This window comes from Pistacia vera, unplaced genomic scaffold (assembly GCF_008641045.1).
Source record: "Pistacia vera cultivar Batoury unplaced genomic scaffold, PisVer_v2 Contig268, whole genome shotgun sequence".
NCBI classification, from domain to species: Eukaryota; Viridiplantae; Streptophyta; class Magnoliopsida; order Sapindales; family Anacardiaceae; genus Pistacia; species Pistacia vera.
The window spans coordinates 4,218-148,396 of record NW_022196077.1 but is presented as its reverse complement, the minus strand read 5'-3'; the positions used below and the strand labels follow the sequence as shown (position 1 = coordinate 148,396).

At 35.1% G+C, this 144,179-nt stretch overlaps 9 protein-coding genes across 14 annotated transcripts; 3 read left to right on the top strand and 6 right to left on the bottom strand.

The window, feature by feature from the left end:
• Positions 1 to 28,104: 28,104 nt before the first annotated feature.
• On the bottom strand, positions 28,105 to 29,670 carry LOC116133300 (heavy metal-associated isoprenylated plant protein 41-like). The gene is made up of 3 exons (XM_031419014.1): positions 29,505 to 29,670; positions 29,092 to 29,279; positions 28,105 to 28,931 (listed from the first exon to the last, which is right to left on the bottom strand). Exons 1-3 carry the CDS (start codon positions 29,668 to 29,670, stop codon positions 28,248 to 28,250), a joined length of 1,038 nt encoding a protein of 345 aa, XP_031274874.1. The 3' UTR covers positions 28,105 to 28,247.
• Positions 29,671 to 41,392: 11,722 nt separating this feature from the next.
• Positions 41,393 to 44,602, bottom strand: LOC116133336 (vesicle transport protein SFT2B). 4 transcript variants are annotated; one of them, XM_031419049.1, is made up of 6 exons: positions 44,308 to 44,602; positions 44,136 to 44,189; positions 43,550 to 43,623; positions 42,853 to 42,970; positions 41,916 to 41,974; positions 41,393 to 41,648 (listed from the first exon to the last, which is right to left on the bottom strand). In XM_031419049.1, coding segments are annotated over exons 1-6 (408 nt in total). In that variant the 5' UTR covers positions 44,410 to 44,602; the 3' UTR covers positions 41,393 to 41,647. The 4 variants fall into 4 exon arrangements, with proteins under 4 accessions (XP_031274909.1, XP_031274906.1, XP_031274905.1 ...); XM_031419046.1 differs by having other exon boundaries at positions 41,393 to 41,681; positions 44,147 to 44,189; positions 44,308 to 44,599; XM_031419045.1 differs by having other exon boundaries at positions 41,393 to 41,681; positions 44,308 to 44,591.
• Positions 44,603 to 48,574: 3,972 nt separating this feature from the next.
• LOC116133286 (splicing factor SF3a60 homolog) lies at positions 48,575 to 53,289 on the top strand. Its single transcript, XM_031418996.1, has 12 exons — positions 48,575 to 48,879; positions 48,979 to 49,092; positions 49,185 to 49,289; positions 49,517 to 49,659; positions 49,802 to 49,898; positions 50,004 to 50,168; positions 50,851 to 50,922; positions 51,399 to 51,557; positions 51,713 to 51,790; positions 52,210 to 52,338; positions 52,568 to 52,714; positions 53,143 to 53,289. The coding sequence occupies exons 1-12, from the start codon at positions 48,706 to 48,708 to the stop codon at positions 53,287 to 53,289; spliced, it is 1,530 nt and encodes a 509-aa protein (XP_031274856.1). The 5' UTR covers positions 48,575 to 48,705.
• A 697-nt stretch (positions 53,290 to 53,986) lies between these two features.
• On the bottom strand, positions 53,987 to 59,071 carry LOC116133294 (probable plastid-lipid-associated protein 14, chloroplastic). Of its 3 annotated transcripts, none has more exons than XM_031419007.1 (14): positions 58,917 to 59,071; positions 58,250 to 58,552; positions 58,112 to 58,155; positions 57,941 to 58,019; positions 57,737 to 57,853; positions 57,345 to 57,530; positions 57,161 to 57,247; positions 56,648 to 56,754; positions 56,468 to 56,555; positions 56,131 to 56,211; positions 55,971 to 56,047; positions 55,614 to 55,749; positions 54,908 to 54,970; positions 53,987 to 54,693 (listed from the first exon to the last, which is right to left on the bottom strand). In XM_031419007.1, the coding sequence occupies exons 2-14, from the start codon at positions 58,541 to 58,543 to the stop codon at positions 54,043 to 54,045; spliced, it is 2,010 nt and encodes a 669-aa protein (XP_031274867.1). In that variant the 5' UTR covers positions 58,544 to 58,552; positions 58,917 to 59,071; the 3' UTR covers positions 53,987 to 54,042. The 3 variants fall into 3 exon arrangements, with proteins under 3 accessions (XP_031274867.1, XP_031274868.1, XP_031274869.1); XM_031419009.1 differs by having other exon boundaries at positions 54,451 to 54,700; XM_031419008.1 differs by lacking the exon at positions 58,917 to 59,071 and having other exon boundaries at positions 57,941 to 58,026; positions 58,250 to 58,390.
• Positions 59,072 to 89,386: 30,315 nt separating this feature from the next.
• On the top strand, positions 89,387 to 98,050 carry LOC116133279. Its single transcript, XM_031418987.1, has 5 exons — positions 89,387 to 90,341; positions 93,893 to 94,847; positions 95,166 to 96,534; positions 96,633 to 96,716; positions 97,293 to 98,050. Exons 1-5 carry the CDS (start codon positions 89,801 to 89,803, stop codon positions 97,992 to 97,994), a joined length of 3,651 nt encoding a protein of 1,216 aa, XP_031274847.1. The 5' UTR covers positions 89,387 to 89,800; the 3' UTR covers positions 97,995 to 98,050.
• A 7,999-nt stretch (positions 98,051 to 106,049) lies between these two features.
• Positions 106,050 to 109,033, bottom strand: LOC116133328 (elongation factor 2-like). Its single transcript, XM_031419036.1, has 2 exons — positions 108,946 to 109,033; positions 106,050 to 108,548 (listed from the first exon to the last, which is right to left on the bottom strand). The coding sequence occupies exons 1-2, from the start codon at positions 108,998 to 109,000 to the stop codon at positions 106,108 to 106,110; spliced, it is 2,496 nt and encodes an 831-aa protein (XP_031274896.1). The 5' UTR covers positions 109,001 to 109,033; the 3' UTR covers positions 106,050 to 106,107.
• A 2,455-nt stretch (positions 109,034 to 111,488) lies between these two features.
• LOC116133298 (F-box/kelch-repeat protein At3g06240-like) lies at positions 111,489 to 112,832 on the top strand. The gene has a single exon (XM_031419013.1). The coding sequence runs from the start codon at positions 111,489 to 111,491 to the stop codon at positions 112,830 to 112,832; it is 1,344 nt and encodes a 447-aa protein (XP_031274873.1).
• A 7,803-nt stretch (positions 112,833 to 120,635) lies between these two features.
• Positions 120,636 to 124,725, bottom strand: LOC116133297 (disease resistance-like protein DSC1). Its single transcript, XM_031419012.1, has 5 exons — positions 124,229 to 124,725; positions 122,809 to 123,859; positions 122,092 to 122,475; positions 121,141 to 121,995; positions 120,636 to 121,037 (listed from the first exon to the last, which is right to left on the bottom strand). Exons 1-5 carry the CDS (start codon positions 124,723 to 124,725, stop codon positions 120,636 to 120,638), a joined length of 3,189 nt encoding a protein of 1,062 aa, XP_031274872.1.
• A 4,351-nt stretch (positions 124,726 to 129,076) lies between these two features.
• On the bottom strand, positions 129,077 to 139,949 carry LOC116133296 (probable xyloglucan galactosyltransferase GT17). The gene is made up of 2 exons (XM_031419011.1): positions 138,552 to 139,949; positions 129,077 to 129,109 (listed from the first exon to the last, which is right to left on the bottom strand). Exons 1-2 carry the CDS (start codon positions 139,947 to 139,949, stop codon positions 129,077 to 129,079), a joined length of 1,431 nt encoding a protein of 476 aa, XP_031274871.1.
• Between the last annotated feature and the right edge of the window lie 4,230 nt (positions 139,950 to 144,179).

Here is a 144,179-nt window from a genome sequence, read left to right as displayed (position 1 = left end):
TTACAACTAAACCTGTTCATTTGTATCGAATAAATGAATCAAAGACTCAAGTTTGGTAATGTTTTATTTATTTGTTTTTTAAAAATCATTCTATAAAATAAAACAAAAATAAATAAATTATAATTTAAAGAAAAAAGTCTTCGACGGCTTTCAACGTTTTTTCATACATTGAATAGAATCTATTTTAAGTTTAGAACTCGTCTTATATTCATAGTTCATTTAAAAAATTCTTCATTGGAGGATTTTATACTTCTACAAGGGTTCTTTGGGTTTTTTAATTTTTTTTAATTTTATTTTAAGAGAGTTTTATGTAATTTTATAACTGTATCTAATAGTTTCAAAAATTGTTAGAAGGACACATAAAATTAACCATATTGTTTTTATTTTCTTTCATGACTTTTGGAACGAGTTGAGTGGTAGGAAATTCTTTGACGTAGAATCAAGAGCTATAGGTTAAACCATCGCCTCTCAAGCCCCCAACTTTTTACCATCCTAGTGTCAAACTATTTTTCCACATAACCTACTCAATCTGCGTTTTATGCTTATCACTAATACATCGCAAGATTCATCATAACATACACCCCCTCAAAAGGTAACAGAGGCGTGCAAAGGTTTTCTCGAGCCGGATGGAGATTGACATCTAGCTACACACAGCCATATTACTATGTATATAGGGTTGTACAGCAAATGATTTCGAAGAGTAAACATAATGTTTTGACCTAATTTTAAGCTTATAATAATAATTAAAAAGGAAAAAAATGTTGGTTCGGCATATAGTAAATTTAATTTAACCAAATCCGAACCTAGTAAAAACAAATAAATACCACCAAATTAAACTTAGTTTATCTCTCCTCTGTTAAGAAATTCTGTACATATCTTTCATAGACAAGAAAATGAAAACAAGAAAAACACACTTTCTCTCACAGCATATTTAGTAACCTTCGCTTATTGCTCAATTAAATTAATGTTTTCATCATATGCAAGGAGCAATGAGAACAAGAAATATAAGTTGGATCAAATCAATCACGCATAAAGCCATTGACCTTATATATTATATTTAAATCTTAATCAATTTGGTCTCAGTTGCGTGCTTTACTTGACAGGTAAGCGAAATGGAATAAAAAGACAAGTTTATTAGTTGGAGGAAGTTTTTTTGTCTCTAGTACCTACATTTGTGTAACTAAAAATATTATTTAACAGTTAATCAATAATTTAATTATGTAGCAAGTGTTGATTAGGCTCTCTTGCGAGACAGAAAATCTCAAGTATCTACAAAGCTGCCCACCGGGGTTGAACCAAAATAAATCTAAAAGGGCTTGGAAGTTTGTGTCCCTTCCGAATTTTTTTTACGCAATAATTCCAAAAGGCTTTTTTTTTTTTTTTTTTTTTAAGGTAATGAGAATGGTATATCTCAATCAATTTTTAGAATTTATTAAACAACTTATAAATTTAATAGACCAAATAAGTCACAAATGTAATAGATAATCACTTTATATGACTTGAGTCGAACACAAGGCCAAGTAATCACATGGCTAAATTGTTGTCTTTGTCTTTTAATACAAGATTAATACTCCTTTCGTTTCACAATAATAGTCGTTTTAAGATTATTATCTTTTTTTTAAAATAAAAGACGTTTGAACAACTCAACATTCTGTCTCTTTCTCGACAAATGACCATTGTCTCGTCTCTTTCACTTTTTCTTTGGCCCTCATCTCCTCTCTCTCTTTCTCACTTGTATATAGCAGAAAACAAAAAATTTCTCACCTACAATTTTAGAGGGAGGAATTAGGAAGAGGAGAGAGAAAATTATTCTACTAAAAAATGTGCATAGTCTTAAAACATCTATTATTGTAAAACGGAGGGAGTAATTTAATTAAGTGTTGAGTAGGGTTTATGATTTTTTTTTTAACACAACACCCTAACCTACTGTGAAGAGATATTGCTGAATTTTATCTCTTACTAAGTTCAAATGTGTTGGTTGTCAGCTATTGTCGACTAATAAAATCTGAAATATTTTGTAATATCTAGATCCATTATCAAGATATTTTTGAATTTTTATCTCTTACCCACATCAAATAGTGGGACTTCATTGCGTCTAGATGTTGCTCACATCAACATACCTACACAAAAAAGAACTTGGGTATTTAATGCAGCATGGCCTTAAAGGAGAATGGAAAGGCAGTGGCTTTAGGGCTATAATATATTGAGAATCAAAGTGAGGAACAATTTTGGCATTCTAGTTATAAACAAAGTGGGATGCTACTTTGTTATTGCAATTTTGTAACGTTTTCCTTTAGCCAATTTACCTAAAAGTTTGAAGTCATCAGAAAAGTCGGCATTCCTGTGAGTGTAACCTACCACCATTTTGTTTGTTTATAATATGAGTAGACACACACATGAAGCAAGTAGCTATCTTCTTCAAGCCTACATAGAGTGGGTTTTCATGTGAAGAACCCATTTTCTAGATCTTCAAGGGACAAAACTTTGCATTTAATGGAAGTTTATAAGAAAACTATTCTTTACATCCCCCATTTATTGTATCTTTCTTCTTAAATTCGCTTACTCTTTTGCGCAACTTTTAGCATGCAGAAGTATTTCATACGACATATATATCACAACCCAGAATTCAGATATAGACCTTTATTCAAAATAATATCATCAAATTATACATTAATACCCATCTAAAGTACTCAGACGACTAAAATTACCCTAGAACAATATTATAACCCTAATTAATTTGTAAACACAAGCTCTCTCATGTGAAATAATCAAATAAAAATATTTGGATCTAAATGCGGCAATTCGGAGCAGATTGGCATAATAATAATAATAATATATAATTATTGTATGGTGGAGTGTTGTTATAATTTAATAGAGGAAAAAAGGAAGTTTGGCTGTTTGATTAGTTGAGTAGACCTTCAACTCTACTCCTTCAAAGATTCAAAGGGTCAATTGACTAAAAGTAAGAGGGAGAGCTATGCCCTGTATAATTTCTAGCTTCATGTTTGTATTATTATCGGTGACGATCAATTTTTTCTTCCTTTTTTATTTTTTCATTACACGCTCTTCAAGAATGCACCAATCATTCATTTTATATTTATTTTCTCATTAAATTATTATATATTTTAAAAAATGATTCATTACCTATATTTCAATCATAAAAAATCATCCTTAGTTATTATAACGAATTAAAAATAGTATGTATAAGTAAATGATCTAAAATTTGATTCTCTCCACTATTTAAATGGGAGATTGTGCTGGCTCAAATTTTTATAAGATTTATATTCTAGGATACATCAAGAAATTTTTAATCAATATTTGACGTGTAGTCACTCAAAACTATAACTTGTTATAATTTATAATATAGTATAATAGATTAACAATTTAATTTTGTGAATTTGCATAAATTCTATGAAAGATTGTCTTTTGAGAGTGGGTTTGAAAGCAAGAAATTAAAAGTAGTTAGATGAAAATGAAATTTTTAGGCATGTGGATGTGGTCTTCCTTCCCTTTCAAAGGTCTAAAACTCAACTGTATGCTTTTGTTGATTTTCGAAAAAGGAAAATGAAAATCTATTTGCACGTTATTAGCTTTTGATGTGAATATATATGTATATCTAATGCTAAATATCATATCTATATATAGACCACCTTCTTCCCAACTGTTTTTTATTTGGTCATGGAATGGACCAAATTTTTCAAAAATGTTTTCAGAAAACAAACCAAATTATTGTAATTAACTTTTCAATGAAAATTAAGAAAGAATTGATTACATCTTTTGGGCAAGATTTTGTTTATATCAGACTGAATTGAGATCCATTTTTAGTACGAACTCACATAAATTTTTTAGTTAAATTAAGATTTTTTTTTTTCGAAGATATATAAAAGCTCGAACCAAGAGAGAACAAGGATTCTAGAATTAAATGAAAGAATAGGTATACTCTAATCTTGGGGAATGTCAGAGAAGCTTAACCAACCCTTGAATGGTTGAGTGGTTCGATAGAGATTTTTTGGTGTATTACTCAAGAGGTTATGAGTTCAAGTCCCTTTTCGATTACTAATAGAGGTGATTACTGGAGCTCTTACCCAATTGATAGTTCCAGAATCTTAGGAGATTAGTTGAGATGTTCGTAAGCTGGTCCGAACACTCCTAATCATTAAAAAAAAAATGTTAGGGAAGCTTCTTCATCAAATTCTAAGAAGATACCAAGAAGTTAAACTGATGAAGAAGGGATGTGAAAAATGTGGTGGTGGAGTTGGTGGGTGAGGCCGGTGGCTGTTGAAGAAGAAAAAGAAGAAGAAGGAGAGGTAGGTTGATTATAAGTTGATGGAGGCATGGCCAGAAAGTGGGTAGCTGGGGGACTTGAAAGAGATGGCTCCATATTTTCATTAACAAATGGTTTTGTTTTGTTTCTATTCGTCAACATGATCCTATGAGGTAAAATAAACTATTTACACCAACTCAATTTCCCTTGTAGCCATTTAATTAATTAACCCTAAAGCATGCTTTGATTGAGATTAGTCAAGCCAAGTCCCAACTTTCTACCAAGTTATTAAATTAAAAAAATCTTGTAAAAGTTATTGGGGTTTTGGGATGATGCATGTATCTTCTTATACCTACCTTTGTATAAAATTATTACTCACGATTTGGTGTATCAAATTCAAGAGCAATTAATGGGTTCTTCTCATTAATGCAGAATTTGAAGTGGGTCTAGCTTTTAAGCCATTTTCTTTATCAGAATTGGCAAATTTTTAAACCATTGTTTCATAATTCAAGAAAGTTGTCTGTGCAACCGAACAATAAAAACTTGTTAACATGTACATAGTCTCTCATTATTTGGTTATATGTACAATACTGAAGAGCACAAGGTTATTTTAATAACAAGAAGTAGCATTTATGATTTTGAGAAAACGACTAATAGTTTCCTTGATTGAAATGGGTAAGTTGCCGCTGACAGAAAGTTTCATGAGCTTGGCAAACAAGTTTTGGTAGTTCAAATACAATTGTTGGGCTTGGTAGGCAGTTGAAGGTATGATTTTCACATGTCATTTACGCATCACATTACTGTTGTCAGGAATTGACATCTGCTCATTTTTTATTGTTTTTCAGTTTTTGCATGGCCTAAAACTTGGCTCTTTGTCTGGCCATTCTTGGTTGGCTCTTGTTGCCAGTGGAAGTGGAAGTGTAAGTTTAAGTTAGGCTTCCAGTNTTGTAGCCATTTAATTAATTAACCCTAAAGCATGCTTTGATTGAGATTAGTCAAGCCAAGTCCCAACTTTCTACCAAGTTATTAAATTAAAAAAATCTTGTAAAAGTTATTGGGGTTTTGGGATGATGCATGTATCTTCTTATACCTACCTTTGTATAAAATTATTACTCACGATTTGGTGTATCAAATTCAAGAGCAATTAATGGGTTCTTCTCATTAATGCAGAATTTGAAGTGGGTCTAGCTTTTAAGCCATTTTCTTTATCAGAATTGGCAAATTTTTAAACCATTGTTTCATAATTCAAGAAAGTTGTCTGTGCAACCGAACAATAAAAACTTGTTAACATGTACATAGTCTCTCATTATTTGGTTATATGTACAATACTGAAGAGCACAAGGTTATTTTAATAACAAGAAGTAGCATTTATGATTTTGAGAAAACGACTAATAGTTTCCTTGATTGAAATGGGTAAGTTGCCGCTGACAGAAAGTTTCATGAGCTTGGCAAACAAGTTTTGGTAGTTCAAATACAATTGTTGGGCTTGGTAGGCAGTTGAAGGTATGATTTTCACATGTCATTTACGCATCACATTACTGTTGTCAGGAATTGACATCTGCTCATTTTTTATTGTTTTTCAGTTTTTGCATGGCCTAAAACTTGGCTCTTTGTCTGGCCATTCTTGGTTGGCTCTTGTTGCCAGTGGAAGTGTAAGTTTAAGTTAGGCTTCCAGTGAGAAACAATAATCTTGATTTACTTCACCTATTTTCACACTTTTGGGGAGACTTGGCCCTTTAACTCTTTGTGAATTGTGATTGATAACTAATGGTCCAACTCTTCCCTGAACTGCAAGAGCATTGGGTTAGCCCAACCCATCCAATGGGTTTGGGCACAATTGTAAGGAAGCAGGGAATCCATTTTGGGTTCTTTTCATATACAAAAATGCTATATCCACCGAAAAGTTGCACCGAAAAATTACACCGAAACACGTGGAAGTCATCACATTGGACCGATTGAAAACAGACATAATGGATGCCCGTCCAAATTAGTAGGACGGGCGTCCATATTATATGGACGCCAGTCCACAAATACTGACGCCCGTCTTGCTAATTTGGACCGGCGTCCATAGAGATGGACGCCCGTCCTGCTAATTTGGACAGCCGTCCCTAAATGATGGACGCCTGTCCTGCTAATTTGGACGGGTGTCCATCATTTAGGGACGGCCGTCCCTAAATGATGGACGACCGTCCCCAGTTTGTAAAATTTTTTTATTATTAATTTTTTTTAAAATATAATGTAAATATGGACGGCCGTCCCTAGTATATGGACTAGCGTCCATCTACTAGGGACGGCCGTCCAAACTACATGGACTAGCGTCCATCTACTAGGGACGGTCGTCCAAAGTATTCTGGACGGCCGTCCAACGTACATGGACGGCCGTCCAAAATACATGGATTGGCGTCCATATTTGTTAAAATTTTTTTTTTCAATTAATAATAACGGATGGCTTGTCTAATACGCTTCATTTTTAAGCGCCAAATTTTTTTCTTCTCTTCTCCTTCGTCTCCGTCATTTGTTTTTCTTCTGTTCTTCGTCTGCGCCATTTGGTTTTCTTAGCTTCTCCTTCTTGCGTGTTGTGATTCCTTGACGCCGGTTGCTTCCTCAACAGCCAAGCACCAGCAGCAATTTCTCGTCCAAGCACCAACAGCAATATCTCGTTCTACAGAGATAACCTTGAAACAAAAGTAAATATCAAAACTGCTAAAGCTAGGATTTGTTTGTTAAGGTAAAGAATTTTTGACTTATTTTATATTCTATTTTAGATTGAATATATGTTTGAATGGATTGAATACATGTTTGATAGATAATATTCGTTGGTGACAGTTGTGAACTAGATTCGTGAACGCAAAAATTGGTATTAGTGTGCATGAAATAACTGAATATGGAAGAGTCCAGTTTGCCGCGTTTCAATGATGTTGAGGTATTGTTTTAGAAACTTTTTTAAATATGGTGTATTGTATTGTTTATTATGATGTGTTTACATTCAAATTTATTTATTATAAACCATTGATCAGGAAAATGAATGTATGAATTAAAGATACGGGATGTGCAGAGGAAGAAGTGGAGCCTCATATTGGAATGGTGTTTGATTCAGTTGATAGTTTGGTGAAGTATTACAGAAGGTATGAGAAAAATGGGTTTTGAAGCAATGATACTTATGTCAAAAGAGAGATGATGGGAGACGAATACTGACAGTGGCGTGTTCTTGTTCTGGGAAGGAGAGAAGTAAATGCAGAAATACCTTAAAAAACAACATGTTGCAAACAGATTGTAAGAGTCGGATTAGTGCAGCTTTGAATAGTGAATACAAATGGGAAATTAAATCAGTTGTGCTTGAACATAACATGATCTTACAAGTCCACAAAAAGAAGATATTTCAAAGTAAACCGAACGATACGCCTTTTGTGAAAGGAGGCTTGAAGTTAATGATCAGGCTGGATTAGACCGTGTAAAAATTTTCAGTCATGTTCTTTGAGGCAGGAGGTTTAGAGAATTGTCATTTCTACAAAAAGATTGTAGGAATTACTTGAAAAAGTTAGAAGGCTACCTTGGAGTTGGAGATGCTTCGGTAGTGCTAGAGTATTTTATGAAAATGCAAAAGGAGAATTCCAATTTCTGGTACATGTTGATGTAGATGAAGAAGTCGATTGAAGAATGTGCTATGGGTTGATGCTAGATGTAGGGCCGCATATAAATTTTGTGAGTTGTGACCTTCGACACAACGTATCTGACGAACAAGTATGATATGCCATTTGCGGCTTTTGTGGGGGTTGATCATCATGGACATTCGCATTGTTAGGTTGTGGGTTATTTCACATGAGGACACAGAGACATTGGTAGGCTTTTTCGTTCTTGGCTTGAATGCATGGATGTTGCTCCTAATGGAATTATCACTGATCAAGATAGGCTATGCAAAATGCAATTGAGATTGTTTTCTCTGGTACAAGACATAGGTGGTGTTTTGTGCTATAATGAAGAACTGCCTGAGAAGTTAAGAGGGTATAATGAATATGAAACTATAAAGTTTACGTTACAAAATATTGTGTAGATTTGTTGGCACGTGAAGAGTTCGAAGAACGGTGGAACAAATTCATTGTGTGTATAACCTTCATGAGAATGAATGGTTATCTGGATTGTATAAAAAGAGTACGTTGGGTGCCTGCATTTCTTAAAGATACATTTTGGGCAGGTCGTCTACTACCCAACGCAGTGAAGAGGCATGCATTTTTCGATGGATTGTAAATTCCAAAACAACATTGAACAATTTGTGGAACAATATGATAATGCATTGCGAGATAAAGTGGAAAAGGAGAGGGAGGCTGATTTTAGATATTTCAAGTCTTTGATACCATGCATAATGAATTACCCCTGAGAAACAATTTCAAAATGCATACACACTGCAAAATTTAAGAGTTTCAAAAGAGTTTGCGGGAAGATTTATTGTGAATTATCTTTTCTGAAAAAGTCCGATTCGTATGAGAGTACATGTTTAGAAGATATTTGGTTTGGAGATAGTAATCGGCGTTCCCTTTCTGGTTTACTTGAAGAAATTTCAGGTGATATTCGCTGCAATTGTTTGTTTGAGTTCAAAGGGATTTTATGCAGCCATGCCATTTTGTGTTGATTCATAAAAGGGTTCACACATTCCAGATAAGTACATTCTACGGCGTTGGAGGAAAAACATAAAAGATGTCATACGAAAATCAAGGTAAGTTATATAGGTGGAGCAACAAACGTTGAAGGACAGCTTTTTGAGAAGTTGTCTAATCTAATGCTGACAGTAGCTGATATGACATCAAACAATGAGGAAGACTGTAACATTTTGATGGAATTGAATACTGGAGTGAAAACAGTTGGAGCAAAGGAAGTGAGGGAGGGTTTGTGTAAAAGAGAGGACAATCCTCAGAAAGAGGGGAATAGTCTAATAATAGTCCCGGTAGCTCCCAGTAAAGGTCGTCCTCCATAAAAAAGAAAACAATCGAAGGTTGACGAAATTATACGTAGAGCTAAAAATAAAAAACTGCGAAAACAAAGACTTATTATGAGTTATACAGCCTTCTGACATGATATTATTTTTTAAAGATTATTTACGTATTTGAAGTTTATTATATATTTACTTGATTATTAATGTGTTATTGTTACTTTATAGGGAGAGAATCATCAGCAGAGCGAGACAACATTGCTGAAACTATATTGGGAACTCATGTTCAAATGATATTGTTGCTACTCAGATATGTGTTATGTATGTTGGATAATTGTAAAAACCTTAAGTTTTCTATAACTGTGCTAAATTGTGGTATTAAACTTGACAATTGTCCACTGTCCGGTTCAGAATCTCAACAAATAGTAATTTATGTCCTGGACATGAAGATGTAAATGATGAACAAGTTTCGTTGGAGAGATTTGATATCGTTAATCTATTGGAGCATTATTGCATTTGTATTCGGTAGAAATTATTCGCATTGTGGTTAATTTCGACGAATGTTTGAGCTATATGCTGATCAGTTGTTTGTTTTTATTCTTTTTGTTGCTGATTGGGTAAGAGTAGACTGTTGGTTGCAGGGTGTTTGAATTCATAATAAAATAGAATGTATATATTATCCTTATTCGGAATGTTTTCAGTATATATTATCGTTATATTTCATTTCAGATATTCTACATTTCATTTCAGATTTAGGGTATTGATATTTCTTTTGGTATCAGTTGTTGTTTTTATTATTTCTGTTGCTGGTTGGTAAGAGTACACTATTGATTGTAGGGGTGTTATACATATAATAACGTAAATATATATTATATCCTTATTCTGGATGTTTTCATTATATATTTCGTCACATTTTATTTCAGATTATTTACATTTCATTTCAGATTATACTGTGGCACATATATCTTCGTACATAACATTTTACTAAGAATTAACAGTCATATGAATTGGAGAAGTTCAGCTAATTGAGATATATTGTAAAATCAAACTTTATTAATTAACATATTTCTGTACTACAGTTCAGTATTTGAACTACACATAATTACAATTAACATTCATAGTTCGTGCCCCAATTAACCACACAATGTTGAGAAGACAGATTGTTCAGTATTTCTTCATCCTAGTGTAGGGGTAGAGGTTGACTGGAGGAGGACGAGGCTTTGACAATTTCTTCATCATGTTGGATATTTCTGTCATGCGTTCCCCAAGGATGTCATCGTTTCTTCTATTCTTGATGCGAACGGGTTGAACACTTTGCAACTGACCTGTTGTTCTTGCATTTTCCTCTCAATACATGAAAAACTCTCTTCTTGAAACCTTTCGATCCGATCAATCCTGCTTACTATTTCGTCTAAGTTTGAGAAGACATTTGTTCTACATTCTGAGAAGATCCAGGTTCCATCTCGTTCTTCTTCTTTTCCGCACATAGACTCGTCCTTGATTTTCCCCTTCTGGAATAGGGACACCTCCCTGCACCGTTGCCTATTCCTTAATTTCATCCCTAATCAACAACCATTCTCCTGACACATTCTTTTTAATCAAACCCATTTTAGACAATGTACATCCCCTAACAAATTATTTGTAGAAAACGTTATCTTATTGGCTTCATCAAAGGGGGTCTGAAAACCCAACTTCTGACATATTAGCGTAACAATCATCCCCAATAAATGTCACCTTTTCTGCTTTAATCTCTCCCAACTTTTTAATCAATAACTGAGCTGAATTTACTTGCTCCCTGTTACTGCTGCTTCCATCAATAATAAATCCTTCACTGTCACATTTCCATTTGTTCTCTTCCTGCCATTAAATGTGAATGTCAGAAATCTATGAAAACTCATCGCAGGATTTCTTAACTTCGTATATTACACCGTGTGAATAAACCCATATCCAGAAACATCCGTCCAAGCTTGTTTGGAATCCCACGTTTTGGGTAAGCTATCCAAACCTTCAAAATCAATCCCTATCCAGTTTGCTAAGTCCTGTGGCCTCACTACACATTCTGATTCTTAATCTAAAAACATTGTATACGGCAGTAAATCATCAGTACTTGTCTCCACAACTTCCAAACTACTAAAAACTCGTAAATCAAATGCTTAATCCGCATATGTAATACTCGCCAACTGCTCCCATTTCAAATTACGGATCCAACCATTAATCTCATCACCAACCCAACTACTTATAAATCCTATATCCAAACTTCTTCCAGACAATATCCTTTTTCGCCATCTCTTTGTATTGCTTTTAATGTTGCCTGTCTCGAAATTGGACTCCAGATGACGAAGAGCATGCATCCGGAGTGTTTGTGTTTTTGCTCTTACCATTTTCTACTTCCTTCTAAAACCCTGCAAAAAACATATCCAAAGTACTATCACAAACACATACAGCAACTACGTATCCCACTTTTAACAGTATACTATCAAATTAATCCACATTCTTGGGATGAGTCATATAAGAGCTGTTTGATTTCTGTATGTGTTTGAATGAGATTTCTTTGGTTATGTGTTATATGATGCATTTTATTTTAAAATCCCAGCCACCTTTGCCTGCATATGTGGCCAAAAATGCAGTCCAGAACAATGATTGGAGGCTGGAATTACATGTTCTGGATTGCATTTTTGGCCAATTTATGCAAGTAAAGGTGGCTGGGATTTGAAATAGCAAAGGTGCTAGGATTTTAAATATAAAATCCCAGCCACCTTTACCTGCATAATTTGGGCAAAAATGCAGTCCAGAACCATGAATTGGAGGCTGAAATTACATGGTTCTACTGCATTTTTGGCCAGATTATGCAGTCCAGAACCATGTATTGCAGCCTCCAATTCATGCTTTTATCAACAAAAATGCAACCCATAAACGCATATAAAACCAGCCACCACTATATGTAAATTTGGTCGTCCATAAAATCATAAACACATGGAATCCAAGCCATCATGCATGCATATCATAACACATAACCAAAGAAATACCATTCAATAAAACTCCATTAAAGCAAGATGAGATTTAAAAAATATCAAGTGCTGGAGCATCCTTAAGAACTGTTCAAGTGGCTGTACGTATCACCAAGGATGAACAGAAAATTATTACAAACAATGCATTAGTCAAGGAAATACAGCCACAACCCCAGCCACAGCCACAGCCACAGCCACAGACTTTTCTTTTCTTTTATTAGTTATTATCACAATGAAGTTAGGAATTTGAATGAGAAATAAGAGCATATAATTAAACCAAGAAAAAGTAAGCGTTATGAGAACCATAAGTAAGTCTTTTATTATTTCTTCCTCCATTTTTCTCCATCACAAAGTATGTGTTTCTTTACTAACATGACCACATTCCATTTCCTACAGCCATGGCCCCTTCCTGTTTGGAATTATGGGCTCATGACCTCTCTCTTTCTTTCTTGTCTATATCAATCGCAACAAACAGTCTCAGTTATTCAAGTTAAACAAGGCATAACAACATTTCAATCATTTATTTTTCCCTTTCAATTGATCCCATACATGTATATATATATTCTACCACCCAATTAAGTTGTCGAATAGGAAAAATGAATTCTAATTTCCTATTTATGTACAATAAGCCTAGCAGCAAAAAAACAACGGCTCTACAACTGAGGATTCCTCCCTCTTCATAGCTCCCCTCACAATGTGGTAGCCTGAGGTCTCACCCGAACACATAAGACCCAATAAATATCTCTATCTATTAATAATCAACTGTATAAAATATGAAACCCACACACCCCAGGAAGCTGTGACCTATGACATTGTTCTGATGTTTATAATATACAAAAGCTCAATTGGTCAGTTTCAACAACTCATGATAAATAAAAAGATCCCTGCCCTTCACTAGTTGCACATAGCAGTTTCTTTTAAAACACCAAAAACAAAACACTTTTATTTGTCAATCACACAAACCAGTCCCACCAAATTGACTGGATTTCTCTTTATCCAATCAACTCCATTCAACACAAATGTAAATCCAACACATTCATCCAACATAAAAAAAATAAAAAAATAAAAAATTGAAAAACAGAAGTATCTAATTACCACGGCTGATTTGTTTTTTTGAGATGAAGAAGACGATGAACCAGAGCGCGCAGATGGGATGAAGAACCCGATGAACCAGAGCGCAGATGGAAGAAAGAAGAAGAAGACCGCTGCCCCTTTTTTTTCAAACGCTTTCCCAAAAAGTTTTAAATAAACCTAAAACTTTTTTAATTCTAATTTTTTATTTTAAAAGTTTTAAATAAACCTAAAACTTTTTTAATTCTAATTTTTTATTTTAAAAGTTTTAAATAAACCTAAAACTTTTTTAATTCTTTTTTTTATTTTAATTAGAGGTGGGACGACAGTCCATTCCTTAGGGACAACCGTCCCTTAAGTATGGACGGTCGTCCATACTTAAGGGACGCCCGTCCCTAAGGAATGGACTGCCGTCCCTAAGGAATGGGACGAGCGTCCAAATATTTTTTTTTAAATTTTTAAACAAAATTATGGACGAGCATCCATTCTATACGGACGCCCGTCCACACATTAGGGACGCCCGTCCACAATTTGTGGACGAGCGTCCCAGATTTTTTTTAAATTTTTATATTTTATAAAACCGTCCAAAATTAAAGGACGGGCGTCCATTAACATATGAACGCCCGTCCAATGTTTATGGACGGCCGTTCATGACCTGTGAACGGTCGTCCCTAATTTTTTTAATATTTTTTATTTTTATTTAGCAATGGACAGGTGTCCTCTAAATCAGGACGTCCGTCCGTAGTAAATGGACCCCCGTCCATATAATATGGACGGGGGTCCATATGAGTGAATGGTCGTCCATATGTTATGGACGGCCGTTCATTAGATAAAATTTAATAACGCCAAAACACGTTGGATGGTTAAGTCAGCATACACGTCAGCCGGTATAAAATTTCGGTGTAAAAACACCGGTGTCTGTAGCATTGCTGTTTCATATAACCTTGAGTCCATCTTTAATTTGATGAAGCATACAAGAGTTGACAGAACTATTTTCTCACAAGGGAGTGAACAGAAACCTTGAAACTAAAACACAGATACAGGGAAGCAAAATGATCTGGAACACAAAGAATTTATCACACTATAACAACCACGATTCCACAGAACCTCAATATCAAATAACCCTTGGCACCTATTCAACCACAGGAATCGTGTTATAGGTGGCTTAACCTAGCATTTACAAAACATTAGACAATTGCTTTATATCTATAAGATTTTAGTAGATAATATTTTATTTTATTAATGTATAATCAACTCATAAGTGAGGTCGTAATCATGAAGTTTGGTGGTTTAAATGAGGAAAGAGGATGTTGATGTAATTGAAATGACATGTGATATAGGACTTAGGAGGGTTCTATTTGCAATTTTTTTAAATTAATTGGCTCGTTTTAAGGAGGAGAACGAAGATATGACTTATGAGGTTTAATGCGAAAGAAATAAACTTAAATAGATGTAAAAAAATTTTGGGCTTGCGTAAAATTTCATTCAAGTGTGGGAGTAGATGAAAAGAAGTGATGAGACAAAATCTGTGAGATGCATTAAATGCATGTCATTATATCTTTTCAAAATGCAAGTTTCTTCTGCTATGTCATAAGAGTGCAATGCCGGCAATGAAATTTTTTCTCTCATTTTGGTGGGGTGAGGATACTTTGGTGTAAAGAGAGAAGTTTAAGAGGGTAAAGGGGCAATGAAAAATTATCCAAAATTTATTGTTTAATAAAAAATGTTTTGAAAACCGGCCTGCCTAGAGCATATAAGGGTCTAGGTTTCCGATTTGAACCGTTTAATTGATCAGATCGGTCGGTCGGACTAATAATGTCATCATAACATCATGCTAACATCAACTTGAACATTAAAAAAAAAAATGTCATATTTAAAAAAAAAAAAAAAAAAAACTTGTAACAATCATAAAAACATTAACTAGAACATAAACAAATTTACAAAATATCAATCCTCAAGTTCAAAGGCATAGAAAATTACATAATATCAATCCATCTAAAACTCACACTTTAATAGTGCCTTGCGGGGTGCCCTTCTTGTTGATATCAAAACCAAACAAGTTGCTCCACAAAATGTAGTTGTCTTTTGCATTTCATGATGCCTTATATAAATAAAACTCACACTTTACTAACTATGGAGTGTGTACACCTTATATAATATATTAATATTAGCAAGTTTACATGATGCCAAAGTAGTTGTCTTTTCTTTTTGCATTTCATTTGCCTCTTAACAGTTAACACGTAACAGTATACCATCTTCTCAAACATTCTAAATTTCTAATACAATTGAAACATACTTTAACTCTTGTACCAATCAATCATCTCTCTCTCTCTCTCTCTCTCTCTCTCTCATTTGATCAAGTTTGCATTCTATAATAGAGCCAAAATAGTTTTAGGAGTTATATGTGTCAAAACAGCATACCTGAATGCAGATGTGAAGGCTGAAGACATTGGAAGTTGAAGGAGGAAGTCGCAAGAATGCAGACGGATGAAGATGGCAGATGTGAAGGCTAAAGATGTTGAAGTTGAAGTTGAGGTTGAAGGATGAAAACGACGATGGCAGATGCAGATGGCGACAACATATTTGAAGAGTGAAGACTCAAGAAGGAAGTCGCAAATGCAGGCAATCCGCAGACCTTGAAGGAGTTTGCAGATAATAAGACAAACGATGGGCGAAGACAGAGTGAAGACTGAAGAGCTTGAAGGAGTTCGCGAATGGAGGGAGGCGATGAGGGGCAAAGACAATTGCAAAATGAAAGGGAAAAAAATGGTTTTAGGTTAGGGATTTTTAGTGGACTGGATTTGGTGTAAATCCGATTGGACCAGCGGTCTGACACAGTAACATCGGTCCAAATGCGGTCTAACACAGTTTAAAACTAAATTCATGTTTTTTTTCTTTTTGTAAATCGAAAATGCAAGAGAAACCCGGTCAAACCGGCCAGTCCGATCTGGTTTTCAGAACACTGTTAATAAACATGCATGTTGATAATTAATTGGTTAAATCATTTTTGTTTATGCCGTATTTGATTAAAACGTTATATGGATTTGCATGCACTTTGATTTCCTTGATAAAGAATCAAAATTTTCTTAATCTCAGAAGTCTTACTAATCTAGAAAATCTTATAAAGTTAGGATGTTTTTGACAATTTAAGAACATGTGAGGTTTAAGTGAAATTGCCGAATGATTTTGAAAAGAGTAAAAGACATGTTCCCACTTCCCACCCAAGATTTGGCGAAATGGAAAGTTTTCACCCTTGGTTTCATAAACTCCAGATTCCCACCCTTAAACCAATCACCATTATTTATTTTGAGCCCCAAATTAGTAAACTACTTTTTTAACCCTCAAACTAATAGAGGAAGCATTTCAGCAGGAGGCGGTGCACCCGCCACATGCTTTTTCCACCGTTTTTTGGTGATGGCAACTTTCCCCACACCACCAACCTCTTCCCCGTGCCTTAAACACCTCTTTACCCCACCCCCACCGACCACGTCAATCATCGGATTTCAGTCGATTTGTGGCTCGTGAAATCGTCCCTCAATTTTTGACCAAACTTGACCACCAAAATCCAATCTCTCACCATCCATAGACTCCGACCTCTCCTCTTCAAAAGCCTCTACATTCCTGACCTATTCAGCTATCCAACCGCCGACGACCTCTCCTAGGGTTTCTTGCATGATTTTGTGAGTTTGGGTTGAAATTGGAGTTTTTTTTGGAGTTGATTGGGTGAATTGGTAGTCTACTTAGATTGATTGATTGATTGTTTATGCTTCAATGCTATTTGGGTGTCTTTTCTGGTTGATTTTCCTACCATCGGCGACTCACCATTTTCCTTCCCACCTGTGCACGCTTGTTTGTGAAATTGCCCTAGCCAGGCCCTACCAACCTTAATGTAGTAATAATGACTACTTAACCCTTTGATCATTATGATTTTGAATTTAAGGGTAGGGATCTGGAAGTTTTGAAACCAATAGTGGAAACTTGCCATTTTGTTAAACCTTGGGTGGGAACATGTCGTTGTCTCTTTTGACATTGTGTCATTTGTGACTAGTCACTAGTTTGGTTTTGAGTATTCCATGACAAATTGTGTTTTCAAAGAATGAGTTGATAAAGAATCAAAATTTTCTTATTTTGGAAAATCTTATAAAGTTGGGATGTTTTTGAAAGTTTAAGAAATATGTAGGGTTTAAGAAACCGTCGGATGATTTTGAAAATCTATCATTTGTGTGTCAAAAGCTATGGCTCCGTTTAATTCACTCTTCCAAATAGCATTATAAGTTTTCCCAATAAAGTGAAACAGTAAAATTGGCTATTCTCAAAATATTATTCTATATTATTCAATTTCTTTTAAACCCCCATAAATTTCCCAATAAAGTTAAACATTAAAATTGGCAAGATCTTTGGCCGTAGCCAGTAGTCAACGACGGTCGTATCTTTGGCCGTCGTTGATGACCAAATGCGGCCAGATCTGGCCGTCAATGGCCAAATCTAGCCGTAGATCTAGCCGGAACGGCAAAGGCCATATCTACGCACGACCGGCAAGATCCAATCGATCATACACCGATACGGCGACTCTGGCCACCCTCTGGCAGTGGTGGTCGGCTGTCCATATTTAATGGGTGGGTTGAAAGTGTTTTTGTTAACTTTTAATATTTTATTATAGGGGTGTTTAGTAAATAAATAAACATAGAGGGTATTTTTGTTAATTTCTAAATCCTACATCGTAATGCCTACCAAATTTAACTTTTTTCAAAGTATTATTCTAAAAAGTATTAGAATAATGACCCTATTATATCGTAATATTTTATATAAATAGTGATAAAGGAAATTGTGTGAATCAAATTTGTGTATAAGAATATGATTGGTGTTGGGTTAATTATTGAAAGAGTAATAAGATATAATTGATTATATATCTATATAATATATAATATATATATATATATATATATATATATATATATATAGATAGAAAAAAATATCGTTAAAGAAAATTACAAATTTAAGAAGTATGAGAGGCGTGTCTTAATTCCAGAATATGAATTATGTATATTAGAAAAAGAGAAGTATACATTGAGAAGTAAAAACAAAGTATACATCCCCCAAAGATCATTACAAGAACAAATTTCAAATTTCAGCTACGACTCTACTCATGTGTGCGACAGATTTAGTTGCTTTGAGCGATAAGCTTCCCATCATGTATGGCAGATTTAATTGCTCTGCTCGTGCGATGTTAAAGCTTGCCAGATATGACAGGTTTTTCCCGCTCTGCTTGTGTGTATGATATTTCTCTTGTACTTATTCTAGTGAGAGCTTCAGTATCAGTTTGCTTCTAGAAATGAACTAACAAAGTATACAGTTAATAATATTAGGTTTAATATCAGATATTAAAATTTAAATTACAAAATCAGAAATAATATAAAATAATTTCTAATTTATTAATATCAATTTAAACAAATAATTTAGATAATTGTAATGTAATTACAGAAACATTGGGTGCGTTTGGTTTATTATTTGGATTAATTGTGGATAGTATTGGGTTGTTGGATAGGAGAGTATTACGAGATAAACTTTAAAAATTTATGAAAAGCCCTTAGATTTACTAATTTATTAAAGACTCTAATATAAAATAACAAAAACACCCTCCCCACGCCAGTGCCAGATTTCGGCCACCACCCGGAATCTGGTTGGAAAATTTTGTTATGACACAGACAGGTCGGATCTATGCCGTAACGCGTCGTTATGGCCTTTTCCGGCTAGATCCACCACGGATCTGGTCGGAAAAGGCCAAATCTACGAACTGTTGTGGCTGCGACTGCCGGAAAAGGCAGAACGACGGCCATCTTTGGCCGTCAGCGTTGGCCAAAGATATGGCCGTCGTTGACGGCAGATCAATGGATCTGGTCGGAAAAGGCTAGATCTGGCCATTACCGACTATTTCCGGTGGCTGGTGACTATTGTGATAGATTCTAACTACCACCGACGGTGGTTGCCGAAATCTGGCAGGTATTGGTAGTAGGGGTGTTTTTGTTAGTTTTTAAACTTTTTTTCTAAGGGGTATTATAAAATTAATAAACTTATAGAGTCTAAGTAATTAAAAAATAGACTAATATTTTGAGAATAATGTGCCAAACAACATTAAAAAATAAGATTAAAAATATGGATAAAAACAATAAGCCAAACGCACCCACCCATTGTTTTTTAGAAAGTATTGAGTGTTTTTTATAACTTCAAGGTTTTCGAAAAAAAAAAAAAAAAAAAAATTACAAAACTATCTACTTGGGAGTATTTTTAGCTTCCCTATTAAAATCTCCCCTCGAGGTCTTGACAGGGACCATGCTGAACAGTGATTTTTCATCGAGGTTGGATAGTTATTTTGCATCGATTTCCATCGAGGTTGGATGTTTTCATTTTGCATGTCATATCGCATAAAATGATATAGACTGTATAAGGGTTATCACCCATACACTTTATATGCATATTTCCATATATTTTGTTTGTTTGTAGGGCCTGAAACCCAGTATTTGAGAAATCTGGATGGATCACGGAGGCAAAACTATACAACATACACCACTAGTTGAAATCCTTGGAGGAACAAAAGGAAAATTCATAGCATCACAAAACCTACGCAAAACTAGTATTCACAACAACTAGAGGCAAAAGGGTAGGCAAGCCACAAAGTACATTACAAATCCAACACCATGCTTCGCAGCCGTGCTGATCTCACACTGCTCGAACCCAACACCATGCTTTGCAGGCTGCAGCCTGCTGATCTCGCACTGTTTGAACTGCGAAGTTCATCCAAATGCAAACCATTTAAGGTTCTTTCAGTTGCTTCTTCCATTCCCTTTCCGAGCCAAAAATAAGTGATCCATGAACTGTACAGTCCACTCTATGACCAGCTCTTCCAAGTGTCTCCCTGATAATATTGAAGCAACTGCTAGAGATCCTTGCACTTTCTTGTGGTCATTCATATTTCTGTTGAATTTGTGGAAGGATGTCTAAAACTATCAAACCTGTGCGGTTCCTGAACAAAATGTCACACCATTACAGCTCTAGCCAAGGTCTCCCTTGCCTTATTAAACCTGTGAGGTCTTCTGTTAGCATTTCTCTTGTTCCTTGCCCTTCTAGATTTTTTCTTCGGAGGTTGAGAGAGTCTAAAACTATCAAACGTGCGGTTCCTGAACAAAATAGTCCACACCATTACCAGCTCTAGCCAATGTCTCCCTTGCCTTTAAACCTGTGAGGTCTTCTGTTAGATTTCTCTTGTTCCTTGCCTTCTAGATTTTTTCTTCGGAGGTTGAGAGAATATAAATTGAGGTACTGATTCACCCAAGCGAAAAGATTCATCACATCTCCAACCATCTCCTCTCTATTGTTGTAACCAGGGTAATCTTTTTCTTAAAACTGACGCACTCGTTAATGACAGGGAGTTTCCATAAGCAAGTTCCTCAAGATACCACTATCCGTCAACATGCCGCTTGCATTTCTGAAAAAAACCCTGACAAGATCCCTATGCATCCTGTCAAAACAGATTATGATGAACATTGCAATCAGCTATATTCAGAAGAAGGAACACAAAATCCCAAGAGTTGGAATAAGGCAGCTCACTTATCATATGCAAATTATGTTCCTTCCATGATAGCCGCATGAGGAAAGTTGAAGATGATTCGATCAAACTTCCTCATTCGCAAATGAGGATGAAGCTCATTTTGGTTGCATCCACAACATGTAAAATGTATGCTCCCAGCTTCAGAGTTCGCAAATTTGATTTTGCTTTCTTGTATTCGTTGACCACATTACTAATCGATCGAAAATTAATTACACAATTTCCCCAAAGAGGCAGTAAATAAAAAATAATAACAGATAAAGATCGTTTTTTTTTTTTTTCTTTTTTATGCGAAAGGAGCAATTTTTAACTAATTGGACTGCGAAAAACAGATGAATATGAAACGATATCACCAAGTTCATAATAAGCACCAGTGTGTGTGTGGAGACAGTGCAATGTATTGTATTTGTATACCGTATGAATCAAGAGAAGAGGTGCAGATGTTGAAAGCAGAGCCAAACGAAAGGGCCAAAGACAAAGAGAAGGAAAATCTCCTTCACCCACTAGAAGAATTTGATGGGTTGATGAGTAATGTTTCACCCATTTTCTCTTCCTTCTCTCTAGCAGCGATAATCATCACGTCAGAGACTCCACAGGACAAGGGAGAGACTATGAAAGTGGTGATATTGTTCTATGGGAAGTGGGAAAAATTCAGAAGAGCAAAAGATTTTTCTCTCTCATTTAAAGCAAGCAGGAATATTTTATTTAATTTTTGAAATTTGCCTCTGGCAATCCTGTCACCTCACCTGTGCTGACAATTTGTTTTTCCTATTTTTTAAATAAATTTCTAGAAAGTCTTTAATAAAACAACATTCTTGCTTTAAAATCTTAATAATTAACATCATTATAGATGGGTAATGCTATCCGGTGTGCTTCGAATACGTGACTAAATTTTATTACATTATTTGACGCATAAATTCTACATAAATTTTTTTGATAACTTTATTATTTTTTTATAGATGTACAACTCGCCTTGAGATGGGATAAATGCATTTGTGAGTAAAATTAACCAGTAGATTGGAGAATTCACAACGTGGAAAAAAAAAAAAAAAGGGTTTTAAAAGATTTCATAAGTTAGAACTAAACTTATATCCATTTTATGTTATGAAAAATGTTTCCTTTATAGTTTAATCTTACAATATTCTCTTATAATTCTAACATATAACAGATAATATTACACGTTAACTTCTATTCATACTAAAGCACCAAAGGATTATTGGGGAAGGAACAATTATTCTTATAGAGGAACAATTATTCATTTCATAAGGAATTAATGTTCATTATGAAAAGAGAGGAACAACTACTCTTCATAAGGAAATTGTTCCTTATGAAAAAAAAGATTATTCCTTTCACAAGGAATGGCAATTCCTTTATAAGAATAATCAACCATTTTTTTAGTTTATCAAAATCATTTTGTATTTTAATATAGTAGAACGATATGATAACATCAACTCAGTTATTACGTCGAGTTTATAAAGAAATTATGAGAAAATATGTCAACGTAGCATTACTGTTATGTTATTGGTTAGTATTTGCTTTACAACAGCGAGAAATATGACGAGCAAAGTTGAACTCTCTGCCAAGGCGCCAAGACAGTTTACGTGAATTGGAAAAAGAGAGAGAAAGTCCCTCCATTCGGGTAAAAAAATCAGATTATATATGTAATTTAACTTGTGGACAATGTTTAACTTAAAACAAACACTTTAACTTGTAAAGTGACCGAAAACAAGTAGAATATTGGGTCACGTGGCATCGTTGGATTAACCACACAACAGCATACATACAGAAGAATTTACTACATCCAATGAAATTGATTCATCACTGAGAAATTTGGATATTCATTGATGACGATGAATGAACATGTACCAAATATATCACAAATTACAGTCTCAATGAAAGATAAGGTTTTCATTTGGAATGTCTACACATAAATTAGATAAAATTTCAACCAGTAGACATAAATTAGCTTCACAAATTAGTGTTGTTGCCAATTTTGGCATCGACCTTCACAGAATTCTTTTCTCAAATGTCACCATTAAACAATCACAAGCCATGAAAACACAAATCAATCAAATAACCTTAAGCAAAAACAGACTTCTAAATACTGTCCTCTGAGTTTATTGTCCAAAGCTCAGTGTCACAAAATCGAACATTCTGCGAGCAAAGGAATATAACTTAGACTGTACCTGTTGCGATTCGAAAGAAATAACATAAGCAGTTTGTATAAGATAATAGTTCAAAATGAAACAAGTAAATTGATCAAAAATTGGACTATCTTTGCCGGAGGAGTGTTGGTTAGAAGGATTGAAGAAATGCGAAAATTTAGTAAAAAAGAAATGAAGGCAGTGTGTACCAGCCAAACGATGGATGTAGGCGAAAAGCAAACTTACCAGATAAGAGCAATTTTCAAACTATTGTTTGACGTTGGAGAAAATTTTAGATGCATATACAATGACAAAGTTTTTTAATAACAAGAAGTAGCATTTACGATTGGAAATGACTTAAATACTTTCATGATTGAAATGGGAAGTTGCTGTTGGCCGACAGACACATTTAAGAAAGTTTCATGAGCTTACAAACAAGTTTTGGTAGATTTCACATGTTGTTTTGGTGTAAAGTTGATGTCATTTACACATCACAATACTGTTGTCAGGAATTGCCATCTTCTCATTTTTTTTTTTTTTTTTCAGTTTTTGCATGGTCTAAAACTTGGATACTGATCTCTTTGTCAGTCCCTATCGTCTGGCCATTCTGGTTGGTTCTTGTTGCCAGTGGTGTCGTAAGTTTAAGTTGGGCTTCCAGATCTTATCTACAAGTAGGCAGGGTCTCACTCTTCAATGACCTCATGTAAGAAACATTATCTTCAAAATCCCTCACTTTGGGGAGTTTTTAGGTAATGGACTTGGCCCTTTAACAATGGAGAAGTGGGTTCTTTGGAATTGTGATGGACAACTAATGGTCCAACTCTTCCTGAACTGCAAGAGCATTGGCTTAGCCAACCCATCAAAGGGCTTGGGCACAATTGTGAGGAAGCGGGAATCCATTTGAGTACTATCGAGTTCTTTTCATATATGCTTTCATAAAGTTTATTGTGTTGCAAACTTGAGTCCATCTTAATGGAGCTCATTTGATGATTGAAAATCTTTGACCAACAGAAATCAGAAGACGGGAGTTTCATACAAGCATACAACACTTGACAGAACTCTTTTCTCATAAGGGATGAACAGAAATCTTGAAACTAAAACACAGATACAGGGAATCAAATGATCTGGAACACAAATTGTCCTATATATATGAGAATTTATAACAACCACAATCCCACAAAGTCTCATATTAAATAACCCATTGCACCAATTCAATCCCAAGAATCATGTTATAGGTGCTTCACCACTGCCAAAGTAGCATATCAATACATTTGAGAATCTGGGCGAGAGGCAAACTATAAAACATACACCACATAGTTGAAAGCTTGGAGGAAAACAAAAGCAGAAGGCATATTTCTACCTTGTATCACAAAACCTATGCAAACTACAGCATTCACAGTAGAGGCAAAAGGTATGCAAGCCACCAAATTATATTTCAGATCCCTAGGCCATAACCCCGATCGCCATAATCCAACACCATGCTTCGTAGCCGCGCTGATCTCACGCTGTTTGAACGGCGAAGTTCATCCAATATGCATAAACATTTAAGGTTCTTTCAGTGCTTCTTCCTATTACCTTTCCAAGCCAAGAATAACTGATCCATGAACTGTATAGTCCACTCTATGACCAGCTTTCCAAGTGTCTCCCTAACATTATTGAAGCTGAAGCAACTGCTAGAGATCCTTGCACTTTCTTGTTGTCATTCATATTTCTGTTGAAATTTGTGGGAGGATGTCTAAAACTGTCAAACCGGTGCGGTTCCTCACAAAAATAGTCCACACCATACCAGCTCTTGCCAATGTCCCCTTGCCTATTAAAGCTACCATAAAAGTTCCAGGGGTTTTCTCTTCTTATATTTATCGTAAAGGTATCCCCCACATATCCTGGGAATCTATTCATATCTATGGTTAATTTGTATGATATGTCTGAGACCATTGAACTTCCCTGCTTCTGGCGTTCTGATTGGTAACTCTTGAAGTTGCTGAGGTCTTCTGTTAGCATTTCTCGTGTTCCTTTTCCTTCTAGATTTCTTCTTCGAAGTTTGAGAGAATCTAAATTTGAAGGTACTGCATTCACCCAAGGGAAAGGACTCATCACATCTCCAACCATCTCCTCTCTTATTGTTGTAACCAGGGTAATCTTCTATCTTAAAGCCGACGCACTCGATTAATGACAGGGAGTTTCTATAAGCAAGTTCCTCAAGAGTTGCTGAGGAGTGTCCAACTGTCCATCAAACCAATACACATCTTTTCCGAACAATGATACAGTATCACCTTTAAACTTAAAATGAAAGTATTAAACCGTTAGTTCATTACAATCTGATGATAATAAGATGAAAGTTAAAAGATAAGTTTTTTTTTTTTTTTTCCTTTTTCATGCAAAAAGAGTAATTTTTAACTAATTGGACTGCAGAAGACAGATGAATATGTGGAGACAATGTAATGTATTGTATTGGTATACCGTATGAATCAAGAGAAGAGGCGCAGATGTTTGTAGCAGAGCCAAAGGAAAGGGCTAAAGACAAAGAAAAGGAGAAATCTCCTTCACTCACTAGAAGAAGTTGATGGGTTGATGAGTAATGTGTCACCCATTTCTCTTCTTCTCCTTTAGCAGCCATAGCCATCACATCAGAGATTCACAGGAACACAAAGAGACTATGAAAGTTGGTGAATACTTTTGTATGGGGGAAAATTATCAGAAGATCAAAAGATTTTCTTCTCTCATTGAAAGCAAGCAGGAATATTTTATTTAACTTTTTAAATTTGTCTCTAGCTGTCATGTCACCTCACCTGTGCTGACATATGTATTTTTGCTATTTTTTTTTTCAATTTTTTTTTTAAATTATTATTAAATATGAAAAAATATATGTAAATATATATTTTTAGAGACAATCTTTAATAAAACAACATTCATGCTCATGTCCAATTACTTAAGAGTTTAAATCTTAATAATTAACGTGAGTTGCACTCATTTATAGATATGCATATGTTGTTACGAAAACTCGTAACAACTAGTGATATCCAATCAGTCACAACGGGACTTGATAGGATGTATGCGTGATTAAAATTAACTCCATATGTGTAACGATTTGAGACTAAACTAAACACCAATCTACTAATCAATCACACAAGGAATCAAGAAACAATCAAACACACACTCAAGATTTTACCGTGGTTCACTTGCTCTAGATTTGAACAAGTTATGTTTATGTTGAGCTCTAAAACACCGAGGCTCGCTGCACTAAGAAGATTAATGTCGTTTACAGAGTACACTTTCAGAATCTCAAACACAACCCAACTCACTTTGCTAATCTAACACAACTCTTTTACCATAACCTTCAAACCCAAGAGAAAGACTTCCNAATAAAAATATCGTTTAAAGAAAATTACAAATTTAAGAAGTATGAGAGGCGTGTCTTAATTCCAGAATATGATATTATGTATTATTAGAACAACGAGAGAAGTATACATTGAGAAGTAAAAACAAAGTATACCCATCCCCCAAAGATCAGATTACAAAGACAAATTTCAAATTTCAGCTACGACTCTACTCATGTGTGCGACAGATTTAGTTGCTTTGAGCGATAAGCTTCCCATCATGTATGGCAGATTTAATTGCTCTGCTCGTGCGATGTTAAAGCTTGCCAGATATGACAGGTTTTTTCCCGCTCTGCTTGTGTGTATGATATTTCTCTTTGTACTTATTCTAGTGAGAGCTTCAGTATCAGTTTGCTTCATTAGAAATGAACTAACAAAGTATACAGTTAATAATATTAGGTTTAATATCAGATATTAAAATTTAAAATTACAAAATCAGATAAAATATATAAATATATTTCTAATTTATTAATATCAATTTAAAACAAATAATTTAGATAATTGTAATGTAATTACAGAAACATTGGGTGCGTTTGGTTTATTATTTTGGATATAATTTTGTGGATAGTATTGGGTTGTTGGATAGGAGAGTATTACGAGATAAACTTTAAAAATTTATGAAAAAGCCCTTAGATTTACTAATTTAATTAAAGACTCTAATATATAAAATAACAAAAACACCCTCCCCACCTGCAGTGCCAGATTTCGGCCACCACTGCCGGAATCTGGTTGGAAAATTTTGTTATGACACAGACAGGTCGGATCTATGCCGTAACGCGTCGTTATGGCCTTTTCCGGCTAGATCCACCACGGATCTGGTCGGAAAAGGCCAAATCTACGAACTGTTGTGGCTGCGACTGCCGGAAAAGGCAGAAACGACGGCCATCTTTGGCCGTCAGCGTTGGCCAAAGATATGGCCGTCGTTGACGGCAGATCAATGGATCTGGTCGGAAAAGGCTAGATCTGGCCATTACCGACTATTTCCGGTGGCTGTGTGACTATTGTGATAGATTCTAACTACCACCGACGGTGGTTGCCGAAATCTGGCAGGTATTGGTAGGTAGGGGTGTTTTTGTTAGTTTTTAAACTTTTTTTCTAAGGGGTATTTAATAAAATTAATAAACTTATAGAGTCTCAAGTAATTAAAAAAATAGACTAATATTTTGAGAATAATGTGCCAAACAACATTTAAAAAATAAGATTAAAAATATGGATAAAAACAATAAGCCAAACGCACCCACCCATTGTTTTTTAGAAAGTATTGAGTGTTTATTTTATACTTCAAGGTTTTCGAAAAAAAAAAAAAAAAATTTACAAAACTATCTACTTGGTGAGTATTTTTAGCTTCCCTATTAAAATTCTCCCCTCGAGGTCTTGACAGGGACCATGCTGAACAGTGATTTTTCATCGAGGTTGGATAGTTTTATTTTGCATCGATTTTCCATCGAGGTTGGATGTTTTCATTTTGCATGTCATATCGCATATAATGATATAGACTGTATAAGGGTTATCACCCATACACTTATTATATGCATATTTCCATATATTTTGTTTGTTTGTAGGGCCTGAAACCCAGTATTTGAGAATCTGGGATGGATCACGGAGGCAAAACTATACAACATACACCACATAGTTGAAATCCTTGGAGGAAACAAAAGGAAAATTCATAGCATCACAAAACCTACGCAAAACTAGTATTCACAACAACTAGAGGCAAAAGGGTAGGCAAGCCACAAAAGTACATTACAAATCCAACACCATGCTTCGCAGCCGTGCTGATCTCACACTGCTCGAACCCAACACCATGCTTTGCAGGCTGCAGCCATGCTGATCTCGCACTGTTTGAACTGCGAAGTTCATCCAAATGCATAACCATTTAAGGTTCTTTCAGTTGCTTCTTCCATATCCCTTTCCGAGCCAAAAATAAGTGATCCATGAACTGTACAGTCCACTCTATGACCAGCTCTTCCAAGTGTCTCCCTGATAATATTGAAGCAACTGCTAGAGATCCTTGCACTTTCTTGTTGGTCATTCATATTTCTGTTGAAATTTGTGGAAGGATGTCTAAAACTATCAAACCTGTGCGGTTCCTGAACAAAATAGTCCACACCATTACCAGCTCTAGCCAATGTCTCCCTTGCCTTATTAAACCTGTGAGGTCTTCTGTTAGCATTTCTCTTGTTCCTTGCCCTTCTAGATTTTTTCTTCGGAGGTTGAGAGAGTCTAAAACTATCAAACCTGTGCGGTTCCTGAACAAAATAGTCCACACCATTACCAGCTCTAGCCAATGTCTCCCTTGCCTTATTAAACCTGTGAGGTCTTCTGTTAGCATTTCTCTTGTTCCTTGCCCTTCTAGATTTTTTCTTCGGAGGTTGAGAGAATATAAATTTGAAGGTACTGCATTCACCCAAGCGAAATGATTCATCACATCTCCAACCATCTCCTCTCTTATTGTTGTAACCAGGGTAATCTTCTTTCTTAAAACTGACGCACTCGATTAATGACAGGGAGTTTCCATAAGCAAGTTCCTCAAGATACCACTATCCGTCAACATGCCGCTTGCATTTCTGAAAAAACCCTGCACAAGACTCCTATGCATCCTGTCAAAACAGATTATGATGAACATTTGCAATCAGCTATATTCAGAAGAAGGAACACAAAATCCCAAGAGTTGGAATAAGGCAGCTCACTTAATCATATGCAAATTATGTTCCTTCCATGATAGCCCGCATGAGGAAAGTTGAAGATGATTCGATCAAACTTCCTCATTCGCAAATGAGGATGAAGCTTCATTTTGGTTGCATCCACAACATGTAAAATGTATGCTCCCAGCTTCTCTAGAGTTCGCAAATTTGATTTTGCTTTCTTGTATTCGTTGACCACAATTACTAATCGATCGAAAATTAATTACACAATTTCCCCAAAGAGGCAGTTAAATAAAAAAATAATAACAGATAAAGATCGTTTTTTTTTTTTTTCTTTTTTTATGCGAAAGGAGCAATTTTTAACTAATTGGACTGCGAAAAACAGATGAATATGAAACGATATCACCAAGTTCATAAATAAGCATCCATGTGTGTGTGGAGACAGTGCAATGTATTGTATTTGTATACCGTATGAATCAAGAGAAGAGGTGCAGATGTTGAAAGCAGAGCCAAACGAAAGGGCCAAAGACAAAGAGAAGGAAAAATCTCCTTCACCCACTAGAAGAATTTGATGGGTTGATGAGTAATGTTTCACCCATTTCTCTTCTTCTTCTTCTCTAGCAGCGATAATCATCACGTCAGAGACTCACAGGAACAGGGAGAGACTATGAAAGTTGGTGATTATTGTTCTATGGGAAGTGGGAAAAATATCAGAAGATCAAAAGATTTTTCTTTCTCTCATTTAAAGCAAGCAGGAATATTTTATTTAATTTTTGAAATTTGCCTCTGGCAATCCTGTCACCTCACCTGTGCTGACACATTTGTTTTTCCTATTTTTTTAAATATAAATTTCTAGAAAGTCTTTAATAAAACAACATTCTTGCTTTAAAATCTTAATAATTAACACTCATTTATAGATGGGTAATGCTATCCGGTGTGCTTCGAATTACGTGACTAAATTTTATTACATTATTTGACGCATAAATTCTACATAAATTTTTTTGATAACTTTATTATTTTCTTTTATAGATGTACAACTCGCCTTGAGATGGGATAAAATGCATTTGTGAGTAAAATTAACCAGTAGATTGGAGAATTCACAACGTGAGAAAAAAAAAAAAAAAAGGGTTTTAAAATGATTTCATAAGTTAGAACTAAACTTATATCCATTTTTATGTTATGAAAAATGTTTCCTTTATAGTTTAATCTTACAATATTCTCTTATAATTCTAACATAATAACAGATTAATATTATCACGTTAACTTCTAATATACTTAAAGCACCCAAAGGATTATTGGGGAAGGAACAATTATTCCTTATAGAGGAACAATTATTCATTTCATAAGGAATTAATGTTCATTATGAAAAGAGAGGAACAACTATTCTCTTCATAAGGAATAATTGTTCCTTATGAAAAAAAAGATTATTCCTTTCACAAGGAATGGCAATTCCTTTATAAGAATAATCAACCATTTTTTTAGTTTAATCAAAATCATTTTGTACTTTTAATATAGTAGAACTGATATGATAACATCAACTCAGTTATTACGTCGAGTTTATAAAAGAAATTTATGAGAAAATATTGTCAACGTAGCATTACTGTTATGTTATTGGTTAGTATTTGCTTTACAACAGCGAGAAATATGACGAGCAAAGTTGAACTCTCTGCCAAGGCGCCAAGACAGTTTACGTGAATTGGAAAAAGAGAGAGAAAGTCCCTCCATTCGGGTAAAAAAATCAGATTATATATGTAATTTAACTTGTGGACAATGTTTAACTTAAAAACAAACACTTTAACTTGTAAATGTGACCGATAAACAATAGTAGAATATTGGGTCACGTGGCATCGTTGGATTAACCACACAACAGCATACATACAGAAGAATTTACTACATCCATAATGAAATTGATTCATCACTTGAGAAATTTGGATATTCATTTGATGACGATGAATGCAACATGTACCAAATAATATCCAAAATTACAGTCTCAATGAAAGATTAAGGTTTTCATTTGGAATGTCTACACATAAATTAGATAAAATTTCAACCAAGTAGACATAAATTAGCTTCACAAATTAGTGTTGTTGCCAATTTTGGCATCGACCTTCACAGAATTCTTTTCTCAAATGTCACCATTATAACAATCACAAGCCATGAAAACACAAATCAATCAAATAACCCTTAAGCAAAAACAGACTTCTAAATACTGTCCTCTTGAGTTTACATTGTCCAAAGCTCAGTGTCACAAAATCGAACCATTCTGCGAGCAAAAGGAATATAACTTAGACTGTACCTGTGGCGATTCGAAAGAAAATAACATAAGCAGTTTGTATAAGATAATAGTTCAAAATGAAACAAGTAAAATTGATCAAAAATTGGACTATCTTTGCCGGAGGAGTGTTGGTTAGAAGGAATTGAAGAAATGCGAAAATTTAGTAAAAAAGAAATGAAGGCAGTGTGTACCAGCAAAACGATGGATGTAGGCGAAAAGCAAACTTACCAGATAAGAGCAAATTTTCAAACTATTGTTTGACGTTGGAGAAAATTTTAGATGCATATACAATGACAAAGTTATTTTAATAACAAGAAGTAGCATTTACGATTGAGAAAATGACTTAAATACTTTCATGATTGAAATGGGCAAGTTGCTGTTGCTGCCGACAGACACATTTAAGAAAGTTTCATGAGCTTACCAAACAAGTTTTGGTAGATTTTCACATGTTGTTTTGGTGTAAAGTTGATGTCATTTACACATCACAATACTGTTGTCAGGAATTGCCATCTTCTCATTTTTTTTTTTTTTTTTTCAGTTTTTGCATGGTCTAAAACTTGGATACTGATCTCTTTGTCAGTCCCTATCGTCTGGCCATTCTTGGTTGGTTCTTGTTGCCAGTGGTGTCAGTAAGTTTAAGTTGGGCTTCCAGATCTTATCTACAAGTAGGCATGGGTCTCCACTCTTCAACTGACCTCATGTAAGAAACATTATCTTCAAAATCCCTCACTTTTGGGGAGTTTTTAGGTAATGGACTTGGCCCTTTAACTAATGGAGAAGTTGGTTCTTTGTGAATTGTGATGGACAACTAATGGTCCAACTCTTCCCTGAACTGCAAGAGCATTGGCTTAGCCCAACCCATCAAATGGGCTTGGGCACAATTGTGAGGAAGCAGGGAATCCATTTTGAGTACATATCGAGTTCTTTTCATATATGCTTTCATAAAGTTTATTTGTTGTTGCAAACTTTGAGTCCATCTTAATGGAGCTCAATTTGATGATTGAAAATCTTTGACCAACAGAAATCAGAAGACGGGAGTTTCATACAAGCATACAACACTTGACAGAACTCTTTTCTCATAAGGGAGTGAACAGAAATCTTGAAACTAAAACACAGATACAGGGAATCAAATGATCTGGAACACAAATTGTCCTATATATATGCAGAATTTATAACAACCACAATTCCACAAAAGTCTCAATATTAAATAACCCATTGCACCAATTCAATCCCAAGAATCATGTTATAGGTGGCTTCACCACTGCCAAAAGTAGCATATCAATACATTTGAGAATCTGGGCGAGAGGCAAAACTATAAAACATACACCACATAGTTGAAATGCTTGGAGGAAACAAAAGCAGAAGGCATATTTTCTACCTTGTATCACAAAACCTATGCAAAACTACAGCATTCACAAGTAGAGGCAAAAAGGTATGCAAGCCACAAAATTATATTTCAGATCCCTAGGCCATAACCCCGATCGCCATAATCCAACACCATGCTTCGCAGCCGCGCTGATCTCACGCTGTTTGAACGGCGAAGTTCATCCATATATGCATAACCATTTAAGGTTCTTTCAGGTGCTTCTTCCATATACCTTTCCAAGCCAAGAATAACTGATCCATGAACTGTATAGTCCACTCTATGACCAGCTCTTCCAAGTGTCTCCCTAACATTATTGAAGCTGAAGCAACTGCTAGAGATCCTTGCACTTTCTTGTTGGTCATTCATATTTCTGTTGAAATTTGTGGGAGGATGTCTAAAACTGTCAAACCGGTGCGGTTCCTCAACAAAATAGTCCACACCATTACCAGCTCTTGCCAATGTCTCCCTTGCCTTATTAAAGCTACCATAAAAGTTCCAGGGGTTTTCTCTTCTTATATTTATCGTTAAAGGTACCCCCACATATCCTGGGAATCTATTCATATCTATGGTTAAATTTGTATGATAATGTCTGAGACCAATTGAACTTCCCTGCTTCTGCGTTCTGATTGGTAACTCTTGAAGTTGCTGAGGTCTTCTGTTAGCATTTCTCGTGTTCCTTTTCCTTCTAGATTTCTTCTTCGAAGGTTGAGAGAATCTAAATTTGAAGGTACTGCATTCACCCAAGGGAAAGGACTCATCACATCTCCAACCATCTCCTCTCTTATTGTTGTAACCAGGGTAATCTTCTATCTTAAAGCCGACGCACTCGATTAATGACAGGGAGTTTCTATAAGCAAGTTCCTCAAGAGTTGCTGAGGAGTGTCCAACTGTCCATCAAACCAATACACATCTTTTCCGAACAATGATACAGTATCACCTTTAAACTTAAAATGAAAGTATTAAACCGTTAGTTCATTACAATCTGATGATAATAAGATGAAAGTTAAAAGATAAGTTTTTTTTTTTTTTTTTCTTTTTTCATGCAAAAAGAGTAATTTTTAACTAATTGGACTGCAGAAGACAGATGAATATGTGGAGACAATGTAATGTATTGTATTGGTATACCGTATGAATCAAGAGAAGAGGCGCAGATGTTTGTAGCAGAGCCAAAGGAAAGGGCTAAAGACAAAGAAAAGGAGAAATCTCCTTCACTCACTAGAAGAAGTTGATGGGTTGATGAGTAATGTGTCACCCATTTCTCTTCTTCTCCTTTAGCAGCCATAGCCATCACATCAGAGATTCACAGGAACACAAAGAGACTATGAAAGTTGGTGAATACTTTTGTATGGGGGAAAATTATCAGAAGATCAAAAGATTTTCTTCTCTCATTGAAAGCAAGCAGGAATATTTTATTTAACTTTTTAAATTTGTCTCTAGCTGTCATGTCACCTCACCTGTGCCGACATATGTATTTTTGCTATATTTTTTTTCAAATTTAAAAAAAAAAATTATTAAATATGAAAAAATATATGTAAATATATATTTTTAGAGACAATCTTTAATAAAACAACATTCATGCTCATGTCCAATTACTTAAGAGTTTAAATCTTAATAATTAACGTGAGTTGCACTCATTTATAGATATGCATATGTTGTTACGAAAACTCGTAACAACTAGTGATATCCAATCAGTCACAACGGGACTTGATAGGATGTATGCGTGATTAAAATTAACTCCATATGTGTAACGATTTGAGACTAAACTAAACACCAATCTACTAATCAATCACACAAGGAATCAAGAAACAATCAAACACACACTCAAGATTTTACCGTGGTTCACTTGCTCTAGATTTGAACAAGTTATGTTTATGTTGAGCTCTAAAACACCGAGGCTCGCTGCACTAAGAAGATTAATGTCGTTTACAGAGTACACTTTCAGAATCTCAAACACAACCCAACTCACTTTGCTAATCTAACACAACTCTTTTACCATAACCTTCAAACCCAAGAGAAAGACTTCCTAAGCTTCTCTACCCATGAAGGAAACACCACCTTCACTAATCAACCTAAATGATTGCACAAAGATTACAAGAATTGGAATAAACTGAAGCAGCCCTAGCAAAGTAAAATACAGAGTCGAAGAAGAAGAGAGCTTATTGTGTTGTTATGTACTGTCGCGTTAAAATGAAGAGCTACTCCTTTTATACCTTGACTTTTAAGTGAAATAATAGCCCTTAGATGTGTCTCTAATCAGCGGTCAAGATTGCAAGATGACTTGAATCTGCAACAGTTCACTTACACTGGTACGCTGCGTTTTTGGCTTCAAATGTTAACATTAAAACTGCAGCATTTCACTTAACCTGATACACTGCGTTTTAGCTTCACATTTTAACATTCTCCACCTTGAAGCTAACAAACTCCTCTAGGTTGTCCCTCCATTAGTGTAGCAAGCTTCTCAATGTTTCTTCGCAGCTCTAATGTGTTACCTTATATGCAGTAGATCCAAGCAATTTTGAACTTTGATGCAGTCACAACCTTGGTCCCCATATCTGCTGGATTTTCTTCAGTTTGTATCTTTTCCAGGAGTAGTTGTCCACTTGAAATGAGATCCCTCACAAAATGAAACTTCACGTCTATGTGCTTGGTTTTCTCATGATACACAAGATTTTTGCTCAAGTGGATGACACTTTGACTATCCGAATAGACAGTCACAAGTCCATACAGCAGGTTGGCTTCTTGTAGGATTCCTTGCAGCCATATGGCCTCCTTGAAAGCATCCGTGACTGCCACATATTCAGATTCAGTTGTGGACAGTGCAACCAAAGGTTGCAACTGGGATTTTCAGCTCACACAATTTTCTCTAAGCGTAAAACAGTATGCAGTAGTGGATTTCTACTGTCTCTATCACCTGCAAAATCTGAATTCACATACCCTACAAGATCAAGTGTATCATATCTTTTACAATAATCTAAACCAACATGCACAGTGCTATTTATGTACCTTAGCAACCATTTTAATGCAACCCAATGTTCAATACCAGGATTTGACATGTATCTACTAAGTAAAGAGATTGCAAAAGATAGATCAGGTCTAGTACTGATCATAGCATACATTATGGAGCCTATTGCACTAGAGTAAGGTATGTTTTCCATTTTGATCAGTTCACTCTTTGTTTTAGGGCACTGCAGTTTTCTAAGTATGAAATGACTAGCTAATGGTATAGAGACTACCTTAGAGTTAGACATTCCAAACTTTGATGTGAGTTTCTGCAAATATGACATTTGGTGAAGTTTTAGTCTATTACACTTCCTATTTCTCTCTATCACCATTTCTAGGATTCTTTTTGCACACCCTAAATCTTTCATATCAAATTCAGCACTCAATTGTGTCTTTAAGTCATTTATTTTGGACTTAGATTCACTAATCAACAACATGTCATCCACATACAAAAGCAAATATATAGGCATGTCATTTTTAAGTGCAAAGTAAAAGCAATTGTCATATTTGCTCCTATTAAAACCAATCCCAACAATAGAAGAGTAAAATCTTTTATACCATTGCCTAGGGGACTGTTTAAGTCCATAAAGAGATTTATACAGTAAACACACATGCTCAGGAAAGTCTTTATCAAAGAAACCAATAGGCTGATTCATGAAAATAGTTTCTTCCAGTTTACCATGTAAGAATGCAGTCTTGACATCTAATTGCTCTAGTTCTAGGTCATAGTGAGCAACAATAGACAACATCAATCTAATTGTTTTAAATTTAACTACTAGAGAAAAAATTTCATTAAAATCAATACCTTCTCGTTGTGTGTAGCCCTTTGCAACTAACCTGGCCTTGTATCTTGGAGGGTCTGAAGGGTTTATGCCTTCTTTTATCTTGAACAGCCACCTGCACTCTACACACTTCTTATCCTTAGGCTTCTGAACTAATGACCAAGTCTTGTTCACCTTTAAAGAGTGCATTTCTTCACTCATAGCAGTCAGCCACTGTTTTTTGTCCTTATAACTTATGGCTTCTTCATAAGTGGTAGGTTTAACCCTTTGAATTTCACCACCAGCAATTAGAGCTGTATAGATCAGGTCTGCATAACTATATCTCGCAAGAGGCCTTATATCCCTCCTGATTCTGTCCCTTGCAAGCTAATAATGTGCAAGGTCCCCTTGTTAAGACCCTTCACCAATCTCTTCAGTTGCTTCTTCAGGATCTTGCACAGTATCAACATCTTGCTGCATTACTACAGGTGTAATGTCTTCATCAAAGTTCGGCAGATCCATGTGATGAATTGCTGGCTCCACCTCTATTTGGGTGGTACCAGTTTGATTCACATTTGTTGTCTCAATATTTGATGTTCTTGCGATGGGATTAGTAGATTTACAAGGAAAAACTGATTCATTAAAAACCACATCCCTGCTAATTATAACCCTAACCTCCTGTGCCTCTCTTTCCCAAAGTTTGTACCCTTTTCTCCCCTCTTGATATCCTAGAAATACACACCTAAGGGACCTTGGCTCTAACTTCCCATCATTTGTGTGTGCGTAGACAACACACCCAAAAACCCGTAAGTGATTGAGGCTAGGCTTCTTACCAATCCATTTCTCTTCAGGACACTTGAACTCTATAGCACTAGAGGGGGACCTATTGATAAGGTGGGCTGTAGTGGTTAAGGCTTCTCCCCCAAAAGGTTTTAGACAACCCTGAGGTGAAAAGTAGGCACCTAACTTTCTCTAACAAGGTTCTATTCATTCTCTCACCAACCCCATTTTGCTGTGGGGTTCTCCTCACTGTCCTATGCCTTAGTATCCCTTGGTTAGAGCAGTAAGTGTCAAATTCAGAGTTACAAAACTCTAAACCATTGTCTGTTCTAAGTGCCTTGACTCTTTTATCACTCTGATTTTCTACTAGAGTTTTCCAGCCTTTAAACTTGGTTAAGGCTTCGTCCTTAGACCTTAGAAGGTACATCCACACCTTCATACTGAAGTCATCTACAATGGACAGGAAATATGAATTCCCACCATGTGATTTAACCCTCTCTGGTTCCCATAGATCTGCATGTAGGTACTCTAAACATCTAGAGGTCTGATGAGTTCCTTTTGGGAAACTCATCCTATGTTGTTTACCTAACACACATACTTCACATAAATCTAGATCAGAAACTATGTCATTCCCAAAACAGCCTTGCTGTTTGAGAATACTCATACCTTTTTGGCCTATATGGCCCATCCTCAGATGCCATTTCTCAGCTGCAGACAAGTTAGTAGTAAACAAAGCAGTATTAAAAGAATCATGATAGTATTGACCACATAGAATGTACAAGTCATTAGTTTTAGTTCCTTTTAGCAATATTTCATTATCCTTGTATACAACTATACAACCATTTTGAGCCTTATAACAGTACCCATCCTCATCAAGGGTTCCTAACGAGATCAGATTCCTTTTGAGTTCAGGTATAAATCTTACTTTAGTTAGTTTGATTAACTTGTCATTATTCAACTTAACAGTTATGCTACAAATGCCTTGAACTCTACAAGAGTGATTGTTACCCATGAATACAGTTTCACTATCATCAGTCCTAAGGTTTTGGAACCAATCTCGATTAGGGCTCATGTGAAAGGAACATCCGGAGTATAATATCCACTCTTTAACACTAGCAGAATTAGACACTATGAGAGCTTTAGAAAGTTCAATGTTGTTATTAGTACATGCTAGGTTGCTTTCTATGTTAGACTGTTTCTGTTTCTTAATCCAATCATAGCAATTTTTCTTAAGATGACCAGTTTTATTACAGTAGAAGAATTTCCTAGTCTCTCCTTTAGGCTTATTACTACCCTTAACCTTTTTCTTATTCTTAAAGCCTGAATTACTTTGTAGACCTTTCCCAGCCTCTTTTCCTATATGACCAGTTTCTGCCCTACCTTTTACAAAAAGGTTATTGCCATTTCTTTTCTGAGTCTTTAACTCCAACTCCCTAGATTTTAGTCCAGCTACAATCAAGTCAACACTAGAGACAGTCCCAGTATACTGTAAAGTATTTTTAACTACTAGATAATCTTCAGGCAACGAATTTAACAAAATCATAGCCAAGTTGGAGCCTCCTAATTCTTGGTCAGTGCCTTTAAGAATTAGCGTCATTTTCAAAAACTCATCTAAATTGTCATCTAAGGACTTAGACACATCCATTTTATAAGCAAACAAAGAACCTTTTAAAAATGCTAAGTTAGGGGCAGATTGTAATGCAAATAAAGTTTCGAGTTTACCCCACAAAGCGATTGGATTCTCCAGGCCATCTACCTTTCTCAGGACGCTGTCTGACAAGTTCAAAATGATGAGGTTATAAGCCTTCTCATCAATCTCATCCTTCTTCTTCAGCTTCTCCTCTGGCCATTTGGTAGAGTCTTTCTCCAATGCAATTCCCACCTTGTTGTGAGACAGGAGAGCCTTCATCTTCTTTTTCCAGCTATTGAAATCAATTTTCCCATCGTATTGGGTGATTTCCATGCGAGTGGTGGTGGACATTTTGTGGTTTTTTCAGTTGAACCCTAGAACGTGGAATTGCTTTTTGATTCCCACGAATTTATAGACTAATTGAAGATTATTGAAGATCAAGATTACCTAAGACTAGCTAAATCAAGAAACCCCCAATTTAGCAAACCCTAGAATCAAAAAGATTTCCTCAAATCAAGAACCTAATTGACGATTTCTAGACCCCTTGACTCCTTAAGAACCGTTAAATCAAGAAACTCCCAATTTAACAAACCCTGGAATCAAGAATTTCCCAAATCAAGGACTGGACGAAATCGACAAACCCTAGAACTTAGCTCTAATACCACTGTAACGATTTGAAACTAAACTAAACACCAATCTACCAATCAATCACACAAGGAATCAAGAAAAAACCAAACACACACTCAAGATTTTACCGTGGTTCACTTGCTCTAGATTTGAGCAAGTTACATCCACGTTGAGCTCCGAAACACCGAGGCTCACTGCACTAAGAAGATTAATGTCGTTTACATAGTACACTTTCAGAATCTCAAACACAACCCAACTCACTTTGCTAATCTAACACAACTCTTTTACCATAACCTTCAAACCCAAGAGAAAGACTTCCTAAGCTTCTCTACCCATGAAGGAAACACCACCTTCACTAATCAATCTAAATGATTGCACAAAGATTACAAGAATTGGAATAAACTGAAACGGCCCTAACAAAGTAAAATATAGAGTCAAAGAAGAAGAGAGCTTATTGTGTTGTTATGTACTGTCGCGTTAAAATGAAGAGTTGCTCCTTTTATACCTTGACTTTTAAGTGAAATAATAGCCCTTAGATGTGTCTCTAATCAGCGGTCAAGATTGCAAGATGAATTGAATCTACAGCAGTTCACTTACGCTGATATGCTGCGTTTTTGGCTTCAAATGTTAACGTTAAAACTGCAGCATTTCACTTAACCTGATACACTGCGTTTTAGCGTCACATTTTAACAATATGGATGGATTAATGAATCCACACAGTGAGAACAAATGAGGTTTCTTAAAGTGGTTTGACACTATTATGTTATTGCTTAGCATTTGCTTTACATTAAGATTGATTACAAAAGAGATATATGATGAACAAAGATGAACTCTCTGCTAAGGCAGCCTACATGAATGGAAAAGAGAGAGAGAGTCCCTCCATTCGAGTTAGAAATCATATTATATATGTGTTGTCACTAGGGGTGTTCAAAAGATCCGATCGGAACCAACGAATACTCGAGGTTTGGTTCCGGTTCCTACCCGGAACCAGTCGTCAATGGGTAGGTTCTGATTCCAAAAATCTGGAACCAACATTATGCGGTTCCCATTCCTGTAGTGAAGAACCAGAACCAGAACCGAAACCATCTTTGTTAATTTGTATAAATTACATTATTGAATATTTAATTCTTCTATACGTGTTATTAGCAGCAACAATCTCTTTGTTTAAATAATTGAGCTAGGAAAAAGAAGCATGTAAATAATACTTTTATTTATTGATAGCATAATATCACATAAACATTACATGTATAAACATTATATTTATATGTACTTTAAATTCTTTTGAAGTTGAATTTGTGATTTTTCAACAAATTATTGTATTTTGTAATGTGAAATTTTTAGTTTCCATAGAGTTGAATTGGAGTTAAAATGCCTCAAGACTTTATAATGTATTTTTAATTTTATTTTTTGTTAAAAGTGCTAGGTGGGGGGTATTTATAAGGTTTTTAAGGGTTTTTTTTGGTCATTTTATAAACTTTTGCGAGGTGAAAAATTTTCCTAAGGTACCCAAAATTGGAACCAGAACCATTGTTATAAGTTCCAATTTATTTCAAGAATCCAGATCCAGTTCCTTAAAAAAATGTAGTGAGGTATCTGAACCAATGTCACAGTAGCAAACTTATAAGTGAAGTTTTAAATGGAATTAGCTCAAGGTGGATTGACACATGCCGTAGATGTACCATTGAACAATAGTAGATCCTTGGGGCACATGGTATAAATCCATGCTCATTAAATTTACCGCACAACAGCATACATACAGAAGAATTTATTACATCCATAACGAAATTGATTCATCACTTAACTTGAGAAATTTGTATATTCATTTGATGACGAAGAATGCAACATGTCCCAAATAATATCCAAAATTAAGGTTTTCATTTGTAATGTCTACACATAAATTAGCTGATCTTTTAGTCATAAGATAAAATTTCAACCAAGTAAAAAAAAATTAGCTTCACAAATTAGTGTTGTTGCTAATGTTGGCATTGGCCTTCACAGAATTCTTTTCTCAAATGTCACTATTATAACAATCACAAGCCATGAAAACACAAATCAATCAAATAACCTTGAGCGAAAACAGACCGCTACAGTGTCTCATCTAAATACTGTCCTCTGAGTTTGCATTGTCTAGAGCTCAGTGTCACAAAATCGAACCATTAATTCAGAAACCATTCTGCGAGCAAAAGGAATATAACTTAGACTGTACCTGTAGCAATTCCAAAAGAAAATAACATAAGCAGTGTGTATAAGATAATAGTTCAAAATGAAACAAGTAAAATTGATCCAAAATCAGACTATCTTTGCCGGAGGAGTGTGGGTTAGAAGAGCAAGCACCAAAGAATAGAATTGAAGAAATGCGAAAACTCAGTAAAAAAGAAATCAAGGCAGTGTGCCAGTGTCTGCCAGCAAAATGATGGATGTAGGCGAAAAGCAAACTTACCAGATAAGAGCACAGATTTCACAAATGATTGCGAGTATTGTTAGAATTTTGTTATGGATCTGCAACATTCAAATAAAGTATTAGTGAGAACTGATTAAACCAACAAAAAATCATATCATTAACATCGAAACAATGCCAAAGTTGCTCTCATCCTTAAGGCATATTTGAAATAAAGCTGAATAACAGCAGAACTACTGGCATAAAAAAATGCATGGACACAGGGATTAAAATGTATGCTATTATGAGTACGAAACTAAAAATAGGTGAAACTGAACTTGAAGTATGTTTCCCACGTTTTTAACTTTCATCACTTTGTTAAAGTTCTGATGGTTTGAAGATTTGGATCCATTTCAGCATCTCAATGAACATGAGCAAGAGAGAGAGACACACACACACACAGATGCATAAAAAATTCTCTTGATGACATGAACTGAGGCAGCTTACGGAGGCACATGGTGTTGATAAAGAAAAAAATGATTAAATGTTTCACCACTTGGAATTTACAATTCGCAAGCATTTAGAAATATAAAAACTCTCTGGTATTCAATGAGCTTAAAAAAAAAAATCAATCATACAATTTTTTAAATTCAATGAAGTGGAGATAGGTGTCAAAGAAGATATTTTATCTAACAAGAAAATCGTCAGGAAATGCCATCAGATTCTTTCTTGATAGATATGAACTAAACAAAATCTAAACAGAAACCATATATTTCATTTACTAAATAGTTCTGTGAACTGAGAAAGATCCATCCAGTAGAATAGAACACTGTATCAAGATATGTTTTTGGACTAGCAAATTTGAACAATCTAAGCAGGGGAACCCTATTCAATATCGTCATATATCCTAGGTATTTTGCATGCAATCTTCCAAGCTTTCACTTTAACTCACAACACCTCATTACTAAAATGGGAATCAGGATCAAGAGTGTAAACATACCCAGAGAGCAGAAATGAGAGCTATAACAACAAATCCAAGGTATGCAGCTGTTGCATAAAGACGTGTGGAATCAAACATCATATTTAACTGTTGTTCAGGTCCAATAAGGAAGGCTGTGCTGCCAAACATGAAAAGGAATTTAGAATCTGAGAAACATTCAGAACAATAATATTCAGTTGAACCAAGTTAAAGTGACTGCAGGAAGAAATCATGCTGAAAACAATAGACACAACTTTGAACATCATAAAGTCTTCTCTTCAATATAAACCAACTTATTATCAACTTTGACAGGTGAAAATTATTGGAAGATGTACAGTCTGGATGCATTTGTTGAAGTCAGCAAAATCCATATGTTAGTATATGGATAAGGATAGAGCAAATTTAGCAATTTGGTTGAATCTTTGAACACGGGAAAAACTATATCGGATTCTATTTTTATATTTTTGAATGTCCTGAATTAGAAACTTTCATGAGAGCCTCCATTTTCTTTAGATGAACTGAAGAAGCAAAACAAGCAGATTGACCACAGTTTCTATTATTAAGAAAATACCATGATTCCTACAATATGATTGATGAAATCACCAAAACTAAGAAACTTGTAGGGACTTTTAGCTCTGGATATCATCAGAGAGTAAGTAGCAGAAAATCTAAAAAATTAATATGTAACACTCATAGCTTGATGCATCAGTCAACCCACCTTCCAACTGCCAATACGTTGCCAAAGGTGAATAATATTGCGAATTTGATGGGTTTGAGAAACACAATCATTGACTGCAAAAGAAGCAAAAGTTATGAGAAAAGGTTGAAGAACCACCAATAGATTAGTTTTTTTTTTGGTTTCAGTGAGCAACTTAACGATAAATTCCCTTATGCATCTTTAAATCTTTCAAAATTCATATTTCAATTGCTAAAAAATCTAGAATTTTCTCCTTTAAATGAGCAATTTCTCATTATGAAGCTTCCTAAACTTTGCCCCCAACCAAACTAAATCATGCTATTCTAACCATATAAGAAATAAAAAGTGGAAAATTTTGATAATATTCAAATTAAGAATTAAGTTTTAGGCATCAAGCGTCTCATATTATCATTGTTTCAGTTCACATAACTTCAGTTTTCACAAGCTTTTTACAAGTAAAACCCAAAGCAGTTCTTGCTTCCAAAATCAAAGCCAGAATTAATACACATTTACGCTACATTTTGATTTTTACATACACATATCGACTCATTTATTTTTTTCTGACCAAAAAAAAAAAAAAAAAAAAAAAATTCAGAAGTCTTTGTACCAGAAACATACAAGCGAAACCACCGACCAAACACGCAGCGAAAGCATACATTCTCTGTAGAAGAAAAAACACCCACAAAGGCTTTGAATTAAAAGATGAATCTTGATGACCGAAACAAGTCAATGACTGAAAAAAGGAAGGGGAAAATTGTGAGTTATGTTGAAAGAACTACCTGCGTGTAAGAGAGGGAACAGAAGCCGTCTGATTCTTCATCCGACAAGCTCGCCTCTCTGTCATCATCGTCCCCCGGTATCAGCTGCTTCAGCTTCCACATTTAAGCTTTACTTAATCTTTTAGAGAGACTGAGAAGGAGAGCAGGAGAGGTAGACCGGAAAAGAAACAGAAGTGGGCTCCCTAAAAGTGAATACAACAAGCTTTCATTTTTTTTTTTTTCCTCAGCGGTTACCGGCCTGTAAAGCAGAAAAATACTCTATACTAATTATGATGTTGGAAAAGCAGCCCGACCGACCCGACCCGGCCCGCGGCAGGTTGAGACTTTTGACGGCCGGGTTAGGCCTGTCACTTGTTAGAATTGGTTGGTTCAGTCTGACCATCAACTCAAACCCGACGGGTTATAGTGTAGGCCGGGCCGGGTTAGTCATTTTTTTTAGATTTTCTTTTTTTCTTTTATATAATAATTTTTAGTTAACTTTTAAAATATCAATAATTCAATTAAATTAAATTTTTTTTGTTAACATTTCAAATATTAATTCAATTTTAATACAATAAAATTATAATATAAGAAAATTAGATTTATTCATTTATCAAGTTACAATTCATAAAACAACCAATTTGGGGGTTGACTAGAACCTCCCTCATCTGTATCATCTATATTACAAAATTAAAATGATTCTATTAAAGTATCGTCGACAACCTCATATTGATCTTGATAGCACGATCCAATCTCAAAGACATGTGAGGACTTCAATCATTTTTTGTGAAAGTTTAGTCCTCATTTCATTTAAAATTCTTCCACTTGCACTAAATGTTTGTTCAGATGAGACAGTTGAGATAGGAACAGCGAAAACATCCAAGGCAAGTCTTGATAATACCAGAAAAATACATTTTCTGGTTTTTCAATATTCTAAGACATCAAAGTTGGCTCTTTATTGTGGATCTGCTGGTAACATTTTAGGGGTTCCCAAATATTGTTGAAGCTCATTACTCTGCAACTGCATGGAGGACAGTATATTCTTTGACGTTGTTGGTGCTTCTGAAGAGGAGGTTGTGCTTCGGGTTCGGGTCCTCTTCGGCCTATTAAATGCACTCCAGGAGTATAAATCTTCATTTGTTTCTTCTGATGCAACTTCCCTGGGTATTTTGCATCTTTGCGGGTTCCCATTCCTGTTTTCATATTGAAAATATACCTCTGTAAGACAATCTTTTACCTCTCATAGTTGATTAACATATGCTTCGTTTTGTAAATTTTCAGTTAATGTGTCTAAACCACTTTCTAAACCTGCTACTTTAATTCTAGGATCAAATATAACATCTAAACAATAAAGAAAATGAATGGGTTTCCAATATTTAAAAAAAAATTCCATTGCCTTTATTGGTTCCTTTAAAATTTCATTGTTTTTGTTTTTTTCAAATAACTCTGAAATTTTAATAATTGTATGTATTATCAATGGACTAGTAGGATAATACACACCAGAAAGTTATAAAGTGGATTGGTAAAAAAATTTAAGAAAATAATGAAATATTTTAGCTATATGCCAATCATTTTCTACCAAATAATGAGGACATCTATTATTTGCTACAAAATAATTAATTAAATTTGCATAAGGTAAACATGAATCAAGCATTAAATAAGTACTATTTCATCTAACAGGCATGTCTAATGCAAAAGTTCTAGGAGATATATTTGATTTTATATAAACATCTTGAAATTCAGCATTTCTTTTATTACTACTAGTAATCCAAGCTAAACAATCCCTAATTCTATCAATATTTTCTTTAATTGTTTTCATACCACTTTTCACAATTACATTAATAATATGACATACATAACATTGGTGAAAAAACTTCAAATTGTTATAAAAATGATAATTACTTTAAAAAAAATCTATAGCTATAACATTAGCAGTTGCATTATCTAAAGTTAAACTTATCACTTTATTAATAACATCATAATCTTCTAAAATTTCAATAATTTTATTATAAATTTGTTGACCACTATGATCTACATCCATTAATCTAAATCCTAATAAAGATTTATTTAATTTACATTCGTTATCAAAATAATGATTAGTCACACAAATATAATCTTGTTTAGCTCTACCACTCCAAATATCGACAGTTAGAGCCACAATAACATGACAATTATGTATTTTATTTTTTAATTCTAATTTCATTTTCCCAAATAATTTTATTAAATCATTTCTAGTTGCAGTTTTAGGATAACTTTTAAATCCTGGAAAAAATGAATTTTTAATAATTCTTTCAAAATATTTATCTTCAGCCATATTAATAGGTTGATCAGTTGCAGCAATATATAAAGCTAATTGTCTTCTATATACATCAGAATTATAACGCCAAGTAGTACCCATATTAGTTATTTGAGTTTGATTGGTTTCTCTATTTCCATGTTGAACAATATGTTTATTAGCATGTCTTTTTAAAGTACTAGGACCATTACCTGAATCAGCTTTATAAATATTTCCACAATACTTGCATCTTGCTTTCTTCACTTGAACTTCATTTTCTATCTCGTAAAACTTGTTGAAATGTACCCAAACGTCTGATGTGTGTCTGTCGTCGGTTTCGACAACAGTTGATGAACTCGCTTTAGCTTGAGATGAAGCTGGACGAGGATGACGATTACAAGGACGACTTCTAGAACCACCGGGAGCTGTAGCAGCATGGGGAGGAATCGGGGGTATATTTTGAGGTGTATCGGATTCTGAGACTAGGAAAGCAAGACTATTTGGATCTGCTGCATTTATATTAGTAAATTCAGTGGGACTAGGATAGTAGTTTCCTTCATCATCGAAATTGATGGGAGAGAAATATCTATCCACTGTAGTTAAAAAAAAAATGATATAGAAGAAAAAAAAAATTAAAGAATGAGAATTGAAATATGGAAATATGAATTGAAAATTGCAAAAACTAATAAAAATTAAAATAAGAGCAAATTGACAACAAAGAGAATAATTGAGAGATTTCATTAGAGAAAATGAGAGAATTTGGGATGTGAGAAAATATGAGAGTTTAGGGCCAATTTATAGAAAAAAAATGACCAAAAAAACCCTTCTAACTACTATAAAACGACTATATTTCAAAGATAAAAGGGGTATTTAAAAAAAATTAATTTTTTTTTCAGCCAACCCGTAGGTCAACCCGGAGAGTTGGTGGGTCCTTTAAAAAAAAAAACAAAACAGCAATCCGCGGGTCGTCGGGTTGCCATATATCAACCCAGCCCGCTCGGGGGTTGCATGCGGGTTAGGTCCAACCCAGCCTGCTTTATTAGCGGTGCAAGTTAAACCTTCTTTAATGCGGGTCGGGTTAGGGTTAACTCGTCTAACTCAGTCCATTTATTCCACCTCTAATTATGAAATTATATAAAAAGAGTTAACATAGTTAATCCCGTGTTTGCTCTTTTTAATGGAGCATTCACTGATTTCAGAAATTTACCATAACTTCTCTATGTTTGGCCTTTTTTAGTGGGTATCTGTTAGTATTTCTACGCTAACCTATGTGTGTTTGATCTTTTTTATATTGAGTTTTAACTAGTTTTGGAAATGTCATCTATTAAACCTTTAAATTTATCAACAATTTAACTTCTAAACAATATATTAACCCTTTAACATTATTGTGTGTGATTTTTTCATTAAGTTTGGAGAAGTTAGAGTCCCATTAGGTTACGCTGAATTGCGAGAATATCGGAGTTATACTTCTATCTTGATTGTAATTCTTTTAATTTTGCTCATTTCTTTGTAAAAATTTTGTATATAAACCCCCTCCAACAATGGGAGAGGGGTTAGTAAATTATTTTAGGTATATTATTATTTCTTGTAATCTCTCTAAGAAATAAGAAATACAGTGGGCGTAAGCTTAAAATTAAAACTTGTCGAAACATTTTAAAATTCTTTTGTTTACTTTCTTTGTATTTAAAGTTATTATATTGTTGATTTTAATTGATTACACACACATTGATTCTGATTTCATCAAGATCAATTAGATCACTCTAATCGGTATAAATCTTGCATCAACAAACATTATTGACAGATTTTGAGCGTTGATTGATTAAATTTAGACGAGTAGTAAAAATGTTATTTCTTTCAAACTTAAACAAAATGATTTAGCGGTTCACATAAAATGCAAAATGAGGGATAAGGTGGCTTTTCCGAGACTAGCAGGTGTTTACGGTTAAAAAAAAAAACACCAAACATATGGGGCTAGGGAGGTTTTTTTTATATAATCCAATGAAGTTTTGCCACGTCACTGTAAAACGACGCCGACTTCCTTCTGCTACTTGCAGTCCAGTAGTTTCGTTATCAATTTAGTAATAAGAAAGTTGGAAAAACCCTAACCCCTCCGGATCGGGCTCTGGCGGAGAGAGAGAGCTACAATGTCGTCGACTCTACTGGAGGTGACTCGCGCGGCTCACGAGGAAGTGGAGCGGCTGGAACGGCTTGTAGTGAAGGATCTACAGACCGAGCCTACCTCCAACAAGGGCCGCTTGTTTCAGACTCACCGCGTCCGTAACATGATCGATACAATCACCGCCACTACCGAAAAACTCGTAATTTATCCTACACTTTGAATTTTGGCATCTTTTATTGCAAAGTTAGAGTTTAATTATACCGCATCGTTTGCTTGTTTTTGTTTTTTATTTTTGTAGGTTGAGATTTATGAAGATAAAGATAATGCGAGGAAGGATGAGATTGCAGCTCTTGGAGGCCAAACTGCGACAGGAACAAATGTGTTTAGTGCATTTTACGATAGATTGAAAGAGGTTACTTATTTTTTTGTTTTGATTTTTAGAATTGGAAGTTGCTTCGAAGTTTGGTTACTAAAATTTATAGTGAAATTTTTGTTTATGTGCAGATTCGTGAGTACCATAGGAGGCATCCGGCTGCACGTGTTGTTGATGCTAATGAGGAATATGAAAATCTGCTAAAAGAGGAACCGCTAATTGAGTTCAGTGGAGAGGTGTGTAAGGCGAATTTAGTTAATCAACGCTTGATATTACATAATATATTGTATGCAATTTAGGGGTCTTCAAGTAAAGAAGAAGAAGAAAATTTATGAATTGAAAGTGTAAAGATAATATTCGTGGGATTTGGATATTGTTTGTCTATTAGATAACAGCTTTTCGTTTTCGTTATTATTTTTGAATTACTTCTCACCGTCAATTTTTGAATAAATTTTGTTTTCAGGAAGCCTTTGGACGGTTCCTAGACTTGCATGAACTGTTCAATCAGTACATTAACTCTAAGTTTGGAGAACACATTGAATACTCTGCTTACCTTGATGTTTTCTCACAGCCACTTAAGATCCCCCGCAAGATGAAGATGACTAGGTAACTGTTCATGGACTGTTTTGTTTTCTGATGTTTTTGTATAGTTTGATTAGTAAGTTGGATTTCTTTTCACTTGCACCTTCTTCTTCATTGTTATTCACTCAAGACTTGCAATGCATTCTTTTATTATGATTTTCTGCAGGCAGTACAGGGAATATATGGAAAATCTGCTGGAGTATTTAATTTACTTTTTTCAGCGGACAGAACCACTGCAAGATCTGGATAGAATATTTTCAAAGGTGAAACTAAACGTGATTTTTTTTTTTTGGTCTTGTACATGGATGCGAGGCAAACTTTCTGTTTTTCATTCTGTCTTAGACATGTTTAATTGTTATGTGTGACAGGTTGAGGCTGATTTTGAAGAGCAATGGGCCAATGGCATGATACCGGGATGGGATAATGAGGATCAAGAAAATGGGCATGTTCCTTCTGAGCATACTGTAATAGATCTTGATTATTACAGCACTGTTGAAGAGCTAATGGAAGTGGGTCCTGAAAAGTTGAAGGAGGTAAGGGTGACCATTTGTGATCATATCATTATTTCCAGGTTGTAATTTTGTTGCATGAATTGCTTTTTTTATATGTACAACTTGTAATCTATAGTTGCAAAGACATCTACAACTAATCTAGGTAATTGTGCCTATTACTGAAACTGTGGATGTGTCAATTTTCATTATTGGGGTTATTATTTGGACTTTTTCAGTTGGTGTTGTCTGTTTAATGTTAGTTTAGTTAATTTGAGAACATCTGTTTGATTGTATGTGGTACATGACAGGTATTTGCTTGAGTAGATCTTTGTTATTATATAGTTTTCTAACAGCTTAGACAATTTGAATGCAAATTAGAAATGCAGTCAACAGAACTAATAATAAGAAAGTGTATTCAAACTCTAGGCTAGGTTATCTGAATCTTAGTTTCTTTGGCGTTAAGGTGCTGTTTGGAATCAATTCAGACTTTTTGGGTGAGCACTGCTCCTTCTGAAAAGGCTCGATATTAGTTGGAATTTTGAATGGTTTGTAGTGGTGGAGATTGAAATGGTATTTTTTTCTCTGTTTGGAAGAAGATTATCCCTTCACTTTGTTCTTTACTTCCATATGTTCAATTTGCATGACCTTGTACAATTTTAATAGATATGCTTTTAGCATCTTCTTCTGTTATTTACTTAGTTATTCCCAATTTCTTGCCTGGCAGGCATTGGCTGCATTAGGACTGAAGAGTGGTGGTACTGTACAACAGCGCGCAGAGAGGCTTTTCCTTACGAAGGTGATAGGACAAGCTTTTTATGTTTTATTGTGTATGAGATCTAGAGGAAATGAAAATACCTAAAATATGATCATATTTTCTAATGTTGCATGGTTTCTGAAATAGTTTTCTAGTAAGATTTGCTAATATACTGGTAAAGGAGGGAATGGGCTATCTCTAGTATGTGTGTGGATATGTATTGGCAATTTTTCAATGGGAATGCATTATTTTATGAATCATGAAATTTTACCAATCTTAGGATGCCTGCTGAGTGGTGCTGGATTATATGATTGTAAAGACTTGGAAAGGTGTTAATATACAGTGAAATGCTCTCTAGTCTGAAGATTTCAATAATTAAGTGTTACGTATTTTCTTTCTTCTTCCAGGACAGTAGTACTTTGAATAACATATTGTTACTTAAAATTTCTTTGAAGCTGTGTTCGGATTTGAGTTCACCTATTCCCTCATTGTGTGTGATTTTTTTTTTTTGGCTGCAGCATACTCCTCTGGAGAAGTTGGACAAGAAACATTTTGCTAAAGGTTCACGTGGGCCAGAAAAAAATGGGGTTGCTGCACCACCACAAGAAGTTGGCAATTTAAAAGACATTGCCTTGATGGAGGCTAAAATGCAAAAACTGTGTGACTTACTGGAAGAGGTTAGCATTTACTGCTTACTTAGTTGTCCTTGTCTTCTTGGTCAAATGGAATATGCCTTGTATTACTAGGCTTATATTTACTAATAGTAAGCATGGTGGTGCTGTTTTTCTTTTGATGGCTACTATTTGTTCAAGTTTTCTTTGACCTTGTGCAGACAATTGAGCGAACAAAACAAAATGTTGAGAAGAAACAAGCTTTGACATATGAGGAAATGGAAGCAGAACGTGAGGAAGTAAGTTAATAGTTTTCCATATCCTTTTTGTAAAATTTTAGTTCAAATTTTAAAGAGAGATGCTGTCTTTGAGGTTCTATCTATCTGTCAAATGCATGGGGGTGGGGCTTTGGTTTACTCGTCTCAGGTGGAATTGTGGATGTCATACACCCGACACTATTGCAAGCATTTCCCTTTTTTAAATTTCATTTATATGTGGGATTTTGTTTGTTATATGCAGCATATGTAATTTATGGCTAGTATATAACACAAGCACTTAGTCATGCGGTTTTTGAAGGAGTTGGGAGGCACTGGGCTTCCCTATAACTCAACTCTAGAATGTGCTTAGAGTTTTTAGGTTTTTTTGTTATGAATTGAATCCTCAAGTTGTTATAATATCGGATAACAAATGGTTGCTTGCTTTTGAATATTTTTAGCAGGAGGAGACACAAGTTGACACTGAAAGTGATGATGAAGAGCAGCAGATTTACAATCCCCTGAAATTGCCAATGGGTTGGGATGGGAAACCTATACCTTATTGGCTGTACAAGCTTCATGGTCTGGGACAGGTATTTTCTGGTCTTAATTCTAGGATACCTGCAAGCTTTTGGAGATTTATAATTTATAATTTATAATTTTTTATTATTATTATTATTATTATTTTTTTTTTGTATTTCGAATTTAAAAGGAAAATTGATGAAGTGGCTGTTACTTAGTTTTATTGGAGAATGAGGAACTCCTTGTTACTTGTTTGCTTTAGGTTTTTATTGCTCACAAGATTGTGATTCTCTAATTCAGGAATTTAAGTGTGAGATATGTGGGAACTACAGCTACTGGGGGCGTAGAGCCTTTGAGCGGCACTTCAAGGAATGGCGCCATCAACATGGGATGCGTTGCCTTGGTATTCCAAACACCAAGAACTTTAATGAAATCACATCAATTGAGGTATATCTTTCTTCTTTCTTTCTTTTCTTTTTCCCCCAGAATTTATTGCTGCAGTAATTGTTTAGTGATAACACGTCATTGTCATGAATAGTTCCCTGTCTCAACTTGTCTATGGAATTTCTGGAACCAGTGGAATATTAATCTCCACCTGCAACAAGAATGGTCAATGTTATTGTTCAAGTCATCTGGTCAAGAATTGTTAATTTGATCTGATGATCAGTCTGATTAATAACCAGTTGATGACCATTTGACATGTCCATTATTTTTTTCTTTGGCGAATAAACAACATGATCAAATGGTCGTGATTTTGGTATGAAAATGATGAGAAAAGCTGTAGATGACTGCAAATTATGTGTACTGCAGCAATGACATTCTTTAATAAATTCTTTGCCATTATCAGCAAGTAACCTAAATATTTTATTGTGCAGGAAGCCAAAGATCTGTGGAAGAAAATACAAGAACGTCAAGGTGTGAACAAGTGGCGCCCAGATCTCGAAGAAGAATATGAAGACAAAGAGGGTAACATCTACAACAAGAAGACATACACTGATCTGCAGCGGCAAGGACTGATCTAAGGAAATGATCACCTCTGGGATGCGAGAGAAGCTACTCTTGGATTACATTCTAAGGTGGTGAGCGTTACTTAACTTGATCTCCATTTCACTCTTTGGTGGTTGGCTTGCGTGTGAGCCCCTAATATGAGGTATAGTTCATAAACATTGAACTTGATACAATGTAATACTGTAACGGTTGGGTTTGGCTCAGTTTACACAGCAATCTAGCGTCAGGTCAGGGTAGGTGTTCGGATTATATCTGCTTGGCGAAATGTAATGCTGCTATATACTTGTTATAGTAATTAGCATATTTTTACAGTCAGGATTTTTTGCACCATCAAATGTAGCCTTAGACTCGTCAAAATCTGTTTACTCTGTTTAAATGAAAAAAGAATGAATCTCAAATGTGTTAATACTTTCAATATGTGAATTTTAGCTGTGATTTCTGTTTGATTAAGAATGCTAAAGATCAGCCGCATTTTTAGAAAGATTGTAAATATAGATACGAGCCAATGGTGAGGGCTTTTTGAAAATTTAGTGGGGATGTATTTCTATTTTTAATAAATTGATTAATAAAGCTTATAAAGAGTTTTACTGGATTTCAAATAACCGATTTGTAATTACAAACGAAATGTCGGATAATTTTATTAATTTCTCTGGAAATCAACATTCTACTCTCTGTCTCTGATCTTGAAGAGGTAACAGATGGGAACCCTTCTGATACAACCCATCTACTAGTACAATTGAATATGATAATCACAATACAACAAATTTTTATCTACAACTTTCATTTACAGGAGACCTTGTAAACAAGAGAGCTGAACCATTCACCCCACGAAGGACTAACAGCCTCGAGTCGATATATGTTCCACAAACAAACTTAGCCAAATCAAACATTTCTGGCGGAACTTGTGTCTGAACTTCTTGAACTACATTTCTTGCAGTATCAACATTTTGATTTAATGGGTCGTCGAGACTCATTGTCACCTCAATGTCGCCAGAAACAAGCTTGGCCACCGGAAGGCTTGATGGGATCTCCTTAAAGGGGAGTGCTTTCTTCCATCTGCTACCTGATAATTTCTGAACTAAGGAATTGCGGGCATTTGACTGACTCAAGGATAATCTCCCTGTAGTTTTTTCTTCCTTGAGATACAGCCGTCTTCCTGCTGTTAATCTAAATAAGGAGTTTATTTCCAGTTTTCCAGTTATACCAGTCTTGTCATGGGGCCAATCTTGACCCATCATCACTCTGTAGCCAATATCAGAGGTGAGCAAAAGGCTCGTGTTTGCCTTTGTTGCTCTTACAATATTTAGATGCACATCACCAAGAAGGACACGTGCAGGAGGTTGGCGAACGGTCAATCCTACGTGCCTCCCTGTACAGTATAATAGACGCCACTTTCCTGGTAGGAATTCCAGCCAATTCTGCACACTCCAGTGAAATTTTGTACATATATTAAGAGTAAAAGATGCAAGCTATAGTATCTTGCATGCAAGAACCATAATTCTACACTGATAAAGCCTCTATTTAGTCCATTATTGTTAATAGAAAGAAACCAACATCAAATTCATTAACTGTTTGGAACTTATATAAGAACAACAAATTAAAAGGTTCTGAAGATATAATATGATTAATTACCTTTGGCTTTGAATGAGGATTCAGCATTTCCACTAGTTCAATGAAGTGCGCAAGCCTAGCACGCTAAAACACAAAAACATCACAAGTTAACTTGTATATCTTTCCACAAAATCAAACTTAAAAGTAAGTTGCTGCCATATATTTTAACAGCCTAAAGTGCAAACGTAACATTTTCCAAAGTACAGCTTGGCATGTGGCAAGAAGATATGGAATGTCTATCCAACACGCTTCAGATAAGTGAAAAAACAACATGACATTTTCTAGAACTCCATGGAAGGTCTCAGTCTGAAACATGGTGTGGCTGTAGCTACAAAGGGGTACAGTACACCTAACAGAAACTAACTCTTATGCCGCTGAAGATAGCAGATGTTGTGTGACTCTGTGAATTATAGTAAGGCCCATAATATTATATGGTTTTCTTGAAACATCAATTGGTGGTAAAACAAACAATTGATATATTGTCATACCCTTCCAACAGATTGGTGATAAAAGGAAAAATTGGCAGCAGGACTCTGGTAAGACCACACTTAGAATTACACAAAGTTCAAAGAAATAAATTTATTGAGGAACTCAAATCATAGCTTCTCAATGTTAAGATTCCCAGGACACTATTCCAGGCAAAGACACAAGTAGACACTTATCCATGCATGATGATGGAACCGTGTGGAAACCACAACATACAATTTGATTTAGAAAAGGAAAATACCTGAGGCTGGCGATAGATGTACTCCTCTGTGATTCTCACTGCAGTTGACCCAAGACCCCACCTGATCATATCCATGGATGGGACTACTCGCCATCTAGGTCCACATAGAAATGGGTGTCTAAGAGCATCTAAGCAACTACAAAAAAAAAAAAAAAATTGTCAACAATGGCATTGTCTCTCCACAATTGCAATCACTAATTAAATATGCGTATTTATAGATTAAAATAATTGCAAAATTAATTTCAAACAATTTTGTTTCTAATTCAAATTGTGTTTGCAAACCTGTGTAAATTTGTAACTATATGTTTCTACATAAATATAGAAATAAAATGCTCAGTGTTATGACGAATGGTATACATTATTCTTTTAGAAGGCTTAGTTGCAAGCAACAAAGAGAGAAGGTTCCAACCTGCTCCCCAGTTCCTATCAAGTATCTGCAAAAACAATACTAGATTTAAGAATTCCAGTGAAGAAGGAAATGGAGCAATAAATAACAATCAAGAAACAATATATGTACCTGAAGTCCAGCATTTCCAGATGGAGAATTCCTATTGAGGACTTGCAAGAGAAATTCACGCAAGCATGAAGGATCATTTCCCTGTACTTGCGCACAAATGTAAATATGGTTCAATTTGAAATGAAATTCATTACATTAACTTCAAATTATTGCAGAGGGTCACAAAACGTGACGCACATATCATCCACTTGTCCTGAAAATCAAAGTAGACGTTCTAAAAACAAATAGCCATTTTCAGCAAGGTTTATAGAGGTAACACAAGTACCAAAGTTTAGTTAGTTTTTCAGTTCTAAAATTGAAAAGCTCATATTAATGTGGAAGATTTAGCAGATTTTACCTGTGTGAGGAATGATTTGAACTTTGTGAAGATTAAGGGATCCATAAGTTCACGCAACACCATTTTTGCCATCATGAATCCAACACATCTTTGCAACATGAAATAGAATCAGGTCCAAGAGTGTCATACATTCACTTAAAACACGATTGTAAATCTCAGTTAATTAACTTTGCAGCATACCTCATGTCAAATGCAATCATCATTCGTCGCCTGTCCATGTTGTTGTCCAATGTGCTACTGTTTGGACCATCCTCATAAAAGTCAGCAGCATTTCCCAGTATTCCTACCTATGAAGGTCAATTCAAAAGTTACATAGGTAAAAGTATGGGATAAACAGAGAAAAAAGAATTAGAAGCCGCAGTTACCACATCTACGAGCAATAGAATCTTATTAGCCTACATAAATCAAATCCCACAGCATCTATAAGTCCTTACTGCAATCACCATCAACTCGTCATAAGGTGATGGGCATGCATGTTGTAGCACTTTAATTAAACCAGATGTGCAGTCATAATATAACGGATAATTAGTCAACACTTTAACTCATATATATTTCTTTCAATATGTCATAATGTCTTCCAATGGTTATACAAAAAGATATTCTTGATGTTTTACTGGAAAATTGTAAGAACATCATGATCAACTACAAGAGCCATAAAGCATAATTCTTATATCATGATCATCCGGAACTTACTTTAATATGTCTATCTACAGGGCTTATGTGCACATTCTCCAGCCTCAACTCTGTATGGGCAAGTCCGTGGCTGTGCAAGTAATTCACCTGAAGCAGATAAACCACAAAGACACCATAACTTTAGCTTATTGCTAATGTAAGTAAAAAATTTACAGCCTCATTAACCAGAAGTGATGGAACATACTCCAATTAGAAGATCCCTCATTAGTATTCGAATAAGTCGCAACTGCCGAGAAACGGCAGGTCCTCCAACTGAGTCATCCCCCACCCTCCGGACGGACTCCTCCTCATCCAATGCAAGAGTAGCTTCTAAGGTTGGAAGCCAATCTGATTGTTGAAGCCAATGTCGTAAAGAAAAACTGCCATGATACTGCCAGATACGAACAGAGAAACACTCAAACTTTTGTATCCTTTTTCTTTTCCACACATATCTGTGTGCGATACATTAACTTTGATAACTCTATCAAGCCTCATTTCAACCTAAATTGTTTTTGACAGAGGCTTGTCATGTTCATCTCTGCAACATAGGTGGATAGTGGCAGCATATAGATCCATCTTACGTAGGGAATGACTTACCCCATGAACAAGAGTAAATGAGCCACGACCATTACTTTTGTGTGAAGAGACATAGCCATGAACTTGCATTGAATAAGAATGATACATAAGTCTACGACGAGCAAGCTTCTTCAATACCTATAAAACATTCCAATAATTAGGATTTACAGCACGACACAACTTCCAAACACCCAGCACAAATATCAGTTTACAAAGTTCACAAACCTCTATTGCTCGTCTGCCCCTACGCTGAGCGTGAAAACTAGTAAGTCTTCGAAGCACAACTCTTGTGTTATACAAAGGGCTGCAATCTCACAATATAAACATAATAAACTCACGCCTTAGTCTAACATATCTTAAGAAAGTAATAAGAAGGAAATAAAAAAGAAACCAAACCTGTTAGAATCATTCACAATGGCTTCAAAAACAACCTCATCAGCCTACAGGAAATCTCAGTTCAATTAAATCACAAAAACAATCAAACCCTGCCATCAAATTTTCATAAAAACATTTGAATTCTTCACACAAACATACCCGCCCAGCAAGGCCAAGGCTAACACGATCAAGAATCTTGAAATCAGACATCTTGAACCTCATAACATGCCCTGACTCTTCTTCCTCCACAGAAACAACCTCAGATTCAACTCGAGAGACAACCTTCCTCGAAAATGAACACTGAACTCCAAAACTTCTCATCTGAAACATCACACAAGACTTTGACTTCCCACTAAACTGCCTACTAATCAGCCTTGTCGACAAATTCCCACTTAAACTCCATCTCTCAACACCCTCCAAACCCGGACTGGAACCAATCCCACATAGCGCCATCTAGCCAATCTGCAAAAAGACAATTTTGAATCATTCTCAAAACAAAAACAACTGTAGACGTTAGTTCTCACGTCAGTTTAAGTAACTTATTAAAAAAAAAAAAATCAATATTTAAATCTAAATCGTTGAATTATACAAAGAAATGACAAACAACATACATTATACAAAGAAATGAATCATTCAACACATATAGAATAAGTTTAAGTTCAATTGCTGAGAAACTTACCCACTACTTAATTAAAAAACTTTTAAAATTTAAATCCAACGCATTAAATTATACAAAGAAATGGGAAACAAGATACGATTATAAGAAGGCATGAATAATTTAACACATGTAGGGTATGTTTCGGAAATAAAACTGTTGAGAACTTACCCAACAAAAAGGGAACGAGGCGGCTTAAAAGCAAAGAAGAAACAGCTGAATTTGAGAAGAGTTGAAGAGTATAAATAGGAGGAGGAGAGTGTGAGAGTTACGTGAGAAAGTACGCTTGAAGCGTTGTGCCATGCGTTTTGCTCACGTCTGCGTCCGCCTCCTGCAAATATCTTCTTGTTTCTCAATGATTCTCTCCGGTGAGGCTTTTGCTTGTACTCTACAGTGAGCTACTGGGTGACGCCACGTGGTCTGGACAGCTTGTCTGTCGTTGCCCGTTTACAACTTTGCTTATTATTACAATCTTAAAAATCATTAATAATGTGTAATAATATTATACTTATAAAAAAATAATAAAATAAGATAATAAAAAATTAATAAAATAGTAAAATAAAAAATTAAATTCATTAAATTTATTTTTTTATTTATTTTTTGTCACATTATTTTATATGTAGATCTTCATAAAATTCCTTTATAAATATAATATTATCCTAATTATGTGATATGTCATACATTTTTTTTAGCCACCTTATGAGCATCCAACTTGGAAATGTGTGATGAAGTCGTACGCAACTTCTTTGGTTCATCCTTATCTTGGGCTACCTATAAACCATAACCCATGGGTGGGTTATATGTTATGCAACTTTTGCTTATTTATTTTTAATAAAAATATTATGTTTATATTTTTAGCATGTCCGTAGGAATATGTTAAACAAAAAGGAGGTGAGGGTTAGTTTTCATTTGTATAATTTTTCGTATTCGAAAATAAGTATTTATAATAAATAATTTATTAGAAAATGCCAAAATACTGTACAATTAAAATAAGGGTTTTTTTGGCATGTGAATACCATAGCATTAAAGACACTATACTGTACATAACGCTAAATAATGCAATGCTGTGTTTGCCTGTTTGGTGACAAAATTGCATAACATTAATTAATGTAAAACCATTGTAATTTAGCATTAATTTTAAACAAATAAATATTATCAATTAATTTAATATTTATAAATTTAATTATGCAATGGTTGGTCAAACTATGGTATCAATGGTGTTGACCACTTTTTGACAAGAGTTAATGTATTGACCAAAAATCGTGTTGGACCTGACGAGGCCCAACATACAAGATATACTAATGATGGCCCAAAACCTTAGTCCAATTCCGGTTGGGCCTACGCTTAAATCTATCTTGCGAATTGCCCTCTCTATGAGTTAGGCTACCTTGCAAGCCAAGCTAAGTTGGGTCAAGCCCACCAGCCCATAGTAGTCCAAAATAGGAAGCAGAATCCTATTCTGTTTCCACTTCTGTCAAGATCGTAGATTACAATCATCAATGTTAAGCTTAACCCAATAAGGTGAGGAGATCCTATGTTTAACCCAATAAGGAAAAGAGATCATATCCTTTTCCTAAGAATGACTCCTTCACCTAGTAGGATTCGGAGTCCTACTAGAATAGGAACCTCTAGGGTTCACTATATAAATAGGGGTAAACTCCCTTATTATGGATTCAAAAAATCACTCGCAATACCTATTTGCTCTCAAGTTCTTGCTTCCAAGGACTGCCATATTTTATGGTATATTCCCTTAAGCCCTCACTAAATAACTTCCCTCAGCCTCGCTGACTTAAGCGTCGGAGTGTCTACGACAAACACCACACCCTGTTTTTGTGTTCTTTGTGCAGGTCTACCGGGTTATCAGTGGCTCATATCGCACATGATCAGTTCCCCTTATTTGACAATAGATTTTACCATCAACAGTTCGACACCCACTGTGGGGCCTTAACAATCAGCCGATTTGCAAGGACCTGTTACCTCCGCTCCTTTCTCCATTCAACCACAATGACAGACAACACCGAAACTCCCACGCCCGATGTCGTGGCTTAGATTGCTGCTCTCACCACACGAGTGCAAGAGAGCAATGAAAAAAACCAGACATTGGAAGCTTAAAACGCTGCCATCCGTGCGGAGAATCAAGCCCTACAAGAAAAGGTAACCCAATTTTATTCTCTAGATTGGTCCTCGAATCAGCATCACGTATCTTCCTCTCGGCTACCCATCAATCCCCGACAGCTATTCACCACCCCTGACCACGACACCCTCTTGGAACTCTCTAGTCACAGTATAGCCCCAACAACAACAACACCCATGATCGAGCCTAGCCGAGCCACGTAGGCAACATTTAGCCTACTAGCCTCTCAACCACCGAAACGCACATACAAGCTTCCCCATTCCAACTAAACACCCTTTTCACTCTACCCCAAACATACCCAACGAATTCAATGACCGACATTTCTACTCAAACCGCCCTGCTCGGCTCCACTATACATATCAATCCTAATGTTTTCCCCCAATTCCTAAGTAACCTCCATAACCCCATGCCAACTCCCCTTGAACAAACATTGACCAGAAGGCTTGCTAATATGGAAGCCATGATCTAACGCATCCTTGGCATACTCGCACCCCTTAAGAAAACACAACCCCAAAGCTATACTATATGGATTCACCATTCATAGACACCATAGCCGCCACAGAGATGCCACGGAAATTCACCTTCCCCAACATGAGGCTCTACAATAGAACCACCGACCCGAAGGACCACATAACATCCTATAAGCAACACATGTTTGTCGCAGCTATACCTCGAGATCTTTGCGAAGCATGCATGTGCAAAAGCTTCGGCTCCAACCTCATGGGATCAGCACTTCAGTGGTACACTAACCTCCCAAACAACTTCATCGCGTCTTTCGTCCAACTGATAAACACCTTTGTGGAACAGTTCGCCAGCAACAAAAAGTTGGAAAAGCTATCCAACGACCTCTACCAGATTCGGTAACATTGCAAAGAACCCTTCCGAGAGTATGTGGCACGCTTCAACCATGAGAAACTCTCCATCCCCTATTGCAATCAAGAGACGTCGGTTGATGCATTCAGGAAAGGACTACTACCTGACGGCGAGTTATACAAGGAACTCACCTAGTTCAATTGCAGCACTATAGAAGATGTGTTGGCCCGCACCTGGGTAGAAATAAGATGGGAGGAGGATAAGGCCCCTCGTGTAAAAGCAAACAACATAGACGATCGTCTTCCCCATCGATCAGAGAGGCGCCATGACTCCAGACAAGCAAAGTCATACCGAGTAAAGAGAGGACCAACCCACGAAAATAGACGTCATAGGAGCGCCAATTAGCTCAGCACACTGACAGAGCACCAGTCCAAACCAACAAGTATAAGATGTTGGATTACAATTTGAATATAGAGCCCACCGAGGTAATGATAGTGATGAAGGAGAAGGGGAAAGTAGTCAGGTGGCCGACAAAATTGCCTAACTTTGGGGCCAAGCGGGACACCACCAAGTGATGTGAATTCCACGGAGACCACGGGCATGTAACAGCCGATTGCATCGCCCTTGCCTAGAAGTTGTGGAACTAGTAAAGAGGGGTCACTTCCAAGATTTTTTAACAGAGAAATGGAAGGCCACCTATGCAAGTAAAAGTCGTCAGGTGACACCGCCACCTACTGATGGAATGTGCAGCGTGATATTCGGAGGATCAAAGATAAGTGGAGTAAGTTACTCCTCAGCCAAGCGTCATGCACGAGCCGTAGCAAGACCTAAACATCACCCTCCAAGACCATGCGTTCAAAAGCCAACGAATCTGACCATTGAATTCATTGACAACGAAGCAACATTGCTCTTAAACCCTCATCATGATGCGCTCGTCATCACACTACAGATCGCCAACATCCTAGTGAAAAGAATCCTCGTGGATCCCGACTCCTCAACAAACATCATGTTCCTCGACGCCTTCAAAGTCATGGGATTAGAGGAATTTAGCATAAATTGGCAATCCACGCTACTCGTTGGTTTCAATTCGGAGCAGAAGTATACCATAGGGGAAATTGCTCTGCCAGTCTATGTTAAGGGGATTAATCTCCAAACCACTTTCATGATAGTGAACACATCTTCCTTATACAATGTGATATTGGGCCGACCATGGCTCCACGACATGCGATCCATTCCATCCACATTCTACTAGATCATCCAGTTCCCTACGAAATGGGGCATTAAGGAGATAAAAGAGGATAAAAAAGCATCAAGAGATTGCTACTAGAATGCCTTCAAAACTAAGTAGGGAAATATGTAGCAATTACAGTCCCACATGGCTAGAGGAGTCGAACGAGACGAACCAATAGTTGAAGAGTTAAAAGAAGTGTAGTTGGACCCGGATAACCCAGACCGCAAAACTTAGATAGGGGCGTAACTCCGACCTGATATCTGAGAGAAGCTAGTGGACTTCGTCAAAGAGAACCAAGATTGTTTCACCTAGTCCCACGCTGACATTACGAGAATTAGTTGCGAGGCCATCGTCCATCAACTAAACATCCCCAGTGAAGTAGAAGAGAAGGAAATTTGCCCTTGAGAGGAACAAAGTCATTAATAAGGAGGTAGAGAAGCTACTGGGTAACGGTTTTGTTCGAGAGGTTCATTATCTAGACTGGTTGGCAAATGTGGTGGTTGTCAAAAAGAAAAATGGGAAGTGGAGAGTTTGCATTGACTTCACAAACTTGAACAAGGCATGCTCGAAAGACTTCTTCCTTCTCCCCCACATAAATACGTTGGTAGATGTGACTGCTGGGCATGAGCTACTAAGCTTCATGGACGCCTTCTCGGGTTATAATTAAATACTGATGCATCTAGAAGACCAAGAAAAAACTACCTTCATCACCGAGAGGGGAATTTACTGTTATAAGGTAATGTCGTTCGGCTTAAAGAACGCCAATGCCACCTACCAACGCCTTATGAACAAGATGTTCGCCAATTTGCTAGGGGACTCAAAGAAAGTATACATCGATAACATGTTGGTGAAATCGCTGATCACCGAGTAGTACCTCGACCACCTCAGACAAGCCTTTGAGTTGCTACAGAAATATAACATGAAGCTGAACCCAGCCAAGTGCTCCTTCGACGTCTCATTAGGAAAATTCCTTGGCTACATGGCGACACAGCATGGAATCAACGCCAACCCAGATCAAATCAGAGACATCTCATCTCCTACATGCATCAAAGATGTCTAACGCCTCATAGGGAGAATACCCACACTGACTCGATTCATCTCTCAGTCAGCAGATAAGTGCCACATTTTTTTTGCTTCCCTTAGAAAGTCCAAGAAGTTCAAGTGGACCCCAACGTGTGAAGAAGATTTGGCTCACCTAAAAAGGTATCTAACATTACCTCTTTTTACTTTCCAAACCGAAAATAGGGGAACGACTCTTTACCTACCTAGCTGTATCAGAATGCGCCATCTTCGCCATACTAATTCAAGAAGAGGAAAGAAAACAACTGCTAGTATACTACACCAGCAAGTTTCTGCTTGATGTCGAGATACGGTACATCCAACTTGAAAAACTGGCATTAGCCTTGATCACCGCTGCATGGAAGCTAAGACCATACTTCCAATGTCACCCCATCATAGTCTTGACTTCCTACCCTTTGAAGAAAATACTCTACAAACCTGATCTCTCAGGTCGGCTCATTTAGTAGGCGGTAGATTTAACGAGTTCCCCACCCTGCAATCAAATCTCAACCTAGCACTTCTATTCAGGTGAAAAGGGAGCTTATATGTTTGGAAGATAATGTATCGACCAAATGGACTCTAGCAGTAGACAGATCAAGCAACATCAATGGCAGTGACTTAGGACTAGTCCTCACATCGCCAGAAGGTGACATTTTTCAATAGTCCGTATAGTGCAGCTTCAAGCAACAAACAATGAAGGGCGAGTACAAAGCATTGATCACCGCCCTCTCTCTTGCTAAGGGAATGGGGATAAAAAAAATTGGAGGTTAAATTAGACTCACAATGGGTGGTAAATCAACTTTAGGGCTTCTATTAAGCATGAGACATGAAAATGACATCGTACCTCAACCTAGCTAAAAAGTTGCAATCATCCTTTGAGGAAATCACTGTCACCTAAGTCCCCAAGGCTGAAAACACTCATGCAGATGCTTTAGCCAACTCGGCTCGGCCCTGTAAACCACACTGCTAACATCAATTTTGCTGGTACACCTGCATACGCCAGCCATTGCGGTCAACTCAGCTGAGATCTCGCCAGTCGGCTCGAAGGAGTCATGGATGACACCCATCCTCCACTACTTAGAGAATGGCAAGCTCCTATCAGACAAAAACGAAGTACACCAGGTAAAAGCCAAGATGGCTCGGTTCACTATCCACGACCATCTACTCCGAAGATCCTTCTTGGGACTATACCTAAAATGCATCACTCCGACATAAGCAAAGTATGTGCTTATAGAGCTCCATGATGGTGAATGCGGCAACCACACCGGGGGATGCAGCCTCGCCAACCAAGCTATCACAGTGGGCTATTACTGACCAACGATACGTGCTGACTTGGCTCACTTTTCTAAGCTGTGCGACAGCTGCCAACGCTTTGCACCAACATCACACCTTCCTTTAGAAAGGCTCAACTCCGCCCTTACCCCTTGGCCTTTTATGAAGTGGGGAATAGACATAGTAGGCAAACTCTTAACTGCACTAAAAGAAGCGAGTCTTCATGCTCGCGGTAACTAACTACTTCACTAAATGGATCAAGGCCAAAGCCTTCGCCAAAGTCAAAGACCGAGAAGTGAAGAGCTTCATGTGGAGGAACATCATATGCCAGTTCGACCTGCCGAAGGAGATTGTCACTGATAACGGCTCCCAGTTCATAAGCTCTGGCTTCCAAGATTTTTGCAAGATGTGGGGGATCAAACTAAGCTTCTCCATACCACGTTACCCTTAAGCGAATAGGCAAGCTGAATAATTCAATACGACCATCCTCCAAACAACGAAGAGAAGACTCCAAAAGGTTAAGGGAGCTTGGGTAGAAGAGCTCCCAAGAGTACTTTGGTCTTATCGCACCACGGTTCAGTCTTCCACAAGAGAAACACCCTTCTTATTGGCATATGGTTCAGAAGCAGTAATCCACGTAGAAGTGTCGATCTCATCGGCTCAGCTCCATTGGACTGACGATGATGCCAATAAGCAATAGTTTTGTCATAACCTTGACATTGCCGACGAATTAAGGGATCAAGCCCTCATATGTTACGCCATATATCAGTAAAAGATGGCTCGACATTACAACAAGAATGTTTGAGCTAGAGTCTTCAAAGTTGGCGACTAGGTTCTGCATTGAGTGTTCTAGAACACGAGAGTATTAGGAGCCGACAAGCTTGGCCCCACATGGGAAGGCCCCTACAAAATTACAAAGGTGGTTGGGAAATGGGCCTATCAACTGCAAACGTTGAAGGTCAAAATATCATAATAATTGGAACCCCATCCACCTGAAGGCTTACCATTTCTGAAGCTATTCGACTCGGCTCTACCACCTATAGCATCTAAGAATTCTATACAATGGGGGATGAGGTGGGCATGTCCACTCCCTCTCAGCTTGTTAGAAAATTTTTTGTTTTTAAGATTGTTTTCAATATTCAATAAATTGAGGTATTATTCAATTATGCAACTATTGAAGTATTTTTCACAATAAACGCCCCAAGGGTCGTAGGGAACATTCCCTTCATACAAAGTCAAGGTCTCAAGCAGTTAGACATCCACAACACTAAGCAACTAATGAAAAAATTAGGGGTGAGCGGATCCGGGTACCCTACATTTTTCGGAGGAACCGTAACCGGAACCGCACAGTGCAAGTTCTTAAATTCAAGGAACCGGAACTGGAACCTAAACCTAAAATGCAGGTTCCGGTTCCTTTCCCGGGTACCCTGTAAAAAATCAATTACCCCCTATTAGTTTAAAAAAATGACAAAAATACCTTAAAAGTTTACAAATATACCCCTAACAAATTTTGATTACTCATTCATTTGTGTCCAATGTAACTCATAAATCCTCTAATCTCTAGGCAACACTTGAATTCAATCAATTCATCACAATTCACATAAAATTCCTCAATCAAAACCAAAACATAAACAATTATTCATCACAATTCACATCAAATAACTTCAGCAAAATCATTCAAACAAACAACAATATAGAAAGTTAGAAACTGTCACCAACTTCTTTGATTCTCCCACTACTAAATACTAATGTAGTAAATTTAATGTTATAAATTATTAATGTTTATAATGTAATATAGTAATGTTGTAATTAATTAAGTAATTATTTAATTATAATGTAATGTTATAATTAATTAAGTAATCATACTATACATTTATAATATAATGTTATAATTAATTAAATTTCTAATTATTTAATTAAATATTGTACTAATGTTTATAATGTAATGTTATAATTAATTAAGTAATCATACTATAAATTTATAATGTAATGTTACAATTAATTAGATTTTTTAACCATTTAATTAAGTAATGTACTAATGACTAATGTAGTAAATTAATAATGTTTATAATGTAATGTTATAAATTTATAACTAATTAAGTAATCATTTAACTATGTAATGCTATAATTAATTAAGTGATCATAATATAATGTAATGTAATAATGTTATAATTAATTACGTAATAATTTAATTAAGTAATCATTTGTTTATAATGTAATGTTACAATTAATTAAGTAATCGTACTATAAATTTATAATGTAATGTTAATATGTTATAATTAATTAAATTTCTAATCATTTAATTAAGTATTGTGCTAATGTTTATGTAGTAAATTACTAATGTTTATAATATAATGTCATAATCAATTAAGTAATCATTTAATTATATAATGTTATAATTAATTATGTGATCATACTATAATGTAATGTTATAATGAATTAAGTAATCATACTATAAATCTATAATTTAATATTGTAATTAATTAAATTTCTAATCATTTAATTAATATACTAATGTTTATAATGGAATGTTATAATTGATTAAGTAATCATACTATAAATCTATAATGTAATGTTATAATCAATTAAATTTTTAATTATTTAATTAAGTAATGTAATAATGTAGTAAATTATTAATGTTTATAATGTAATGTTATAAATTTATGACTAATTAAGTAATCATTTAACTATGTAATGCTATAATTAATTAAGTGGTTATAATATAATGTAATGTAATAATGTAATAATTTAATTAAGTAATCATTTGTTTATAATGTAATATTATAATTAATGTTTATAATATAATGTCATAATCAATTAAATAATCATCTAATTATGTAATATTATAATTAATTATGTAATCATACTATAATGAAATGTTATAATGAATTAAGTAATCATACTATAAATATTTAATATAATATTATAATTAATTTGTTTATAATAGAATGTTATAATTAATTAAGTAATCATTTAATTATAATGTAATGTTACAATTAATTAAGTAATCGTACTATAAATTTATAATGTAATATTATAATTAATTAAATTTCTAATCATTTAATTAAATATTGTACTAATGTTTATGTAGTAAATTAGTAATTACTAATGTTTATAATATAATGTCACAATCAATTAAGTAATCATTTAATTATATAATGTTATAATTAATTATGAGATATAATGTAATGTTATAGTGAATTAAGTAATCATACTATAAATCTTTAATGTAATATTATAATTAATTAAATTTTTAATCATTTAATTAAGTATTGTACTGATGTTTATAATGAAATTTTAGAACTTGATAATTGAAGCAAATAACTAAATATATTATTATTCAATCAAATATACTATTTTATTAAAAAATAATTCTTTTAATAACATTAAAACACTTTTTATTGGATCCTAATTCCAATTATACACTTAATTAATCAAAACTTTAATATTAATAAATTATAATATATTAAAGTTTTTAATATGGTGGAGTTTATATGTAATAAGTATAATTGTATATTTATTTAATTAGGATATTCTAAAAATTTAACTTTTACTATTTTAAATTTTTTATATGTAAAATAATGAAACCCTCCATTATTCACAAGTATTTCATTGCAGCCCAGGTTCCAAAACAGATTCCAAAATAGATTCCAAAACAGATTCCAAAAATTGGTTCCAAACAGGTTCTAAACCGGGTACCCGTTTCAGGTTCTTTTTCCAAGTTTCGGTTCCAGTTCTGGTTCCTCCACACATAAGAACTGGAACCGGAACCAGAACCGGAACCGGAACCGGAATCGTACAGTGTCAGTTCCAATAAAATGGAACCGGAACCGCACAGTGTCGGTTCCATTTTTAATGGAACCGGAACCTACCCGCACAGTGCAGGTTCCAATTCCGATTCTGGTTCTACTTGCAGGTTCCGGTTCTACCCACTACCCGTGCTCACCCTTAGAAAAAATTTCTAACATCAGAAAAAGGAATAAACGGAGCTAAGCCCCTGTCACAAAATGAAAAAATGCCCCAAGGTCTTGGGGCTGAATCCATCACCATCCAACGCTCCACGTACTTACAAAAATTAAAACGTGCACTCAGTACTTACAAAAAACAAAATTTAACTAACTAAACTTCAACCGTCTTATTGCTCGGCTAGGTACCATCCCCGGTTTGCTGAGTCCCTTGTGTGACTGTCTCTTTGACCGGCTCCTTCAATATGTTGCTCGATTCTCGTATTCAAGTCTCATAAGTAACAAGACCAGCTTCGCGACTATTCGGCTCGGACTCAAGTCCCTGTTCGGCAAGAAAGGCCTTGTACTTTGCAATGTCTTCATCTGGCTCCCACTCACCTTGTTTCCCTTCCTTAAACTCCTCTATCAGCTTAGAGCGAGTCTTAAGAACTGCCTCAATGGAGACAGTCTCCAATCTCCCAATTAAGAAAGCCTTCTCAACCTCCCATTTGGCTCAGGCATTCTGCAATCGGCGAGCGAGATCCGTATGAACCTTTTCCTATTCCTTATTCCTTTCCTAACCGAGCCGTAACTTCCCTTCTAGCTCGGAGTTAGATTCACTCAACTCTCTAACATGCCTTTCCAGATCCTTGTTCCTTATTTCCTATGAGGTGATTAGCTTCCAAAGATGGGCACCACCAAAAAGAGCCTGCAACCAAAAAGAAAGGCAACGAATTAAACTAAGTCAAAAAGCAAGAAAAAAATAGGGGCAAAGCAAACTTTCGGATACCTGGAATAGACGCATCGTCGTCCAATCGGTCCTTTGCGTCGCACCAATCCTCCCAAGCTGATGTTCATCTTCAGGCAATGGGAAGAAATCCAGCACGACTCTAACAAAAGAGGTGTTGGAATAGGCTGAAGCATCGGACAAGATGACGATCTTCACACTATCATCATTCAACACCACCACAGTTGGAGTCGATGCCACCCTTTGAGTTGAAGAAGACACACGACTCGGACTCATATCAATTGCTATCGTAGAACTTCCACCCAACTCTGTCCTTTTCCGTTTCTTCGCCGACTTGGTTTGGCGCCTCTCCTTTATCTCCTTGACAATTGGAACCTTGAACTTGCTCGACATCCTCTTTTCTGCAAGGTACAATTCCTCAGTAGTTAGTGGATGGCATATAGATATACCAAAGACGACGAGGTTGTTGTACCAAACCAATAGGATATACAGCAATAAGTTCCCAAGCAAAAGCAAGGTACTTTGCTACACCTCGGACATGTGTCTCCACAAAGGGCTCCTCCGTAGATGCGCCTCGTTTAACACTTGGCGATAATTTCGCTCTTCTTTCGATAAAGCAAGGATAGCTCGACTCTTCTTCTCGACATGGAGTCCCGACAATGCTTTATTATAATTCAAATCTGCAAAAGAAGAAACAATGACAAAGGAATGCCCTCGGATCCACCTTCCCCGAAAACCAAGTCACCCTTCATGAAGAAGTAGTCATCCTTCTATTTCTTGTCATACCCCGTTACCAAGTGCCTTTGAGCATGCCATAACATAAAGAGGTACCTATATCTCTCCTTATCATGCTCCTTTAGATAATATGAGTAAAGCAAATCCATTGCTCTAAATTCTATCTGAAGTAGTGCACATAGACACTCGATGGACATGAGTAGCTACCACACGTTCGGCATCAATTGGCTTAGAGTGATGCCATAGTGACTTAATACTTCACGCACCAATTGAGGAATGGGAAAACACATCCCTTTTACATTTGCTCGTAGATACTAATGTAGCCCGGCATAGACCAATCCACCCTCTCATTCCTAGTTGGCACCCTCATCTGAATGGAAACAGGTATCTTGTACAAATACCTGAGTTTCCTAAGCTCCACTAGTTTGAGTCAAGACGGCGGGTTGTCAACAAGCATCTTAACTCTCAGACGGCTTTGCTCGTCCCTGTGGCCACTATTAGTCGAAGTAATTTCGCTCTCATCTGCTCAATCCAGGTCGGTAGCACTCCCAGAGTCAGATTCATTGTTTGAACTTTTGTTACTTCAGCTATATTCACTCGGCTCTGCACCATGACCACTTGGCAGATGTCCGACATGAAATGCAACACTAATTCCTCTAGTTGGAGCCATCCCACCATCCTCAAGAAGCATTACCATGGTAGGCACATTCTTGTATTTGTCGCCCCCAGACATCTTTGCTCGGCTTGACCTAATGAGAACTTCACCCCAAATCTTACTTGGTTCAAGCAAACGTCTCCGGCTCTACTCAACCTTCCCTACCGAACAAAGTTATATATGTCGTCGCCTAGCTCGGCCAAATAAATTGTTGTCCTCTCTAGAAACAAAAAACAAAAATCGCCTACAACATGGAAACCACTCCACGAAACCAGTTTGTAAAACCACCGAGGAAAACCGCTTTGAGGAGACAGGTGGCAGATTACGATTGGGCCTCAAGACACAAAAACTTTTCGTTTTCCACCTCTCGTATTGCCACATACAATTCGTGTGGAACGAAACACATGGCAACGTATGTCGATCATGCTAGTATATTTGCGATATACCATCATACGACACGACACAGCTAGTTGCCAAAGTTTGTTTCGATTATGGATCTGAAAACTCATGTTCCTATCATCTAGAACAGCTCGTACTACCCACTGTACAACGCTGTCAATCAGCTAATTAGTGATTCCAATAACCCTGCTATTCCTTGCCTCGGCTCAGTTTAGATATGTTGGCAAGCCGCACCACACCACTATCTTCCCAAAGGATGCCAACGACGAGCTAACGTGTTTAGCGTTCCTGAAGAGGCCGTTTAGCTCGTCTTAAGTAAGTTGTTCCATACCTTACTTTCCATATGCTCGACTAATTCACCCCACTTGATGGGTGAGGTAGTATAATACACCCCGACCTTCAAGCATTCCTATAAGTCACCTTATGTTTTGAATGATTCAGTTGACATAATCCTTCCAGGATAATCTACTGAGCTAAACGACCGCATAAAAGGGTCATATATGCTTCAACGTGATCTTCGCCCGACTCCACTTTGTTGCCATGGCTGAGCCGAATTGCCATCTCCGTCCTAGGGATATTGGTGAGCATTCTAAGTCCAATCCTTCACATAGGAACATCAGTTCATTTGCATCCTGTATACGACTGATTGAATCTTCTCTCTAAAGTTAAGTACCCTTTAACTTGGAGAGTGTGGGACAAACTGTATGGGCCAAAAATCGTGTTGGGCCTAAAGAGGCCCAACATACAAGATATACTAAAGATGACCCAAGGCCTTAGCCCAATTCTGGTTGGGTCTACACCTAAATCTATCTTGCGAACTGTCCTCTCTATGAGTTAGGCTATCCTAGAAGCCAAGCTAAGTTGGGTCAAGCCCACCAGCCTATAGTAATCCAAAATAGAAAGCAGATCCTATTCTGTTTCCATTTCTAGTAGGATCCTGGATTACAATCATCAATGTTAAGCTTAACCCAATAAAGCGAGGAGATCCAATGTCTAACCCAATAAGGAAAGGAGATCCTATCATATTCCTAAGAATGACTCATTCACCTAGTAAGATTTGAAGTCCTGCTAGAATGGGAACCTTTGGGGTTCACTATATAAATAAGGGCAAATTCCGTTATTATGGATTCAAAAAATAACCACAATACCTATTTGTTCTTAAGTTCTTGTAATGACTTCTTTTCTTTTCTATTCTTTTCTTCTCTATTCTTTTTTTCTCTTCTTGCTACTCTTCTATTCTTTCTAACCATAATCAAATTCATGGGAATATGCATAAATGAAATGCATATGCAATAATGCATAAAAATGCATTTTATTTATTCTTTCTATTTCTTGTTCTACTTCTTTTCTTTTCTTTTCTTGGCTTGTTCAAGTCTTCTCATTCTTTCTTATTCTTTCTTTTCTTATTCTTTCTTTTCTTACTCTTTCTCATTCTTTCTTATTCTTATTCTTTCTCATTCTTTCTTTTCTTACTCTTTGCCGATCGGACTTGGTTGATGTATGGATTTGGAACCTTGGCCGTGTGAGTGAGTACAATCCTCATCTACATGCACTCTTGCGGACTGTACAAATTCTTTTTTCTTTTTAGGCCACTCAATTAAGGTGACGTGCATGTAGGAATTCTTCTTGGTACAACCCTCATCCACATACACTCTTACGGGTCGTACAATTCTTCTTCTTCTTATGCCACTCAATTAAGATGGTGTGCATGCAAGAATTCTTCTTGGTACAACCCTCATCCACATACACTCTTACGGGTCGTACAATTCTTCTTCTTCTTATGCCACTCAATTAAGGTGATGTGTATGTGGGAATTTATTCTTAACACTCACGGTTTCCCATCACACTAACCTATTTTTTTCTCTTCTTTAACACTTTTTCATTCTTTAATTCTTTAATGCTTATTCTTTCTTTCTCTTTATTCTTAGAATGTTTTATTCTTTCTTTCTTTAATCTTTATTCTTTATTCTTTATTCTTTCTTAAGTTTCTACACATACACAATTATATGCATATAGATGGCTCATGCTTAAAATTTCTTACTTAAATGCACTTATGAAATGCACATATGCAATGTTGAATAAAATTAAGGTTTCTACTCAACTCATACTTCTCTTAGGCATTTCATCAAATAATACTTGTGCATAAACAAACCCTAATGTAATTATCATTTTATTTGTTTCTTAAACCATTCAAATTGAGAGAAAAACTCTCTTATAACATCACCATACCTACACGGCGAAAACACTCCCAAAAGTTTCTCCAATTCTTCCAATTTCAACCCATTATCAAACCATCACATACACTTCTCATATTCAAGTATATCCAACAACAATCACAGTTAATCATCAATTTCATCTCAATTTCTCAATAATCATAACATATGTATGCTCAAAAGAAATCTCTACTCACTTGAATTTCTTAAACTTTAACTTGAGTTGGATTTTGAGTGGAATTTACTTACCTTATGCTTGAGTAGTTTCTCCTAAGCTCTCTACTCTTGTTGGATTCAAAACTTCTTCTAACCCTAAGCATAAACTTCATAAGAACTCAACTTTTACACAAATAAATCATAGATAAAGAGCATTAATTCTTACCTTTTGAAGCCTAAAATCAAAACCCTATGAAAAACCACTTAAAAGCCCTCAAAATCTTTGGAGGATTAAATGAAAATTTGAGAGAAAATGGGGGAGGAGTGTGGCGGTGGAATGAAGAAAATAAGGGTTTAAAACCCTTAACACTTTATTTTATAAACACAGTTTCCCATTTTGCCCTTACTCTTTCTTAGAAATTTCATCTATGTCCCTTAGTCAATTACCATAATGCTCTCATTTTTAATGCATTCTCTATGAAATTCTATCTCTTTTCACTCCCCACTTTTTCAACTAATTTTGAGTGAAAAGACCATTTTACCCTTAATGCAAGTTTAAGGCATTTTCTTCATATTCGCTTAAAATCAATTTAACAAAAATTAACTAAGGGCTATAAAAACATAAATTAAATCATGTACCTCCATGCTGGGCGTTGCAATTCTCTCCCCCTTAAAAGAATTTCGTCCCTGAAATTCAAGCGAACAACTCCGGGTAACGATTCTGCATGTCTTGCTCTGTCTCCCATGTAGCTTCTTCAACTTTATGATTTCTCCAGAGGACTTCAACTAAAGGGATACTCTTGTTCCGGAGCTCTTTAATTTTTCTGTCCAAGATCTGTACTGGATGCTTCTCATACATAAGATTCTCTTCCAAGTCTACGTCCTCCATGCTCAGAATATGGGATGGATCACTTATATACTTCCGAAGCATCGAGACATGAAATACATTGTGAACTTTATCCATACTGGGTGGTAGTGCTACTCTGTAGGCCACTTTTCCTACTCGTTGTAACACCTCAGATGGACCAATGAATCTCGGTGCTAACTTGCCTTTATTACCGAACCGCATCACCCGTTTGTAGGGGAAAACTTTCAAAAAAACTTTGTCACCCACTTCAAACTCAACTTCTTTTCTTTTCAAATCAACATAACTTTTCTGCCTGTCTTAGGCTTGTTTCATTCTGCTTCTGATCAGTTTTACATCTTCTATCATTTTTTGAGTCATTTCTGGCCCAAAAGCTATATTTAACTCATCTTTCTCACCCATCTCATCCAATGCAGTGGAGATCTACACCGTCTACCATACAAAGCCTCATTAGGAGCTATCTTAATCGTAGACTGGTAGCTATTATTATAAGCAAACTCCACCAAGGGTAACACCTCATGCCAGGATATTTTATAATCCATACAACATGCTCTCAACATGTCCTCAAGCACTTGATTTGTTCTCTCTGTTTGGCCATCTATCTGAGGATGATATGCAATGCTAAAGGCCAATCGGATACCCAAGTTCCTCTGCAAACTCATTCAGAAAGCTGAGACAAATCTGGAATCTCTGTCTGATACTATTGTCTTGGGTACACCATGAAGTCTCACTATCTCCTTAATATACATCTGAGCCAATTGATCCGAAGTGGTACTTTCCTTTACTAGAAGAAAATGGGTTGATTTAGTTAATCTGTCTACTATCACTCATATAGCATTATATCCTTTCTGCATTCTAGGGAGACCTATAATAAAATCCATCGAAATACTATCCCATTTCCATTCAGGAATACTAAGTGGCTGAAGCAACCTTGATGGCCTTTGGTGTTCTGCTTTCACTTGCTGACAAGTCAGGCATTTAACTACAAACTCTCTAATATCTTTCTTTATACCGGCCACCAATAGCCTTTCTTTAAATCTTGATACATCTTGGTTGCTCTAGGATGAGCAGTGTACGGTGTGTTGTGAGCCTCTGTAAAGATTCTCTTTCTCAAATCATCATCCCGAGGAATACACAACCGACTCCTAAAACAGAGGACATCATCCAACAACTGAAACTCTGATGTCTTGCCCTCATGCACCTGTTGAACTATTTTCTGACACCACTCATCGGTTACTATTGAACCAGTCATCACAGTCACAAAATTAAACCTAAATACCGTAGTTAGCGGTAAGCAGGGTCGAATCCACAGGGAGCAAGACTAACAACCTAATGTATTTTAAGTAGCGGAAATGAAATTGGCAATTGATTAATGAAACTAAATAGACTAAATGCAAATAATGAAATAGTGAAATTAAAACTAATAAAGACTTTATAATAAAAATGTTGCCATTACGGTTTTGGTTCGACACGAGACCGACTCACACAATTCTTCTCCACCCTCTACGATCCCCTAAACCTACAAGGCAAGGTAAATCAATGAAATGGCTTCTCGACACTCTAGGTATAATCTATCCTGTCTCACCCGATCACTCAAGTTCGATTGGTTAAAGACTATCATTGAACGCCGATAAATGCTACAAGGCAATACCACTAGTTGGTAAGCGATTAACAAATACAATTTGTCAACACGTATATTCCAATCAATCAACTTTACAATAAACGCAACAACAGTAGAAATTGAATTAAATCCGAACACAACCTAATTACAATTGATGCGAAGTAATGAAAAGCAATATTCATCATTTAATTATTTCAAACCATCGTTTATCATTCAGCAAGTTCTATGAAAACATTAAATCATAATGGACAACAATATTCATCACAAGTTATTCTCAAATCAGATTAAAGTATCGAAATCAAACATGAAACGAAAACAAATATAATCCGAAGCACACTACTACCAAATGTCCTATAATCGGGCTCATCCAACTAGTCGAGAGCTGATGAGGAGAGTCGTGGAGTCAATCTCGATCTTGCCTATGCCGTAACAGACAACTGGGAACTTAGCCGCTCATTGTGGTGATGACGGAGGCTGAAACGGTGGAAACGAAGCTGACTATGGCGGAGAGGAGGTAACCGACAGCGATATGATGCGAAGAAGGGGCGAAAATGACCAATGGACAGCCCGGAATCCGCACTCGCCATAAAACGTTAATTTTCCGGCGGGTCTTCCAGAAAACGGTGGCGGAAATGGGATCCGAAGGTATCGATGGAAAGCTCTAGTGATAGGGAGTTCAGATCAGGTCCTGGGAAGTGAGAAGTCATCGGAAATAAGCAGGATCTGGGTTGGAAGATGAAGAGTCGTAGTGGCTAGATGGCGGATTCCGACGGTTTTCGTGGCGGCTGAAGCTAGAGAAGTGTAGATCCGGCTGTAGGGAAGGGAGATCAGGCCCTAGGGAGCCGAAACGTCGCCAAAAAATAGTGAAATCTCGCCTGGAAGACGAAAAGTCGCGGCGACGGGAAGATGAAGCGTCGCGGCTGCGTGATGGTTCGCGGTGGTGGCTTGCGGTGGAGTTGACAGAAAGCTGAAGCTCTGTGCACGAGGAAGACGAAGAGTCATCGGAGGTCGCCGGAAATGGAAGGGGAAGAGTCACCGGAAAATGGATGAACAGCGCCTCCTTGTTCACGCGACCTTTCGTTTTCTTTTATAGAACAAATTGCAAAATATCACTTTGGTCCCTACACAATTAAAAAGTGACAAAATCAACCCTTATAATATGACAATTTACCCCCTAAATAGCATAAATGAGACAAAATAACCCTTAATCCATAAACCACAACCTAATATCAACTCATATCCTTTCCAAAATCATTCCAAATACGTTAAATTAATAAGAAAAATATTAGGAAGTGATTTTCGTGAATAAATTCATAAATTCTTTAATTGTCTCAATATACTTCAATTTAATCACACATGAGGTATTTTTATCACCAAAATAGAGTCACTTTTATGACTCTAACAGTTACTTGCTTTTCTTTAATTTCTTCTAGTAAGGTAGACTGAACCTCTAACCTGGCAATCCTTCCTGGTATGACCTCAATCTGCTCTTTACACAACTCTTCTATTAACTCTTTTTGTCTTGTGAGTCGAGACAAATAAGCTTTTCTGCTCAAAGCATCAGCTACTACATTAGCTTTCCCCGGCTGATACTTAATCTCACACTCATAATCTTTAACCAGTTCTAACCATCTTCTCTGTCTCATATTCAACTCCTTCTGAGTAAAGAAATACTTTAAACTCTTATGGTCGGTACAGATATTACTCTTGGTACCATAAAGGTAATGCCTCCAACTCTTCAAGGCAAAGACTACTGCTGCCAATTCTAAATCATGTGTAAGGTATCTTGTCTCGTATTCTTTCAATTGACGAGAAGCATAAGCTATAACCCTACCTAACTACATCAATACAACACCAAGTCCCTATAGAGAGACATCTGTATAAATGTCATAATCTACACCCTCCTGCGGTAACACTAACACTGGAGCTGTCATTAATCTTTTCTTCAACTCTTGAAAACTCTCCTCACATGCAACTGACCATGTAAAAGGAACTCTCTGTTTGGTAAGAGCTGTCAATAGCTTAGCCAGCTAGGCAAACCCTGCCATGAACCGGCGGTAGTAACCTGCTAGTTCCAAGAAACTCCTTACTTCTTTTACTGTCTTCGGCCTTTGCCATTCTAGGATTGCCTTTACTTTACTAGGATCCACTGAAATTCCCTCACTAGAAGCAGTATGGCCCAGAAATACCACCTGATCAAGCTAGAACTCATATTTAGAAAACTTGGCATACAACTTCTTTTCTCTCAATCGCTGCAGCACAAATCTTAAATGTTCCTCATGCTCTTCTATTAACTTCGAATAAACCAGGATGTCATCAATAAATACCACTATAAATCGATCCAGACAATCATGGAACACCCTATTCATTAAGTCCATAAAAACTGCTGGGGCATTAGTCAACCCAAAAGGCATCACCACAAACTCATAATGCCCATATCTTGTCCGGAAAGCAGTCTTAGGTACATCTTATCCTACCACCTTTACCTGATGATAACCCGACCTCAAATCAATCTTGGAAAATACTGTCGCACCCTTTAACTGATCAAAAAGGTCATCTATTCGAGGTAACGAGTATTTATTCTTTATTGGCACTTTATTCAATTCTCTATAATCAATACACGTTCGTAATGACCCATCTTTCTTCTTTACAAACAAGATTGGAGCTCCCTAGGGAGAATGACTTGGTCGGATAAAATCTTTATCTAGGAGCTCTTGGAGTTGCTTTTTCAATTCCTGGAGCTTGGCTGGGGCCATTCGGTAAGGGGCTTTAAAAATCGACGTTGTCCCTAGTGCCAGTTTAATACAAAACTTAACTTCTCTTTCCGGAGGCAAACCCGGTAAGTCTTCCGAAAATACATCTGGAAATTCTCGGACTACTGGCACACTCTGCAATTTTAGTTGTGGGACATCTCTACTTTGCACCCCATGGGCTATATACCTAGAACACCCTTTTCTTAACATCTTTCTAGCCTTCATGCTACTAATTAACATACTCAACTGATGGCCCTCTCCGAAACTAAACTTATCTCCACTATCAAGATTAAATCTTGCTTTCTTTTTCCGACAATCAATTTCTACTCCATACCTCCCTAGGAAATCCATACCCAAAATCACATCAAAGTCGGGCATATCAAACACTATTAAATCAACTGCTAACTCCCGACCATGGATCACCACGGACTCTCCTGACAGCATCTCATGGATCACCACACTAACCCCATCAGGTAACTCTATCTTAATGGGTTGGCTCACTCTAGTAGGTTTCAAACCTAATCTTTCTATCATCCCATAAGATATAAATGAATGAGTGGCTCCAGAATCAATTAAAGCATAAAGAGGAACTACATGAAATAATAACTGACCCATAACAGTTGATGGACTGGCTTCTGCTTCACATTGTGCTACTGTAAATACCCTGGCATTAGTGCCTCTGGAAGTCTGTGCTGTAGATGGAAGGGAAGCTTTACAATCTTTCATCAGATGCCCTGGCTGTCGGCATCGATAACACACATTACGGCTCAACTCTCTCAGACACTCCCCTGGATGAGTCTTCCCCCATTTAGGACATGGAGGAAACTCCGCTGTTCTCGGCCGTTTATTCTGCCAATCTTTCTTGTTCTTCTTCGGCTGAAACTTCTTCTTATTCTTCACTTCTCTGTTTCTTGCACTTTCAAATCTCTCTCTGTGGGGTGGGAGATGGTTCACTTGATCCTCCTATCAAAGGACCTGTTGGGGTGATTTTGTTCTCAAATATTTCTGCCCTCAATGCTCGCCTTAAGGCCTCACTATAGGTTTAAGGGGGATCGACACTTGTCATTATATCACGAGCTATCTCCGGCTTCAACCCATGGACAAACTTATCTCTTATCAATTCTGGAATACTGACTATTCCGGTTACAAACCTGGCAAGGGAATTAAATCTCACTGAATACTCTTTCACTGTACTAGACCCCTGTTGTAAACTAATAAATTCTTGGACCTTCTCATGAACTCGGTCTTCCGTTCTATACTCAGCTTCAAATTCTCTTTTGAACTCACCCTAGGTCATCACAGAAACATCATGAGTGTCTTCCATCAATTCCCACCAAATTCGGGCATCACCCCGAAACAAGAAACTGGCATACCGGATCCTCTCCCTGTCCGTCATAGGAAACAGTGTCGTCATACGCTCAACGGACCTAAGCCATTCTTCTGCCACTAAAAGGTATGTTGTACCTTTGAATTCTAACGGCTGATGTTGACTTGGAAGCCCATAAATCGGCTCAATCCAATTCTGTCCTGTCTGAGGTACAGACATTTCTCTTTCTTCTCTAGTAGGCGGTACTTGAATGGGGGTTTCAATTCTTTCTGGTTTGACTCTCTCCAGTCTTTCTCCTAAGACTTGTTGTACAATCCCCCGAATTCTGGCTTCATCAAGGGTAGGGGGAGTAGGTTCTGGTGGGTTGGAAGGTTCCCTCACTATTTTCTTACTACTTGCTCGTGTTCTACCTCTACCTCTCATATACAAAACAACCACATTTAATCAATTCATGCCACACTTGAAGTAAGGAAATAATTTAACTTGCAACAGTCAGCTATTGAATGTCGCGAAGTTGAGAATGGCACACTGTCAAATCCCAAAATCTTTGCTCTGATACCAAAAATGTAATGACTTCTTTTCTTTTCTATTCTTTTCTTCTCTTTTTGCTACTCTTCTATTCTTTCTAACCATAATAAAATTCATGAGAATATGCATAAATGAAATGCATATGCAATAGTGCATAAAAATGCATTTTATTTCTTCTTTCTATTTCTTTTCTTTTCTTGGCTTGTTCAAACCTTCTCATTCTTTCTTATTCTTTCTTTTCTTAGTCTTTCTTATTCTTATTCTTTCTCATTCTTTCTTTTCTTACTCTTTGCCGATCGGACTCGGTTGATGTATGGATTTGGAACCTTGGCCGTGTGAGTGAGTATAATCCTCATCTATATGCACTCTTGCGGACTATAAAAATCCTTCTTTCTTCTTAGGCCACTCAATTAAGGTGACGTGCATGTAGGAATTCTTCTTGGAACAAGCCTTATCCACATACACTCTTACAGGTCATACAATTCTTCTTCTTCTTATGCCACTCAATTAAGGTGACGTGTATGTGAGAATTTCTTCTTAACACTCACGGTTCCCTATCACACCAACCTATTCTTTTCTCTTCTTTAACACTGTTTCTTTCTTTAATTCTTTAATGCTTATTCTTTCTTTCTCTTTATTCTTAGAATGTTTTATTCTTTCTTTCTTTATTCTTTATTCTTTCTTAAGTTTCTACACATACACAATTATATGCATATGGATGGCTCATGCTTAAAATTTCTTACTTAAATGCACTTATGAAATGCACATATACAATGTTGCAAAAAATTAAGGTTTCTACTCAACTCATACTCCTCTTAGGCATTTCATCAAACAATACTTGTGCATAAACAAACCCTAATGTAATTATCATTCTATTTGTTTCTTAAACCATCCAAATTGAGAGAAAAACTCTCTTATAACATCACCCTATCTACACGGCGAAAACACTCCCAAAAGTTTCTCCAATTCTTCCAATTTCAACCCATCATCAAACCATCACATACACTTCTCATATTCAAGTATATCCAACAACAATCACAGTTAATCATCAATTTCATCTCAATTTCTCAATAATCATAACATATGTATGCTCAAAAGAAATCTCTACTCACTTGAATTTCTTAAACTTTAACTTGAGTTGGATTTTGAGTGGAATTTACTTACCTTATGCTTGAGTAGTTTCTCCTAAGCTCTCTACTCTTGTTGGATTCAAAACTTCTTCTAACCCTAAGCATAAACTTCATAAGAACTCAACTTTTACACAAATAAATTATAGATAAAGAGCAAAAATTCTTACATTTTGAAGCCTAAAATCAAAACCCTATGAAAAACCACTTAAATGCCCTCAAAATCCTTGGAGGATTGAATGAAAATTTGAGAGAAAATGGGGGAGGAGTGTGGCGGTGGAATGAAGAAAATAAGGGTTTCAAACCCTTAACACTTTAGTTTCTAAACACACTTTCCCATTTTGCCCTTACTCTTTCTTGAAAATTCCATCTATGTCCCTTAGTCAATTACCATAATGCCCTCATTTTTAATGCATTTTCTATGAAATTCTATCTCTTTTCACTCCCCACTTTTTCAACTAATTTTGAGTGAAAATACCATTTTACCCTTAATGCAAGTTTAAGGCATTTTCTTCATATTCTATTAAAATCACTTTAACAAAAATTAACTAAGGGCTATAAAAACATAAATTAAATCATGTACCTCATGTTGGGCGTTATAGTTCTTGCTTCCAAGGACTGTCATATTTTATGGTATATTCCTTTAAGCCCTCACTAAATAGTTTCCCTTAACCTCGCTGACTTGAGCGTCAGAGTGTCTATGGTAGACACCACACCAGTGTCTATCTAGCCTTCACGTTCCCTTTTTTGTGTTCTTTGTGCAGGTCTACCAGGTTTTCAGTGGCTCATATCGCACAAGATCAGTCTCCCCGATTTGATAGTAGATTTTACCGTCTATAGTAAACCATCGTTTGACTAGGGTTGGCCAGTGTTTGACTTTCATTTACTAGTGTTTGACTAACATTTGATTGGTGTTTTGACTTCAAATTAACTTATATTGACTACTAATTTTCAACTTTTTACTTTTTTCTTTAATTTGTTAGTTAAATAATACTTGAAAAATATATTAGTTTTTAATAAATGAATTTTTGTTAAAAAAAATAATATTATGCAATATAATTCATACACTAAATATAGCATAGTATAAAAATAATACAACATAATTTTCTATCAAACATCATACAACATTCAACATAACATTATATGATATGATGTAAAGTTATGCTAAGCTATGCAATTTGTTTAATACCATGCCCTCTGTCATGGATATCATATTGGAAGCGCATTGAGGAGGTATTGGGCTTAAAAGAGGGGAGTCTCACCACCTAATGGGTTAGCCTTTTGGATGTAAAACTCTTAGGCCGTGACTCTGGTATCAAAGCATGCCCGATCCATCTTTAGGTGTCTCGCCAAGCGTCCACGTAGAAGAGTATCCATGTGTGATAGTGGGTCCACTTGAGAGTAAGATGAACAAGTCTTTTTGGGTGTGAAACACTCAGCTCGTGACGCCTATTATACTTATAATTGATTTGGATGAATGTGATTTAGCTAAAGAATAAAGATAGACTAACAAACACTTCTTATAAACTTCTCTCACAAATGCGACGTGACAGCTCGCAATTGGTTAGCTTGTTTTTTGTTAGGTATGATCCATTCTTGAATAGGTAAGACCCATCGTGAGCTGACCAATTGCAAACTGATACGTCATGTTTGTGAGAGAAAGTTGGTGAAAAGTGTTTATCAACATAGTATTACTCTTTAGTTAAAAAACAATTCTAACTTTGCCTTTAGGATAACAAATCCGTATAAAAATATTTCACGTTTATGTATTGTTATGATTTTATACTATATTATAAACTAATCTATGATATATAACATTATTGTTAATCATTATAATATTGTACTTCCAAATTGTTAAATAAGTAAGTAAAAGATAATTAATTTTAGTCGAAAAAGTGGAAGCACAATCTAGTTATTATTCATTGTTGTACAAAAGCATGATATAACTTAGGATAAAGATTGACTCACAACCCAATCTTATAAAGTTTCTCTCACAACCCCAACGTGACAACTCGCAATTAGTCAGCTCACAATTGGTCAACTCGCAAATGGGCAGACGGGATCCATTTTCGAGTTAACCAATTGTGAGCTGCAACATCGGGTTGTGAGAGAAACTTTGTAAGATCGAGTTGTAAGTGTAGTATTACCCTATAAGTTATAGGTTCGCAGACTTAACGTGGTGATTTTACAAGTTTATGTTTATTTATTATACCTCATTAATGTAAATTTGTTTTCAGGTTTTACGCCATTGTATGTCATTCACTTTAATTGTGTTTACTTTATGGAGAAGACTAGAATTACATCTAACCGGGGTGTAGTTAGGATTTCAAGTTAGTGGGGTCAAAATATATAAATTGATACATTTACAATAAAATATATGTTGAAGTAATAATCATAAAAAAAAAAAAAAATGTAATCTAAAAAAATAATTACTATAAAATATAAAATATCTTAGTGGAGTCAATAAAACATAGAAATATCTTAGTGGGTCAATAAAATATGAATAATTTTAATGGGATCAAAATTATTAATTACTATAAAACATATACTTATTTATAATAATTTATGATTTTCATTGGAAATATAGAGCCGACAGTGACGGCACGAAAAAAAGCATGGCACGGCATGACATGAAAATATGTGGGTCGTGCCGTGGGCCTTAAAAAAGCCCGTGGGCCCGCACGACATGGCACGAAAAACAAAATATAAAATAATAAAATTAATAGCTATTTTTTAAAATAGTCGTTACTCTCCTGTGCAAGAGGGTAACGACTATTTTAAAATAGCCGTTACCCCCTGTGCAGGTGGGTAACGGCTATTTCATATATATATTTTTTGATTTTTTCCTATAAATACTCAATTATTTCTCTAATTTTTTCGCACTTAATCCAATCTTCATTCTCCTTTCTCTCTCAACTGTCAAGCTCTCATAATCTCTCTCAAATTCTAAATTATTTTTTTCATCAAATTTATTTTAATTTTTAGTCAAATTTCAAAATGGATCCAAATTCAAATGAATTTAATCATTTTGCTAATGAGTCACCATCACAAAATCTATCACAACCACCCCCATAAAAGAAAAGAAAGCAAAAATCAATGGTTTGTGAGCATTTTACTCAAACACAAGAAACAGTTCATGGTGAAATCGTGTGACGTGCAGTGTGCAAATATTGTGGTTTTAATTTGACCAATTTGAGTACGGGTGGCACTGGGCATCTCCGGAGGCATATAAGCGAACATTGCAAAAAAAAAGCCACAACATTTAAAAGGGCAACAACAAATTTCATTTACAAGGGCATCTATTGCATCGGTATGTAATTCAACTAGTAGTCAATCAAATAGTGTAATGAGTGAGATTTCTAGCTTCACAAATAGTCAATAAAACATGAGAGACTATATGGCCAAGTACGTTGTTGTAACCGGTCAACCTTTTTCATATGGTGATGATCCAATTTTAGAATGGTATATGCAAAATAGTGTACAACCTACTTTTAGGAGAGTTCCTATAAATACTTTAAGAGATGATATTTTTAGAATTTACAATGCAAAATAGTGTACAACCTACTTTTAGGAGAGTTCTTATAAATACTTTAAGAGATGATACTTTTAGGAGAGTTACAAAAGAGAAAATTGAAAATTGATGCTAGGAGTTAGAACTCCACATATTTAATGTTAAAATCTTGTGAATCAGATGAAAATGCTATTACACAATTTTTTAATACAAAACAATATGATCATTTATTGACTAGAAAATAGAAATCATTGGAAACTTGGTTTTTCCTTAATGAATATTTTAGAACCTTTAAATGATGCTATTGAACAATGTTCTGGTATTTATTATCCTACAACTTGTTTAGTCTTATATCATATACTAGATATTAGTTCTATTTTTAAATAATATAAAGATCATGCAGTTTTTGGAAATACTGCAAAAAAATAAAAATAAATAAAGGAAATAAAATTTAGAAAATATTGGGAAAAAATTCCTATATTGTTTGCTTTAGCTACTATAATGGATCATAGGGTAAAATTATTAGGAGTAAATAATACGATACAAGAAATTTCAGCAAATCTAGAGACCCCATTAAAAATTTCAGTAGAAGATATTAAAACTTTATTACTTCAAATATATTCACATTATGAAGTCAGACATGGAAACATGACAAGTGTACAACCACCAATATCATGAATGTCAAGTTCCTCCAGAGGTAAAAAAGAGCTAATTTGGTCTATCATCACTAAAGGTAAACAATCGGTAGGTGTAAACTCTTCATATGGTGAAAGTACAAATTATTTTAGCATGGATCATTTGGCTGAAATTATGATTCAATGTGATCAATTTGATATTCTTCGATGGTGGAATTCACATCAAAAGACTCATCATATACTTTCCATTATTGTACGTGATTTACTAACTCCTCCAGTTTCTACTGTAGTATTAGAATCAGCTTTTAGTGCAAGCAAGCGTGTATTGAACGAGAGAAGATCAAGTTTACATCTAAGTGTTGTTGAAGCCATTATGTGTATGAAAGATTAGGTGGCAACAAATTATTTGAAGATTTTAAGAATTTAGAAATTAATAAAAATGAAGATGTATACTAATTCTTAATCCTAATTTCTAAGTTTGTATTTGTAATTTATAATTATAAGTAATAAAAAGTGTTGAAATTCAATTAATATTTCAATGTCTCATTATTTTATTATATTTTATAATGATTATATATTTTTTTATGAAAATGAAGATGTATGATGATTTTTAATTTATGAGTTTGTATTTGTAATTTATAATTATAAGTAATAAAAAGTGTTGAAATTCAATTAATATTTCAATGTCTCATTATTTTATTATATTTTATAATGATTATATATTTTTAATTAATATAAATACAAAATGTAACTAAATATAACATATAAAATATTTTAATAATAATTATTAATCATAAATCAAAATTACCATAATTTATAAATATTAAAATTAAATATTTTTACAAAGCACGTGGGCTGGCCCATGGCCCGACTGAAGGAACGACATGATATATAACGAGTCGTGTCGTGGGCCTTTAAATTTCATGGGCCGACATGGCACGATAGGACACGAAACTGTGCGGGCCTTGGCACGACACGATGGACCTTGAGTTTTTAGGCACGGCACGACTCATCGTCACCTCTAGAAATAGAAGGCTGTCAAACAAGCCGAGGTGATCGCAAGCCAGCTCAGCTCGTGATAATAATCGAGTCGAGTTTAATCAGTATTCGACTCGGCTCGGTAGGCTCGCAAGTTGAAGCTGGCTCGCATACAAAGGGTTGTTTTAGAAACTATGGGGGATTAAAATGTAATTTTTATTACTAAATATTTGTGAAAATGACAAATCTGCCCCATTGTTAAATTAGGAAAACACGATATTGCCCTAAATCTCTAATCTAAAACGCAAGAATCAATCCCTAAAATGCAAAAATCACCAATTCCATACAACACCCATCTCCCCAAAACGCGAAAACACCTCCTTCATCTCTACCACAAATTCAACGCAAAACCACCATCATCACCTCCTTCATCACACGGCAAAACACCTCCTTCATCTCTACCACAAATTCAAAGCAAAACCACCATCATCACGATATTTCTCATACCCACAAATAAAATAACAAAAAATAGCAATAACAATGGAGTCAATGTGAAGTTTGTGGTTGAGAAGGTAATGAGATTGACTTGGAAAAAACAGAACCTAGAGATCGTGAAAAATAATGGGTAATTACCGGCAACATCGTGATCTGGGCGTGCCGATTGGGATGCGATCTGGCTAATCGCGACCTGGGCGGCGCCGTTTGGTCTCGATCTGACCAGATCGAGGTCGAGCAATGCAACCATGGTCTGTCTTGACCTCGTAGAAGTTGTCATGGTCTCCCGGCAGCCGCCGTAGCCTGCTGCATTTTTTCTTTTATTCTTTTATGTGAGGGTTTTATGTTTGAACAAGATTAGCCGCAAGTTCTATGTAGTTGAAAATTTTGACTGGAGAATTGGAGATGACGAAGGTGGTGACTGGAGAAGACAAGTGCAGTGGCGTTGCAAAGGAATTGGATTTTGTTGTAATTAAAGTAATGAAATTAAAAATATTAATTTATGATAAAATGGAATGCTTGGCATATAAGGTCCTGCAGAGGAGATGAAAAAGAGCTTGGTTAACCCCCTCCTCTAATCGAGTTCGAGCCGAGCCAGGAAATTTCAGGCTCGTCTGGCTCGGCTTGAACTCGTCTGGCTCGGCTTGAACTCGTCCTGTATATAACCGAGCTCTGAGCTCGGCTCGATTACAGCCTTTGTGATTTATTTAAAGTTGGGATCAAGAGTGACCCCACTAAGTATATTTGGCTACCCCCTTGTATCTAACTGTACAAATATGATACCTCCCCAAAATTCCATTAGTTAGCATAATAATATAGTAAAATATGAATACTTAGATACAATATATCCACATTGTTTTCCATAAATTCACACAAAATAATAATAATAATGTTTTCCAACATAAGGTTTCAAACCCTTTGGGTAGTTGAGTTGTTGAAAATGGATTTTTGTGTGTGTCATTTAAGAGATCCTGAATTCGATTATGTAGGGATGATCATTAAAAGATTAGTTGAGGTATGTGCAAGTTCTATTGAAAGATTATTTAATCATTAACTTTAAGACTTTGAATGATTAGTTGAAGTGTATGCAAGTTGGTATAAAAAAAAAAAAAAAATTAATGTTAGACTAAAAATTTATTTATTAATATATTATACAAAGTTAGTAATTAAAAACAAAACATGACTCGAATTGCTAAACACACATTAATTACAGTCAGCTTGCTTCTTCCATCTAATCGTGTGAGCCTGTCGCATTCTTATTGGTTTGTTGTCCGCTACCCAATCAGAATACCATAATTATCAACTAATTACTAACTTCAATCCAAACACCAGAAGGATAAAACCGTAAAACAATGAAACAACCTAGGGCAGTCTCGGTAATTCAAAACGAATCATCCCCAAGTCTTCTCCGAGTCTCATTAACACTCACACCCTCCCTCTCGCGACAAAACAAAAACACAAAAAAGCCCTCACAACAACACACAAAAAACACACCTGTTTTCTTCAACATCACATGCTCTTCCACATTTATCCTCACTTCAATCTCCAAATCTCTCTCCTTTTCTTCCTGGTCCTCTTGTAATTTCCCTCATTTTCGATCCCAATCTCCCCGCCTCCTCTGTTAAACTCCGGTGATCCCGTCCGGTTAGGGTTTCTATAGTTCGTGCTTTTAAATATTTGAATCTTCACACTTTTATTATCATTGTCATCTATCTCCACTCCACTAGGGTTTTGTTTTTTTTTAATTTGTTAGGTTTGAGTCTCCGATTTGGAGCTAGGGTTTTGAGAAATTGATTCAGAGTTCGATTGCGAGGAATTAGGGTTTCGTTTAGGGTTTTTAGATTTTAGATATAGTGATGACTCGGAGTTCAAGGCACAAATCGAGTAAGAGGAGTTCAAGAGACGCGAGGGATTACTCAGATTCTGAGAAGGACTCCAGCTTGAAGGACCGGAAAGGGAAGGATGAGGGCAGTAGTGTTAGGGTTTCGAAGGACTCGGGCGGCTCGGGTGAGAAACGGAAGCTCGATTCGAAGGAGAGTAAGGACCTGTTTGTCTCAGGAAATGTTGACTATGAGGAATATAATTCCTCCTCTAAGCGGCGGAAAGACCGTGCTGAGGACAGTGGGAATGACAGGTGGAATGGCGGCGGTGAGGATGATAGAACCGAGAGTGGTTCGAGGAAATCCAAAGTTTCGAGTGAAACGAAGAGTAAGAGGAGAGATGACGATGAGCTGCAGAGGTCGAAGAGTGAGGGGAAGCACAGAGAATCTAGTCGGAAGGAGAGTAGAGAAGTGGAGAGGGAGAGGGAGAGGGAGAGGAAGGGGAAGGAAGGGAAAAGTGAGAGATTTGCTGAGAGTGAAGAGTATAACAAGCAACTTGGTATAAATGAAAAAACTGGTAAGGTAACTGATTGCTAGTGCAGTATGTAGGTGTATTATGTACTGCTTATTTTTGTTACTCTGTTCTTATATATGCTGCCATTTCTTCGACTTTGACCAATTTTGACACAGTTCAATTTGCTGATACAAATGTAAACCACTTTTAATAGCAAGCATATTAGGAATCGAAATGATTGATATGCTGCTAAGTGCTAATTTTCCAGCTTTTTTAGGCTTAGAGGGAATTCGCTCTGATTTCATGCATGGTCAACTTATGGCTTTGTTCTAGTAGACCCATTCGTTGTTTTCGATCCACTTTGTTTGGGTTTATTTTATCCTTTTATTTGTTTATAGATGTGATTATCTAGTTTCTATGTGCTGTTAAATTTGAGGATGGTTTTAGCGTTATAGTTAGTTTGCCAAGTTGATTGTTTTAAATGGATGCTGGGCATTCCTATATGTTACAGTTGTTGTTGTCACTTGAATAAGATTAAGAAGTTTGTATTTGGAGTGCAAAGGAATCCTGGTCAATCAGTGCAACGGAATCCTAGTCAATCAAAGTTATATGTAATATAGTGTTTGAATACAGAAAGATTATGCTATATGAATTGGTACTTTTACCTTAGATTGTTTTTTTCTTTTTGACTAACATATAACGTTAGCGTTCCTGTTAATTGATTTTTATATATGGTTTATCTAGTGACGTTAATTGGATGGTTTCTACTCGCAACAAAAAATATATATCATTTACTTTTTTCCCTTATTTGGTCATACATTTTACTCTTTTTTTTTTTGGATGTAGGATCTAGGATAAAACAAGGTTAAATGTGCATTAACAAATGAACATAAGTGAGAAACACTACTGTTTGAGTAATTTGAATCGAAGCTGAAACTGGCGTTTCATGTATTCAGTTTTCCTTACGTTGGGATAGAATGGAGTTTTAGGTTTCTGTGTCATTAGAAATTAAAGAAGCGCTTTTCTTCTTGATTCACTACAATTAAGAAGCATACTTGATGTGAAGTACAATAGAGTCCTGTAATGATTTGTTTTTTGTTTTGGGTTAGGGTCTTTTGAGGGGAACTTATTTTTGTCAAGAGATGTCCCGCCCTTTTGATGATTGTATACATTGTTTTTTTGTTTGCACTGCTTGTTAACTTTCAGATAAATCATTCTCTCTATATATGAAAATTTCCAGAGTTCTGAAAAAAAACTGTTTTGACCCTAAACTCTATTTTAATCCTTATTCAGTGAATGAACTCTTAAGAATGCTTGAAAGATTTTTCTTACCCACTTTTTGAAAGGATCGATGTTCAATAGTTTTCCATTTGAGGAAAAATGTAACTTTTTAATCATTAGGAAGCCTATGAATTTGGGTTGTCAATGTGTTTTTGTGGTTGTTTCTGCACACCATTTGTTACTGGGACAACAAAGAGTTGCTGGGGATTATTTTCTACTTTGTGGCTCCACATGTTACTACTAGGCTGCTTGCAGGCTGCGGAAAAAAGATGTGTGGCATTTTATAATCAGTCAAGCATTGTTTTATAAATGATCTGATATGCTTTTCACATGGGTTTATTATCTTGTAAATTTCAGGTCTCTTCTGTGGTAAAAGAGCTTCAGGTTATCTTGGTTGCTAATTCTGCTATGGATTCTTATTGAATTAATTAATTATATCTGGGTTTTGTGATCTTTATATTTAGGAATTTGATTTATTGGAACATGAGTGGCTGATAGAACTCAGTGAAGTCATAAGAAAGGTTGAGAGTTTTTGCATATTAAACAAAATAAATAAATATTTGTGGAATCTATAGAACTATAGTTTCAAGTAGAAACAATATCTGTTCAACACTAAAACAATTTGTTGCCAGAATTTGAACTATTTTTCTGAAGGAGAAATACTAAAATATAGTGAAGAATCCCTCTTTTAGATGTGAGACCAGCTATACTTCTTGCACTTAGATTGAAAGAACTGATTGCTTTACAATTTTCGGCAGATGCATCTAAAAGCAGGTATATACATGCTTTTGTGGTAAAATAGCAAAACGAATTTCCTAATGTAGTTCTATACAACAGTTACTAATAGAAACTTTATTTAGCTTTCCATAAAATTTGACAATACTCTGTATTTACTAGTATATGCAGACCTGTAGTTTCTGGAAAGGATTAACAACTTGAATTCCAATTGGGATCCTGAAATTTTCTTGTTGAATTTCAATTAAAAATGAAGAATGTGTTCGCTTGTTAAGTTTGGAAGAATCGAAAAATTTTTGAAGACCTCACAATCACTAATAAATGCTTGTATTGGGATAAGAAATTTACATATGAATATATACTGCCTCCTACAGTTACCAAGTTGGATTTGAACTGGAATACCGTAATTTGTTCACCAGTTAAGGGTGGAAAAATTTATGGTTTTATAGATATCAAAACTAGGAATAGAGGTTTGTCTTGTGAGTTCTAGGAGTAAGAAAAGTATGTCTGGATGATTATATGTCAAACTATATTACCTAAGGACTTATTTTGCAGCAAATACAGTTCACAAATCTGATTTTTCAAAATATTTACAAGTGTAAAATGAAATGCAATCTCAATAAGGTTGATGTCGTTTATCTTCAGAATACAATTTATAGAGTTACATTTTGCATTGAAGCCTAATGCATTGCTAGAGCAAATAACTTGATTAAGATAGGTGAACTATAATTTAACCTTCTTTGTTTTTTTGTTTTAATTAATGAGGCAGTTGTTGCCAAATGTACAGAGAATAAAAATTATTGGGTGTTGGTTCTTCTACTGTACTGAGAAATTGGTTGTAGTAAGTAACCATATGTCTACTTTGGTTGGAGTATAAAGTTCTGACTTTTGATTTAAGATAGATCAACTGGTATAGCTAATGTAACAATTTCCACACTGTTGCAGATATTTTAATATAATCATGTATTGAATTTTTGGGTAATTTGCACACTTTCTTGTATTGGGCAGGAAGTATCATAGAAGGTTTGATGCTAATTGAATTCGCTTCTTGTTTTTTTTCTTTCTCTTGCATTGACTCTTGCTATTTCCTTAATGAAAAAGCAGCACAAGTTTGGATGTACATATATTTATGCCGTTTGCTAGTTATTGTTTTTTCTGGAAGTTAGTGTTTTAGCATACTGCACTTTAAATGAAATTTAAGGTGATTAGTTGGTTGTAGATCTTCTATTGTTGCTATGAATTATGACATTTACTGTTGTATTGAGTTTGAATGGTGAGGGTTGTTTATTAGTTTTTTTCTTTGAAAAACAAATTAGTTAGATTTTTGTGGTTTGAGTGCCACTATGATGCTCGTCTAGCTGTATTGTTATTGTATATGCAATTGCGCCCTATGATTCTAGAGAGGAGAGAATGTCTCATTTATATGAGTTACCATCGTACATCATATTCTCTCAATGTCTTTGCTTTGATGAATTGAACTGAGATATGAATAGCTTTGTGTATTCAGCTGCTGTACAGAATAAACGATTTTTTTTAAGTTAATTTTAGTTGCTGAATGACAAAACTCCTCTTAAACCTTGCTCTATGTCTTTTTGCAGAGTCAAATGCTCAGGATCGGTTACCAAGTCCTGAGTCAGAGAATCAGCTGGAGAGACGAGTTAGGAGAAGGAAAGATGGTTCTGGTGATGGGGATAAACATGATGTTGATATTGGAGACATCAATGATAGACGGCGGGATGATGTTGCTAACGATGGAAGAATGAAAGATGAGAAGCATAAGGATGAGAGATATAGGGATAAGTTCCGGGAAGACGTGGACAGAGACAGCAGGCACCGAGATGACAAGCAGAGAGATGAACGCCCTGCCAGAGATCATACTAGTAGTAGGTCTGATGATAAGCACTTTAGGGATGAAAAAGATGCGACAGAAACTAGACATAGGAAATCTAAGCCACAGGACAGTGACCGTGATCGAGAAGGTGAATATGACCATGATCGTGATCATGATGAGCGTGATCACTGCCGGGAGCGTGATAGAGAGCATGATCATGATCATGACCGTAATCATGATCGTGATCGCAATCGTGATCATGATGGAGACCGTGAATGGGATCGGGAGCGGAATCGGGAACTGGAGCGAGATCGAGATCGTGACCGCCGTGACCGTGACCGTGACCGTGGCCGAGATCGAGAGCGGGAACGAGAAAGAGATCGAGACCGAGATCGAAACCGTGATCGTGATCTTGACCATGATCGTGATAGAGATCTTGATCATGATGGGTCACACCTTGAGGACCGGGGTTTCAAATACAAAGATAGCAGAGGAAAAAAGAGATCCCCTGATGAGCGTGATGATTCCAATGATACTAAATCTAGAGGTATCAAAACACACTATCCTGACATGGAAGGCAAATCTTTGAGCAGCAGTAGACTTGAGTCAGATGCAGATAGGGGAAGGTCCCAGTCACGTCAAGCCTATGTTGATTCTACTGTAAGTAGCAACAGAAGGAGAACTTCTCCCAGCTCCAGTTCACATGGTGGCGATGAGTACAGGTATATCTTTATAATCTGAATATTTTCTACTTTGATAAACGCTATTAAGAATTGGCATTTAGGTCAACAGTATTCCTTCTGGTGGTTATACCTGCCAAATTGTTCACATATTGGGTGATTTTAATGGTGAGCACTTTTGAAGTTCTAAGGTTTTAGGTTAGTAAATCACATTTTTCAGATATCATATTTATATAGTTTTGATCATGTTCAATGGTGACATGCATCTCTTACAGGTGGAATGTGCCACTCTATTGCCTTGTTTTCTATTGTTTTTGAATTTAATGGTAACTTTTAATAGCATTTTATTTTTGTTTGCAGACATTCAAAGCAGGAAGATCTGAAGTACAGAGATTCCGTGACAGAACAAAGGCCAAAAGCAATTTCCTCAAGGGAAGTAACTGGTTTTTCAGGAGTATCAGATAGAGGTTCTAAGTATAGATCGACTGAGAGAACCAGTAAAATTGATGATGGCCATTTGGGGGAGTTATCGGTTGAGAGGTCTTCCAGTTCAAAAGCTTCACCCATGGGCTTGATAGAAAGATCTCCTTCTTCGACAAGTCATGATCGCAGATACGTGAACAGAACTGGTATTAGGCGAAGTCTCGATATTGAAGAAACAGGACGGAGGAGCAGTATTGGTCCCAGAGACTTGTCTGCTGGTGAGGATAGGCTAAGTCGGGAATTACCTTTGGAGAAACCTTTAGGGGATGATTCCTCCCAAATTGATCTGTATTACAGTAGAACTGGTCAGAGCAATTCATCTTCTTCATTGCCTCCCCCTCCTTTCAGGGGTGGAGTTGGCAGTCCTTCGTTTATGGGTTCACTGGAAGAAGATGGTAGAGTTAATATAAATGCTCGTTACCGCAGGAGTGGTGATCCCAGTGTAGGAAGAGGACAGGGAAATGCATGGAGGGGTGCCCCGAACTGGTCCTCGCCAGTACCTAATGGTTTCATGTTTCAACATGGGCCACCTCATGGAGGTTTTCCAGCAATGATGCCGCAGTTTCCTGCTCCATCTCTGTTTACTGTCAGACCGTCAATGGACATCAATCACTCTGGGATTCCTTATCATATGCCTGATGCAGACAGGTTTTCTGGTCATCTGCGCCCTCTTGGGTGGCAGAATATGATGGATGGGTCAGGGCCTCCTCACATGCATGGATGGGATGGAAATAATGGTGTTTTTAGGGATGAACCTCACATTTATGGAGGGTCTGACTGGGACCAGAATAGGCATCCGATGAATGGACGAGGATGGGAAACTGGTGCAGATATGTGGAAAGGTGAAAATGGTGATGTGAATATGGACTTGCCATCAACATCCCAGAAGGAGGAGCAACCTGTTCAGGCCCCTTCGGATGATGCTTTGGTTGAGCAGGCAGGTCAACAGACTCTGTATGAAAATAATCATCATGGTGTTCAGGAGAAAACTGTTGATACAAAATCCATTAGTTCTTCCAAAGAATCTTCCAAAATCTCACCTAAAACTTTCCACGAGAAGACATCAGATCCTTTTAAAAAACCAAGTGAGGATAATCTTGCTAATAGTTGTCGTGCATATCTTGCTAAGATTGACGTTTCGGAGGAACTTACTGCTCCAGACTTGTTTAGCAAATGTATGAGCTTACTTAACATGGATCAGACTGCAACTGTCGAAAAAGAAACCACTGTGATTGTAAATTTGAAGGTAAGAGAATCTGTCAACTCTGTTTTCTTCTTGTCTCTCATACATACATCTTTTATTGGTTTTGGTCATATAATATATCCTCATCTTTGATCTGGTAGGATGGTGGAAGAGCAGTTTCCAAAAGTTCCAAAGCTCTGTTAAGTCCTCCATTTTTCCCTGCAGCGGATGATTCTGTTTTTCAGGTAATTATGTAATGAATAAAATTTTAGATTGGTCTGATACGTTTATATTGTTTGTTTAGTGGCTCTTGTCTAAAGGGCTGCAAGTGTTTATAAGACAACATAATGATCCCGTTGTTGAAGAGGCATGAAGACAATCTTTTTTTTGTTCTCCGGTCTAAATAGATGATTAATGATGTCAACAAATTTTCTTTCCATATCAAGCAATTGCTGTGTTGCATGATATGGTTATTGGATCTCTTCCGAAGATTAATTTGATAAAATGTTGAGATCTGACTTTATCACAAAATATCAAGTGATAAACTCAAAATTGGATACTCTTGTTATGTTGGACTTAACCCTTAAGGATGTGGTCTGGGCACATGAAATGAATGCATCACTATTAGTATTACTAGAAAGCTGGCTTCTGATATGTATTATTATAATCTTGGTTTCTGAATGAACTTAATAGACTTTTGTTTTAAATTGTTGGAAGCTCAGTTACAGCCAAACTTTGTTTCTGTTTAAGTTAAAGAACTTAGAATCTGAATAAGCTTAGTCTTTCTTTCCTTTGCTGACATTGTGATATCTTATGTGCAGAGAGCCATGGACCAATACAAGAAACAGAGGGTACAGATCAGTTGCCTGCAAATTGTTAACGGTGGGACAGTAGATATCATTTCAACATGTAATCCTGAGAAAGTGGGGCAAGGTTCTCCTTGCGATGTGGAAAAGGCAGAGGAGTTGGTCTTGATTTCTGATACTGAAATGTCTGAGGCACCAATGCCAGCTTCGGATCAAAATAAACCCGAAGGTATTCCACATAAGGATGTTCAGGAGACACTAGAGGAGCTGGTTTCAACTCCATCTCAAGTAGTGGCTGATCACAATGATGCACCTCCACTAAATTTGGAAGTGCCTGATCAATCTCTTACACCTAAGAGCGTGGAAGAATCTGAACCAGTTGTTAATGGGGATAAGATGGATGGGATGACTTGTGAGCAGCATATGATCTCAGAAGATGCAGATGGAGATCAACTGCCATCTCCTGATAATGCATCTGCTGCAGCTCCCATTGTGCCTGCTGACGGTAATGAGATAATAAATGAGATAAGCATCACAAAAAGCAATAATTCTGTCTGTACTGCCGAGGAAAGGCAGGCATTAGCTGATGCAATTAGTGATCCCATAGTTTTATCGGATGGGTCTCCGAAAGTATCTGAGGCTTTGATGCCTGGTTCAAATGAGTCTGAGTCGGTAATTTTAAGTCGGATACATGATTCTCCTGAAAGTACACATTGAAACAATTTCTATATCCATGTTTCTTAATGCATTTTTGCTAATTTTTGCTTCTTTTATTCTGTTGCCGCTTTATTTCTGAGGAATAAAAGGAAAAATCTGTCGTTTTGAGTCCTTGGATTAGGGTTCTTCTTCCAAATCCCCATAATTAATATCATTTGCCTTCTACACCTTCTCCACTTTAGTTTCTTGAACCCCAAAGTGATGTGCATTGTTCTTGGTGGTCCTGCTATGACGTTCATCTGTGGAAAGATCAGGTAAGTATTTTGATGGTTGATATTATATGCACTCACGCACACACATAAGGGAAATATTGGCTTTGAATAATCAACTTCTGTGAGACTATTATCCGGTTTGTTGACTTGATAGAAAGGAAATCTTGGAGGTGGTATTGAAGATTGTTTGGTCTAGTTCTTTATGCTGTGCACAAGAGTAAAGCCTACATTCATGTCATCTGTATAACCGTTCAGTAACATCACGTAATATGCATTTATTTAGATTAAACTAATCAGATGACTGCTGTTGATATAATAAAACTAAATGCTGAATGGACATACAGATAATGTGTTATATATAATTGAATAATAGTTTGATAAACAAGTGTTGTAGTTGCTGAGCATGGCATGTTTGAATTTTCTGGTTGAAAATTGTCTATGGGGGAATACTGCTTATTTGGGTTCTAACATAACATGACCCCCTTTGTTGATTTTCTCTTTTGAAAGCAATTACACTGGATAAAGTCAGGTTTAGAAAATGTATTGGATTTTAGTTGACTGTTTTGGGCTGTTGAGTCTAGTCCATTAAAAAAAAAAAAAAAAAAAAAAAGATAATAAAATAATGAATGAAGAAACTTTTCGATAATCTTTGGATAAATACAATAACTGCCTTTCTTGCAACCAGGGGCAAGCAGTTTCGGGTATTCTGTATTTTTCGGGAGAATCGAAACTAGAATTGCACAGTACAGGTTTTTAAAAAAAGGAACCGAAATCAGAATTGTACAGTGTAAGTTCTTAAATTTAAGGAATCGGAACCTAAAATGTAGATTTCGATTCTTTTCATAGGTATCCTATAAAAAATCAATTACCCCCTTATTAGTTTAAAAAATAACAAAAATACTTTAAAAGTTTACAAATATACTCCTAACAAATTTTAATTACTCATTCATTTGTGTCCAATGTGACTCATAAATCCTCTAATCTTTAAAAAACACCTGAATTCAATCAATTTATCACAATTTACATAAAATTCCTCAATCAAAACGAAAACACAAACAATTAATTAAATTAATTAAACAATACTATAAATCATAATTTAATATTATAATTAATAAAATTTCTTATCATTTAATTAAGTATTGTAATAATGATTATAATAGAATATTATAATTAATTAAGTAATTATACTATAAATCTATAATGTAATGTTATAATTAATTAAAATTTTAATCATTTAATTATATAATGTACAAATGTAGTAAATCATTAATGTTTATAATGTAATGTTATAAATTTATAATTAATTAAGTAATCATTTAACTATGTAATGTTATAATTAATTAAGTGATTGTAATATAATATAATGTTATTATTAATTAAGTAATTATTTAATTATAATGTAATATTTTAATTAATTAAATTTCTAATAGTTTAATTAAGTATTGTATTAATGTTTATAATATAATGTTATAATTAATTAAGTAATCATACTATAAATTTATAATATAATGCTATAATTAATTAAATTTCTAATTATTTAGTTAGGTATTTTGCTAATGTAGTAAATTACTAATGTTTATAATATACTGTCATAGTTAATTAAATAAATATTTAATTATGTAATATTATAATTAATTATGTGATCATATTATAATGTAATATTATAATGAATTAAGTAATCTTACTATAAATCTTTAATGTAATATTATAATTAATTAAATTTATAATCATTTGATTAAATATTGTACTAATGTTTATAATGGAATGCTATAATTAATTAAGTAATCATACTAAATTTATAATGTAATGTTATAATTAATTAAATTTCTAATCATTTAATTAAGTATTGTGCTAATGTAGTAAATTATAAATGTTTATAATATAATGTCATAATTAATTAAGTAATCATTTAATTATGTAATGTTATAATTAATTATGTAATCATACTATAATGTAAGGTTATAATGAATTAAGTAATCATGCTATAAATCTTTAATGTAATATTATAATTAATTAAATTTTTAATCATTTAATTAAGTATTGTACTAATATTTATAATGGAATGTTATAATTAATTAAATTTCTAAGTATTTAATTAAGTAATATATTACATTACTAGTATAATGTTATAAACTTATAATTAATTAAGTAATCATTTAATTATAGTGTAATGTTATGATTGATTAAGTAATCATTTACCTAATAATGTATTAATGTTTATCAATTTATCATATATAATTAATTAATTACTAATTTATATACTTAGAACTTGATAATTAAAGTAAATAACTAAATATTATATTATTATTCAATCAAATATACTATTTTATTCAAAAATAATTCTTTTAATTGGTCATAATTCCAATTATACACTTAATTAATCAAAACTTTAATATTAATATATTATAATATATTAAAGTTTTTTTATATAGTGTAGTTTATATGTAATAAGTATGATTGTATATTTATTTAATTAAGTTATTTTAAAAATTTAACTTTTTCCATTTTAATTTTTTTTATGTAAAATTACAATGGATCCCTCATTCTTCATAGATATTTCATTTCAGCCTAGATTCCAAAACAGGGTACCCTTTCCAAGTTCCAAGCAGGTTTCAAACCTGGTACTCGCTACAAGTTCTTTTTTCCAGGTTCCGGTTCCTACATGCCGGAATTAGAACCGCACAGTGTCGGTTAAAAAAAAAAAAGGAACCGAAACCTACCTGCACAATGTCAGTTCTGAGTAGGTTCTGATTCTACCCATAGGTTTTGGTTCTACCCGTTACCCATGCTCACCTCTACTTGCAACTTGAAGATAACACCCTTGGATATAGTTAAGCCCGTTAGCTAAAAGGTTTGTCATCCCATCAAAAGAAGAGAAGTAATTTTATGATAATTTCAATTAATTGTTATAGAATCCCATCAATTTATTTATTAATTTGTGTTAGATTAGTGGTCATAAGTGAGAAATGAGATTGATGTGTTTAACTGTTTATTGAAACCATTCAAATTCTGGTACACAAAAAGGGACAGTTGAAGTTGACATGTCGTTTACATCATTAGACTACAAATGACGAGTGGTCAAGAAGAAATAGGTATGTAAGTGTTTTTCCTCGTCGTTTATATGAGCAGCACGCAGATAGCATATCGTCCAGAAACTAATGTGCCACGTAAGCAGTGACGGATCCAGGAACTTCACTTGATGGGGGTAAAAGATAAACAAAAAAAATTTGTGGGGGCAAAATGTCAAAGTCTTATAGGGGGTAAAATACAACTAAATATAAATATTTATACTATCGAAGTTTTTTAAAGTTTGAGTGGGGGCCATGGTCCCCACGAGTCATTAAGTAAATCCGCCACTGCATGTAAGTACCAATTTAGATCAGATGTGTTAAAAAAAAAAAGTAGAAACCGAACCAGTTTAAATCAGTTTGGTTTCAGTTCAAAGAAATACATAAATAAAAAATTTGGTTCAGTTACTGGTTTAAAGAAATTTTAAAACCAATTAATCGGAAACTGGTTTATAAAAACAGTTTTCTCTTTAAAATTAAAAAATATTAAATCCCCAAATCTTTTTCTCTTTACTTTCACATTTTACGCATTTTTCCACTTTTTTTTTTTCACACAAACACACACATTTCTTCTCAATCCTTATTGATTTTTATTTTTCTCTTCCCTCTCAAAATAAAAAATAAGTTAAATTAAGAAAAAAATCAAAATAAAAAATAAGTTAAAGGGAAAATTGGTTAACCGGTTTTCTCCTTAATGAAAAACCAATTCGGTTTAAAAAATCGGTTATGAACACCCCTAATTTAAATGATCTTTAATTTTTATTTCCCAACTTATATAAATTATATTAAATAACCCAATTTTGGGTCTCAATAAAAAAATAATCCGTTTTTGAAAGTGTGAAATGGTCTTATTCCAAAATCTGTTTGATCAAATTATCTATTAGAAGATCCCCCACATATTCAAGTTGACCTAAGCAGATTTGTTTGTTCCGAAGAAAGGCAGTTCGGCCCGGTTAGGGCCAGGAAGAATTACCAGTCTTGAAAGAAGAAGGAAGGGGGCTATCGACAAGGGTCTATTGGTCATTTTAATAAACTCTATCCAATAGAAAACGATAGATTTCCAATCTCACTTTGGGGACTTTAGTTAGAAAAAGTAATTTGGTCTAAACTTTTGGAATAAAACTTTTACAAATGTGCTATTTCTCAATTCACACAAAAAAACAAGAGTTAATATTATATTAAAATAATATTATGAAATATGAAACGTTAATTCAATGCATATAAATTAGTAAAGTATCAATAAAAGGTTATATTTGTATATAAATTAATAAGTTATGTTAAAGTTACGTTAGATAAAAATTTAATACAAAATATTTAGTGAACTTNATATTATAAATCTATAATTTAATATTATAATTAATTAAATTTTTTATCATTTAATTAAGTATTGTACTAATGTTTATAATATAATATTATAATTAATTAAGTAATCATACTATAAATCTATAATGTAATGTTATAATTAATTAAATTTTTAACCATTTAATTAAGTAACGTACTAATGTAGTAAATCATTAATATTTACAATGTAATGTTATAAATTTATAATTAATTAAGTAATCATTTAACTATGTAATGTTATAATTAATTAAGTAATTGTAATATAATGTAATGTTATTATTAATTAAGTAATTATTTAATTATAATGTAATGTTTTAATTAATTAAATTTCTAATCATTTAATTAATTATTGTATTAATGTTTATAATAGAATGTTATAATTAATTAAGTAATCATACTATAAATTTATAATGTAATGCTATAATTAATTAAATTTCTAATTATTTAGTTAGGTATTGTGCTAATGTAGTAAATTACTAATGTTTATAATATAATATCATAATTAATTAAATAATTATTTAATTATGTAATGTTATAATTAATTATGTAATCATATTATAATATAATGTTATAATGAATTAAGTAATTATACTATAAATCTTTAATATAATACTATAATTAATTAAATTTATAATCATTTGATTAAGTATTATACTAATGTTTATAATGAAATATTATAATTAATTAAATAATCATACTATAAATTTATAAAGTAATGTTATAATTAATTAAATTTCTAATCATTTAATTAAGTATTATGCTAATGTAGTAAATTATAAATGTTTATAATATAAAGTCATAATTAATTAAGTAATCATTTAATTATGTAATGTTATAATTAATTATGTAATCATACTATAATGTAATGTTATAATTAATTATGTAATCATACTATAAATTTTTAATGTAATATTATAATTAATTAAATTTGTAATCATTTAATTAAGTATTGTATTAACGTTTATAATGGATTGTTATAATTAATTAAATTTCTAAGTATTTAATTAAGTAATGTATTACATTACTAATATAATGTTATAAACTTATAATTAATTAAGTAATCATTTACCTAATAATGTATTAATGTTTATCAATTTATCATATATAATTAATAAATTACTAATTTATTACAGATATACTTAGAACTTGATAATTGAAGTAAATAACTAAATATTACTCCCTTCGTTTTTTTTTTAAGTATCATTTTGAGGGTATAATTTTTTTTCTAAATAAGTGTCGCTTGTCTTGTCTCAGTTGTCTGATATCTCTATTCTCCCATTTTTGTGGTGCCCACATCTCTTCTCTCTCTCTCTCTTTCTCTGCTCTGCGTGTCTGCCTCAATCTTCTCTCTCCACTTTTTTGTATGCCCATGCCTCCTCTCTCTTTTTGTTTATATTAAAAAATTCAGTGCATAAAAAGGTGTGCAATTAACTAAAGCGTCATTTATTTGAAAACGGAGGGAGTATATTATTATTCAATCAAATATACTATTTTATTCAAAAATAATTCTTTTAATTGGTCATAATTCCAATTATACACTTAATTAATCAAAACTTTAATATTAATATATTATAATATATTAAAGTTTTTTATATGATGTAGTTTATATGTAATAAGTATAATTGTATAATTATTTAATTAGGTTATTTTAAAAATTTAACTTTTTATTTTAAATTTTTTATAGTAAAATTACAATAAACCCCTCATTTTTCACAGATATTTATTTCAGCCCAGTTCAAACAGGTTCTAAAACATGGTACTCGTTGTAGGTTCCAAGTAGGTTCCAACAGGTACCCGTTACAAGTTTTTTTTTTCAGGTTCTGGTTCCTTCACATATAGGAACCAGAATCGAAACCGCATAGTGTCAGTCCAAAAAAAAGGAACCGAAACCTACCTGCACAATGTCAGTTCTGGTAGGTTCTGATTCTACCCATAGGTTGGTTCTACCGTACCCATGCTCACCTCTACTTGAACTTGAAGATAACACCCTTGGATATAGTTAAGCCCGTTAGCTAAAAGGTTTGTCATCCCATCAAAAGAAGAGGAGTAATTTTATGATAATTTCAATTAGTTGTATAGAATCCCATCAATTATTTATAATTTGTGTTAGATTAGTGGTCATAAGTGAGAAATGAGATTGATGTGTTAACTGTTTATTGAAACCATTCAAATTCTAGTACACAAAAAGGGTCAGTTGAAGTTGACATGTCGTTTACATTTAGACTACAAATGACGAGTGGTCAAGAAGAAATAGGTATGTAAGTGTTTTCCTCGTCGTTTACATGAACAGCACGCAGATGACATATCGTCCAGAAACTAATGTGCTATGTAAGTCAATTAGATAAGAGGTGTTAAAAAAAATGTAGAAACCGAAAAGTTAACTCGGTTTGGTTTAAAGAAATACATAAATAAAAAATAGATCGGTTACTGGTTAAAGAAATTTTACAACGGTTAATCGGAAACCGGTTTATAAAAACGGTTTCTCTTTAAAATTAAAAAACACAAATCCCCAAATCCTCTCTTACTTCAATTTTATGCATTTCTCCACCTTTTTTTTTTTCACACAAACACACACATTCTATCAGTCTTATCAATTTTCATTTTTCTTTCCCTCTCAAAATAAAAAACAAGTTAAATTAAGAAAAAACAAAATAAAAAATAAGTTAAAGGGAAAACTGGTTAACCGGTTTTCTCCTTAATGAAAAACTAATTCGGTTTAAGAAATCGGTTTAATCAGTTATGGACGATCTCTAATTTTTCCCAAATTATATTAAATAACCCAATTTTGGGTCTCAATAGAAAAGTAATCCGTTTTTGAAAGTGTGAAATGGTCTTATTCCAAATCTTTTGATCAAATTATCTATTAGAAGACCCCCTACATATTCAAGCCTAATTCAGATTTGTTTGTTCCGAAGGAAGGCAGTTCGCCCCGGTTAGATTAGGGCCAGGAAGAATTACCAGTCTTGAAAGAAGAAGGAAGGGGGCTATCGACAAGGGTCTATTGGTCATTTTAATAAACTCTATCCAATAGAAAACGATAGATTTCCAATCTCACTTTGGGGACTTTAGTTAGAAAAAGTAATTTGGTCTAAACTTTTGGAATAAAACTTTTACAAATGTGCTATTTCTCAATTCACACAAAAAAACAAGAGTTAATATTATATTAAAATAATATTATGAAATATGAAACGTTAATTCAATGCATATAAATTAGTAAAGTATCAATAAAAGGTTATATTTGTATATAAATTAATAAGTTATGTTAAAGTTACGTTAGATAAAAATTTAATACAAAATATTTAGTGAACTTTTATATTTGATATTGCAATTCAAAGAAATAAAAATTACCCTAATCACATATTATTCTTAAGTAAATATTATGAGCATGAAAAAATATTAGCATAAACCAATGTATGTTGGAATACTTCAAAACTGTAAAAAATAAACCATATAGGCTGCACATTCTCAGCCTCTCGGAAATGAGGTCTCCTTTCACAGCTTGTCCTCGTACTCGGAAAGCGGTGTCATCTGCTCCTTGAGACCCTTCCGCTTCCTGATATCGACCACGAGTTGTGCTGCCTGCGATCCCGTCTCCAATGGATCGGATGACATCATGTCCCAATGATCAAACACACATTGTGGGAAGGCCTGTCCGGAGGTTGCAGCCCTCAAAGTGCTTGAGAATCCGAAGGACTCGATGACAGGAAGGTATGCCCTGATGTTGTAAAGAGGGGTTCCAGGCCTCTGAATTTCCTCGAAGACGTGACCCCGTTTCTGGTTAAGAACACTGTAAATTCCACCGAGGGCCTGCTCCGGGGCTTGGATTTCCACCAAGTAGACAGGCTCAAGAAGCCTGGGTTTAGCAGTCAGCTGGGATGCGTAAATGACACGTCTAGCAGTTGGGATGACCTGACCGCCACCTCTGTGAATGGCATCAGCGTGAAGAACAACATCACACACTTCAAAGCAGATACCCCTCATGTTTTCTTCAGCCAATGCACCTTCTTTTGACGCCCACTGGAACCCAGCAACAACAGAATCCTTTATTTCGTTCAGGTACTGAACTCCCTTACACATATCGACAACCATGTTAGGGCCTGTGGTCTCAGGACCAAAACACCAGATTTTCTTTGCAAGATCCTTGTCCCAACCAAACTCCTCAGCCAGGATCTTAGAACGGGACTTTGGATCATCCCTTGGACCGATACGACCATCATCAATAGCCTCAGGAAGACCTTCCTCCAACGGTCGGGCTTCCATATAAAGACGGTTGTGCTTGTTTGGGGACTTGCTCATGACAGTACGGCAGGATTTTTCAAGTACAGTCTCACGGAAAGACACAACTGGATCTGACTTCACAATCTCAGCACCACCCATGAAATCTTCCTGCAAATCCTTCAAACAGATCTCAAGGTGGAGCTCTCCTGCACCTGCAATGATGTGCTCTCCAGACTCCTCGATGGTACAGACAACCATAGGATCTGACTTGGCCAGACGTTTAAGACCTTCAACAAGCTTGGGGAGATCAGATGCAACTTTGCATTGAACAGCCACACGCACGACAGGTGAGACTGAGAACTTCATGGCTCGGATTGGGTGGGCATCAACTTCCTTCTCATTTGTCAAAGTAGCATTTTTGGTTATGTACTGATCCAAACCAACCATTGCCACAGTGTTACCACAAGGCACATCCTCAACAGTTTCCTGCTTCTTTCCCATCCAAATAACAGTCCTTTGCACGCTCTTTACATACAAATCTTTCTTCTCACCGGGTACAAAGTTTGGACCCATGATTCTGACCTTCTGACCGGTTGAGACCTTTCCAGAGAACACACGACCAAAAGCAAAGAACCTACCCTTATCAGATGCAGGAATCATCTTAGATACATAGAGCATGAGGGGACCTTCGGGGTCACAGTTCCTGATAGCAGCTGCATATTGATCATCAAGGGGACCCTCATACAAGTTTTCAACACGGTATTTTTGTGCCTTGGAAGGAGAGGGTAGGTGGAAGATCATCATTTCCAGAAGGGCATCACTTGCTGGGAGCCAAGTCTGCATGACACGTTTCATCAATGCCTTACCCATCAAATCCTTTTCATCAGACTTCAAAGCGATGTTAAGCTTTTGCAACATTGGCCATAGCTTATCTTTCTGGTCATTCATACAAATACCAATAATCTGCTTGATTGGTTCATAACAGAACTGAACGAAACCACGCTTGCAGGAAGGAGATCCAGTATTCTTGCTGCTCCACTTTTTAGTAGCTGGGTCAAAGAAGTTCTCACCCCAGAGTCTTTCCATCATCTTAGACTCATCAACTCCAAACTTAGAGGCATACATCCTAGCAAAGTTTGTCAAAGTAAATGCCCAGCCATGCAAACCAGCAGAGAAAGCAACAGTTCCTTTCTCGGGGTAAACCTGAACATCGCCAAGCAGTGGATCTTCATAAGTAGCCATAATAACGTTAGCATTCTCAATAACTCTCTGGAATGTCTGGTAAGCTTCCTCTCCATCAACCTGGAGCTCAAGGAAGCACCTATCCATCTTGTTGACAGTCAAAACTGGCCTAATCCTTTCGCCCAATGCCTGTCTAAGCACAGTTTCGGTTTGAACACAAACACCCTCAACACAATCTACCACCACTAATGCACCATCAGTAATTCGGAGTGCCGCTGTCACCTCAGATGAGAAGTCAACGTGCCCCGGGGAATCAATAAGATTGATCAAGTACTCATTCCCTTGACGCTCTCCGCCATAGCTCTTTAAGGAATCATCAGACATGGCATAATATAGAGAGATACCAGTAGACTTGATAGTGATGCCACGCTCAGCCTCATCAGCGCGAGTATCTGTCATACGGACATCACCAGCAACTTCTTGTGCAATAATACCAGCAGCAGCCACAAGAGAATCGGTAAGCGTCGACTTCCCTGTTGACGGAAAATGGACATTAGGACTCGAAGAACCAGAAAATCAATGTTAATTTCATAATAAGACATCTAGCACCATTATACACTAATAGGAATACTTTGGAAATTGCGGCAAACTAAAAGGACAGAAAATCTTTGTCAAAAAATAATGGAAAGTAAAGATACCCCTAAGACAAAATCCCATGATAAGTAAATATCTCATTCTGAATTCAACATCAGAACATGTTACCAGATATATTGGCCACAACCATGAATAGCATTTGCAATAGAAAAATTCATGATAGGTGACACAAAATCAAAATATCAACAGCAGTTAATAGTAGAGATTTTAACTCAAAAGCAAACATTTAGAAAAACTTCCCAAGAAATTAATAAAGCAAAGCAAAGAGGCTTATACCATGATCGACATGGGCAATCACAGACATATTACGAATGTTGTGTTTGTAGTCCATAATTCTACGGAGCTCATCAGCTGTAAATTTGACCTGTAAAAACCAAATATAATTTTCTCCATTAATACAGAAGAAACAACACAATTTAAGTAAACCGACAAAAATCATACAACGCAAAGCACTTACCATCTTGACGAGCTGTTAAAGAATCACACTACCTGCCCAACAAAATTGCAAAAACACGTTAGAATCCGATAATAATAATAAAATTAAATTAAACCAAAAAATCCATATCCTAATTCAAGGATTCGATTATAATATTTATAAACGATAAATCCGATTATTATATAATTATTTATAAATCAGATTATTATATTACTATTTTTAAATCAGATTATCATATTATATTATTAAATCTGATTATTATATTGGTATTTATTTATAAAACAGTAAATATATATCTCACGAAATTCACCAAAATATAACCTTGATAAACACGATACTAACAAGAGTTTTACAGTATTCACTTGATCACAAAAATCAAAATTCAATACAAACAAATCAAATCAATCAAATACATTGATAATCCTATAGAATTATTCACATCTGAATTACAATTAAATCATCAAAATTCATAACCTAGCTAGAACAACACAAAATTCAAGCACATTATAATTGATCATCAAACTACCTATAACAACACAAAACTGAAAGAGAATTCGTGAGAATTATAGAGCGAGCAAGAGTGCAAACCTTAAAAGAACGAAATTGAGGAAACAAGGAGAGGAGAAGAAGAGCGCTCTATTTAGTCTTAGAGCTCTCGATAGACGAGGCACTCAATGTGGAGAATTTATAGTTTTATACTCTGGTATCATGAGATGCGGTTTACGTGGAGAGAACCTTCCACTAGGGTTTCTCTTTTGAGCCCAGCTCATTTAATCTTTATACATATAGATTTTCTCTCTCCGTAACAAAATATAATATCTTATCTTATATTTGTTTATATATATGCGTTAATTAGTTGCCACCCCTAAGGTTTGGCATAATAATGCTTTCTCCTCTAGTTTTGAGAAACTAGCACTATCACCCTCTAGTGATTGATCTTACACTAGAAAATCTGAGTTAGTTTGGATTATATAATATCATAAGATTAGGGTATAACTGGAAACTTATACATGTAACCCTAATTCTCTTGTTTAACTCTTTCTCTCGTCAGCTATTATTTTAAATTTAAAAGAAATCCTTCTTCCCATCTTAATTAATAATTATCGCTTCATTTATTGTTCTCACAGTTATCAATATGTGAATTTTAAATTACCTTGATCTCGCCTTCTTTTAAATTCTTTAAATCCATATATAATCATTCAACTAATTCTGATAATTGATCCACACACAATATCAGTAATAAAGGTAAAAAACAGAAGAAAATAATAAAAGATTTGCTAATAAATTTACAATATCAAATAGTAAAAGTGAGATCGATATAAGAATACGTTTTTTTTACCTTACGAGTACATAATACCTCGCAAGATTGGACACTTTCTTGTTGCTTCTCAAGCATATTTAGAGCTTCATAGCAATAAATTTTTTGTATTACTGTACTATCATCCTTAGGATTATTTCCTTTCTCTTCTTGTCTAATTGCAGTAATAATTTCTTCTTTGGTTAAAATATATATGATTTGTTGTTCATTTAGATGATTGAGAAATACATTAATATCCATTTGATTAGTATAGTGAAGATGTTGAAGCTGATACCTCAATTCTGCAATGACTCTTTTATTCTCCTCATCCACTTCATTTGTAACTTGCAATTCGTAGAAACTATGGGTCCTAATTTTGTAGTGTTTAAAAGTTAAAACCATTGGTAATTGTATGTGGCTTCACATCAATTGACTATGCATCAATTGCATTTACAGTTCCATCAATGACACTTATCTTTGCTGGTTCCAAGATACGATATTCTATCAATTTCAAAAGTAGGCAATTGAAGCTCTAAATTGAAATTATAATGCTACTAAAATATAAATTGAAATCTTAATGCTATACTACTAAAACATGAATTATAAAATAACATTTCAAAACAATAATTTTTGTAACTATACCTCTATTAAATTATAACCTCATTATAGTAATAAAATTAGTTAGTCCACCATTATGACTATAAATATTGCAACTGGCAACAAAAATACTGTTAGGATTGTTATAATAGTATAGGTTTAGGATAGTATAACCTAATAGCTGCTTTCATTGCTGAGTAGATTAGATTAGATTCCATATTTAAATGGAGGAAAGTTTAATGGACTTGCTAACAATCCTAACACACTCTTAACAATCACTAACAAATTAAATTTATTACTGATCTCTAAGCATAGCGCTGTTACACAGTACCGAAACTATGAACCTCAACAATACTACACAAATTTATTCAACAATTATTTAACTCTTGCCCATCATCGGCTATTATCTCTCACCCCTCTCGGTAATTCTCTGAGATTGGAGAAAGAACAAAGAGAGACTAAAAATTTTTACTTTTACAAGAAGAATCAATGGAGAATAGCGGGAAGAAAGATACCAAACATGTTCCTGATGATCTCGTTTACAATATCTTTCAGAGACTACCAGGAAAATCACTTTTGCGTTTAAGATGCGCCTCTAAAATGTGGTGCAACAATATCGATGGCATCTCTTTCGCCAATTCACACGAAGCATTATGTACAGCCGGTGATGTGGTTTCTGAAGAGCCTCAAGTTCTGTCCGTGCCTTTACTGCTGGGTAGTATAGTGAAGAAAGTGCATTCACTTGTTTATGATGGTAATGACAATCTCATGAAAAGAAATGAATATCCAATCCTTGAGTTCTTGTCAAATAAACAAGGTAGAGACTATAGGATCAGTCAAGTTGCTTATGGTTTATTATGTATTGAAAAAGTCGATCATGCACAGGAAACGTTCCTGTGCAATCCTCTCAGAGGAGAAGTTTTAGAGCTACCAGGGCCGGGTCTGACTAATAGAGAATCCATTGGGCACACGATGTGGTACGGAATGGGATTTGATTCGACAACTGATTGGTACAAAGTTGTTCGGATGTATTATGTGTATGAAGTATGCGAATTTGCAGCTGAAGTTTATACTTTAGGCACAGATTCATGGCGACGAATCGCCACAACTCCCTCTTGTTATTTAAGTTTACCTGGAGTTTCTGCATACGGAGACATGCACTGGAGGCGTCATGCTTGTAGCAATGAAAGCGAGGAAGAGCGTGGGAAGATGATCCTAACTTTTGATTTCAAGAAAGAGGAATTCAAGTGGCTTTCTCATCCGGACTTCGGATGTAAACCTTGTGAAGCGTTCAGGTTGATTAATCTGAGAGGATCACTTGCTGTTGTTAGCTTTCCATCAAATATACTCATTGAGATATGGGTGCTGAAAGATTATAAAAGTGAGCACTATTGGGAAAGAGAGCACAAAATAATCATTGATCAATTGTGGGTAAGGGAACCAGAAACTGGCATTATAAAATGTGATAATGATTTATCTTTATGGAAAAAACATCACAGAGCAAATAACACCTTCTCTGCTGGCGTTGGAGCTGCCGGAGTCGGCACTTTGGGACATGATGGCATATTTTTTGATACTAACAATGATAAAGAAATGTTTCTTCTTGATCTACAAACTGATCGCCTTTGGTACAAGCAAAAGCAATTCCCATTGGTAGAGGGTTGTGAAGGATACAATTTTCACAAGGATATATTCAATTACACAGGAAGTGTTCTTTCTCTCAGAAATTTCGCCAGAAACTATGGAATTTTTGAGGAATCAGTTGAAGATATGGATAGTCAGAAATACAGTTTTCTGAAGACAGCTCGGCATGTTTATATTTCTCCTTTGTAGACGATGAAGAAGAGTAATTTTCCTTTCTCTCCATAGGATGCCTGGTTATTAATTAAATTTTCTTTTAATCAGGATTTGATTGCTTGTAAGCATGAGTACTTTGTATCAAGAAATTAAAATAAATTAATTAAAAATCTTGATTGTAGTTATGCAATCACCCCATATAACATGATTAAATGAAATTCACTTGTACAAGGTGGAAATTGGAAAGCCTTTTAACATTACAAATTAAGATCATCAATGGATTCACTTAGGGTGCTTAGTTCTGATAATGTTTTAATACAAAAAAAAAAAAAAAATAAATAAATAAATAAATAAATAAATTATCAATAAAATAGATAACCTTGAAGATTAATGGAAATAAATTATTATTTTAAAATCAACTTTAATTTAATACAAATAAATACAACATGTAAAATATTCCCCGGCCCAATTAATGTTTAGGGTGAATTTTGTGGAAATCCATGCCGTTTAGAAAACGCTAACAAGTTCCAAAAATCACAACAAAACAAACCCAATCATTATTAACCACCGTAAGTTAAATTAAAAAGATTTGATTAACCATCGTAAATTAACCATTTAAGGTTAATTAAATTAAGTAATTTTATTTATAAGAAAAAATTTATAGAGAAATATAAAAAATATCGATCTCATTAATATCCGTTCAATAGATAACAAAGTATCATAGTATAGGGTTATGTAATTTTGGAATCCCCCGATAAAAAATAAACCCTCATTCTCTTCTGTTTCTTTTCTTCCACCTCTCTCTCATCGGCTATTTTTTTTTTTTTTTTTTTGGTGATTGGGGTGTCCAGGTCATCTTACGCATACCTCAACTAATCCTCTAGAACCCTGAAGTTGACGACTAGGTAAACTCCTTAGTGGCCACTTCTATTAGCGCATGTGAGAACTTGAATTCAAAAGCTCATAAAACCTCTTTTTACTCTTTTACTATGAGGTGACCTAGTATTCCTCTCTCTCTCTCTCTCTCTCCTCTCTTTCTATGGGAATGTTGAAGAGAGTGCATAGACTCACATTGACTTCTAGAAAGAGAGTTCGATGGAGAATAACAAGAAAGTTGTTAAATATGTTCATAATGATATCGTCTAATGTGAAATATTATTTTTTATCTTTATTCAAACTTTCATCCTAATTTATACAATGGTACTAATTTCTTTTATATATAAAATTACCTTATGATATTTATGTACAACACAATGATTAGGAACCCGGCCTAGGCCGGTCTGTTTAACCGGTTGGATCAGGACTCGGGACCTCCACCAGTTTGGTTCACTATAAAACCTGGCTTTGAACCGATTAAACAGTATTGACCCGTCGGTTGGATCGGTTTGGACCCAAAACCGGGTCACTTACATTGAAAACCGATTTACCCTTTTTTGAACCCTAAACCCAAAATTCTTTCTCATTTACGCACAAAACTTCAGTCTCTTCTCTGCAACAGTGCAACCTTTACTCTTCTCTGCACAAATCAATCGAAACTTCACTGGTTCTTCTCTCATCAACCGCACAAATCTTCTACAACCTTCGAATTCGATCTCTCTAAGACTCCACTGTGCAAAGTCGAAGGTTTCTCCTATCTCTTTGCGAACTTGCGATTAATTAGTTTTTATGTATAATGTTGGTGATTTGGAGTGTTGGCTGATGGTGCTGACTATTGAAGCTTGTGTTTTTTATTTTTTTTCTCCAGCTGCTGTTTGGTTTTGGTGGTTGCTTTGGATTTTGATGCTAGCGAACTTGCGTTTTTATGGTTTTTGGCTTTTGCTACTTCTTCTCTTGCTGGTTGCGTTAGTGGGGTTCTTGGGTTGGATTTTTATGCTATATTTTCTTTATATATTTTGAGAGCCTGACGAACATATCTTGTATATTTATCAGTATACAATTTCTTTATATATTCACTTTGAAAAGGCAATCAATTAAAATGGTTTGATACAACTTTTACAAGGAGAAACCCAACTCTTGGCATCCATGTTGATGTTGGTGATGATCTCTTGATATTAAAATGTGTTAATACAGCTCATGGTTTAGGCGCTGATTAGGACACAAGTTTCTCTTTCTCGTAAATGTTTCACTTTTGTCCCCTCTTAAGCAATTTGGTATCTAATAATATCTAAACATTGGTGATGATCTCTTGATATTATTTTAGGGAGAACGATCTTGTCCCACCCAAGGTTCCCACCCATCAAGTTTCAAAATGACACTTTTCCACAATTTGTTAGATTCTGTTATGTTTTTCATTAATATTTTAACGAAAAGGCGAAAATATCCTTAAATATTTGACTTTTTAAATTTTTTAATTAGCCAAAAAGTCAAAAAAGAAAAAATAATTAACCCTTCCTAAAAAGTTAGAAATAATGTTATGAAATTTTTTAAAGTTAAATGACAGTAATATTTATTTATTTATTTATAATATCATCAATATTTCATCACTATTATTCAATAATCTACTAAATTTATAATATTTTTTTATTTTTACTAATTAACATAGAAAATCAATATTCCTAATTAATTAAATAAACAAAGGAAAAAATGTATCTTTACACTTGAACTAATAAATAATCGAGTAAAGATTTTGACTTAAATAAATTTTAATTTATAATAAATTAATTAAGAAATAAACTATTTAAAGGTATTTTTATCTTTTCAGTCAAATATTAACATAAAATACTAACAGAACCTAACGAATGGTGGGAAAGTATCATTTTGAAACTTAATGGGTGGAAAAATGTCGTTTTGCCAAACCTTGGGTGGGAAAATGTCGTTCTCCCTATTATTTTACTTTCTTTTTGGTTGAATCAAAAGACAAGATATGGCATGTGTACTGTTTGTATTATAAAGTGAAACAGATCGTTAGAGATGGATAAGATTTTGTTTCAGGGTCAAGATAATGTTTATTACAAAAGGGAAAAAGGAAGTTTATTTGATGTTTAATCATACATAAGAGTCTAATTCTTTTGTTGGAACACTGCACTTATTGATGCCTACTCTGTTTGTGGGTATGCTGATTTTTTTTCTAATTCTGAAAAAATTATTATTATTTTTTAATTTTTCTATCATGATGACATCAGGGTCCAACTGACCGGTTTAACTAGTTGGACCGTTCGACTTGTGACCTGACTCCCTGTTCAAGTTAATAGACGGGTCAGGTTTCTAAATGTTGGTATAACGTATTGATATACATGCATTCTGCTAATTGCTCAAATGATAGAAAATACTAACTATATTTATCTAGTAAATGTCACATTAGATAACCTTTCTTACTTTTCACAAACAGGTGGTGTGATAGCTACCACATCACTTTATACAAAAACTTTTTGTACATCTAGCATTTCTCAATATTATAATAAGGGTAGTTTTCTCCCTTGAGGTTTGCTATAAGTAATATAATCACCCAAAAGAACTTTTAACAAACATGTTCCCCCACCAGTTAATGACTGTTTGTCTCTAGCACATGTAACATATCAACCTTAATCAATTTCATAAGTTATGGGAAGGAGAGATAAAAAAGAGACGGATAGAAGGGAGTTGCTGTTACGAAAATCGACAACAACCATTGAGACTCGATCGACCTTGGCGAGATCGAGTCAGATGGGTGTGTGGTCGTATTCAACCAGTGACGGGATAAGAACGAGTCGAAAAATAGCTATAAACGAATTGAAGTGAGAAAATATTTTTAAAGAGGTTCGACGGGTGATTCCCAAGCTTACATCCTCTGTTATGTTATTGCTTAAGGGTATGCTTTTCTTTGAGCCATTGATTGATTACAGAGAGTCACTCTCCCTCCCCCTAACTGATTAAATGTGTGGTGTAAAGGTGATTCCTCTCTAGGGATGGGCGTTTGCCCCAGCTTGAATGGGATGAGGAATCCCCAAAAATGTCGAGGATGGGGCTGGGGATGGTCCCCTAAAAAATCCCCGACCTCGAGGACGGGTTAGGGGAGGGGGTTGTGCAATCCCTGCCCCGTCAATCCTGCCCCGCCTCGCCCTACATATTGTTCTTTTATTGAGAATGTTTTTTCTCCTTTACGAGATTGTATATAAAGTTAGAGTTTAAATCATGGTTTTAACTAAGTAATGTATCTAAATTTATGATATTTGCTTTTATAACATTCTAATATTTGTATTAAATTTATAGAAAAAATAATTTAGATAAGTGAGTTTAATAATTAAATATATGTATTATTATTTTGTAAATTTCACAAAATAATAATATATGCCCTAAAAATGAATTTGATTAGATTATTACAATTTACAAAACCAATATAAGAATATACCCAATTGTTTAACGATAATGACTTACAAATTATACAAATACAATTATCCTTTTAATTAATTAATTTATCAATTAATTATGATGTTAAACTTAATCAATGTTGGGAACTTTGGATAATAGGATTTGTCCCTTTCACAAATGGACTAATTTTATTAGTTGTAGTGGAGATAGTGCATTATAATTAATTAATCAATTTATCTAGTAAATTATGTTAAGATTAAATATAGTTATATTAATTCTATGAAAAATTAATTAGTTAACTTAGTTGCATACAGTTAAATAATTAATCAATTTACCTTATAAATTATGTTAAGAATGAACATAATTATATTAATCTTATGAAAAATTAATTAATTAACAGGGCTAACTAAGCCTAAGCTTTCATTGAATAATTAATTAATTTACCTAGTAAATAGTGTTAAGATTAGATATAATTACATTAATTCTATGAAAAATTAATTAATTAAGTCTAAACCTACACACAATTGATTTATAGTAGAAATTTGGTAGAATATACCAAAAGAGTTAAGAGGTTACACTAATAATTTTGTGGAATATGATAAAGCTATACAAATATTTGATTTTCACTCCCAATTTCAGCATTTGAAAAATTAAATATCTTGATTTTGGCATATTGCGTCTAAGATTGTATTCAAATTCTAGAGCTATACAATTTGTGAGACATTTAAATTTTAACATTGTGTATTGTGTTTGAGTATTTATTAAATTAAATTTTCACAATTAAAATAATTTAAGATTATTGTCCTAGGAACATGTGGAATGTTTTTTATCCCTATGAGACAAAAATCCCCGTTTGAGGATAAAATCCCCACGAGGAATTTCCCCGCGAAGCCCCGTTCATCGAGGCCAGCGTGGGACAGGGATGAGAGTGACTCCATCTCTGCGAGCCAGGGACGGTTATGAGAGTTGTCCCCGACCTCGAGGACGGGTTGGGAATGGTTATGGGAGTGGAGATCAAGGACAGGGACAGGGAATGGGGTCCCCGACCCCAACTTGGCCCACGCCCATCCCTATTCCTCTCCCCATTTTTTCTTTTGGGCTTACATGAGGATGTGAAGGAGATAAAGTGTGAGAGGGAAAAAGGGAGAGAGCCCCGTCTGTGGGGCAAGTAATCAGTTTATATTGGCCACATCGGTGTTTTCCGTTCGCTTCATGCGTGTGTTTCTCTACGTGTGTAGGTACAAGTACAACAGATCGCTAGTGGCCTCAATCTCACAGGATTAGACCCTCTCTTTCCGTACAGGTAGATTTTTACGTCTACAATAATAATCCTATATCATGTTCATGTTTTACAAATAAGTTGAAATTAAAAGTTCTTTTATATTTATCCATCAAATTAATCAATAATTTTTATACAGCTTTTTTTAATTTTATATAAGATCTATTTTAATTAAATTATCCAAAAAAAATCATAAAAAAATAAATCCTAATTGTTTAATTAGATAATATTGTATACTATAGAACAAATGCATGTAAAATAAGGGAGCACAAGTAAGCCATCAACAGATCTCGAAATGACCATCTTACCCTCACTTGAAACACAACATTCATTTGATCACCACGTGTCAATCCTCAATTCGCTCTCTCTTCTATATAATACGACAGCCACGACACACAAATAAATCTCTTCATTGGCCAATGGCCCCCTCTCCTCGTCTCTTCCTCTCCACTTCATTCTAACAGCTCCCATCCCAATGCGTCGTTATTTCGTCTCCAACTCCAGCAATGTCCGGGAATTCCAGCTGCAACTTCTACATAGGTCCGTACGACCTCGACTCTGTCCGTCATTTCTTCGACTCATCTCCCCCTGCTGGCTCCTTAACGTTACGGGCACAGCTCATCCCTTTGGTTTCTAAATCCTAGGGCTAGAAATTTTTTGCCAAATATGAAATGAAACTAGACTGGTAGGGGCAAATCTCCCTTAATTCTTATGAGAAAGATTATTACTAGCTCATACTTTGTTATTAGTACAGTAGCGCTGCCGTTAATTTATGCGATAATGTTTCTGGACTGTTAGCACAGCTTTTAAATTAAAGTTATTATTATTAATTTATGTTTTGATTAATTTAATTTGTTAAGGTAATTTGGATGAGAGAGTTATGTTATTCTGTATGATATATTGGTGGATTTGTAAATTCCACGAGACAAAGAAACTGATAAGCCGAAAGGTTATGCGTTTGGCGAATACGAATCATAGGAGATTGCAGACTATGCTATCAAACTTTTTAATGGACTTTGTCACTCTCTACAATCGGAGTCTTAGATTCGCTGTACGTCACCTTCTTCATTTTTTAATTCAATTTTATTGAGGTTTTGCTAAATCCTAATGTTAAGGCATCCGTAGATAAAGTTTCTAGTCAGTTCCCGAGGAATTTCAGTGATGAATTTTGGTGAGGCTTCCAAGGGGAATGAAAGTCTAATCTAAGTATACGTGGGCTCTGATTGTTTATGTGAAAAATAGGTGTAAGCAGGTTTTGCGGAAAAGTATGATGAAATTTATCAATTTTCAAGTAGGTTTATAGCTATTTCAGGGTTATTTGCAATAGATTTTTGATTTTTTTATGGAGTTTTTAGTTGATAAGGTTAGTGGTGAATTTTAGCGGAGGTATTCCTGAAAGTATTATCTAATTATATGTGGACATGGATTGTTTGGAGTCAAAAATAGGTGGAAGCAGGCGATTGGGATGATTTATGATGAAATTATGAATCTCTAGGAGTTTTTTCAGCGATTAGGGAGATTTATAATAGGTCTTTCAATTTAAATGGAGTTTTTGGTGAATTTTAGAGGAGGATTATGATTTTTAAGATACTAGTTAGGGTTAATGAGTCAATATTAGTCGGGATTTGACTCTCTATTGAAGCGAGCCGGAGCCGAGGGCCATGGGATTTTGTTCTTTAATTTAATTCCCTGAAGTTTAATTAATTATATTTGCAACTTGATTGTTGGGATTGAAAATTTGCAGAAGATTTATGAATTTCTAGGAGGACTTTAATGGTTTTATTGCAGGTTTTTGATCATTTTCAAAATTTTAATGTAGGATTATTATAATTTTCAAAATTTAGAGAGTTTTGTAATGATTTTCAACATTTCAAAAAATGGTTTTTGCCTATTTTTCAAAATAGTGTTAGAATGTAATTGTTATTGAAATTGCATCATTATTATTATTGTTTTTGCTATAAAAGTGGTGTATACCTATAATTAGCCAACCTTCATTGATTGTGGCTACATTATCCATAGATGCAACCAAATCTTGACGGAATTCATACAAGGTAAGGTAGTAAGACTACTTGAAATGCCACTGTTATTGTTCATCATCACAGGAGCCACTTTTGTTAATCGTGCCATCATTTTGATTCATCGTCACAACGGGCATTTGCACCGAGTTTTACTAGACTACAAAATAGAACATAAAGAAAAAAAATTATATTTTTCTATAAGAATCTCATAATTATATTCAATTACGTAAAACGAATTAGGAAAATAAAAACTTATCATGTAATTAACATGGTCTTGCAACATAGGACGCGAATAAGATTCTTTGCAGACATCCTTATATAACCAATCATCCCCTTTTTTCTCATCAGGATCCCAAGGTGCAATGTAATTTTTGAAAATTCGCTTCTCACCATCTTCACTTTTGACCAGGCAACACGGTAATCATGAAAATTATCCAACTCATTTGGATAAACAACAGCAGATGTAAAAAAACCCTGAAAGTTTTCATTATCCCAATCTAGTGACTGATCAAGGGCTATATAATCTTCCCTACTTTGAATGGTAAACCACTTAGGAATTTCATTTCCAGGGAAATACATTTCAGCACACAACCACTTAGGAGTTTCATTTCCAGGGAAACAAATATCAGCATACAATTTTCCCCAAGAATCCTTTACCTAATGAAAATGAAAATCATCACATCATAAAATTTTATTTTTTTCTATTACTTTTAAAAAACTACTAACATCATAAAAAAGGAGAAAGGATCAAAAGAGATACCTGATCAAGAATTTTACGTGAATCCAATTCAAAACAATTTGAAAAATTTGCTTGCCATGGTCTAGAATCAGGTAACAATAGAAATGATGGATGTGGTATTGATTGCAAGGATAAACAGTCGGATGCTATCACATTTACACCCAATGGAAGATCTGGCAAAAGTTTAAGGCTCCGACAATTAGTTATATTTAGGAGGTACAACTTAGAAAGCTCTTTGATGCTTTCTGGTATGCTCTCAAAATTATTTCCACGTAGATCTAACAATTCCAGCAAGGAAAATTCTCCAAGACATTCAGGTAATTTGGTGATTTGACAGTTTTCCAAAATCAGGTATGACAAAGGCCTCGACCATGATGAAGTATTCAATACAGGATTCAAGGGTGCCGGTTGATCATCAACATCTCGAGAACTCGAACCTGATGAATAATTCAATACCCAATTCAAGGGTGCCAGTTCATCATCTCGACTTATCTCTAAGGCACGAAGTTTTGGCAAGTATAAGATGGATGGTGGTAGTTCTTTTAAGGCTGTACCAATAGCGCCGAGAACCTCCAAAGCTTCTAAATCTCCAATGTCATGGGGTAATCTTTCCAATTTGGAGCAGTTAATAAGATTAAGCTCTTCGAGAAGTTTCCACTTAGAGATGCCATCTGGTAGACTAGTAAGCCTTGAGCATCCGGCTAGATCCAAGAAGTAAAGCTTATTGAGATTTTGAATAGATGAGGAAGTGATCCTCAACAAACTTTTACAATCCCTTAGAACCAAATGCTCAAGATTTGAGGCTTTTGAGAAATTTGGAATCTCTTTCATGTGTTCAGAGTGACGGAGATCAACATATTTCAAATTTTCAAGATCCTACAAGAAAGCAAACAAATGACTAATTCAAATTAGTGCCTCGTATATTTATAACTTTCGACAAAAAGACCACCGTATAAATACTAAAATACAAACCTGAACAACATTCCAATGTTTAACTTTGTTGAATGGCATATTAAGTTCAACAAGACTCTTCGAAGGAAAATGTTCTGGCACTGACTTAAATGGGTATCCACTCCAGCTGAAGAATTCTAAGCTATTGGAATAGGACATACAGTGTTGAAAAACTTTCAACTTCTTTTCGTGTGAGTTGTATACTCTGAAGAAGCTCATGAAGGATTTTAGGCCATTGAAGAAGGACTGACGGTGTTGAAAACCTTTCAACTTAATTTCATGATTATCTTGTGAGTCGTATACTCTTAAGTATCTGAGGTTGGGCATCTTTAAAACACGACAATCGAACTCTGCATTGCCTATTTTAGATGTATCCAAGCTTATGCTTCGTATTGCTTCAATCTCCTAATAATAGTCAAAAGATACAGAAGGTCATCAAATTAATTTAAGCTTCATATGTTTTCAGTCAAACATTGAGATGACTAAAACAAATAAAGATTTCCGGATTTCAAATATGCAATACTAATTGGTATCTGAAAATATAATAATAATAACAATAATATTAATGCAATAATAATCATAATAATTGTGCTTGAAAAGTAAGACATTATTTTAATATAAAATCTGAACTAGAGATTGTGTTCATACATCAAATGATATGAATAAGACTTTATTAGAAATTAAGAACATAATAATAATAACCATAATTATAATGATGATGATGATGCTAGTCCGTACCTTATTTTTTGCAAATGCTTTGAAGACATCCTCGTGACGCCACAATCGAATCTCTTTACAAGTATCACCCCCAGCAATTTTCCTACCCATTTCTTGAAGCAAATCATGCATTCTTATTTCATTATAGTCCGTCACAAACACAAGACATTTATCAGTAAGAATTTTCATTGTAGATTTCTTCACTAAATCTTCCTGCTCCCCTTCTAAGAAACATGCAATATCTAAAAATAACCTCTTCTCCTCTTCTCCTAGTCCATCATAACTAACTTTTAGTACCTTCTGAACATCTTCTTGAAGAGGATTGTTTTCTAGGTCATTTATTACACTTTCCCAAAATTCTTTTCCCCTAGAATACAAATGGCAACCCAACACTTTAAGAGCCAATGGAAGACCTTTGGTATATGCTACTGCTTTCTTTGATAGCTCCATATAATCTGCAATAGGAGAGTATTGTTTAAAAGCATACTGATTAAAAAGTTGATGAGCTTCCTTCTCCCTTAATTCCTCAACCTTGTATATACACGCATCATCTACTTCACAATTGCTCAACACGTGCTTATCCCTTGTTGTTATGATAATTTGACTTTCCGAGCTCAAGTCAAGGTTTCCAATCAAATTTTCTATTTGCATGAAAGACGTCACATCATCAAAAACAATGAGAACCTTTAGTGCTTCAAGTCTTTCTCTTCTATAGGTAACTCCTATATTGGGATCTTTATCATCTAATAATTTGGACAGTAATTCATTACGCAAGTGAGTTAAATTAGTGCTTTGCTCCGACTCTTCCCTAACATTTTCAGCAAAATAGGATCTTTCAAACTGGTTCAAGATTTTTTTGAATACAGCACGGGCAATAGTTGTTTTGCCTATGCCTCCTATGCCCCAAATTCCTATTTTGGAAACACCATTTGATCCCTTGTGCAACCACGACTCTATTTTGTTTATTGAAGATTCTACTCCAACCAGGCCTTCAGCATAATCACTTGGAGACAATTTATTTAGTCTGTCCAATATATCGCGTGAAATTGCCTCTGTAAGTTCAAATTCTGACCTACTAAATAGAAGAAAATAAAATATTAATTAGTTAGGATAAGTAAATCAAAGGAGAGGGGAAGAAATAATTCTTATTAATGTTACTAAAAAATTATCCAAACAGAAAAAATATTGGGTTCTTCCTCCATTCATGAACATGGGAATAAATTTCTTCACTTAATAAAATATTATCACTTTTGAAAGAAACCGTTAATTTGATTTGTTTAAAAAAAAAAAAAAAAAAAAAAAAACAATAAAATTCTTGGGGACTAAAAGAAAAGAAGATCACAAAAATTTTAAAAAACCGATCTTAAATTTTTAATTCATTAAAAAAATTATTTTAACTACATATTGATGAGTACAAAATTATATGCAGATTAACACTTACGTTTTTGCATCTATAGTCCAACCAGATAGACTAGCTGCTTCATTCAACGCACTCTTCCATCTTTTCACTTTCAGCATCTCCGGTTTTTCCTTAAAACGCTCTTGGAGTTCAGCAAATCCCTCCCCGAAACTCCCTTTTTGATTCCTTACATGAGATGGGTCTACGTTATAGAAAATTGGTATTACAATCTGCTGCTTCGTCTCCTTGCAATCAAGAATCTGTTCAAGTTCTTGGAGACACCATCTTGAAGACGCATAATTTTGTGAGAAAATGATGATAGAAATCTTTGATGCTTTAATTGTATTCAAAAGAGATGTCGAAATCTCATCTCCTCTTTCCAGATCATTATCAATGAAAGTTTTAATTGCTTTGCGACACAAAGCCGCATGGAGATGGGTTGTAAAAGTAAAACGGGTGTCTTCGCCTCTGAAACTAAGAAAGATATCATACTTCTTCAATTGAGGAGTGGCTGAAGATGAAGAAGAAGAAGAAGCCATCCAACTCCACTGATGAAAGACTTTTCAGATCTGTTTAAGTTTGTAGACAATCCATGAATAAGAGAAAAAAGAAAAATTAAAGTAGTTGCGAGAAAACCTACTTGAAAAGTAAATTAAAGTTATTACACTTGCAGATAGAGAATCAATTTCAGAATCTTTGTTTGAAACATAGGTGCAATTTCGTAAAATAATAAAATTAAAATAAAAGCAGAGAAAAATAATATATATTAAAATAATTAAATACTTCATTAATATCCCTAAAAAGCGAATTTTTTTTTTTTTTAAAGTAAAACTGAAAATTAATATAAACAATTCCTAAAAATTAAAAAAAAATACTTTTTAATTTCCTTATATAAATCTTGAAAATAGAGAAAACAATACAAAAGTTTTTTTTGTTTTTTTTTTCATTACTTCTTAATTATAAATAAAGAAATATGATATTACATTTTAATTACCGATAAATTAAAATACAAGTAAATAAATATTACAAAAAAAAAAAAAATTACAAAAACAAAGAGGCACTTACTTTTTAACCAGCCTTACAAGTTCAGATCTGCACTCAAGCTACTAGATGGAAACTGAAGATCGACAACGCTTTGAGACACTATAAATATCAAGAATCTTCAACACAATGTTTAGCTTGTTTGAAAAATATAAGCATAAGTGTCTTAAAATTATATAACTGAAATAAAAACCATCAAAAATAGTAGATTTAAAAAAAAAAAAATTAATATAAAATAATTTATTAATATCCCTAAAAAAAGAATTATTTTAAAAGCAAAAAATGGAATTAAAATGGCATATTAACCAAAAAAAAAAAAAAAAACATTTTCTGCTTTTGATAAATAAGTCTTGAAAATATAGAAGAAGGTGGCTGGAATCTGACGTAATAGCGCACTAACGGCTAGATCTGGCCAGTAGTGCACCAATATGGTCTTTTTCGGCTAGATCTACCATGGATCGGCTAGATCCACGGTAGATCTGGTCGGAAAAGACCAGATCGGTGCACTACCAGCTAGATCTAGCCGTTAGTGCACCATTACGTCAGATTCCAACCACCTTTCGACGGTGGTTGTCGGAATCTCACAAATGTGAGTGAGTGGATGTGCTTTTGTCAATTTATAAATTTTTTGCCAGATTCTGGCCTCCACCATCGGAATATGGCATAATGGCGCATGATATGGCCTTTTTCGGCCAGATCCACCACGGATCGGCCAGATCGATGCATTACCGGCTATATAACTATTAGTGCGCCATTACGTCAGATTCCAGCCACTTTCCGATGGTGGTTGCCGGAATCTCATAAATGTGAGTGAATGAAGGTGTTTTTGTCAATTTATAAATTTTTTTTGTTGCGTTGTTTAGTTAAGTTAACAAACTTACTGGGGTTTAAAAAAGTTGAATATTATGGAATAGAGGAATAGGATATTAAAAAAAAAATAAAACAAAGGCAGCCATAACTTCTTAATTATAAATAAAAAAAGGGAAGAAATATTACAAAAATAAAAAGAGACACTTACCTTTCAATTAGCCCTAGAATAGAAGTTCAGATTTGCACTGGAGCTATCGGAAATTGTAGATCGACACCGCTTTGAGGGACTACTAGTATCAAGAATTAAAATAGAAACATAAGAGATATAAACGAGATCTACATATATAAGCTACTTCAAACTATTTAAAAAGATAGAAAAATAGATTTAAGAAATCAAATAGAGTGACAAACATACAACTTTGAGGGTTTTCCAACATCCAATTGAGCAATTACTTTTCTTTAAGAAATCAAGGATCGTGGAAATACTTGAATAGTTGACTTGGGTTTTGGTTTGAGAGAGACGAGAGAGAATGTAAGAAAGTAGAAACATGTGAGAGAGAGACGCCTACGAGTTGGAAAAAAAAGAGTAGATCCCACTAGAGGTGGAAAAGTAACCCGGCCCGCGGCGGGTTACTTCTTTTGGCGGGTTGGTCCTAACCCGCCCGCCAACAAAGGCAGGCCGGGTTAGGCCCACCATTTTTGGGGTAATGGTTGGCCCAACTCGGCCCGCCGGGTTAGGCTGCTGGTCAGGCTGGGTTAACCCTATTTTTTTATTTTTTTTTGGTTTTATTTAGTTAACTTTTCAAATAAATAATTTATAAATTAATAAATGTAATTTTTTTATTTATTAACATTTCAAATATTAATTCAATTTTAATACAATAAAATTGTAATATAAGAAACATTAGATTTATTCATTCAATTGATGAAACTTTAGCATAAGAATGAATTATATTTTATATAAGACATGGAAATTTAAGAATAAGACTTTAGTATTTAATTTTTTTTATATTTTACGTACCATAAAAAATAATAATAACAATGTGTCAAATATTACGAAGTTTTATACATTTTAATATTTATGATTTAGAAGTATAGTTTAATATTATTGTGTAAAATTATTTGTAAGAGTTCAATCATAATAGTTTAATTAAAAGAATTAAAAAAATGGGAGAAACTTGAAAAAAATAATTAATTTTTTATTTTTTTTGGGCCAACCCGGCGGGTTGCGGGTTGCCATATAGCAACTCGGCCCGCCCGGGGGTTGCATGCGGGTTTGGTTCAACATGGCCCGCCTATGAGGCGGTCCGGGTTGAACCCTCTCTAATGCAAGCCGGGTTAGGGTTGACCCGCCTAACCCGACCCATTTGTTCCACCTCTAGATCCCACACTTCACTTCACTTGACTTAAATATTAAACAGCACACTCTTCAGTCTTCCCCATGTTGGTCTTTGTCCAATATTAAATAATATTTTTTATACCCACATAATATTTGTTATGCCCCGTCTAACAAATATTATTACAATTAATAACTAAATAACCTAGTTGATTAATTGGAGACAAAAACATATAGATTCAGTTTTAAAGATTAATTCATACCTGAGTATCAATCTTCTTGAATGAACATTTTTCTTTGCTTCGAGTTTGCAATTAAAAAATAAAGCAAGAGATTAAAAGAATTAATTTTTCACAAACTGAAAATATTATTAATTTTTCTCTGATTAAAAATGTACATAAGCTTCTCCTTATGTAGAGAAGTCCGGATTTCAAATGAGTTAAATCCGTAAAACAAGACAAATCAAAACAAAGATAATAACATTAGAGTCTACATGTCTCCCACATGTCATCCAAAGACAAGTTATTATATCTTTAATTATTACAAAAGACAATATACAACATCCAATACTTTCTTTTAATCTGGATCGTTGAATTCTATTGGCAAAATCCTGGATGTCCACTCATTATCTTCCGTTTGTTTGATATACGTCAGCGTATTACATGTTGGACATTTTCGGTTGTTCAAATCTCCATCTTCTAGGTTTTTATTAATCTTTGAAATTATCCACTTCTATAAGATCAATAAAATCTTTTAGAGTTTCATCTTCCTAGACTTCCTGGTCATAAGCTAAAACCAACCTTAGAAGATTAATAGTACCTTCCATTAAAGTCTGCTTTGATAGATGGGCTAAATCAAACCCTTCTAATAACGTTCCTAACTGGGCTTGGTTATGCTTGAAGAGTGTATCATGGATTGTCGCAAACCTATCTGGTAACACTATCACTATCCCATTATGGATATGGACAGTAGCATTTGCTTTAACAAGCTCCTTCAGTTTGGATTTAACCAGTAGCAATTTTGCAATATGCAGCTTGGTCCAATGTTCCTCTTCTTTCCTTTGAATTTCTTCTAGGGCATAGGATCCCATTCTCACCTCGTTATCTAACATAATTCGGTACCATGGTTCTACAAGAAATTCCCATATTTGTACAGGTTGAACATTATAGCTCTTTTGCAATGAGGAAGTAATCATGCAAGTGAAAGTGTCAACCTTTCTATTCAATACACAAAACGTTTGTTTAACCTCGTCTGGCATATTCGGGTCCACCATTGCTTCCTGTACATCAATTTCCATTGTATAAATCCATCCTCTATTCAAAAGGTCTTTGGAATAACATTTTCTAAAGATTTTTCATGGAACATACAATTCCATAGCGCCATTAGGATAAACTGCTAATCTTTGGACCAAATCCGGCAAGACAGTTTTTTCCAATTTCACTATTAGATCATTCAAATTCTCGAGTTTTAGATTCACCATGTCAAACAAATGACATTTTCTTATTACCTTGATTTTTTGAATTCTTGCTTCATAAAGTAGAGCAGTTCCTCTAAATTCCTCATCTTCATAAAACAGTTTATCAGCTTCCAGCCAAGCTAACCTTCTTGCTAATTTCTCTAAACACCTCTGTAGTTGTACTTCCCCTTGTCTTGTCACCAATGCGATTCTAATTTGGGTTTCCAAATTCTCCCAGAGTGTTTGGCTAGCTGAAGTTAATCTTAAGCCTTTTGGAAAGCTAAACCTCTCACAAATATCCGCGTCAATTAACCGCTTTTTTTGTGGAGTGTGTGAAGTCACCACGCTTGCAGCGCTTGATGATGAATCCTCAGAATTCTTTGTCTTTGGCAGTGGACAATTAGCCCGTTCATGTCCTTCATGTTTACAAGACCAGCAAACTATTGCTTTCTTTTGAGTCTTCTGGCTTTCCTTCTTAGGAGTAACCTCATTTTTAGAAGTAATTTCCTTCGTAGAAGTACCTTTTAAACGTTGAAATTTTGGGTTTCTTCTTTCCGAAGTATCAGAGTCATAGTCCCGACTCTTTCCTTCTTTAACCTGCTTTGCCACAGTGACGTGCTTAGGAGTAGAGATCACCTGTTTATCCGCAGTTTTCTCCTTTTTAGCAATAACCCTTAGAGCCGAAGTTATCTTCAAGAGACAATTCCTCCTCAAGTGTCCTCGTTGTTTACACTTGGAGCATGAGAAGTGACTTCCAGTTTCCTTCTTGTCCGTCATTATCCTGTAATTTTTCAAAGAAATGTCTGGACAAAAAGTCAGCAACAAAGTTAGATTTACCAGAAATATACTCAAATTTGATTCTATAATTTGCAAACCAAATCTGTCATCTGATTAGTCTAGCTTTGTCATCCTTTAAAGAGAGTTTTATAAAAGTTTTTAAATATTTAAAGTCTATCCTTAAAGTAAATTCTTGACTGATTATGAACAATCGGAATTGGTCAATACATTCTTTCGCTGCTAAAACTTCTTTTTCATGAACATGATAGTTTATCTCAGCAGGAGAGAATTTTCCTGACGCATATCGACAATCCGTTCAATATTATCAGTACCCTTAGCCTTAAGCACACCTCTCCAATACAAGTGAGACGCATCGCTCTCTATAATAAACGTATCTTCATCTTCCGGGAGTTTTAATGGTTTTAATTGCTTTGTCAAGGCTTTGGTCCGCTTAACACAATTAGTGTCTTCAAGTGTCCAAACCCAAGGCATTTTATCACTAAGTTTAAACGTTAAGCCATTGATTACATTAGCGAGATCAGGAACATACTCATGCATGTAATTGGCTAATCCAAGAAATTGCTGTAACATGTGCTTATCTTCCATCACATCTGGAAACTCTAGCAACTTCTTCGAGATATGCTCTTGGAGTTGAATGCCTCTTTCACCTATCTCAACACCTAAGAACTTCACATTGTTCTTAAACTATTCTACCTTTCTTTCAGATAGAATCATTCCATTATCAAGGAACCTTTTGATTACCAGTCTAAGATGATTTACATGTTCTTCTTTAGTCTTACTAAAAACCAGAACATCATCAATATAAACTACACAAAAGTTAGAAAAGTCTCCAAAGACTTTATCTATTTTCCTTTGGAATATTGATGGTACCTGCTTAAGTCCAAAAGGCAGAACCATCCATTCAAACAATCCTTTTGAATAGGTGAAAGCCGTCAAATGAATGCTTGACTCCTCCATTTTGATCTGCCAAAATCCTGACTTTAGATCGAATTTTGAAATTTTTTCCAAATCTAGCTTTATTCAAACAAGTTGATTTGTTTGGTATCTTTTAGGCGTCATCAATAGTTTTCTCATTTAATTGCCAATAATCGATAACCATCCGCGCTTTTCCTCTTTCCTACTCAGCTCTATTCATGACCATGAATGTTGGCGAAGAGTGTGGGCTTTTACTAGCGCGTATTAATTGCTTTTCTAGCAATTATGGTATTTGCTTGCTAAATTCCTCTTCTGCATCAGGAGTATAAGGATAGAATTTGGTAGTTATTGTATCATCATCCTTCCTTAATTTAACCAAAGCATATAGACTGTTCATTTCCCATAACTTTAATGGTTGATCATCAAAGCATGGAGAAAGTTTCTCTTTAAAGGATTTTACAAGTTCCTCAATCCTTAAAGAGCTCTTTTGGCTTTTATTTTCAACCTTCAAGACTATTTCCTTATGTGTTGGTTTATCCGTGCTTTCAGGGCATGCACTAGAGGGACCAATCTCCTGCGATATACCCCGTGCGATACGATTTGAATGATGACTAGGATACAATCTTTGAAAGAAAACATTACAAGCCCCATCCACTTCTTCTGCTTCAGAAGCTTTCAACCACCGTTTTTCCTTTTCCAAAATTTGGAAAACAATGTGATCTACTTCTTTCCTTAGTTTCACTGGTCTAAAATTGTTTCTTACTTTCGAAACTTCAGGCTTAGCAAGAATAGAGATTTTATGACCTCCAAGGATAATGTGGTCGTTATCCTGAGCAAATGGTCTAACTTCTGCTTGCCCACGCAGAAAGCTATTTCCGTGAATAAAATCTACTTCTAAGTAATCCACTATTAGGACTTCCCTTAGAGTAAATTTTTTCTCATTTAACAGTACAACCACATTTTCAACCACATCTGTGATCATACTTTGACCTCCATCTGCAACCGTATTTAGGATTGGTTTTTCCAATGATTTCCAAAGCTCTCTGGAAAACAGTGCTTTCTTGCAATACATTTGGTTTCTCCTGTGTCTACAAGAATATCCAGAGTATACTCCTCATATTCTGGAAAACACAGTTTAACACGAATGCAAGTGTCAATAGTTCCCTGAACTATCGCATGATAATGCATTTCATAACTCATCATTATTTTCGTGCTTGGAGTTTCGTCTTCATATACTGGAATTTGTACAGATTTATATCCAACTATTTTCCTGTTACTACTACTCCCGACATCACTAGCAGTGTCATCTACTTCCAGTATATTTTTCCTTGATATGATAGGTTGAATTTCCCTATTCCGCTCTAGAGACAACGAGTTTCTAGGCGTAGGAAGAGTAACATTAACCTGATTACCAAGTTCCTAGATTTGAATTCCCTGATTTGGGTTTAATTCCACCACGCTGGGTTGTGTCGAATACTGTAAAACCCACCGTTTCGGCCACGTAAGAGCCTTATCATTGACTACCGTAAGTCAAATTGGAATTACAAATCCTGTCCTGGGCCATGAACCTCAGTATTTGCACTAGAGTTCATTCGTATAGGATTAACAGAATTTATCAATCGATAAATCAACCTATATTGTATTGATATTATATCACTAGAAGCCATTAAATCTTCTAGCCCTGAAGTATGAATTCGAAGAACCATAATCTGTTTGAGATTTGGATCCTCAAGACTAACCATATATCCTGGTTTAACTATCCCATAGGCATCTCCCAAAGTCAGGTTAGCGTGAAAACCGCCAACTAAAGCGTTTCCGAACGTAAGTCATCGTCTATCCAGTAAAGCTACCTGAACAGGTACATTCATTCGTTCATGGAATAATCCTTGTACACATATCTGTACAGCACCAAGTTGCACATAATTATACTTGCCATTTGCCTGTTTGGCAAGATTTCTAACCTTTTGTAGTCACTCATCATTCGAGAGTACTAATTCTCCTTCTCGAGACTAAGATAAAGGTACACGAACAAGTTTTTCGTGTATGTCTTCTAAGCCTTCAGCTTTAAATAACCACTTAGAGCATTTTTCAAAAACTTCTTTAGGTGTTAACCTCAAAATTACTCAATTCTCCGGGCTACCTGAGTGATCCTCGTAATTAGGTGATGAACTAATTACCAAATTAGGATTTTCATCTTCATTTCTAACCAATTCTGCTATTCTTAAGATACTCATTAAGACTACTAGTCATTTGCATGAATATACCGATTCGTTGAAGAATTGAAGATTGTTCCTCAAAAGTTATGCCTTTTGGGTCATCCTCCGAAGAATCCGAATCTTCAGAATAATCCAAAATTAATTCATAAACCTCATCATCTGAATCAATTTCGTATCCCCAAACTGGCTCAAATTTAGAAGTTTGGCTTTTAGCGTTGACTTCCAAAAATCTTATTGCTGTCTTCTTCTTTCCCTTATAAGGGCATTTATCTGCAAAATGATTATTGTCACCGCAAATCCAGCAACAATTACAATCTTTTGCGTTTTTGCCAGATGGGTAGGTAGCACAATACCTACGCGCTCTGCGTTCCTTAGCATTGAGTCTACCTCTCCCTGTTCACCTAATAAACCTTCCATGATCCGGAAGATTCCGTTTATTAGTAACATATATTTTTACCATATTACGGAAACGTTTCGGCCTAGAGTTCCTTTTACCAAACGATTCTTTCTGTTTTATATGTTTTTCCAACTTTGTTGTTTAGCCGAACTCCTTGACTCACAGCCATATTGTCTTGGCACCCCATCAAAGTTTTGACAACAAGATTCATTGAACTCAAGCCTTTTGGCCTCTTTATCCAATTTGGCGTTCAAACATCTTGTTCTCATGAGTTGTCTAACAGCTTCTATTCTTCCTCCTAAAGAATCAACAACTTGATTCTTTTCGACTAGAAGCTTAAACGCCTCGTTTGTTGCCTTATCCCATCCTTGGGGAAGCTTAGCAAAGAAAGTGTTCTTCATGACTTCTTGTGTGCCACTAGGCAACTGATAAAAAAATCGTCTATATTCACAGACGAAATTTTCAAACAGACACATGTCACAAAGCCTAAGTTTTGTTAAAGCTTCTATGGCAACTACCTTTGCAAGATTCCTACGGTTATAGTTATCCCAGTAAATTCTCGACAGAGCATATCCTTGAAGAGTGCAAAAATAGCCTCTGCATTCTTCAAGTCCCTTACAGTAACTAACAGACCCGTACCAGCTTCTAAACTTCTCCAGAAGCTTCCTGTAGCTCCCTGCAGTGTGGATCTGAGAAATCTATAAGTATCACTATGTCCAAAATTTTTATTTTGCACATGAATCGAGTTAACAGTTTCCCATGCTTCAATTGCATCCGTAACATTCGTGACACAATCTATGTTTAGAAAATTTCCACTAGATGGTATCTGCACCATTTTAGGTACTCCCTTAGGTATAAACTCCGGCCTTATCTTTGTAGGATAGGTTGGTTTATATTCGGATTTGGAGATTTCCTTAAGGAATCCTTCAAAAGAATTTAAAAGGTTACGAATTCCTTCGAGCGGATCATCTTTAAACTAGATTCCCTGAGTCTAGGGATTAGCTCATCAAGCTCCGCATTTTTTGGGCTTGGAGTAATTTTCAAACCTCCAGTTTCTTCCCTTTTCCAATTAATCAACTAGGTTGTTTAGTTATTAAATATTACCGAAACGAACCGATTTACACAAAAAAAAAAAACCGAACTTTTGATTTGGTTTTTGAATTTTTTTTCCCACCCGTATCGTGTCGTGTGCTTTAGAGAAGACCACAACTTAAATGTTAAAGTAGGAGAGAGAATGAAGCAGTAAGAGAGCCACACAAAAAAAAAAAAGTAATACACACTAATAATCCTCTCTCACCGACTTTTTTCTCACAATTTGATGTGGTAGCTTGTAATTAGTTAGCTTACAGTTAATTAGTAGGACCCATGTGGAACTCATGTGAAACATCTTATAAACTGACTAATTATAAGTTGTGATGTCAAGATTATGAGAGAAAATTTGTGAGAAAGAATGATTGCATTAATTTCAATTTGAACAGAAGTGACCAATAAACGATATATAATATTTGTTAGTCAATATTGCTCTAAACTTTAACAGAGATAATGGCATGGACGGTCCGTCCGTCCCTGAGGACAATGCTGACTATAGTCTTTTATTATTATTATTATTAGAGTAAACGACTTTTTCCCACGCAAAGTTTGCCTTAATGACACATTTCCACCCAAAAAATTTCAAAATACCATTTTTGTCACCCAAAGTTAATATTTTGTTACCACTCAAAGCCGATTCTAGTAGCAAAATTCTACTCATCACCATCATTTGAACATTTGGTCTCCTCTCTACAAAATCTCTCACTCTGACATCTGATATTTTGCCGATTGTTGGCCACCGCAAAGCTAGGATTTCCTATTCTTAGATATTTTCGGCTAATTCCGACGACGAATATTCAATTGATCACCACCATTTGATCCACCGCTTCCACTCTACAAAAACCCTTTTACTCTGGATTTTGGTAACTTGTCGAACGCCGATTGAGAAAGTGAAGTGTATTTTAGATATTAATAAAATATAAATATTGGGTGAGAAAGTGATATTTTAAAAGTTTTTGGGTGGGAAATGTCATTAAGGCAAACCTTGGGTAGGGAAAAGTCGTTTACTCTTATTATTATTATTGTTTCGGGGAAAGCTTGATCAAATGAGAAAAATGCTCTAGTACGACTATTTAACTATATATATATATATATAGTAAAATCTCTCTATAGTTATAATAGTGGGACTAACTAATTTTATTACTATGAGGAGGTTATAACTTAATAAAGGTATAGTTAATTTTTTTTTCTTATTTCATAATTCATGTTTTAGTAGTACAATATTAGGATTTCAATTCATTTTTTAATAATATTAGAGTTTCAATTCAGCGCTTCAGTTGCCTACTTTTGAAACAGATAGAAGATCATGTTTTGAAACCAACAAAGATAACATTCTTGACAGAATTGTAAATGCAGTTGCTGCACGGCAATTGATGTGAAGTCACAAACAATTGCCAATTGTTTAAAGCATTACAAAATTACGACCCCTAATGTCAATGAATTGCAAGTTACAAATGAAGTTGATGAAGAGAATCAAAGAGTCATTGTAGAATTGAGTGATCAAATTTAACAACTTCATCACACTAATTGAATGAATTAATGTCTTCCTTAATCATCCAAATAAGTAACAAGTCATGTATGCTTTAACAAAAGAAGAAATCATTTCTACAATTAAACAAGAAGAGAAAGAAAATAATTATGAGGATGATAGTACAAAAATAAAAAAAGTTTCATGTTAAGAAGCTCTAAACATGCTTGAGAAGCTAGAAATGTTTTGGTTTTAACAAAAAAATGTCCATACTAGCGAGTAATGTACTCGCAAGTTAAAAGATGTGGTAACAACTTTAAAGCATAAATTATTGTTCCAAGCAACTTTAGATAAATATTTTATTTCATCTTAAACCTTTAATGTAACATATTATATATTTTTTTGAAATATACAGATAATTATTACTATGTGAAGGCAACCTTCCTTAAGACGGGAATTAAAAAAATTATAACTTATTATAATGTGGAATTTATTCTTATTTATAACTATCCTAAATTATGAATATAATTTTTTATGACTATGTAGAGTTTATTCCTATATAGAGTATCATTATAGAGAAGTTTGACTGTAGTTCATGTACATATTAATTATACTTCCTTTGAAATTTCTTTGGCCAATTGTATTAGCTAATTGACTAAGTCAAGTCCTGTAATCAAATATTATTTTCTTGCGAATGGATGATTTTTTTATTCATGTTCACACATGTTTATGAAATGTCTATAAATCGATGAAGGGTTCTTCTTCTTGAGTCACCAAACTCTTCTCCTCCTTTAGTCCCAATTTCCTTTTCGATTCCATAAGTTTAAGGTTTGATCTCTAAATTCCGTTTTAATTTGAATTCGGTAGAAGGAAAAAAATATTTCTCAATGTTGTTTTCTTCTCTTATTAAATTGGTTAACTGACAGTTAATAATGTGAAGTTCATCTCTGGAGATGAAATTCTTTGCAGTTCATAGTGGAAGATAATCATAGGTGTGCTTTGTATTTTCTTGTTTTAGAATTCTAAATAAATATCAATATTATATATATGAACTATTATTAAATATTTTTGCAGAGGTCCTAAATGAATACCCCCAGAAAATGAAGGTTATAATATGGGACCTTCTTCCCGAAGCCGCCATAGCAAGCTCTCGAAATCTGGAAGAAGGATTGCTTTATATATATAAACCAATATATGGAGACCAATTTGCATGGTAAAGATTTTAGTTAAATATCTCTTCTTCAGTCTTGATCACTCGTGATATAGATTCTCAGACGTATCGGCAACCAAATCCCTACTTTGCAAGCTAAAACACATCCTTTTATTGCCCATCAATATTGAACCCGGCCTTGAAGAGCTCTAGGCATGGTGTTCATATCTGGAGATGAAATTCTTGTTGGGCTTGGGTTTCCCTCATGTGGAGGATGGCCCAACTAAAGCCCCAAAATTAAGAGTCAGTGTGAGGGGTATATAATATATTTTATCATTTTTTTCTCAGAGAAACTTTGCTAAAAACTTTGGCAAATCAGTGGCAGATTTAATATATTCTGCAGCTTCTTAGTTAATTGGTCTTTTACTTTGTTAGCTAAACACTATAAATCGCTACAGCGCTTTGATTAGCATATTTATGTTGTTTGAGATTTCAGTCTATTACAGTACTGGTAGCAACTTTTATATCACGTCGGGCCCTCGCCATTACTTATTTCAACCACTACACTTTAATTAATTAATAATTCTCTACAACAAGAGCTTAAGATAATTTATTTGGCTCCTTTCCACACCTATTCAATCAACTCCATTGATTGATATATAAATATATATATAGAAATACATTTAATATAAAATCAAATAAGTAGGGCAGAAAATAATTAAACACTATGTACGTAACTCCAAAAGAGACATTGTAATAGTCTTTTTAGGTACAACTTTTTATGATTCTATATTTCTATTGACCTGAAATCTTGTAATAATCAGAGTGATCCGATTGACTTGACGAAATTAGAATCGATGATCACATAATTATAAATAATCAGCAAGTAAATTGAAACTAAAGATAAAAAAAATGATTTTTAAAGAGGTTTAGCAAGTAAACTCTCAAGCTTATGTCCTTTGTTATCTTATTGATGTATTTGCAATTACAAGAGTAATTGTTAACTCTAAAATTGCCAACCCTTTTACAATGATTTTGAGGAGGTTTAAATACTGCTAGGTTGATACTTGTTATAAGAGTGATTTTCGGGATAATGACTTGCGTTTGGGAAGTTGATCCCATGATTTTTGGTGTGACGATCATGCCGAGATTGCAAAGAGAGTTAATCCTGTGATCTTCTCCTCATCCACGGTTTCGAAGACATCAGCCGAGTAACTCGCTTTACTTTTGATCGCAATTGGCTTCTATTTTTTTTTTTTTTTTTATTTTTTTTTAAGTTACAACTCGCTCTAAGTTATTGCTTACTCCGAGTTGCCTGCACATTCTCGCACAACAGCACTTAAAATCAATATTGAATAAGCAGATGGTTGAGTAACTTGGGTTAATGAAATATATTAAAGTTGGTGTACCAAATTATCAATGAGATAACGCAATGTGTTTTAGCTAGCAAAATTAAGATTCATCTCATAGCTGGCGGGTATAAAGTGTCACAAGGAAGAAACAACTTATAAAACTTCAAGACTTAACGCTCAATTCTTGTAAACACATAATAAATTCCTCGATATCATCGGCCAGACAAAAATACCTATAAAACGACTAACATACAAGTAATCAATTAATAATTTACAGTATTTGATTATAATTCGACTTATTTTTTCCACCCAATATTATGGTCTGAACATGCTTTGCCAAAGCCGCTATTGTAACATCAACAGCATCTTTAAACTCGGCATCGTCGTCACTTGCATTAGGATGCTTGTACGTAACTCTTGGAATTAAGTCAATAACTTTATTTCTCATTCTCTCAACTCTCTCTCTCGGTATCTTCAGCAACTCTTCTTCAATTTTCACTCTCATATTCCCCTTCTCTCCGTCTATATAAACCGAGTACTCCTCCCCATCCGCCGGAAGAAACCACCCGTACTGCGTATACGCCGTGTGAGGCGAAAAGAACACCGGAATGCAACCGGCGAGCACCGAATCGAACGTCGACCGTCGCGTGAACGAGTCGCCTGGTGCTTGCAGGCAAAACTCGGAACTACTCATTGCTTTGATTACTTCACTGGGTTTATAACACTTGCTTGAACCTTCATTGTTTTTGCATGCAACTAGGCTGCACCGGGTTGACTCACCGCATTGCCGTATCAACTCGTTTCGGATTGCCGCTTTCTCTACTCCCTTCCGCGGGGCCCCGATGAAAGTGAACAAGTGGGGCCGTCTTAATCGCCGCATTTTCTGCTGCCATGTCAGCATTTGTTGTGACGTAGACGGATGGAAATAAGAAGGGTAAGGGATGCCGTGTTGGTTCGAGCCCTTCCACAGGTGTCTCTCAACAGTCATCACCGACATTTTCCGTACACGTGGCAGATTAAGAAGACAGTTGGCTCCAAAGTCGGACCCACCTGGAGTCCTCATAAAATCCCATGAGGTTCGCCCTAAAACCATGAAATGATCCTTCCCTTGATGCCGGTCCCACCAAGGCTGCGACCGTAGAAAATCCTGTAATCTGACAGCTAACTTGTCGCGAACGGTGTGATTCGCCTCACGGAATTTACTAGACGCATGAAGCCCACCGTAGAAGGGAACGTAGAAGAGCGTAGCACGTGACGGATCCCACGTGCGAAACAGATGATTTTCCATACGTGCATGGAAGATCATCTCCGCTAAGAACTGGTGGGTCGCGAACCACGGGGCGTGGCCCGGGCCTAAGTCCGTGGCCATATCAGGGAGTGGCTGGCCGAGGCCTTGATTTGCTACGTGAGGACACATGTTGCTGTAGATATTCAAGTGGGAGCAGTTTTTGAGAAGGTCGAAGTTGAACTGTGGGGGTAAATTGTAAATGTAAACTGAGAATGGGGTGTGACTGTAATTTTCATTGTTTATGGAGTTGAGGTTTTTGGTTTTGTGGAGACTGTGAGTGTTTTGTTGTTTGGAGTTTGTGGGAACAGCGGGAGGAAGATAAAGGAAGAGAACAAGAAACCATGTGGTTAAAGAGATGAAAATGAAGAGAATGTAGTTGTAGAATCTTGAATTTGGCTGAGTTTCTTTGGTTTTGGAGAAACAGGGTTTCTTGTCTTTCTCTGTCATTATGAGAAGAGATTAAGAGAAAGATGGGGGGAGAAGCAGAGAAGAGAAGTGAAACTCTTGAAAGTGTAAAGAAGGAAACAAACTTGAAGCTTAAAAAAGTGAAGTAAAATGAATTAAGTGAGGAAATGGGAAAAAATTATGGAGTTTAGGTGAAGAAGTGGGGCTGAGGAAAGTTCTAAAAGCTTTAATGAATTGTATGATAGGAAAAAAGAGGCCGGCTTCTGCGCTTTTATGCACATGATGAGCTTGGTTTATGGCAAATATCTATTTCACCCATCAGGTTTACCTAATGTTTATATGATCCAACTTCTCTAATTCCAATACTAAATATGTAAAAATATTTCCATAAACAATATACCATATAATGAAAGTACTAGATTATCTCTATAAACAACATACTATACAACCGAAATTTTCTCTGAAAAATTCCTGATTTTCTTACAGATTATATCAATTTTACCTATAAAATCATCTAGTTTTGTCAAAAAATTGGAACGAATTTGTGTTGGGTCACATAGAAATAAGAGTAAACCCGATGAGCAAAAAGGTAATGGGTCTTAGTTTACGTGTCAAAATTTGATGAAAGGACCAGGTTACCAAGAAAAATGATAGAAATGAGATTAGTCACATCGTGAATTTGTCAACAGAAGTTGCCACATTTTAAGTGCATATTGGTAGAACATGCATCCCTCTACTAACGTATTTAGCCAGATCTACATTTAATAATTAATAAATTAATTAGGAGTTAATCATCTACTTAATAAGTAGTTAAATTTATTTTTAAGTATTAATTAATTAAAATCTGTTGGGCCAGTTTTGCCTTAAACAATATCTACCACATGTCACCTATATTATATGTTTATTTTGTATCAAATTCGTGCATAAATATCCCTTTCATTAATATTAACAATTAACATTATTTATCAATTGGTATTGTTTTTTCCACTTAAGAGTATGAGGGACTCCCTCCGTTCAAACATAATAATGAAGAGACTTGATACCTCATGAGTCCAACAATTGGACTTCATTCTCTCTCTGCAATCATTTATAATTTGTTTTAGTAAATATATAGGTATCGTAAAATATCTTTATAATAATACTTTATATAAAAATAATATCTATGTCATTGAAAAAAAACTCTGGCTCCAACTTAGACTATTTATAAATAAGAATAAATTTTATATTGTAATAAGTTATAATTATTCTAAGTTCATGTCTTAAGGAACTTGCCTTCACATAATAATAAATATATGTATATTGCAAAAAATATATGTTATGTTACATTAAAAAGTTTAAGATGAAATAAAATATTTATGTAAAATTATTTTAGATAATGATTTACGTTTTGTTACCGCACCTTTGAACTTGTGGGATACATACTTCACATAATAATAAATATATATATATTACAAAAAATATATGTTATGTTACATTAAAGGGTTTAAGATAAAATAAAATATTTATATAAAATTATTTCAGATAATGATTTACGTTTTGTTACCACACCTTTGAACTTGTCGGATACTTAATAACTCGTCAATAACACAGTATGTACTATTGATAGATAAGAGAGAAATTAATTAAAAAATTGAAAGAATATATAGATGATATGGTAGTAAGATGTGTAATATATTTTGATTTGGAAGACATGGAATTGGGTAAGCGTGGCATTCCTACGAAGTTGGTCAAAATTTAGATCGAGTCAGGCATAAATTAATCATCATACCACTTGCATTTTGGTCCTTGGTCTTTAATTTGATAGAAGGAGAGATCTCGTAAACCTACTCAGAACAAGATTTCAATGGATTGATCAAAATGAGAAGATTCAACTTAACATTAACCTTTCAAATATTTTTTCAATTATGTAAATATTTTATTAGCTCGTTATAGTTATATGGATTTTTTCAATAAGAAAGGTTTAGTGGTTTGACCAAATAAAACTCAACTCTTAGGTGAAGATGGCTGCTGGTTTTTTTTCTTCCATTTATTTCCTTTAGGTATTGCTAAAAACCAAATTTCAACCATTTTTTTTTTTTTTGGTGAAAGTTGTCAAAATTTTATTTTTGGTATTAACCATGGTTTTAAAACTTGGATCGGACCGGCCGTTCCGATCAGGAACTAGTCTCTAATTCGATCCAATGAATGTTTAAAACCCATTTTAGCCATTAGATCATACTGACTCAGAGTTGAATTGACAGACAGTGTCAAACCCTGTTTCCCATTAAGGAATACTCATTCCTATTAATTATTAGAGTTTTAAAATTGTATTACATCATGTTAATGTCAACATGATGTTAATGGTCTGACTCATCGGTTAGCCCGTCTGACCTGGTGATCGGTCTCTTGATGGGTCAAGGCTAGATCCGGATATAAAAACATTGTTATTAAACAACAATAACAATAACTCTTATTGACAATAAACGATGATTAAATTTTTACGTTTACTGTTAACTAACAAAATAAACAGTTAATTAGTGATAATAAATGGAAAGATATGATCAATGAAAAAGAAAATCACCAACACTCTGTAGCATCAGTGTATGTGATATATTCCGACGACGTCGTGCAACAAACGTGGACGTCGTCAACAACATTTTCCTGTGGTGAAAGTAGTAGTTCTTCATCCTACCAAACAAGCTTTTCTAATATCCGATCTATGGGTAATAAATAATCCAATTAAAAATTTCATACAAAAACAACAATTACACATGTAATTAATTATATATCTGCAAAATCAGATAAGACAGAACATATATGTACTACAAACTACATCATTGTACTAAGCTAGTACGTCTTGACCAACAAAATATTGCTAGATATACTTTTATTTTCTGAAAACCATGCACTATCGATACGAGAGGATAGCTGAACCTGAAGAGCGATGTTTCAAATGTACAACCAACAATGTTTCATCTAATCGTCCGTACCATTTATACATGTTAAAGTCATATAATTACCCAGTCAGTCGCGGGTGAGGATTAGGATCGGAGGCAAATTCTACGACTTGTCGGAGCTCATCCCAGTTCTCATACGTCAAGAAATCATGATGATTCCCATATGGATTCTGAAAGCTTGAAGACGATGCCATTGATATTGGAGAATTGGCTATGGTATAATTGTTAGTGCTGCTCAAATGTTCTGAAGCTAACTGCTGGTTCCTGATCTCGTTGAGATGATCGTCGATCATGAGTGGTTTCATCGGCTTATTAGTTTGATGAACAATTGGAGCTTCGAAACTGATGTAGCTTTCCTGCTGATTGTTAGAGTCCAGAGCATATGGTTTAGAGGTTGATTCCATTAATGTTGAATGACGTTTCGGCTGATGATTCTTTCCAATCTGGTGTCAGCTTTCTGTATGACACAGTTGTCGGCTTTAAAGATTCGACATATAGTTCCATACTTCCTGTTCTTCGATGAAAACCAACAAAACATAAGAATACTTTTCATTTTCACATGAATATCTTTAAAAAAAACTTTTATGTTAGGAAAGTGCTAATGCTTACCGCTCTTTGAGCGTGGTTTTGGAATTGGAGGCGGTGCTATTCATTGGGGGGAAAGCGAAATTCATCGCTCATCCAATCAGTTTTGGTGCCCCCGCCCTTTTTCCTGACTTCCAACTGTAGTAAACAAGTGTTTGCTTGAGAGCCATACAGTCCACGACCTTCCCCTCCTTCAGAATACCACTTACTTGTCCGATGCATTGCTTAGCCAAAACGCAGACCCCGTCACTCTATTTGGCCTTCACAGCTGTTCCTATCTTTTCTCCCTCTTTTGCAAAATCAAGTATCCTTCCTTGTCAGGCGTACTGCTAATTTCTTCTGCATGCCTAAAAATTAGTTTATCCAAATTCATTAACTGCCCCAAAGAAGGATTAGAAAAAATGATTGAGCCGCACCATGAACACCAAAGGGTTTATTCTTTTAGATTATGCTATCTCACCCACATGTATAGCATGGAAATTCCTTTAATCTTCTTTTATTACCTAGCAGATGATTAATTAAACCCTAGTTTTCATTAATTGTCAGGACTAGGCTATAGATATGTAGATATCTACACGTTAGGTTTATGATTTCTACGTATAATTCCCAAGTAAGGTAAGCATAAAAGAATAACATGAGTGGATAGAATCCAGGAATGGCAAAAAAAAATTTCACATGAAAAAAACAAAAAAAATCTAAAAAAAAAAACCCTTCTTGGCTTTGAAGCTTAAATTGATCCTGTGAGAGGGAT

What these genes read in the sequence shown, in the direction of transcription:
- LOC116133300 (XM_031419014.1), bottom strand. Translation starts at nt 29,670, where the DNA reads ATGATTATCGCTGCTAGAGAAGAAGAAGAAGAGAAATGGGTGAAACAT. An exon ending in CTCTTCTCTTGATTCATACG is followed by an intron (nt 29,280 to 29,504) that starts GTATACAAATAC and finishes TCGATCGATTAG; the next exon opens with TAATTGTGGTCAACGAATAC. An exon ending in ATGGAAGGAACATAATTTGC is followed by an intron (nt 28,932 to 29,091) that starts ATATGATTAAGT and finishes GTTGACGGATAG; the next exon opens with TGGTATCTTGAGGAACTTGC.
- LOC116133336 (XM_031419045.1), bottom strand. Translation starts at nt 44,409, where the DNA reads ATGTGGAAGCTGAAGCAGCTGATACCGGGGGACGATGATGACAGAGAG. An exon ending in AACGTATTGGCAGTTGGAAG is followed by an intron (nt 42,971 to 43,549) that starts GTGGGTTGACTG and finishes CATGTTTGGCAG; the next exon opens with CACAGCCTTCCTTATTGGAC. An exon ending in CTCTCATTTCTGCTCTCTGG is followed by an intron (nt 41,975 to 42,852) that starts GTATGTTTACAC and finishes TGAATGTTGCAG; the next exon opens with ATCCATAACAAAATTCTAAC.
- LOC116133286 (XM_031418996.1), top strand. Translation starts at nt 48,706, where the DNA reads ATGTCGTCGACTCTACTGGAGGTGACTCGCGCGGCTCACGAGGAAGTG. An exon ending in CGCAAGATGAAGATGACTAG is followed by an intron (nt 49,660 to 49,801) that starts GTAACTGTTCAT and finishes GATTTTCTGCAG; the next exon opens with GCAGTACAGGGAATATATGG. An exon ending in GTCCTGAAAAGTTGAAGGAG is followed by an intron (nt 50,169 to 50,850) that starts GTAAGGGTGACC and finishes CTTGCCTGGCAG; the next exon opens with GCATTGGCTGCATTAGGACT.
- LOC116133294 (XM_031419007.1), bottom strand. Translation starts at nt 58,543, where the DNA reads ATGGCGCTATGTGGGATTGGTTCCAGTCCGGGTTTGGAGGGTGTTGAG. An exon ending in ATTGTGAATGATTCTAACAG is followed by an intron (nt 58,020 to 58,111) that starts GTTTGGTTTCTT and finishes GTGAGATTGCAG; the next exon opens with CCCTTTGTATAACACAAGAG. An exon ending in TGAGGGATCTTCTAATTGGA is followed by an intron (nt 57,248 to 57,344) that starts GTATGTTCCATC and finishes TATCTGCTTCAG; the next exon opens with GTGAATTACTTGCACAGCCA.
- LOC116133279 (XM_031418987.1), top strand. Translation starts at nt 89,801, where the DNA reads ATGACTCGGAGTTCAAGGCACAAATCGAGTAAGAGGAGTTCAAGAGAC. An exon ending in TGGTATAAATGAAAAAACTG is followed by an intron (nt 90,342 to 93,892) that starts GTAAGGTAACTG and finishes GTCTTTTTGCAG; the next exon opens with AGTCAAATGCTCAGGATCGG. An exon ending in CGGATGATTCTGTTTTTCAG is followed by an intron (nt 96,717 to 97,292) that starts GTAATTATGTAA and finishes TCTTATGTGCAG; the next exon opens with AGAGCCATGGACCAATACAA.
- LOC116133328 (XM_031419036.1), bottom strand. Translation starts at nt 109,000, where the DNA reads ATGGACTACAAACACAACATTCGTAATATGTCTGTGATTGCCCATGTC. An exon ending in GATTGCCCATGTCGATCATG is followed by an intron (nt 108,549 to 108,945) that starts GTATAAGCCTCT and finishes TTCCGTCAACAG; the next exon opens with GGAAGTCGACGCTTACCGAT.
- LOC116133298 (XM_031419013.1), top strand. Translation starts at nt 111,489, where the DNA reads ATGGAGAATAGCGGGAAGAAAGATACCAAACATGTTCCTGATGATCTC.
- LOC116133297 (XM_031419012.1), bottom strand. Translation starts at nt 124,725, where the DNA reads ATGGCTTCTTCTTCTTCTTCATCTTCAGCCACTCCTCAATTGAAGAAG. An exon ending in TGGACTATAGATGCAAAAAC is followed by an intron (nt 123,860 to 124,228) that starts GTAAGTGTTAAT and finishes TCTATTTAGTAG; the next exon opens with GTCAGAATTTGAACTTACAG. An exon ending in CACGTAAAATTCTTGATCAG is followed by an intron (nt 121,038 to 121,140) that starts GTATCTCTTTTG and finishes CATTTTCATTAG; the next exon opens with GTAAAGGATTCTTGGGGAAA.
- LOC116133296 (XM_031419011.1), bottom strand. Translation starts at nt 139,949, where the DNA reads ATGACAGAGAAAGACAAGAAACCCTGTTTCTCCAAAACCAAAGAAACT. An exon ending in ATGTTACAATAGCGGCTTTG is followed by an intron (nt 129,110 to 138,551) that starts GCAAAGCATGTT and finishes TGAGAGGTTTAG; the next exon opens with CTTTCCAAAAGGCTTAAGAT.